This window comes from Esox lucius, chromosome 6, assembly GCF_011004845.1.
Source record: "Esox lucius isolate fEsoLuc1 chromosome 6, fEsoLuc1.pri, whole genome shotgun sequence".
NCBI lineage: Eukaryota > Metazoa > Chordata > Actinopteri > Esociformes > Esocidae > Esox > Esox lucius.
The window spans coordinates 23377235-23493847 of record NC_047574.1 but is presented as its reverse complement, the minus strand read 5'-3'; the positions used below and the strand labels follow the sequence as shown (position 1 = coordinate 23493847).

At 42.2% G+C, this 116613-nt stretch overlaps 3 protein-coding genes across 11 annotated transcripts; 2 read left to right on the top strand and 1 right to left on the bottom strand.

The window, feature by feature from the left end:
* Positions 1-8593: 8593 nt before the first annotated feature.
* Positions 8594-13666, top strand: LOC105010730 (core histone macro-H2A.2). Of its 3 annotated transcripts, none has more exons than XM_010870280.4 (9): positions 8594-8775; positions 10385-10576; positions 11000-11106; positions 11395-11589; positions 11698-11805; positions 11926-12025; positions 12119-12208; positions 12625-12799; positions 13076-13666. In XM_010870280.4, the coding sequence occupies exons 2-9, from the start codon at positions 10405-10407 to the stop codon at positions 13239-13241; spliced, it is 1113 nt and encodes a 370-aa protein (XP_010868582.1). In that variant the 5' UTR covers positions 8594-8775; positions 10385-10404; the 3' UTR covers positions 13242-13666. The 3 variants fall into 3 exon arrangements, with proteins under 3 accessions (XP_010868582.1, XP_010868580.1, XP_010868581.1); XM_010870278.4 differs by having other exon boundaries at positions 8595-8775; positions 11695-11805; XM_010870279.5 differs by lacking the exon at positions 8594-8775 and adding an exon at positions 8807-9040 and having other exon boundaries at positions 11695-11805.
* A 335-nt stretch (positions 13667-14001) lies between these two features.
* gbf1 (golgi brefeldin A resistant guanine nucleotide exchange factor 1) lies at positions 14002-94471 on the bottom strand. Of its 7 annotated transcripts, none has more exons than XM_034292936.1 (41): positions 94065-94471; positions 88931-89032; positions 87229-87295; positions 51128-51259; positions 45285-45403; positions 44748-44856; positions 44258-44318; positions 40790-40844; positions 38809-38844; positions 38066-38204; positions 37338-37546; positions 37059-37239; positions 36690-36901; positions 36512-36610; positions 36187-36381; positions 35778-35973; positions 35367-35459; positions 35056-35144; positions 34550-34752; positions 33905-34028; positions 33219-33344; positions 31420-31502; positions 30996-31232; positions 30799-30892; positions 30448-30624; positions 30161-30225; positions 29864-29987; positions 29678-29749; positions 29471-29565; positions 28739-28892; positions 26475-26700; positions 23263-23420; positions 22873-23113; positions 21754-21956; positions 20627-20777; positions 20130-20260; positions 17445-17546; positions 17213-17326; positions 16878-17061; positions 16111-16278; positions 14002-15989 (listed from the first exon to the last, which is right to left on the bottom strand). In XM_034292936.1, the coding sequence occupies exons 2-41, from the start codon at positions 89024-89026 to the stop codon at positions 15715-15717; spliced, it is 5595 nt and encodes a 1864-aa protein (XP_034148827.1). In that variant the 5' UTR covers positions 89027-89032; positions 94065-94471; the 3' UTR covers positions 14002-15714. The 7 variants fall into 7 exon arrangements, with proteins under 7 accessions (XP_034148827.1, XP_034148824.1, XP_034148826.1 ...); XM_034292933.1 differs by having other exon boundaries at positions 35367-35483; positions 94065-94470; XM_034292935.1 differs by having other exon boundaries at positions 21766-21956; positions 35367-35483; positions 94065-94470.
* A 4025-nt stretch (positions 94472-98496) lies between these two features.
* On the top strand, positions 98497-112109 carry pitx3 (paired-like homeodomain 3). Its single transcript, XM_010870270.4, has 4 exons — positions 98497-98721; positions 104876-105002; positions 107958-108163; positions 110657-112109. Exons 2-4 carry the CDS (start codon positions 104894-104896, stop codon positions 111221-111223), a joined length of 882 nt encoding a protein of 293 aa, XP_010868572.1. The 5' UTR covers positions 98497-98721; positions 104876-104893; the 3' UTR covers positions 111224-112109.
* The last annotated feature ends 4504 nt before the right edge of the window (positions 112110-116613 follow it).

Sequence of the window (116613 nt, the reverse complement as noted above, 5' to 3'; positions counted from 1 at the left end):
ACCTACAGTTGAATGTGAATTACATAACAAATAAAATAAATGTTTTGCCAGCTCACTCATTTCTTTACAAATGGTACATATATTACCAAAGGTATGCAAACTTTTGAGCACAACTGTATAATGCAGAAGAATATGCTTTGTGGTTAGAGGGAATTCTATCTAGCAGGTTGTGAAGATTGATTGTGTGTGTGTGAGTGAAAGAGGGATAGAACTTACAGTTGGTACTTTGTGTTGGGCTAATACAGCCAGGATGGACCGTTTTAACAGATTTAATACTTTTGTGACTATAAAATAACAAATAATTCAATTACAAAAATAAGTCTTCTGATGATTTTTTTTATTTCCAGACAGCTCAACGCTATATGGTAGGAAAGACTAGCATTTCTCCAGGTGGCACTACCACTGCTGGGAAAGTAGCTCCTGTACATCGAGAAACATCTGGATTCGTAAGAGGGCAATTCTATAGGTCGTTGAACAGTAAATTCTTTTTTTTTATTTTTTTTTTTATAAATGTTCTTTTTTTATATGGACACATTTATGGTAGAGAGTTCTTTGCCAACCCGTGGTGCTGGAGTTCTGTGATTTATGAGCTTGACTCCTTTTCCAGATGGATACACAACTACTACACCACCAGCCCAGCTCTTTGCCTTCACTTTAGGAGATGCTGAATACACACACTTTCACACACACTTAGTGAGTCACTCAGGTATCAAGTGTGTCTAGAGAGTGTTTTGTCCCACAGAGGGATATTGTCTGCAGGTTTACCTTCTTTTTAGAGCAGAGATTTTGGACAGTGGAAGGTGTTTGAGGTCATCTCTCATAAGAAGCAGATGTTTCAGTAAACATCCAGTAACACAGAGATGATTAGAAGATGACCATGTCACTCACCAGGTCCACAGTTGTAAATGTTCGCCACTAAATCAGACTGTGCTGCTAAAAAGAGCTCCATAGTAATGTTCCTTATGAGTTTAGTAGTTTCTTTGCCACACAAGAGAGTCAAAGTACACGTTAGCATTTCCACTTGCATTTTCAGGTATTAGGCAATGGAAAATCCACCTTCCCTTTCAACTCCAACCTTTATTTTATGGTGTGGCTTCGTAATTGGGTTTTAACTATGAAAACGGAAAGCTCTCTAGATTGAGCCAGGGTCCATAAAATGACATCTGCTTGAGGCAACCCGCTTTCATTTTGAATCAGTCGTTTTCATAGAAAACAACGTCTCCCTGAAATGCAGTGTCAACACTTCAGGGTCCTCTGCAGACAACGCATCAGGCATCTTTTTCAGGATCAGTGATATTTTACATACGGTCTTCATGAGATTTTCCCTTGTTAGTGGAAAAATTCTTAAACTTTTTTTTAAATATATTTCAAGCTATTCATTCAATCTGGCAGCACTGATCTTTCAGAGAGTCAAGAGTGTGCTTTGAATACAGCGCCACCAACATTAATGTGAGTGATAAGTGATTAACAACGAGATGGCGTAGACAGTTCATCCACTGCTCTGCTGTCTGGTGAATAGGCCTGGAATAGAAACAAGAAAACAGTGCAAATTAGCTTGTAAATCAACCATTGGCTACTGTCATCATTTAGTGCTAGGGTTAGCAATGCTATTCAAAAAGCATTAGACCAACTTCAACAAATAGGTTCTGTCCATCATAAGTGTGGAAGAAGTAAATGACTAATCATCTAACCATTTGCTAGCACATGATTGAACTAGTATGGTTATTTGTTGCTTACATTTCTTTGTCTTCATAGAAGTGATACCTCAAGCATCAGAATGACTCTATGGTACAGCAATTCTTCATAAGCCATTTTTCGGTCCTTTACAAATAAAGACGTTAGCAGCAGATGTACTGAGGACAAAACACTGATGACAGATGCAATCTTCTCATGCTTACATTCAGTAGCTCTACAGTTACTGAATGTTTGATTGATGAATTGCTTTAAGACAAAGCTGACTGGATTACATTCAGCCAGCTGTCTCTTCCTGTCCTCCCTCAACATCATCTTGTTTTGGACTACACAGGCAATGAAGAACCACACAAAACAAAAGTCTTGCAACATTGTCTGGGTATCAAATGGACGGAAATTCACCAGTTTTCCCACACGTTTGCCTCGACTATCCTTTTACCCTCCTAATGGGCGGGGCAGAGCCAGAGCTACGGGGCAGGGCACTATTTTGTCCACTCTTCGTTTTGAACGCCGCGTCAGATTACATTCATGAAATGGCTGACATATCGTGGCGTCTGTTCGTTTGAGTGTCCTAGCATTCCACGTATGTGCAGCGTGTAAATAACGGGCCTTGGCAAGTGCCAACAATCTGGTATTAAAGACAAAAGAATCGTCGAAAATCATTACAGAAGATAATTACAGAAAGGAGAAAATGTGGCTGGTGACGAGCTAATATTTTTAGATATTGTCTGTCTGATTGTTTTTTTGTGTCCTCAAACGTCCATCTTTCACAGGAACAGGAAATACTGCAGATTGCCTGGGAGATGACGCTCTGCCAAGTTTAAATACCACCGCTAAAAATACTTGTGTGGAATGCGGGGCTTGGCAGAGGGGTCAACTCGGTGGCCTGGGCCTTGTTGCCACTCTGAGGGCCTATTTTGACACGACAGCACCGTCTGAGTGAAACCCGACGCCGGCTCCTCTTCACCTCCTTTGCCTTAAAGCCTTATTTCGGTTCTGAGACTCTTTTTGGGATGACTCGCCGGGTTCCAAGGGTGGAAGAGGGGGATTTTGGGGGCTATTCTCGGGGCCCCAGGGAGGGTCTATTTGCCTGTTTTGAGGGCCCTGGATTTTGGGTGAGGCACCATAGCCCACTCGTCTGGGTCCTAAAAATACCTGCCAAAGGTGCCCATGCTTAGACAGCATGATAGGTCTATGTTGTTAGGGTGTTTTTATCATGGCACCGGCGAGACAGCCTGTACTAGGTTAGAACTTCCTCACCCCGCCCTGCACCCTCCAGCTCTGGTGACCCGTGTCATGAATGTGTGAGGGCATCTTGCATGATTTAATACCTTTTTAAAGCATTGTGGGAATGGTAGACTGGAGGCATTTCTTATGGTGTTAACCATTTTTATTCATAGTTTCATAGAGTGGACAATTGTAAAATGTGTTGTTGGCTTTGCACCTCCTTGTCATTCATAGGACTATATCAAAAGGCTTTTTCATCTGTCTGAGCTTGTCCCTTCAAGTCTTTCAGCAAATGCCATCTTGCCAAGGCCCCAGTGTGAATGCTGCTTGATGACATTTGGGACTTCAGAGGAAGTTCTATGAGTGGGAGGACATGATAAATGGTAAATAAAACGATTTGCTGTCAAATGACTCCAGGTGATATACAGTTTCACCCACTAACACTGGACATCACCAGTTAGGTTCTCTGCACACTTCTGGGATTCCCCCCATCGTCTCAGTCTTCATCCTATTCTCCACAAGGCATTTGGTCCTTAGGCCTTCACCCCTCAGGTACTATTTCAGCGTACAGCCTCATTTAGGATGTTGTCCATTATCCAACCACAGAAGAGCTACGCATGTACTTCTGGAGAAACAATCTTGTCTGCTCTGAACTAAGCTAAAGCTATTAAAGGAAGTCAGTTCTAATTACGAATGGAAGGGTTTAATAGGAACCATAACATGGCAGGGAAGGGATGTTGTATGTTTTTCCTGTAAGGATGGACTTCAATGAATGGGTGGAAGAGAACAGTCTCAGTTCAGGAAGTCACTCATAGGGCCACCTTCTCGTGAATGAGAATGGCATTAATAAAGGTGGGTTACATTTGTGGCATGTTACCTTTGACTGCAGGTAGGGTGAAAGTTATTGCATTTGGAATGCATGGAAGAGCTTCAGTCATCTTTTCACGTAGCCTAAAAAGACAAAGAAGCCTATTTATTTGAATAGGTAAGACATCTCAGACACAGTAAAGGCATTGGCCACACTCACTTCAGCATTGAAATAAGACATCACTGACATCTCTGTTTCAGAGATAACAGCCAATTTGATCACTCCCCACAGATGGTCGTGACCTAACAGGCAAACACGTACAAACTAAACATCCCCTCAAACAAATCCTAATTTATGAGTCATAATTACTTAGTCATAAACGCTTGAGTAAAGCAGCCAAGACAGCCGTAGAGTAGATACTTGTAGATGACTTTCGCAGCTTGCTCTTTACGGTGCCACCTGAGTGTGGTCGGAGGCTCTTTTAGGGGATTTACTGGGAAATAACTTGAACCTCGTCCACATGCAGCTGATTCCTTTGTCACAGGATCAGAATCACCAGATTATTAAAATACAATTCTCAGAAACAGAAATATTTCAAACCCCAGGATTTTAGAAAGATTAAACGAACCATTGTATTACCACATGCATCTGGCTGCTAAGAATCCGAGGGAGTAACAGAACCAGTCACGTCAACAACACAATATGAATGGTACTTTTCTCTGCTTTCACAAACGCCCTTGGTATCTGGCAGTCATTCAGGGTAGGAGTCTGTGATTTGGTCTGACTGCAGAGAGCCGACCCAAGCAGGGGCACAAAATGAAGTGTTTGTGCCTCTGGTGATTAGCCTCCTGTGATTTATGAGTCCGCTGTGGTCAGCATTTGCAATTAATAGTTTACAGGCCATACAGATTAGGAGGAACACTGAGTATCTGACCATATCGCTGTGAAACTCCATCACTCTCTTCCTGCACCTGACCACAAGTCATTAGAAAAGGACAACACAAGGTTGGCTAGATGGCTTTGTTCCTTTTCCACCTGTTGTAACCTCAAAGGGGACACAAGCCTGTGCAGGTGTGCTTATGTTCTGAGACAATGTGCTTTCCGACTTTGTGGTCTAACTTATGAAAAAAGTACCTTTTCAATAAGACATTAGATAAGAATCAACAGTTAGAAGACCACTAAAGCAACAATGTATTACTGTGCAAACAATGACTTCCTCAGGGTATAGGTTCTGTGCAATCGGAGGGAGACTGACTTAAACATCTGCTTAAAAAATCCTAGGGTGTCATCATGAAAAGATTTGTTCATTTACAGATTTACTCAGTTATACCGCAACAAAAAATACATTTTGAAGGAAAGTGCAACTTGTGTTTAATTACAATGCTGCATGTAAACAAGACATAGTACAGGTTTTTTCGAGTCATGATATGATTTGAATCTGATCTAGTCTAGCCCAATGGGAACAGGTCCAGTTGTCTCATCACCAGCAGTCATAGGGTCTGTTTGGACAGTTGCATCCAGGTGTTTTCCCGATTCCATAGGTTAATGCTGACAAAGACTGTGCATGCCCCTTACGTGGAGATACTCTAGGGCCGCTTCTTCCCTCCTGAAGCTTCCTCTAACAGAGCCCAGACAGACAGGTCTGGGGAAACAATCTCATCCACTCCTCCTGAGGATGAAGCAGGCATCTGGCATGGTATGGCTATTACAGACAGGGCCATCCTGTGAGCTGGCTACAGTATAAGTTAGGTCAATAAATGAGATCCTGCATCCTCTTCTGTGACTAAGGCCAACATTTATGCACAGAAGTGGCTGTTTCCTTTCTCTTCCTATCAATACACATGCCATCTGGTCTTGGTTTATTCCACAGCACCAGGGGAAAAGGATATTATCCATCAACTTCCTCAGCTCAGGTTGTCATTACTGACAGCAAATACAGAAATGATGTCCCATTCCTAAATTCTGATGTTTGATAATATTTCTCAGTTTGACGCGTCAATGTGTGTATTAGTTAACCGCAACCTTGACTGTATTGTCTAGGTTGTTTAAGAGTAACACACTCTTGTTAATACATGTTAATACATGTTGACACATGATTAAAAAAAAAATCACAAACCAGACAATTCCACTGAAATAAACAAACCACAATCATTTAAGTATTATATATTTTCATTTTGCAGATGTGTCAAAGTAACAAGACCAATGGGGTAAAACGCCTAAAAATGAACCCATTAATCACTGTCTTAAGCTCATGCTGAGGTTAAATTAAAAACAGGAAAGGCTGTATGATATGCATACTAGATTATGAATCTTATTGTTCACTCTTTGGGGTTTTAGGCTGGGTATCTGTGTAAGCGCTTTGGGACAGTTGCTCATGTGAAAGGGGCTCATAAAATACATTTGACTGATTAATACTTACATCACAACCGAAGGACCTTAACCAATTGATTAATTGAAGCATTTAACAATTCTGACTGTCAAAGACAATTAAACTGAAGGAATCACACAGTATACATGGAGGTGCTGACCTCTGCTGTAGCAAGCAGGGCATAGCAGCACAGGGCAAGATGACTGACAGAACCATTTTGACCGGCAGTATCTGATCTCTGCCAAGTTCTTATTCACTATATAACCATGAGAATTATGTTTTTTCATCTGTAATCCTAATGCCTTACCATCGCCCACTGTTTTATAGCACAGGTATGGGAATGATGGGCCAAATAATGGTCTGATACAGCAAACATTTACTTTTACTGCCCTCTGTTGAAGGATCATTTACCGTCTAATGGACACTACAAAAGTCATTTCACAAAAGTGAGCCATTATTAGCATCACTTTATGACCACTATCTTAGGATGTTTCAGATATTTTCATTAAAAAAAAAATATTGTTTAGTTATTATATTGCAATGTTTAGGCAGCTAGCACAAGCGGATTGTTGGATTTTGATTGCATCAACTGCCATAAGCCACAAATTAATTATTCGTCGAGGTGCATCAACCATAAGACTGAAGGTGAACATGTATAGGTTCAAAAATATCATATAAACTCCCTCAGAATGAGGAAGGTGTTCATTTAAAATGGGTAGGTCTAATTGTAATGCATGTATTTGCAACAGTATAAGTCTTATCAATATTGGAACAAAATGGCAAGACATTAAGAGTATAATTCAGAATGTTGCCAAAACTTTGCCAGTTATGATCCTCAATGCGCAGCTGTATAATGCGCTGGTCCGAAGTATTGATTAGTCATTACACTCCTGAATTTGAACCCAGGCAGTGCCTTGCTGGTTATAGTCGCAGTTCCGAGGATGGTGCGCTTTGGCACTGATATCGTCCACGATGGGGTAGAGGTAGCCGGCAGAAATGTTCTTGTCTTGTCGTTCTCTAACGACTCCTGGGGCGGGTTGGACAAGCTTGCTGAGGTAAATAGGCGAGCAAGCTTCTATGGAATGGATTCTGTGAAATCAGGGGAAACAATGACAAATCGGGTTGATTTTATGTGCTTCCAATTATCATACGAAAAATTATTTTAAAAAGTGAATTCAAAAGGTGGAAATATTTCTTGAAATCCTTAAAAAAAAGTCCACGACAATTCTATTGAAAAGAACCACTAAATGATCCTCGAATAACCTTTTTTTGGAGACGCTCTCACACTATAGCAGGTCTGACCGTGGGAGCAAGGGAAGACAACGTCCCATTAAGCGGCACTGTGCTGATTCAGAGACTAACAAAGTGCACGATGGAGACAATCATCATTAGTATATCCTTAATAAACATAACGTTAACGACTAAACTATAAAAGGCATTTTGTAAATGAGAAGCTCTATTTGGTGAACGTCGTGAACAAAGTCCCAACCGCGAAAGCCGTTGGATCCTCGATTTATATTAATTGCTCAAATCAACACGATTATCTGTATTCATGCTGCAAAAATACTAGGGAGAGCGCAATTCTGTTGCGCACACCATTGAAAACCCATCTGGCATAATATACTATATGTGCTTTACATTGTAGATGTGATTTTGTTCATAGTTCCTCGTCGATTTTTAAGCAATACGAGCCATTTGAGAGCAGAATGAGCCTCGGGAGCACGGACCCCTAGCTGGCGCTGGGAAAATACTCGAAATGCCCATCACTATTGACTTCTATTGACATCACTATTGAATTCAATACGTAATCTGAATGGTGTCATTGTGTGTGTGTGTGTGTGTGTGTGTGTGTGTGTGGGGGGGGGTTAAACCTAGGAGGGTTTTTTTGCATAAAAGAATAGGCTACAAGACATTTCTGGCCTCCATTGTGCCGCGCTTGCGCTTCTCTTTGACAGCTCCACGATTTAGTAAATTCTGATTGGGTCATCTGACATGCTAAATTCCATGCGACACCATGTAATGCCCAAAAGACCTAGCCAAAAGCTTGTATTAAATGGTGGACTGCCTTCATATCTTTATGAACTGAAACGTTCCCTAGACTAATTGTCTGGCTGTTGGCACATTTCCTACATAGCAATTTAACACGTCTTCTGTATCTAGCCGTTTTGGTTAATATTTTGGCTATATGAACATGAAACATCCTGGCAAAATTCTCTGGAATCATCGAATATTAAACCATTGGTTTATGTGCAAAATATACACAATGCATGTGGCCAAGATAAATCAAATATAGGTCGACACATAGCCTTTACATTAGTCTAGCATGCATATACTCATTCGTTTAATTGACACATTTCCCAAACTGATTTGGCATGAATAGGTAGAGCCAAATTGATATTCAAGCACATCGCGTTCCTTTCAACCAACATTCTTCTCCCCTTGAAGCCATGTTAAGGGGGCGTTTTTCCCTGGACTGAATTTTTCCCCTTTGCAGCATCAGTAGCATAGAGCCAGCCTCCTATGAATGTACGGTGGTTGTGGCTGTAGTTTTTTTTTTTTTTAGGAACAGGATACGCATAACGACAGCGAATAAGGGGAAAAAAACATACAGGCGTTCCTCGGGGGATTTGTGAAAGGGAAACTTGGGCTTGCATTGATTCGTGTAAAGGAGGAAAAACAGGTAAAAACTTGGGAAATTTCACGGTCGTGCATATCCGGCTTATTGCGTTTTGTGGCGAGCTGCGTATCCGAAAGAACGTTCTTTCCATGTCTGATGAGATTACACATCCAATGGATTGAAAACAAAATGGGGGTTGCGCTGTAGCATGGAAGGAAGAGAAATACAAGAAAGGTTACTTCATGACGTCCCCGACCTTTCTGTTTGAGAACAACAGCCGCGTATTTCTGATAGACGACCAACTGAAGCGAGGCCCTTCATTAGATAGGTGTGCATAATCCTGTTTCGATACACGATACGCGCAGCCGGCTGAGCCTATACGAAAAATGCACGTAGGCCTACAGCGATTTATTCTTTCTGTAGAATTATTTAAACTCATAGTTTCTATAAATACACATTTATGTAATGTGTCTTATGTCATATTTAGTATTGTCATTATTGAACGATCTGTAATTTTAAGTCATGTTTTTACTTAAATTACTTCGAGTCTTATACTGTACCGTAGGTTGCCGGATATTTGCACTGTTATTTTTTTGTAAGTGCATGGGAGCAATTGATGTTACAAAACACATTGAAGATGGACAATAAAATGCTGTATTTAATGCAAAAGCTTTCTGAAATAATGTCGGGTCTCAGATAAAATACAATAAAAAATGGAGTCTGCCACCGCAACCCAATTGTGTACTGTAGTAAGGAGTTTGTTTACATAGCAGCTTACCTCTGGGAAAACAATAAGTATAGATTTTCCTTCCCATAGATTTACCCTAAGAAAAACAAGCCTAAATAGTAAACAAATAGCTTGAATCAAATCATAAATCATAAATGACAATAATACGTTTTGCAATTCTTCTGAATAATGTAGTATTTGTGTAATGTAATTCTAGTTCTTGTAGGCCATTTAGTCATTTGTATTTTCTAATTTTTTGCTCATGATGGAGTGCTTTATTTGTATTTTCGGATCTTATCAGCTTTGCAAGCAGTCAAGGTTAGGTTAACTTTAGTATAATATGATTCAGACCTATTCTTTAAATCCCAATCTGGAATCTCAATCTTTAATTCTTAACATTGTCAGAGTCGCAAAAACAGGAATCAGCAGTTAAAACAGTGTGATCTCCCCACCACAGTTTCTGTAAAAAGCTGAGGGACTGAGATGGATAAATGTAGCCTTACCACTAAGTTGTGTAGACAGGACTATGAATGCTAGGACTGACCATCCATAACGTCAGAATTGTAGGATGAACCATGTTTTGTTAGGCTGTAATGTTTGCTTACATTTACTTTTATTTTTTACATGAAGATTGAAGGAAAACCGTGTGGTGCTTTGCCCAATAGTCTGCTGACATCTTTTACTTTTCCACACCCAGAATTCAATAGATTATGCTACATGTGCACCTGTCAAATATTCCTGCCTCTAGCCATTCTTCTCCCGGAACAATGCCAGTGCAAAAAAGACAAAAAATGGCCGCAATTACTCTTATCACAATGAAACAGGTGGTTGTTAGTGAAACAGTTCTACCATTTACTGTATTTCATTTGTTTTGTCATAGCACACAGTAAAAAAAACCTATTTCATGTTTTCATTCATTCTTAACACTTACCATGTCTTCCCTAGGCAGACATAGCGGAAGCAAGATGTCCGCCCGAGGAGGGAAGAAGAAGACCACCAAACTGTCCCGCTCTGCCAGAGCAGGGGTCATCTTTCCTGTTGGGAGGATGATGAGGTATCTACGCACAGGCACCCACAAATACCGCATCGGAATGGGCGCCCCCGTCTACATGGCAGCTGTCATAGAGTACCTGGCAGGTCGGTCTTCCACCAGTGTAAACACACACAAACAGAAACATCTTAAACTGTGTTGTGTGATGATGTTTTGAAACAGGTATCTTTTCTGATGCACCTTAAACTATACTACCGTAAAATTGAAATGCCGTCAGTGTATTTCGTTGGCTGTTGATTACACCATTCTTTTAACTTGGTGGGCTCATGAATGTCTTTTGATCAAAAGGGGTGCACGGGATAAACAGGAACACTTGAGCTGTACAGGTTACAATGCTTTTCAATTAAAACGTGATTGATGTCAACATAATTCTGTGAAATCTTATAGTTAAATATGTTTTGAGTTTGCTTTTAAAAAGCTCTTCTACCAGACAATATTCCTGTGAAAGAGGCTGCTAAGGAAACACTAATAATTTGTTTGAAGATTTCTAATGAATTTTATTTGTTTAGCTGAGATTTTAGAGTTGGCCGGGAATGCAGCGCGGGACAACAAAAAAGGCAGAATAACCCCCAGGCACATTAAACTGGCAGTAGCTAACGACGAGGAGCTCAACCAGGTACAGTATAATTCCATTTGAAACTGACAAACTTGAAAAGAAAACATGCCCTATGATGAACTTCGCAAAGTCAGGCGAGACTTACAACTGTAAATGGTTAGATGCCCTACGCACATATTCACATGTTTTATGAGGTGTCATTTAGCTTGTAAGTGTGGGCTGTGGAAGAAATGCTTTTACATAATGGCCTTTTCCATTTTAGCAGGATTTTTACCAAAATGCAATCAATGATGGACTGTATCCCCAAGCCGAAGCCAACTAATTCACCTGTTTTGTGGCCTCACTCAGCTTCTCAGAGGGGTGACCATATCAAACGGAGGGGTCCTGCCTCGTATCCATCCTGAGCTGCTGTCCAAGAAGAGGGGCAGCCGGGTCAAAGTGGATACTCAGGTGACCGTGCCAGAGAAGAGGGCGGAGCGCGTCAAGAGCATCAAGAAACCCGCCACCAAAAAAGGCAAAGGAAAACCAGGCCGCAAGCCAAGGGTCAGTGGACATGACCGGGTCTTGGCCAATAACGGCAAACGGCTCCATCTGTTAGTGTGGTTACAGCGCTGATATAAAAACATGTTTGTTTTCTTCTACTTAAAGAAGAGCACAGAAAATGACAAAGAAACTGCTGTAGCCAACTCAACGGTGGAAGATGGACCAGGCGATGGATTCACCATCCTCTCAGCAAAAAGCCTGTTCCTTGGACAAAAGGTATCACAAGCCTGTTTTAAAGTAATTGTAGTCTGTGATGCCTGTTGCAGAGAGACTCATGTCTTTGCCAGTTTTAGTAACTCTGTTATAACAACTATCCCTCTTCATCCCCGTAAACAGCTTTCACTAACAGAGAGTGAAATTAGCAAGATAGGAACCATCAAGGTAGAAGGAATTATCAACCCCACAAATGCAGAGATGGACCTGAAAGAAGGAGTGGGTGAGGATGCAAGACCGTCCCGTGTTTTCATTTTTGACTGATGCCCAGCTGTTTATTACAATGTCTCCTTACCTGTTGTGTGCTTGTCACCAGGTAATGCCCTGGAGAAGGCAGGGGGGCGGGACTTCTTGGAGGCGGTAAAAGAACTGAGGAAAGCACAGGGACCTCTGGAGGTAGCATCAGGTATGAAGACTGTCAAATCTGCTCAGGTTTAAAGGGGCCATGTGTGAGCTTTTTGCTGTACTACTATGATAATACAAGCAAAAATGACCAGTAGACATCGGCAGTTGAAGTTTCAAATATTCTTTCTCGGTGCCAAAGATATTCTGCATTTAAACCTCCTCGTACGTCCGTCAGTTTGCGTTACCTGTTAGTCTTGTCAATGTTAGACACAGGATCGTACGCAGCGCCCCTTTAAAACAATTGGCCTGAAATTTTGATGCAATGATGTCATTACTGAATGTGCTAATACAGAGAACCACGTTCGGTATAAAATACTTGAGTGTTTCTCACCTCACTCACCTACCTGGAACCAGTGCATACTGTCGGTAGTACCAGTGAGGTGTGACATTTCCATGCGTGTTGTCCCTCTGTGGTAGTTGCGGTGAGCCAGGCCAGCGGGATGCCTGCTCGTTTCGTCATCCACTGTAACATCCCGCAGTGGGGCTCAGAAAAATGCGAGGACCAGTTGGAGAAGACGGTCAAGGCCTGTCTCTCTGCGGCCGAGGAGAAGAAACTAAAGTCTGTGGCCTTCCCCTCACTTCCTGCTGGCCGGTGAGACTATCCAACTACATCTTTACAAATCAGTAACAAAAACATTGATAACTTAAACGATGGAGTTAATAAATATTCTTCCAAGTAGAAAAAGACAAAAAGCCTTATTCAGAAAGAGGGCATTTCAAGTAATACTTCCTTGATTCCTTCTTAAAATGTCTGGAGTTAGGGACCTTGAACACTCCAATGAAGTTAAAAAGGCAGCAAAGAGACAGGGCAAGGAACAGCCGAAAGAGGAATAGAGATTGAGTCAATGTGTATTTTGCCTGGTTGTAGGAATGGATTCCCAAAACAAACAGCTGCCCAGTTGATCCTCAAGGCCATCTCCAACCATTTTGTCTCTGCGACGACCTCCTCACTGAAAAACATTTACTTTGTACTGTTTGACAGCGAGAGCATCGGAATATACCTCCAGGAAATGGCTAAGCTGGATGCAAAGTGAAGATCTGAAGAGAGGTTCAATTTGGGGTGTTTTTTTTTAACGGTTGCAGTTGTATTTCAGATGGATCTTTGGTTTTTGCAGCTGGTAAAGTGTGATGGAAGGTGGTGTAAGTAAGTGTTTTTGATGACATTGGATTGCCCTCAGAAGGTGTAAAAAAATGTTTTGAGTGAAGTACTGTATGCATTTATGTTACACTGTCTTCCTTTTAGGGAAATGCATTCTTTTTAGACTAGATTCCATTATTAACCCCCATGGCTTGTCATTCTTATCCCTTAATGGTATTGTTTTTACATTCCATGTACAAATAAAATGTTGATGGTTTTTTCTGACAGAATCCCTCTGTAGTTTCGGATACAGTCAGTTTACAAAGAAAAGTGTTTCTCATTCTGCTTTGAAATAAAAATCGAGATGTTTTACATAACAGATCCAGCTCAAATTTGATTGATGCAAAACATTTTAAGAATAACACAGCAACCCTATTTCATTACATTATATTTATTACATTGTAAAAAGTACATTACCTTTTATTTATATATACATTATATTCATGTAATAATTAGCTCCTGGTATACCTAACAATGCAGTACAACAAATAAACATAACGGCTTACAAAAAGATTTGTTACCCCTTTCGACAGAGGGGCTTCACTTCATTGTATAGTGTTGGAGCGCAGATGAACTAGGCCTAATGTGGTTCCGATTTCAGACTTAAGGCCGTGGATTAGGAAAGTAATTGAACCTGACCTGGAAAACATTCTCACAAATATGCTTTAATGAGTATTCATTCCCCAACACACTACTTAATTCCAAGCAAAATAAATATGATTAAAATAGACAGATTGGGCAACGGCCAAGAAATAAATTGCAATTAAGGTTACTCAAACCACAAGGTTGGGATCTCGAAAAGGATACATAATGTGTTGGAGTTGGTAGCTTCTTAAAAAATATTCTTTCATCACCATATGCACTGAGATGTCTGGTATGGTTTTTGTTTGATAGGAAGATCGAGGCCCAAACTTGATCCAACCAATATCTGAAATGATCTACAATCAAGTACTGTACTGCTTACTGTACAGACAGTGACGTCAGAATACCTTGACAGTGTGTTTCACTAAGTGTGAAGGTAGTCACCTTTGAAACCTAGCTAAGATAATTTGGACACATCCTTAATCACTTGAGGGAAATAAAAGACCTGCTGGTCCCATATTTACCAACTGCACTCATCTGTCAAGTTAAGTCATATAATATAAGTCCTATCTGGCCATAATTACTAAGCATCATGTTACAAACATGACAAATCACATGACTCAAATAAATACTACTGTTAAATCATCTCATTAAGACGTTGCTCTAAACCTCCCGCAACGTGAACGATAACAACAGGCTTCAGGCGTTCCGCCGTCACAGAACACTGAAAACCAAGTAAACACCAAGCCCAGGCCGTCACACTTGGAATGTTCTAGATGTTGACCCTGTCAGCCATGGTAGCCTTTCACATACAGCTTTCTAAGCCAAACCATGCCCGCCTCTGTTCTTCTTCTAAGCCAAACCATGCCCGCCTCTGTTCTTCTTCTAAGCCAAACCATGCCCGCCTCTGTTCTTCTTCTAAGCCAAACCATGCCCGCCTCTGTTCTTCTTCTAAGCCAAACCATGCCCGCCTCTGTTCTTCTTCTAAGCCAAACCATGCCCGCCTCTGTTCTTCTTCTAAGCCAAACCATGCCCGCCTCGGTTCTTCTTCGGTATAACAGTATTTAGAGGAATTATGAGTAGGTACAACTTATTTTTTTTTACTTTATGGAATTAATGTTTTAGGGCAATTGTTGTAAACTTCAGTAAATAAGCTTGTGACAACGTTTAGGCTAACTTCTCCACCTTTGGACATTCCAGGATATAATATAAGTATTTTTCAAAACCTCTTAGATGCCAAATATGTTGCTGGAAATATATAAACTATTTATGCTTTATATTACTGTACAGTTACATTTCGACCCACATATGAGCTTTCACTCTTTGTTTTAAGACATGGCCCTGATACTTGAGTAAATTCATTTCTGTACATTCTACTCAGTAAACAACATGCAGTACCTAGAGCCAGATAAGTTATGTACTATGATATAGTTCCAGGCAGAACTCCTAGATTAATGTTACGCACAGGCATACTAACAATGTAATCAACTTTGTAGGTCGCAAATTGATACTGACTCTATAGGAAAAGTCGGAGAAGACCAAAGATGCGTAAAAAATGGGTGCTGTCCTTAATATCCACGTTCAAAATACAGTATATGGATCTCATGAATATGTATTTCCTGATGAACAGGTGAATATTGAAAGACAGGGCTCCTAGAGCCAGATGTGTCAATTGAGAGTTGTCTGAGGGGTGACCATGCCTTTCCAGGGCCAAGGCAGAACCTAAAGAGACAGTGATGTTGTTTATGGGACAGGGTCACCCTGTGAGATTCGCCACTGTGCTACGGTTATTTGACCTCTGGGGTGTCACTAGGGTCAGTGATCCGAGGAGCGGGGAGCAGGGGCACCGGGGAGCTGGCCTCGATCAGGGCAGGGTTGAGGATGATGGGGAGGGACATGGGAGGCACCCCCCCCACCTGCAGATGGGAGGCCAGGGGCTGCAGGATGAGGGGGGACTGATTCATGGGGGACTGATTCATGGGGGTGGAGATCTGGGGGGACATCTTCAAAGGGGTTGGCATGGCGGGAGTCGGTGCGGGCACTGGCGAGGATCTGTCGGTTCCTGGAAAAGAACAATAGAGCACATTGATTCATTCTCTGGCCGTGGCCTATCAAACTTACACCGGGTGGACTGGAGGATTAACGTGAGAGGCTCTTGTGACTGGTCACGTTAACATGGTTACCATTGGCATTAGGTGTGGGGGGGTCTTGGGGTGACGCTGGTCTGCTGGGGGTCTTTGGCTCTGTGGGGACAGCTGGCACGGGTGATGGCATCTGCGCTGGAGGTGGCGCGGCGAGGGGGGAGGGGGCAACGGGCGGGGCAAGCTCCACAGGGGGACTGGGAGCACGATCTAGAAACAAAGACCAAAGACAGCCATTACATTTTAGTCATCCAACTGGCTGCACAACTCATCTAACTACTGGAGCACAAACCATGAACAATGTAGTATTCCCAGGGCTAGAACACTGGTTACATTTTTGACATGAAATGAATTATTTCTCACTGAACAACAAAGTTCTAAATATCACAACTCCATCTACATTTGAAATAATCAAGAAGATCAACATGAAAGACGGCACCATTTATGTATTGGAAACCATTGTATACCGACAGTCAGCATGACATGATCAAATGTGTGCTCTGCTATTTGTTGAGTTCTCCCAGCAGGTTAACAGAAACATACATTCTGTCCCTCACAACAGTGATGTTAAGAGTATGATTCCTAAAACTAAGCTTCAACCTTACCACTGAAATCTGTCCCTCTGGTCCATGGGCATACCAATGTGTATTCTGAATAACCTACATTCTTAATACTCTGAAAGTGCAGCTCTTAGAGTAAAACACTTATTGTCCTTGAGCAAGAGACTTAACCCTGACCGTTCCGGTTGGTGGATCTGGGTTAGAGTTACTGCTAAATCACTGAGATGTTAATAGAAGCTGCTGTGAGACCTGGTTGTGGTATGACTGTCTGTTTGAAGAGCTCCTCCCGGAGGTTAGGCAGGAAGCAGTCGATGCGTTCCCAGGTGATCTCCCACAGGTCAGAGTATCCAGTCCGCGAGTCAGCGTTGTGGAAGATCCCTGCCGTGTCCATCACCAGAAGCATGTTCTTCAGAGACTCCGGAATGGCCTCCAGCTGGTAAGAATAACCAGGCCGTTAGTCCAACACGCACGTGCATGCGCACGCGCACGCGCACGCACACACACAAACACGGCCTTAAGGTTCTGAAGCACTCAATTTGCCAGACTAGACTGACGTGATGCTGGGCGACACTAATCATGCTTACGAGCAGGTCACTGGAACCGGCGTGCATGTACTTGTCCATGAAGTCCAGAATGGTGAGCCACAGGGCAGCGAAGGTTGGCAGGGACAACAGAGGAGAGAGGTGCTGCAGGAACACCTACGGGAGAGCAGAGCAACATGGGTAAACGGGCAACAGGCCGCTGAACAGTCTGACCTTACTTTTTTCAATCCGCCATCAGGTTTCACACTTGGCTGCCTGTTGACTGAACTCTGACCTTTGAGAGCAGAGTGCAGGCCCTCATCCTGGTCTCCTCCATGCCGCCAACGTCAGCAGGGCTAATATTGTCTAGCAGCTTGGTCAGGAGGGGGAACAGCACCTGGGAACACACAGGACATGGAGGTGGTTAAACAAAATTGAAATCCCGCCAGTATTTCTCTAAACTTTCGTGTCATAATATTTGTTATTATGCAGCAGGTGTACATCCGTTTACGGTCTCATTTATGAAATCTTTAAAATATATCACAAGAGTAATGTACATGAACAAAATGAATTCATCAAAAACATCCCCATCCGATCCACCCAAAAACACTGGATGTTCACACAGTCGTACAGCAGAGCATGACAATGAAATGAATAGCTAGTCTCTATACAATATGATATCAATGTAAAATCCTTTTTATTTTTTTATCAGCACATAAGGGAGTAAATGATCATGAAAGTACACCCCCTTGAATTACAGTATTATCAATGTAGAGCTAAATCTTTCACAATGATATGACCACTGTGGAACACAAAATGACAAAGGTGGCAACGCTGTTCCCTTGTTGAACGTAAGTCCCTCATTAACATGCTTCTTTTTACTGAAGTAGCTGTGGATCTGTATTTGCTCTGACCTTTAGAGAATAAGTATCTCATTCACTACAGATGCAGAAGCTCCTGAACATCTGCAGATTAGTTCTGTGCAAGTATTTATTCTCTATTCACTCTTTATAGGCTAATTGTAGATCATAGTCCTTAACTTTTTTAATCTGCTCTCTTCAGGTTTTTAATCCCTCATTTATGTCGCATAGGCTCTGCATCATATTTCCAAATATCTGAAATGAAATGGCAAAAATAAATTTACTAACTTGCAAAAATAAACATATGGCCTATAAGAGATACAGTTCAATTAGTGATCTTTAACTCAGGCCATGATGAGACAAATAGCAGTAGGCAATCTAGGATACTACAATAGCAGAAGGCTGGTGTTATTTCTAGCGTCATTCAGTGTACTAGCCCATGTCTAAACACACAAACACACTGCCAAACTCTGATAACTGGCTACACTCCAAGGTATCCAAACTAGCTTATTCTATAAAGTGTGTTTACAGAATGAATACATATGCCTGGAAGCTTCTGGGTCTTTAGGGCAAGTGATACTTTTTTTCCAAAGCTAAGAGTAAAGACAGAACAGCCACCCAAATAAAACTGCAATGAAAACATTGGTTTAAAACAGGCAACCTGGTTTCATTTGGTGATTGGTACTGTATATCATGATAACATGCTTCCTAAACTTGGCTTCCATTAGTTAATAGTAAGACATGCAGAATCTGTCTTCACGTAGCCATCATCATAGTCAGCTTCATCGACCAATCATTTCCCACAACACCTTGTTAGAATAGCCATCCCATCAAGGGCAGTATACATGTCCATTTTCAAAGCGATGTCGTTATTCTTCTAGGTTGTGTAATTAGCTAAGCTTTCCTTCATTGCGACACCTCACAGTCGTGTGATTCTCTAAAATTAAATGATGACAATTGCTCTAAGGTCACTCCCATATCATACCAGGGTCACTCACACTGATGACTAATTTGAAAGGATGCTATCCCAGGCATGTACAGTGGGGAGAACAAGTATTTGATACACTGCCAATTTTGCAGGTTTACCTACTTACAAAGCATGTAGAGGTCAAATTTCTTAGTAAAATCCAGAAAATCACATTGTATTTTAATAATTAATTAGCATTTTATTGCATGACACAAGTATTTGATCACCTACCAACCAGTAAGAATTCCATATTTTGGGAGAAGGTCATGTGGTCTGATGAGACAAAAAGAGCTTTTTGGTCTAAACTCCACTCGCTGTGTTTGGAGGAAGAAGGATGAGTACAACCCCAAGAACACCATCCCAACCGTGAAGCATGGAGGTGGAAACATCATTCTTTGGGGATGCTTTTCTGCAAAGGGGACAGGACGACCGCACCGTATTGAGGGGAGGATGGATGGGGCCAGGTATCGCGAGATCTTGGCCAACAACCTTCTTCCCTCAGTAAGAGCATTGAAGATGGGTCGTGGCTGGGTCTTCCAGCATGACAACGACCCGAAACACACAGCCAGGGTAACTAAGGAGTGGCTCCGTAAGAAGCATCTCAAGGTCCTGGAGTGGCCTAGCCAGTCTCCAGACCTGAACCCAATAGAAAATCTTTTGAGGGAGCTGAAAGTCCGTATTGCCCAGCGACAGCCCCGAAACCTGAAGGATCTGGAGAAGGTCTGTATGGAGGAGTGGGCCAAAATCCCTGCTGCAGTTGTTGTTCAAACCTGGTCAAGAACTACAGGAAACCTATGATCTCTGTAATTGGCAGTGTATCAAATACTTGCACTATATGTGCTATGTATACTATGAGCCCAATTGCCAGAGGAGGAAATTAGATCATTTATTGTCTATAAACAGACTAAACTTGTGTGTCATTCTATGAATCTGATATTCAGTGAGGTTACAATGAATAAGTGAGGGATACTTTCCAAACTCAACCTTTGCAAAAACAAAACAGATTTTCTTGAGATTTGGCCTCAAGTACCTACTCTTTAAATGAACATACATATTTCACCATCTTTTTCAGAGGAACTGTATATATGCGCCCCTTACAGACAGGGTTTTCCATAGGCCTGGTTTGTTGGAAACAATAGCCAACTCCTCTCACCTTGTTGAAACAGGACTCCCACTCTACAGCGTCTAGAGTCTGCAGGTCGTGAACCAGCAGCGCCCTCTGGAGGTAGGTCAGGGCCTGCATCCGCACCTGCCTCCGCGCGTCACAGCACAGCCAGGCTATCCCTGTGGGGTTCACACAATGTATGGACACTTATGGCCGATATGAAGAGCTGAGGCTGCCAAGACTGATAAGTGAAATGCTCGAACGAAGCGAGAACAAGAGCACTTAGTCCCCTAACCCCATTCTGTCATCTGGGTGAAGTGAGGGGGTTTTACCTTCAAACTTATATAACTGACATTTTAGCAGTTTCACTATTAGAAGAACAGAATGAACACATCAACCTCTATCTAAAACATGCGCTTTAGGCACCATGACATTGAACACACTCCTCCAGTGACGAGGATACAAGTAAATGCTATTAAATAAACAGAGTTTAGTTGCACTTAAGTGTACATAGTTATTTTTAATAACCGAGGGAAGTGTCTGACCTTGGAGCAGTGGGCACCAGCAGCTGGTCCAGAGCGTCTGGGAGTCTGCCTCAATCTTTTTCCCCGCATCCTCCAGATGGCGCTGTTCCTCTGCCCAGGAGCTGTAGATGCTTGCCGCCCTGGTGTGTAGCGTGTGCATCAGGTCTAACAGCTGAAGCAGAGGCACCATGGAACTCAGTGTCAATGAGAGCCGTCATATATGGTGGTCACGGCTATTCTAATCACAGTACAGCGTGATCCTCAACATGTGTAGGACTTCATTTCAGATCAAACAAGTCATTTTAAATTGAATCTACGCACTGGCATTTTCCTTCATATGACCTAACATTCAGACAATTTCCATTTTCACAACTGGCACCAATTCAGGAATACAACATTAACAACAATGTCTTGACATAGTATGAATGCATTTTATTTTAGTTCTAAATAGGATACCATGCTCATTAAACAGCAGTGGTATTCATTGAGTTGATGGGTTATATTTTACAGCCTTATTATTTTCATACTAAAACCATTAGCTGGTAATATTCCCTTTTTACATCCCTACACATACCTAAATCTATATAACAATACACCTTTTCAAGGTGTACATTAGTCAGTCAAGGTTTGTACATTTCAATTTAATCAGCAAGTGAATTGAGCACTGAGGATTCACATTTCAGCACTTTCAAGACAGAAATTTGGGTAAATAGGCAATGCAAGAGATGAATATCGCTATTCAACCAAGCATGAATACAAAGTCCCAAGTTAGTTCTGAAAAGAGATGGAAATAACAGCAGACCGATGAAGTCACTTTTAATGACCCTTAAGTCAATTTCAGGAAAAGAGACTGACAGTTCAGCAGAATAGGATTAAGCACCGCCATAAGAACCCTAAACTGTCATAACAACCATCGTGTCCCTCCACCTCCGTCTGAAGTTTCCCGGGAAACCCCAACTCCTCCCTCAAACACACCTGAGGCACAGCAAACCCAGGACGTATCCAGGAGGGTGCAACGTTACCGAACACTCTGATCAACATGCTGTGTGGAACAGAAACTTTTGTCATGTAGTTCAAAACGTTTCACCCGACTGAACCGAGGCGCCGACCGGCACAGACATAGAAGGAAGGAGGGCAGCGGTACTTACGTCCTGACTAACCTGTAAAGACACCGTGTGGTAGCTGGCCGGAACCCCCTCGTCCTCTTCGTCGTCACTGTGGGAACGGGAGGGCCTCTGGCTGGAGGTCTTTGAGCGGCGGGACGCCATCTCCTTGTCCCGGGGCTTCCTCCTCACTCTGGACTTCTGGGAGTCGTACTTGTGGTTCTTCTTCTTCTCATGGGTCCTGTAGCCTGGGGGTCAGAGGAGACGCAGGGCCAATTGAATGCCCATTGTTTGCCGTGCCCAAAGGTCATGCGAAGGTCAATCATCTTTAGGCCAAGGCCTGAGACCTGAAGGAGCTAGAGACTGGCCATTGTAGTGTAACACATGGTGCATTACAGCAATAATGGATATTTCAAATGACAACATATTTTGGTGGATCTTTCACTTGGTGCTTTGGAAACTCAAGGAAAAAATACATTCCTAGAGTGTTAAACCCTACCCGGTAACAAAAGGCAATAATCAACTCCAATTGAGTAATAGCTGGTTTCAGGGAGGTGCGGTTTCCATTAGCTTCCCATATAGATTATAGCAGTGCTCAGCCAAGGTCTTTGATCGGCCCAACTTTAGTGTCAAGTGCGTAAAGCCGTGTTGACAGCAGGTATCTGAAGGCCTGGAGCGCTGGGAGAACTGAACAGACTGTCACTGGTGCCGGGTCAGCGGAGTCCACAAGCACCACTTCCCCCTATAATCCCTGCATTACTCTTGAGTCTAGATGAGTAACAGACTGATGTCGCTGAATGAATGGGGGTGAATAGGGAGAAGGGCAGCAGTGACAGCCTTCAATTAGAGTTGGTCTGGCAGGGAGCCCCCAGTCAGGTCAGTCACTCAACAGGCATGCCTCAACATACCCTCCCAAAGGCTTTTATGCCCTACCAGAAAAAAAGGCCAAACTGTCAATGCTTTATTTAGGAAAAACTAAATGGATAGTTTGATGACTGGTGTTTGCTTGGAAATCAGATGTTCAACATTGAACTCATTGTTGGAAGATCTGCAGTTGTCATGGGAAAAACAAAAACAATTGTAAAAACAAAATAATTTTAAAAAGTATGAGTATTAACTAATTAAATTTTAGTCAAGAGGAAGTGATGAAGCAGCATGTCGTACCTCCATTAAGGCTGGCCTCGACAAACACTCGTATGGCCTTCACACAAAGCTCAAAGTTCTCGGGGGTGACATGGGCAGCGTCGCGTACAATGAACGAGAGAGACTCCACACACTTGATGAGTGACTTGGTGTCGTGGAAGCCCATGTCTTGGCCCAGTGTCAGGCTGTACTGGTTCACCAGCGGGTTCACCAGGGGCTTGGAGCCAGACAACTTGTTGATGTCCAGGTCATCTTTCCCAACCTGCCAAAACAAACACACTGCGTGAGACCAGCCATATGCGGAGGCCTTGAGTATATTGACTGAAAGTGATACCAACTAAAATACAAGCAACACTATGACACAGAAACAGTGTGAAGCAGTATCAGTTCTGTAAAGGTGTGGGTTCTCACCACCAGCCACCCGCTGTTGGCCACGTCTACATCCGTAACGGAGCGGGGCATCCTGGACTTCCCATGTTCCGTGTAGACCTCCGAGTCGGAGGTGTAGCCCCGGTCAAGACTCACCTCGCTGGGGTGGTGGGACGACAGCTCACTGTCTGACTGGGCACCTGGAACATGGAACGGTTAACCACACAGCCAAACCATGTGGCACAGTGATCTAACACTCCGCCTTCAACGCACATGTCCTGCTGTAGCATGGCTTTAAAAGTGGCCCACTGTCATCTACACACACTCGGTCCATTCCTTGGGATCCCGTCATCTACACACACTCGGTCCATTCCTTGGGATCCCCTGTCATGTACACACACTCGGTCCACTCCTTGGGATCCCCTGTCATCTACACACACTCGGTCCACTCCTTGGGATCCCCTGTCATCTACACACACTCGGTCCACTCCTTGGGATCCCCTGTCATCTAAACACACTCGGTCCACTCCTTGGGATCCCCTGTCATCTAAACACACTCGGTCCACTCCTTGGGATCCCCTGTCATCTACACACACTCGGTCCACTCCTTGGGATCCCCTGTCATCTACACACACTCGGTCCACTCCTTGGGATCCTGTCATCTACACACACTCGGTCCACTCCTTGGGATCCTGTCATCTACACACACTCGGTCCACTCCTTGGGATCCTGTCATCTACACACACTCGGTCCACTCCTTGGGATCCTGTCATCTACACACACTCGGTCCACTCCTTGGGATCCCCTGTCATCTACACACACTCGGTCCACTCCTTGGGATCCCCTGTCATCTACACACACTCGGTCCACTCCTTGGGATCCCCTGTCATCTACACACACTCGGTCCACTCCTTGGGATCCCCTGTCATCTAAACACACTCGGTCCACTCCTTGGGATCCCCTGTCATCTACACACACTCGGTCCACTCCTTGGGATCCCCTGTCATCTACACACACTCGGTCCACTCCTTGGGATCCCCTGTCATCTACACACACTCGGTCCACTCCTTGGGATCCCCTGTCATCTACACACACTCGGTCCACTCCTTGGGATCCCCTGTCATCTACACACACTCGGTCCACTCCTTGGGATCCCCTGTCATCTACACACACTCGGTCCACTCCTTGGGATCCCCTGTCATCTACACACACTCGGTCCACTCCTTGGGATCCCCTGTCATCTACACACACTCGGTCCACTCCTTGGGATCCCCTGTCATCTACACACACTCGGTCCACTCCTTGGGATCCCCTGTCATCTACACACACTCGGTCCACTCCTTGGGATCCCCTGTCATCTACACACACTCGGTCCACTCCTTGGGATCCCCTGTCATCTACACACACTCGGTCCACTCCTTGGGATCCCCTGTCATCTACACACACTCGGTCCACTCCTTGGGATCCCCTGTCATCTACACACACTCGGTCCACTCCTTGGGATCCCCTGTCATCTACACACACTCGGTCCACTCCTTGGGATCCCCTGTCATCTACACACACTCGGTCCACTCCTTGGGATCCCCTGTCATCTACACACACTCGGTCCACTCCTTGGGATCCCCTGTCATCTACACACACTCGGTCCACTCCTTGGGATCCCCTGTCATCTACACACACTCGGTCCACTCCTTGGGATCCCCTGTCATCTACACACACTCGGTCCACTCCTTGGGATCCCCTGTCATCTACACACACTCGGTCCACTCCTTGGGATCCCCTGTCATCTACACACACTCGGTCCACTCCTTGGGATCCCCTGTCATCTACACACACTCGGTCCACTCCTTGGGATCCCCTGTCATCTACACACACTCGGTCCACTCCTTGGGATCCCCTGTCATCTACACACACTCGGTCCACTCCTTGGGATCCCCTGTCATCTACACACACTCGGTCCACTCCTTGGGATCCCCTGTCATCTACACACACTCGGTCCACTCCTTGGGATCCCCTGTCATCTACACACACTCGGTCCACTCCTTGGGATCCCCTGTCATCTACACACACTCGGTCCACTCCTTGGGATCCCCTGTCATCTACACACACTCGGTCCACTCCTTGGGATCCCCTGTCATCTACACACACTCGGTCCACTCCTTGGGATCCCCTGTCATCTACACACACTCGGTCCACTCCTTGGGATCCCCTGTCATCTACACACACTCGGTCCACTCCTTGGGATCCCCTGTCATCTACACACACTCGTTCCACTCCTTGGGATCCCCTGTCATCTACACACACTCGGTCCACTCCTTGGGATCCCCTGTCATCTACACACACTCGGTCCACTCTTTGGGATCCCCGGACATCTCACAATCCTCTGATCTCACACTGATCTAACACTTTTGTTGTAGCCCTAAACTAGCTCACCTGAATCAAGAAGATAACAGCGTTATAATTTGTAAAGTTGGTTTAGAAAAGCTAGGCCAAACATTTATATTTCCAAACAGACAAACACCACTGAGTGTGCCTGTGTGCCCTGTAATAAAACAGGCAAACCGTGTGTTTGTTTAACACAGCTGTACCTACCACTAAAACCAGGTGATACCAACTACTCCCTTTTTGTCTGCCTCAAAGATATTAAAGTGCTGGATGGATTAAAGCTGTACCCAACTTAATGAGAGTAAGACAGAAGTTATACTATTTGGCACCCCCAAATCAATTGAGGAACCATCAAAAAGTTGGGGCCCTTGTCCACAAATGTGCACGCCCTTGCAAAAAATAAAGGTGTTCTCTTTGATTCAGCCTTAAAATTTGTCAAAGGTAGCTATTTTCATCTGAGGACTATTGCAAAATTCAAATCCTTCCTCTCCTTTAAGGACTGGTTATAAGGAGATATGTTGTTATACATGCCCTTATAGTCTCAAAATTATTATAGCAATTCTTTGCACACCACAGAGACATTTAAGTCTTGTCTTAAAACTTATTTTTATTCCTTGGCGTTTGAGTCAGTTTAGGGATGTTTGTGCTTTTGTCTTTTTTGTTTATTTCTTGCTTCTATTTATTAATTATTTTATGTTTTGATTACATAACTTTGTCCAGCATTTTGTTCAGCATTGGCTGATTTTAAATGTGCTTTATAAATAAGTTGACTTGACTAACACAACTTCACGTACACCAGGTAACTACGTATTTCCTCAGCCAACAAAGTAGGATTCAATTCCACGTGAGGGTTTGTGTAAGAGGCTGACCTGTGTCCATATCAGGGCTTGTGGACGTGACCTGGAAGGAGGCGGGGGGTTTCATCCCAGCCCCGATGCACTCGATCAGGGAGAAGAGGGTGAACCAGTCGTCGGCAGAGTGGATGTTGGCGGCGTTGGTCTTGAGCAGCTCGTGGAGTCCGTAGGCGACCTCCCGGCTGACACGGGCCAGGACGTGGGGTTTCATCATCAGCAGGAGGCGCAGGGACAGCAGCACCTGGAGGTGGGGTGGCCGAGGGATTAAGGGGACGGGCTCGTTGTGTAACAGCAACTACACAAAGGTCACTGTGGCATTGATCTCTTCCATTAGGGAACTGAAGTACATTCAACTCAAAGTTCCTAATACCAAATTCCATTTATACACTGTGCAATAGGACAATGGAAACTCCCTATTTGTATTAGATGGAGTTTATAACTCCCTCACAATCAGTCTATGAATATATGAGTGTTGACAGAGTTGTTCCCTGTGATATACCACAGATCAGTGCTGAAGCACATGGAGACACACTAATGACATAGGTTGGTGAAGTCCATACAACAGTCACATAATAAACACTATTTAGGTTACAGTCCAGGTCATCAAGGAACCAGGTCTTTCTTGGAAAACAGATTAGATCAGTAAAAACACGGCTAATTAAAATGTCCCAGTTATCAATGCAGACTGGAAGGATAATGCAAGACAGTTCATGAGGTGCCCTTAAGCCAGAACAAATGAAAACAGAGCAACATCGGACACCAGCTCAAACACACACGCACACACGTTTATACATCTACACACACACACACACACACACACACACACACACACACACACGTTTGTACAGCTACACACACACACACACGTTAGTACAGCTACACACACACACACGTCAGATCAGTGTCCTTAATCTATTGCAATCAGTCTTATCTGGCCCAGTCTTAACAGCAATTTTGTTTCATCAAACTCTGAATGATTGCATTACATAATGGACACTGACCTAACAAAACAGCGCGCACGTTGAGAGTGAGTGTGTGTGTGTGTGTGTTTACATACATAATCATCAGGTGTAAGACCTTTGGATCAACAGCCTAATCATCCAATCACTCAGTGCTGTCACAGAAATCACAGAAATCTTCTCTGCTACATCATTTTGACAGCCGCCCTCTGTGCATTAGACAGACATTAATGTGACCTCTCCTAGATAGGATGGGTTGGTTTTATCTCTGTGTGTGTGTATATACCTGGGAGCGGATGTCCTCTGTATTAGGGAATGACAGGGTGAATATACCTGGGAGCGGATGTCCTCTGTATTAGGGAATGACAGGGTGTATATACCTGGGAGCGGATGTCCTCTGTATTAGGGAATGACAGGGTGAATATACCTGGGAGCGGATGTCCTCTGTATTAGGGAATGACAGGGTGTATATACCTGGGAGCGGATGTCCTCTGTATTAGGGAATGACAGGGTGTATATACCTGGGAGCTGATGTCCTCTGTATTAGGGAATGACAGGGTGTATATACCTGGGAGCGGATGTCCTCTGTATTAGGGAATGACAGGGTGTATATACCTGGGAGCGGATGTCCTCTGTATTAGGGAATGACAGGGTGTATATACCTGGGAGCGGATGTCCTCTGTATTAGGGAATGACAGGGTGAATATACCTGGGAGCGGATGTCCTCTGTATTAGGGAATGACAGGGTGAATATACCTGGGAGCGGATGTCCTCTGTATTAGGGAATGACAGGGTGTATATACCTGGGAGCTGATGTCCTCTGTATTAGGGAATGACAGGGTGTATATACCTGGGAGCGGATGTCCTCTGTATTAGGGAATGACAGGGTGAATATACCTGGGAGCGGATGTCCTCTGTATTAGGGAATGACAGGGTGAATATACCTGGGAGCGGATGTCCTCTGTATTAGGGAATGACAGGGTGTATATACCTGGGAGCGGATGTCCTCTGTATTAGGGAATGACAGGGTGAATATACCTGGGAGCGGATGTCCTCTGTATTAGGGAATGACAGGGTGTATATACCTGGGAGCGGATGTCCTCTGTATTAGGGAATGACAGGGTGTATATACCTGGGAGCGGATGTCCTCTGTATTAGGGAATGACAGGGTGAATATACCTGGGAGCGGATGTCCTCTGTATTAGGGAACGACAGGGTGAATATACCTGGGAGCGGTTGTACTCTGTATTAGGGAACGACAGGGTGAATATACCTGGGAGCGGATGTCCTCTGTATTAGGGAACGACAGGGTGAATATACCTGGGAGCTGATGTCCTCTCTGCGTAGCAGGCGGATGGCCAGTCTGATTAGGCCCACCACGGCTCTCTCCACCAGGAAGCAGCTCTCTGTTGCCTGGACACACAGGTGGTAGAGGTGATCCCGGACCGTCTGCCACACACAGGACACGCGGTCCCTGAGCAGACAAACACAAATATACACACTGTTTTACGATCCGTATTCCCATTTAAAATCCTCTTCCCCAACCCCATCCCAAATAGGGGTGTGCATGGTTAATCCAATATTCAAAATTAAGTGAGAATGCAAGTACCTGTGTTAGTATTCATTTTTGCATTGATATTTTATTTCCAAATAAGAAATTTAATAATCTACAATTGTTACATATGGAAATCCCAAGACTGTTAAGCTTGTTTTATTTTTATTGAACAATATTTCCATGTCATTTTCATAAGCGCTCCTCCTCACGTGTTGGTTGTTCAGGGAAAGAGGTACTATATGTGTGGTGGTCCAGTCAGAAAGGCTCAATATGTAACATGAGCAAAAACATCACACTTCACTTATTTAAGGGAAGATGGAATACATTTGCGCAATAAGAAATGACACGCTAAAATCACATGGCTACGAAAAGCTACATAAAGTTAGGCTGTTGTTGAATCTGGGTGCCAATAGCATACAGCTTTTTTATGATACTCTGAGGGAGTACTAAGCCTGGTCAGTACGCCCCTAAGCCTGAGCGGTGAAATGTAGTTGTACCTGTTCTCCATGACGATGCGAAGTAACATCTCCAGACAGAAAGCAGCGTCTTCCTCATCGTATGTTTCCTCATCAGGAGTGACAGAGATCAGAGCCTGCCCGCAAATGAACATCTCTTGGTAAACACCGGGGACGTTTTACACTTCCTGCATTTTTAGATAATCCAATACTCCGTTTGATAATGTTTGCCTGTACGGTCATGATCACCTTCATTAGCTCCTGGAGAGATTCTAGCTGCAGGAATTTACTTTCTGTGATCAGCTTCTCCGGGTCACATTGCTGTAAGGGGGAGTGAAAGGTAACATCAGACTGTATTATTAAACAGGTCAATAGAGGCAATGGGGATGATTTTGATAGACAGCTGTGGGATGATGGGTGTTGTAGTTCTGGTACCTTAATACAGAGCACGGCTGCCTGCTTGGCCTCCTGGTTCTCAGTAGTTGGCCCACGTAGGCCGGACTGCTCTGCTCCACTCAGAGTCAACCAGTTCACAAAGCTCAGCACTGCCGACTCACCCCTGGGAGAGAGGGGGAGGCGTCAACCACGTTGAAAACCTTTATTCTTAAAGCCTCCCATTTCATAACTACTGAAACTGTAGTTAAACGTCAGGAAAGGGCCCCAGGGTACAAGTGGGAGGTCAGCCGGGAATTTGAACTTAACAGTCTGTGACATGATTGGAAGGCAATTTACCGGTTAGAAGGAGTCTCTTCTCTTTGAAGGGAAATCTTGCCATTTGGCTCCACAAAATCTTCCACCTGACACAGGCAAACAAACGCCACAAATAACCAAAATGGAACTCTGGGTTTATAACACTAGATGGCAGTCTAACACCCATCAATTCAAACAGACCCTTCAATCTCCCAAAGTCAAAAAGTAATTTCACCAGGCAAAATAAATAAAAGCCATTGGCTTTATAGCTTGACAAGAAAACACAAAACCAATGTGGCCATTATTATTAACAGTAGAGGAGGCCTGACCTCCACCATGGCCTTGGGCAACAGCTCGGCTCTGAACAGCTGCAGCATGGAGTCCATGATGTTCTTCCAGCCCTCCCTCAGAATGTCCCCGTGCCGGTGGGCCAGGTGGAACACGGTCTTTGCAGCTATCTGCGCTTTCATGTTACTGCCAAACACAGTGGGCAGGTTCTCCACCGACTGGAGTGGAACAAACGGAGAGGAATGCGTTAGAACTCCATATGGCACACTGAGTGAAATCCTAAGGTATCAATGGCTGTAGCGAAATCACTTGAAATTACATGAAGCAGTGCGAGGCATTGAAGCGCTCTAGCACACTAAATAAAGGTTCCCCACTCAATGAGGACGACTTACCTCACTGCTGAGCGTTGTGAACTTGCAGAGGGAGATGATCAAATTATCAAACACGTCACTGAATCCATAATGAGCCGATATCATGGCGCATTTCCTAAAAGACACAAGCAGATGGTCCTCAAAACTTGTTTTCATCCAATGACATCCCCAACACACCCAGTGCAGGTCCCAGAACCCCCTTGGAAGGCCTGGTGTACCTAAAGCCAGCAATAGCCTTCTGGATAATGTTGTCGTCCAGGCTCTTGTCGAAGACATAGGAAAGAGCGGCAATGGTGGGCCCCCAGGTCATGGTGAACAGGTCATGGTCGTAGACGCCGGCCGGGACGTGGAGGAAGATCCCCTCGGGGGTGGCCCCGCGGTGGAGCAACACGCTCCACACATAGTTCTCCTTCACAAGGCCCGACTGCTCGTCAGGCATCACAATCTCCTCATTCCTACAGGACACGAAACAGAGAGAGTGATGAAGGCTTTGTCAGCCTCGTCTAGCGTAGGTCGTTTGAAATGATACCGACAAGACTGTCAAAGTTCAAATGCTAACACAAACATGTATTTCCTCTATCGTGTGTGTGTGTTTGTGTGTAACACTTTTTTATAGAAGATCTACACAAGACTATGGCTTACTTGATTGCATTGTAGATATCCTCTAGCATGTCCTGATCGAAGTCAGTATTTCCATTGACACCCTTCAGATTCTTCTTGAATTGCTACATGAAGGGGAAAAAGAATGACCTTTCTCACTGATGACACAGGGATCAGACCTACATAGTGATGGGACACAAATAGATACCTACATAATACGCTATTATGTTTGACAACATGTGTTATTTTCTCATTTTGACAATATGGAAATACTATTTAGTGCCAGTTGCCTGTATTCGCAGCAAAACTCCAGAACAATTTCATCATAGCTTGTACATATTTTAAGAACATATTTATTTGACTTCAGCCCGATCAATACAAATACCAAAACCCCAGGCCATAAATCACAGTGGAACGAGAACAGTTAACCTGGCGTCCAGTCCTTCGGCACACAACGCTCTGGCTACTTAAGCATCCAACAATTAATGGGTCAGGGGCCAAAAGGAGCTTGACCAACACATGTGTCACTTAATACGGTGATGTTAGTCAAACAGGATCGAGAGCCAAGAGCCACAGCAAATAAACACATCCGCTCGGTGCTGACTGATCGAATCAGGGCTCCTGGTTGGCCCAGCCCTTTGGCTAATGGCAGGTAAACTGGAGGGGAAACCCGAGATGCTTTGCAGTGAGATGGACAGACAGAGAAATAAACACAGCCAGTGTCTCGGGGGCCACGGCTCAGGACTGTGTCAACCCCCCCACCCCCACCCCCCGGCCAACCATCCCGGAGCGGAGCAGACGGCGGCAACAATAGCTGCCGCAGACACAAAGCAGCTGGCCGTGCTGCCAGCCAAGTCATCATGGGACTGACAGCCCGAGTGGGCAGAGCCGTTCCACACTGACTGATCTGCTGGGGAGTCACAAAGCTGCGCTATGCTTTCGCTGATAGTTGAATTCAGAGCGGGTGCTTGTCAGACTAATGCCAGCGTGCCCTGGGTTCCATTTTAACACGGATGAACGGCGACCGAAACGGTTGGAATTTCACTGCCCTCCCAGCAATGTAAGGTCACTAAGAAATTAGCTCTCATTGGGAGATGGTAGTCCAAACGAGCTCTGGGATCGACTTGGAATACTATAAACACAGTTGTGTAGGTGTGTGTGTGTGTGTGTGTGTTGCCCACCCACACTCTCCTCAGAAGCCTGCCCCTGGGGCTTGTGTTTTGTCTTCAGGCGCTGTCACTCACACAGAGAGAAGGAGCCAGGACGCCCCCCACCCCCACTCTCACTCCCGTGTCCTCCCGCCCCAAAGCTCCCTCCCCCAACTGCCACCGCCTGTTCACATGACAAAGCACGGTGAGCTCATCCCACAGACCACCACTGGGCCCAGCTGTTGCAGGAGGTCAGCCTTTACCATCAGAGGCTCTGAAACAACCAGGGCAGCAGACTAATGCAGGGTGTCTAAAAGGGTCTTAACCAGGTCCCTGGGGGGATCCATCTCTACGTGCCATCAGAGCCATCAGCAGGGGTGATCGGTGTCAGAACCAGCACATGCGGGCAGGTCCATCTTCAGTAACGCCGCTATTCGGCCATGGCATGTTGGAAAATATTTGCTTCCCTTTCCTTGATGTTAATACATGTCGGCAAATCTTCCCATTCTAAATAAACTAATATAGTGGATGGCGTACAGGAACTAAACCAATCTATTGTTATTTTACTAAAGCAATATAATTCATCCTTTCGCTCACTAGAGTATTTGCCTTAAGTTCAACCTACCAACAACAAGTGACAAATGTAATCCTTTAGCCATAGCCATTTCTTAACCGGGAGAATTGTGTGTTCACCTCAACGGTCATGGGAATGTTCTGCTTGCGAACGTTGTGGTTGTGCTGGTCCGTGTTGAGCATGATGACCGCGTAGGCCAAGGCAAAGCCTGCATCGTTGGTCATGAAGGGAGAGCCGTTCACTTTCTACACACACACCCACACAAAGAGAGAGAGGAAGAAAACAACTTAAGCCTCCATCCATATATACATCAACAGCTGACATCCAAGTACTATTTCAGGTACAGTTCAGTACAATCATCAATAACTACCTATGACATAGCATCTAAACATCGATGTTTGTCCTACTGAATAGTGGAAAGAGACACGTGGGGTGTAAGAATAACTGAGTGAACTCATTGAAGGCGATTGTGTGTATGGAGAGAGACTATGTAAAGACAATACTAGGAATACCTTCCAGGTCACAAGGACGACCCCCTGTTATTTAAGGAGCCCCCCCCCCCTGATTCTGTCCCCCTGCCCTGGATAAACAGGAGGTTATGTCAGCCTGGCCACTGGGACCACGACATTTTCCTCTTCGCCTAATTACATGAGCAACAACGTCCCTGTCCTTGATTCAAATCTGGGTCGTCTTTCCACCGGACGTAATTACAACAGGGACAGTCGGCCATGGAAAAAGTGAGTGAAAGCAAGAGCGAGAGCGAGGGAGAGAGTGAGCCTTCCAGGCCGGTCTGGAGAGGACTTACATGCCAAGTGTCTGTGAAGGTTTCCAGAAGCCTGTGGATGACTGGAGCCTCTCCGGGCAGTCTGAAGGCCTCCAGGTACAGACGCAGAGCTTCATCGATACGTAACCCCTGGAAGGTGAATGTACTGCACATGGACATGTGACAATGAGAACAATGCACTAACTATACAATCATATAAATCATGTGTGTGTGTGTACTACCAGTGAAAAGTTTGGACACCTTCTTATTCAAGGGTATTTCTTCAGTTTAAATATTTCCCCCAATGTAAAATAATAGTGAAGACAACAAACCTATGAACTATATCCCTTTGCAATAACAATGTGTTATTTCATAGTTTGGATGTTGTCACTATTATTCTACAAAGTGGGAAATAGTAAAACTTAAGTAATTCCTTTGAATGAGTAGGTATGTCCAAACTGACTGGTCCTGGGTATATATGCGCTTACATTTCCTGTTAGGGCATTTTAACAATTAGAAACATTTGTGTACAGCATTTGTCTGTGCAATTTTGTAGGATTGATGACTAATCAACTATTAGTGTTCACTGTCTTTTTTCCCCCACTTCTAGTATAAACAATTTAGATCCAAAAAAAGCAAACTGTTTGTAATGTACGTTGAAAGACATCATGAAGGCGGGGCTCCTACTTGACAAAGCTGTCCAGAAGCTCCATGTGCCGGCGGTCACTGATGAACTCTCCGATCTGCTTCTTGTCGAGGCGGGGATTCTCACGGAGCCACTGGGCCACCTCATTGTTGTCCATGGGGCTGCTAAGAAGACCCTTTTCCTGCAGGAACTGGATGCCCTTCTTAGGCTTTTGGTTGAACTGCTCTGTGCCGCTGTTCAAAAGCTAGACAAAACAAAACAGAAATACATTGACTTGACCGGAGTGTCACTTGGGCTCATAGCCACGCCTGGAGATCAGGAATCAGGTGAACACAGCCACATGTCTTTGGAAGACACACTGCTTGCAATGCGGCTGCAAGTACAAAAAGTGGGCCATTTTGTGACGTGAAATGACGCTGCTACACTTTAAAAAGTCACTAGCTTCAATGCCTGATTTATGTAAAAGTCTGAGATACTGTACATGTGGCAGACAATTACCTACCATGTAGCATAAGGTTTTAAAAAACAACAAATTCATAAAACATACCTTCTTTCTATTTCTGATTTCCAACAGTTCTTGAGAATCGGGTAAACAACAGGAAAAGCGCTGTGGTATTTTAATTTCTTTCTTCTCAGCTGAAAAAAATGAAAACACACTTAACTTTCAATTCCATTTTTATCAACGAAATGCATTCAATAAATTCAGTTTTATAATCAACAGTTGTCACAAAGTGGCTTTACAGACACCCACCCTAAAACCTCAAAAAACAACCAATAAGACGTTGAAGCCCTTAAGGACCATAATTCTAACCCAGCGCTTGAGGAGACTGGACTACCGGTTATCTGAATGAAACCAACCTGGTTCTGTGTCGTCCTGGTCTTGCCTGCCCAGTGTCATCTTCTCCGCCATCAGGTGTCCGCTGGTGGGTGGCAGAGGCACGCTGTCAGCCTCTGCAACATTTGGACCGCTGGCTTCTACAGCCAGAACAATAGGAATGACTATCCAACTCTATGCATCTGATACAACCGTTGTAGGTCAAAGCTGTGTGCTGGAGAACCTTATTAGTCATAAATGTAATAACAAAAATGTAGCACATAGGTTTGGGCAAAAGGTTCTCTAACAATATGGTTTATGATGAGTATCAAAATGTGAGTACTGTAGCACCAGAAGTTAATTTACACATTTTTATCAACATAGGTGTCATAATGGCTGATCACAACCAACAATTATAATTAAAATATCTAACATTTGAGAGAAACATACTATACCTGTGGTTGTCTCCGTACTATCACTGGTTAAATCTACCCCTTCCGCCAACATGGTTTCTGTTGATTGGTCCTGTTGTGCGGTGTTGTTTAGCACCTTGGCCTGGCAGTGGGCCTCTGTGCTGTCAATCACAGTCAGAAGGGCCTCTAGTGAGAGGAGGTGGGTTGTGTAGAGTTGTCCAGACACAGGGAAGGCATTCTACAAGACCGTGACACAAACAAGACGTAGGTCAACAAGGAACAATGTTACCCCGACCGTTAACAGCATGGGACACGGTGAAATGCATCGGAAAAAAGTTAAGGCCTTGACTGAACTGGACACTAATGCAGACTACAAGTCGATAAAATCCAAAGATGTCAGAGTGATCATGTGGCCAAACGTGGCAAAAGCGTAGGCGCGCCCAGGACCCACCTTGGAAAGCAGCTTGGTGAGGTCCTCAAACAGGTTGGAACAGTAGAAATCACAGTCGTGGTTGATGTAGAGCTCTGTGACAAAGCTGGGGATCCTCAAGAGCTGCACCAGGGCCTCCAGCGCCATCTCCTTCATCTCATAAGGCATCTTCAAGTTCTCCGACGTGATGATGTCCATCAGCTTCTTCAGGTACATCTGTGCAGACGGAGAGAGGAAGGTCAGTGTTCATTTGGCTTATGTGGATGAGCACGCGGTCACGTTAAACTAGTCATTAGTAAGTGAACCAACGGGACAATGACCGAAGCAAAATAAACACTCCAAATACCTCAAGCTGAAACTTCAAATGTTCTCGCATGCTCTCGAAGAGTAAGAAGCACGCTCGCAGGGAGGCGGCGTAGAGGTTCAGACGGTCCACAGTTAGCAGCTGAGATGGGAAAAAACACCTTTAGTCACGTTGTACCAAGTAGACCTGAACCACTCCACAAGCCTGGGAAGCACGGTACCTGGAAGAGGTGTCTGCAGAGTTCGTCTTTGACCAGGCAGAGCAGCGACTGATAGGGGGCGATGTGGGCCGCCTCGAGGGCCACGGTCAGCAGCTGGAGGCCCATGTGCATCATGGCGTCCGTGTTGTGTCGGTCATGGGGGTTGGTCAACGAGATGAGGAAGCGGAAGAGCTCCCGCAGGCAGGGCAGGCCGTAGGGGACAAGAGCCGCGCCTGGGTGGGACAGCAAAGAACATGACAGGTGGGAACTGATTCAAGGTGGCCACCTAGGGAACGTAGGGTGGAACCAGATATAAAAAGGAGACAGTGGGAAGTAATGCGTGGGGAAACCCAAAAGTGAATACGGCTGCTGATTGTTCGGAGGGCTCACCATCCTCACCATCTCTCTGCGTTTGCTGCGGCGTGAAGCGGACGCCTCTGGGGTTGACGTAGTCCATGTCATGTACCGAGGCGGAGTCCGACTGCTCGGCCACAGAGTCCCGGTCCTCCAGGACCTCGGGGATGGACTCCACGGACGCTGACTGGGCACGTTCCACCGGTCTCCCCTCAGTCTGGGACGAGACACAGAAACATCAGCGGATGAACATCGGCGAGATTCAAAACCGCGAAAGAAACATAAGACGGACGATTTCTGTCACCCAGTGCCCACCTGAGAGTCCAGGTGTCCAGGTTCTGTTGAGGGCGAAGGGGCCATGCCGGGGGTGGTGGAAGCCGAGCTGCTCTGGTCCAGGTCAGTCAGGTCCTCTCTGGAGGTGGCCTTGGAGCAGGTCTCCAGGCCACTGTCTGTGGGGCTGGACATGGAGGAGGCCACACTGTCCGAGACAGACAAACTGCCCTGCTCGATGAACGGGACTCCGCCTGGCACAAACAGAGCCACGTAAAATTTCTGTTGTTAAAGATCGCCTCTCCAGACATTGCCACTCAATTCATCGTTCCAGCCTTTGGACCAAATCGGTTTCTCCAACCCAGTGGATCCCCCTCCAGAATCCCCAACAGATCACATTTTATTTCCAGCCCCAGACAAACAAACCTGAGTTCAACATGTCAACTCATTATCAGTCCCTCACTGTGTTGAATGGTATGTTTGTCAGGAGTTACAACAAAATTGGATACTGTTGGGGGTACTTAAGGACCAGAGTAGGAACAACTGCTCTAAGCTGGTATTTACCAAAGAAGCATTTGTTATAAATGTTATGGAGAGGCATTCATTGATATGTTTGGTCAATGATCTGCCTTGCATATATATTGCTACACGGTCGATTTGGTTCTTTACTTTATACCCTGTTATGTTTATCTGTTTAATCTTTAATATTTATTTTTTACAAATTAAACAATGATGATCTAATCACAAAACCTTGACAGAAGACGGGGTCTCACCCGAGAGGTTGTTGTTGCTAAGGGTGGGCTGGTCCAAGCCGCCGGTGGCGCTCCGAACCATGTGGCGGGGGGGGCGGGGTGAGCGCTTCTGCTTCTTCCACTTTGACGACTCACTCATCCCACCGGCACGCATCTTCAGCTGAAAACAGTAAAACACATTCAGTACACACACACACAATCTCTGGATGTATTTCTGGCTAGGGGTGTTAATATGATCAGACTGTACAGACGACAGTGGTGTATCAGGTTGGGCTTTTAAAGGCCATAGGATCCTTTCACATATTTGAACAGTGCCCATCTCTAAGTCTAAAAAGAGAAAGTGAAAGACAGGCATCTGAAAAACACGACAGTCACCCATAACAAATGTCTACACATGCTCCATCTTTCTCTACAAACGCCCAGACAGCACAAAACTCAACCAAACTACAAGTGACAATACATGTATGAGGGTGTAAAAAGAGAATACAACAAGGTCAAAAATTTGCTTCAACACAAAGAAATGTAATCAACCACGAAACAAATAATGGCAAGGGTATGTCTGTGTACTTCCCAATTCCACCTACTAAATAAATACATAAATGAATCTACATCTGTATGGTAGAGACCTCAAGGTATACAAAAATGACCCTGGCCCTTGGGCTTCATGTATGAATCTTGAGAAGTGGGCAGTTAGAGGGTTCAAAATGGGGGGTGGGGGGGGGGATGGTCATTCACCAACTGAGTCACTAGAGTCATCTCCTTACCTGCACACGTTTGTTTTTCCACAAGATATTGTAAGCCTCAGGAGAGAAGGGGGCAGGTGCCCATGATTAGTGATGGGCGACATGTCAGCAGCAGCAGGCAGACAACAGACTCAGTCAGTGATGCATGGGGAGGGGGGCATCCAAACACAGCAGCATGCAACCCCCCCACCCCGGGGCTTGTTTGGGACAGGGGGGTGGTTTAGGAGAGTGAAAGGCTCAATGCAGAGATATTTAAGACCTTGCAAACAGTAAACATGATCTCCCCCCGACTTGGCCAATCACTTTCATTTTAACACTGATGGATCTCTACGACAACTTCACCCAATTTTAGTCAAAATCATGCCAATAGAGTCCGATATTTGAATTGGGTTATCAAGACTGAAGACCTTAAGCGCTGGTACCACATGTCCTAACTGACTGAAACAGGTCAATGGATAAACGCTTCGTTCTAACACCAGCGTGTAGGTGATGCTTTTGCATATGTTGACTTTTGACAGTGTTTACCAAACGGAGTTAATATGTAAATATTCCTGACTGAATAATATACATTTATGCCAGTCCACACCCACTTTAATATTTATAGGTTTTATTTTTTTTTTAAATACTGCGTTGAGCAATCTGTCTACAGATGCAGGATGTCATGTTTTGTGCAGGTGGATCATTTTGTGCATTAAAAGGCATTTATGTATTTCAGAAAATAAAGAAATTGCGCGAAATCCATGAACTCGGAAAGCATCGTTTCTTAGAATTTTTTTTTGAAATGTTGTAACTGAAGGATAAACAAGAATAGGGTTGGGACCTTGGTAAATGTTGCGTTTTAAGTGCTGGTTGTCACCACACTTAAGGCAGTCAGCGTCATTTTGAAAATGCCAGATTTCGATGATATGACAAAGTCAGGCAATCAGACAAAAGGTCAGGCATTATTATGGAAATGCTCTAGGTTGACAATTCTGGTTGCCATCAATTATTTATGCTGGTGTTTGTGGCAGTTGAGGGGGTATGATTGAGAAACAAGTGTCAGACCTCATACCATTGTAAGCACTAAAAGTAAAACTGTCAGTTAAATGTTTAATCCAAGCCACAAACCCACCTGAATTTGCGATATACCAACATAAAATGGGTATGAAATTAAAAACGGAGGTAACTTATTTTGACGAAACACCTGAAACCATTAACATTTATTTTCCTTTGTAAAATCTAAGTTGAATTTAATGGTATAATAAATAACATTGAACCACAAAATAATGAAATGTCTTTATATGTTGTAATGTGTTTATAATTTTTTTAAATGTGTGCTGTGAATTCTTAAAACTAAAGGAAACCGATGAAAAAGCTGACAAATCCCTAAAATACATCCTCATGCATTCACTTCAGAAATACATTCCACCTCGGGCACACTGTAATGCATTAGCAAAGAGCCAAGAGCCAATAGAAGTGGTTCGTATGAAGTACCCTCTCTAAGCCTCTCTGATTGGTGTTTTTAGGCTGCTCAGGACAAATAAGATCCTGTGTGTCCAGGATACACAACGGGATCTGTGGGAAAGGAACACAGGCGAATGTGCATTCTGAAAAGAAGAAATTCAACCCAGACAATAAAATATAAGAGGCAGGATGTGATGAGACGGCGGTGATATTTGGAAAAGCACACGAAAACGATGGATTGACACAGTGGGAGGGAGTGAGGGCATATACTGGGAGTCCAGCTGTAATACTGCAAGGTATGGTATAATTCACATGTAAAAACACTTTTGGGGGCCAGTCAAAAAACAAACTGTTGATTACATCATGCACTTCGAAGTCAGACAAAAAGAGGTGCTGTTGCAATGGCCGTCCCTGCAGAGTAACATTATTATTCCAAGCGCTACGGGGATGACAGTAACAGAAGAACAGGGGAAGAGGAGAGGGAGCGACTGCAAGCATGTGAGCCAAAGCCAGACATACTGTAAAGAGCACATTCAACATCTAGACAGTCCCAGCTTACCTTCTTCATGTTGGCACCCACAAAACTTTTGGCCTCCTCTTTAAATTGGGGTAGTCTGGGGGAAAAAAGAAGGGACAAATGAATCATCTGGTAAACTGTGGCGCGCGTCCCCTCCGCTGCCTTAAGTTCCTGAGCCTTGTCAACCTTTGATGTCAATCCAAGGTAATTCATTAATGAGCCACCGTGAGGCGACAGGAAACCTGATATCCACGCCAACGAAGCCTTTCCGTCCGTTGGCAGAGGATATATAAGGATGAGTCACTTTCATGTCATCCGGGATGATGAATATGCAGGAGAACACCGATGGCTGTAAGCCCTAGGAACCTATATATCACCAAGGGCACTGCTTGAATACCACCATTTAGACTAACATGGAAACTGCTCTGAACGGCCAAACACTGAACACACCATGTCTAGAGTAACCTCATGTCAATCACAGCTTTTAAAGCCTTTTTTACATCAGCAGTTGTCAGAGTAGCAGTTGTTTAAAAAAAAATACGCAACCGAAAAGCCAAGCAACAAGAAATGTAAGCACAGTGGCTTGAAAAGAACTCCTAGTCAAGCTGAAATGTAGAAAAGCTTTGTGGGGTGTTGAGTCCTCTGCTGGCAGTGCCAGGTGAAGATTATAAGAGCACATGACCTTTTAAGGCCACATTGTTTATCAGTATCCAAGCAGGGACCTTTTTTGTTAATTGTTAAATCAAAGCATTAAATTAAATCCCAAATCCTTGCAGACAACAAAAGAGAAACATTGAGTTGACAGTTGACAATTTCTTAAAGGTAAACAAACCCCCACAGGACAATAGATCTCCAGTAACAGTGGTGATTAACCTTGCTATAGGGCTTTAGAACATGGTTACAATGATAATATCATGGACAGCCAGGACCTGCCATCATAGCCGTTTACTAGTTTAATAGTAGAGTCATTTTATATCCCTCAGCTTATTACCAAAACCAATGAGGGGTGAGTGCTTTGTCCTGTAAAAATTAGGATGCCAGCTTTACAAGGTTTTTGGTCGACTAACTAAAACTCCAGGTAAATAACCACCAACACAAAACAATGCATCGGAGCCACCTGGCTTAGAGAGGCAATCTGTCTCTTAGGGCCCCACGTCTTCATTCCCGAGCCAGGTGACGAGCGTCTCAGTGGCTGGATGAGACGAGCGGCGCAGCGTAATGCTCTGTACTCATCACACATTGTCTGAGAGCCCTCTGCTCTGTGGACTCTTGGGATTTGCGGCGAATGAGATGTCACAGGCTGACAGGAACGCGCGTGCGCACACAACCAGAGCAGGAGTGGGACGGGGCCTCCAACGTTAACTCGGCATTAATGGTGTTGTCTTGCAAGCTAGATTATTGGATGATCTGTGGGTCCAACAGATTAACATCCTTAATGCTTTCAGCAGGCGATCTAAGCCTCCTCCTGAACACTCGATGAGATCCGCTGTTCATTATGGCCTGCCTGGGAGGCAGCCCAAGGCTCTCATCTTTATTATGGAAGACGCTGTGGACAAGAGTGTGCAGGCCAGCCAATAAATGAAGAGCCTGCATGGGCGTGTGTGTACACACATATTACTATAGTTCAGGCATACACAAAAATAAAAAGCAAATGGAAATGTTTCAATATGAGGACATTTTGCTGGTCTCCACTTGTAGGAAGCCTATTTAAAAAAATGTAGAGATGTTTTAGAGATTTAGAGTAAATGTTAAATGTTTTATCTGATTCAATTACTAATGTAATACAAAAAATCTATTTTGTCATAAAATAACAATAAATAGACAGGATTATAATATTAATAAACACCATTTCTTTATTACATTTTAAACCAATTTCCTGTAACCATTTAAGCTGATTTTCAGACCAGCTTTCTGATAGTTGTAGCCATCAGTTGTCACAATAAATATAACCCATAACCGCAGGTTTAGTTTCCAAGGCTCTACCATTATAGTCTACACATGGCAATAAAAGAGGACAGAAAAAATGCCACAATAAGGGGTCAGCGTGGGCCATGGAAAACTGGTGCTTGCGATTGACATTCTTAATGTACTTCTACGTAGGAGTGACAGAAGGCAGTTCTTAGAATACGGCCGACGTCTTTCCACCACAGACACCTACTTCAACAGCAACTGCCGTCATTCTTTCCTATTTCAATATGCCACAAACTAATAAACAGTGCTGTAAAACATCTGATACGCTGCTACGGGGCACAGCGCTGAACTTCCAACGCCAACACTAATGGACAAAGACTGTCCTGCTGGCGACTTGCTGATATCAACGGCTTCATCGTGACGATGATACCACATTCCTTTAACAAATCCTGCATCAAATAGCCTTGTCTGAGGTTCACGCGCCTCCAAGACAGGGAATTACACCGTGACTTTGATTTGAGCTCTGTTTGCTCTTGCAATGGCGAGGCAGGGGGGGCCATAATACATTTAGGGAATGAGACGACTCTATTCCGTCTGAATTTCAGATCGTTTTTTTTTTTTTTTGCGGGATTACTGGCCATGCTAATTCTGTGTGTGTGTTTATAAGGGAGACGCATCTCTCCATCTATATGCAGATCATTCAGTCTGGCGCTCCGCAGGCTCATCCCCTCGTCTGTGAGACGATGTGACTGGAAGTCTAATGCACAGGCCTCTGGGAGAGGGGCCGAGGAGCGACGGGGCGTTCTGCCTCGCCACGATCAAGTCTGTAGAGAATCGTGTCAACGCATTAGTGAATCAGCACCCGGTTCACCTCTGAATGCTGAGGGAAATTAGGGGGCAATGACTTACAATAACTTGCCAGGAATTACTCCATCATCACTACTTATCAAACTGACTTAATATTGGTCAAATCTTCCATCAGGACCATTGGTGCTTTCGCAGGGTTTACAGAAGCAACGGCGCCCAGTTCGGATCACTAGGACAGGGATTTTCAGTTGGAGAAATGATATTCAGAGTACAAAGTCCCACACTAATTATGAAGCAACTTGTATGAATAACACATTTATCATTTACACAGAGCACAGCAGTAAACCCTAACCTCACACCTTTCCCTCCCAATGGTTTCTGGGTAGGCACTCTAATCCAATATCCAAATTGAAAAGGGTCTCTACAGAGAAACTGGAAGTTCATTTCCTGAAGGGTTTTGTGCCAAGTGTACAGTCGGGAAGAATGGGCTTGGAGTGCACACACATCGACCAGCACACACACACATACATCCACAGACCAACCGATCCACCAACCCACCCACTCACTCCAAAAATCCATTCATCCACCCACCCACCCACCCACAAATCCATTCATCCACCCACCTACACATCCACCCAAATCAATTTATCCACCCACCCACCCACACACACACACACAGACAGACCAACCCACCCACAAATCCATCCATCCACACACACACACACACACACACACACACACAAATGTATCCACCTACCCACCCACCCAACCAGCCACGCCACCACCCCTCACCTGGAGAACAGCAGCTGCACCATGTCCACCAGTGTGTGTTCGGCTGATTTCCTCAGGAGCTCTGTGGAGAAGGCAAAACAAACAGGACAGGTGCCATCAGAGCCTGGAGGGCCTGAGAAGAGAGGTCAGACTGGGACCTCCCGTCTGTCTATGTTTGGCCTGGATTACCAGTGCATTTTATTAAAGCAAATCTCAGGGACTAAGGGAGGGAGGCCAGGGGGGTTGGTGAAGGGCTGAATGTGTGGAATGACTGAGACTTGGAGTTGAGCGGTAGAGATCATCTAAACATTACGCTGGCGTGATGAACACCCTAAGGGCGTGAAAGCTAAACGTGGGAATCACTTCTGAGTCAATTTTTTTTCTCCCCCATCCTGGAAAAGCTTCATAAAATACAGCTTAGAGTGGCTTTCTAACAAAGTATGTGAACTAGGTGAATATTTTACTTTCAGGTACCCATCAGCGGAAAGAATTAAAAAGAGAGCAAACTCACCGCTGAGGCGCATCTCAAAGCAGATGCGAAAACACGACTGCATGATCTCACACACAGACTCGTTAGTAAGGTGAGCTCCGACCGGCGTGAGCAACAGCGTCCTCAGGACCTGTCACAGCAGACACACAGTTTACAGAAGGGTGTGTGTGTGTGTGTAACATTCCGTCACAGCAGACGCACAGTGTACAGAAGGGGAGTGTGTGCGCGCGCGCGCGCGTACACACATCTGTTTGTTCTGACACAGCGCCTGTACGTGTGTTTGTAACATTCAGCGTCGGCAGTTCCACATGGGCTTTATGACATTCATCCTCAAAGGGATTCCAGCCAAGGGGTTCATACATGTAACACAACTGTAGAGTTTCAACTGAATTCCCCATAGAGCCCTACAGAGTCTGCACCCATGTCTCACTGTGACACACTACCTTTAACAAGGAGGAGACATTTGAGAGGGCCCCCTCGGGTTGGTTGGAAATTAACATGTTTAAGAGAATGTTGTCTGGTATGTCTTTAGCAGGAATATTTCAGCGCTCAGAATACCTGGAGGATTTTCATGAGCACTACTTCATCGCTGGCGGGGTCCGTCCCCACAAACCTGGCATGCGTGACAGCGTCCGCCATGTTTTCGATGGCCTCCGCCGCCGCCTCGTGGTTAGCATCTGCAAAGGAAGGACAAAATGTAAACACTTCCGTGGTAAGCAGGTATTTTAAATATTATTTTTACCAGAATTACATTGAAAAGAAAATCACTGTTCAAATCTGGACAGTCCTTCAAAACAGCATTGAGGAAGAGAAGGATGTGTGAGCCGTATCCCTTGCATGGAGGCCAGATAAGAGCAGGCAGATCCAGGGGGGTATTATTCAGAAGAATGCACACTGATATTCCCTGTGTTTTACCACATGCCAGGCAACAAGCCAACAACCTGATAAACATTTGAAGTCAGTCTTCAGCTAGACTTCAACCTGGAAATGAACATACCTGTGGGAAACATTGCTTCCAGAACCAAAATATACATAACGTGCTCGTTTTCTTTACAAATGTATTTCACTAAATACAATACTGGTTACATATCTAAAATCTTGACCCATTTTGTCCTTCCTATGCACCCACAATAAATCACATCTTTCCATGAATATGCTGATAGCTTTTTTCCTTTGTACACCTGTTATAGTCAGGGTCTTACTACAGACGGGCTCAGAAGATGCATTTTGGAGGGGGTGGGGGGCCCTAACTTACAATGTACCTCGAGACTAAAAGGCTTGAGCCAATCCTGCCCAAACAGCATATGAACATGGCATCAGCAAGGGTAAAGAAAATCTGTCAAATCACAGGATTATTATTAGTGGCAACAGGCAGTTCTCAGTTAGAGGCTTGTACCAACATTAGAAAGGTTCAAGTACCTCTGAACTAACTTGCTATTTTGCCATTGCATGATCTTCCCAAAATATAATTTTGAGAACACCTAGACTATCATATTAAATGCATCATGCCTACATAATATGTGCAGTGAGACAGGAGATTACGCATTCCCATCATTACATTAATGTGTGTTAATGCACAAACAGATGATGCAGAAAAGATGGTGTGTTTGTCTCTGATAGACACACACACACACAATCAAGCGTGGACCATCCAGAAGGTCCTTCAAAGCCCGGAGATGTAATCACCATATCAGGCCTTTTGTGGATATTGCTAGCCAATTGGCTGTCAAGGCAACGGGAGCCTGTTGTTTTGAAACCCAACCGGGGCCAGATAGCAGCCTGGAGCCAGCATGTTGTTCTTTCCCATCGCTCTTAAAGCAGCATTTCATTAACCAGGCCTAATAAGCTCCTAGAGGGAGTGGCTCAGATAATAAGAGAAAGGTGGAGCTCACCCAGTACACCATCCATTGACAGATCAACAATAGAAGGGGTTCAGGCACCGTCATTGCCACTGACCATCTAGGATCACAGTCATTAGCGAAATGAGGCGGCGATACTTCCAGTGAGATGCTTAGTGAATGAGTGTTTATGTGAAGTCGGGCAAAGCCGCGTGTGCGAACAACAGAGAACGGTTCGCATCAAGAGTCGGGCGGATGCCGAGGAGCGGCGCAACACGATTAGCGTAGTGAAACCGAGTAATGCCAACGGCCCTCGAGAGGCCAAGGCCACAACAACAGTGCCCTGAAACGGTCCCCTCCTTCCCAAGAAACTGGAGCCATGGCCTATCCAGTCGAATGTCACAAGTGATGTATAGTGATCCCACTTGGCATAGGCTACAGTCACTGGTCTAAGGAGGGGAGGACCGCTGTTAAAATTACACCAAGCACTCAGACTCACCCACAATCAAAAGAGCTGCAGAGGGACAGAGAAGAGGGATATTCTGAATGACGCACGCACGCACGCTCCATAGAGACATTCCAGTCTGCTTACCTATTTCCATTCTGATTGTTCTAAATATATAGAAGATGAATTGACAGAGTATACATTCACAGCAATGACCTGGGAGTAATTAGTAGTAACTGTTGTGCCGATGGAAAGACCAACAAATGGTCACATGGCCTGATTCCTCTATCAGATGTAATGTTGCTATAAACCTTTTGCAGCATTAAAACTAGCAGCAGAGAAAAACAAAACTAAACTACTGTTGAAAAGTTGATCAAGCATGGTGGAGGTAATGTGATGGCCTGGGGGTGCTTTGGTGGTGAAGTTGGAGAAAGAAGGTTATCACTCCATTTTGCAACACCATGCCACACCCTGTAGACAGTGCTTTCCTCCTACAACAGGACAATGATCCAAAAGCACAGCTCCAAACTATGTAAGAACTATTTAGGGAAGAAGCAGTCAGCTGGTATTCTGTCTATAATGGAGAGGCCAGCACATTCACCGGATCTCAACCCTACTGAGCTGTTGTGGGTGCAGCTTGACTGTATGGTACATAAGTGCCCATCAAACCAATCTGTCAGAGGTGCTTCAGGAAGCATAGGGTGAAGTGCATGCCTCCCAACTGAATTCAGGCATTCCATAGGTATTCCATAGCAGTAGAGTCTGATTACTCTAAAGAAATGACGAGAGATAGGTGAGTCTATAGAGCTAAACAAAGTATAAGAGGTGTGTTTATAGTGCTAAAAGAATTACAAGAGGAATAGGTGTGTGTATAGCTGCAGATATGCACCCATACTTGGTGGTTGTATGAGCAAGCCAAAGCAAACAATAACAATGCATTGGTCAATAGGCTAACTAAAGCGCCACAAACTTTCTTAATGACTAATCACAATAACTCTTTTCATTTAGTGTTGGCGTTCTCTCATCAGACATTATAAGGCTCATTCTTCCTGGTTAGGTGTGGCATCTTTTGACCCCGGAATAATTCTCATCAGTAACTGTGGACAACACATTTTCCCGCTGTACAGAAACCGCACTGAACGGTGACCCCTCGAACCATAATACATAACATGGGTCAGGCGTACCGTTCTAGCCCTAACTTTTTACACATAAAAACAATTCCAATGTTGTCAAAATGAATTCAACCAGGGTGATTATTCTCCCCCTCAACTGGGTAACGATGTAAGACGATGAGCCTTCCTATGAGCACTATGTGGCTGGTGTGTCCAAGGCTGCCGTCAGCAAAGCTGTGGGAGGAGAGGAGCTGATCGTGATGTCTGTCAGTAGTGGGGCTTAGGCGAGCACTCCCTCGGTGCCAGCAGACCTCAGGCCACAGATTGAAGGGAATTAGCCCACACTAAATTAAATGAAATGTGCAAGGGAGAGTGTGTGTGTGTGTAGGATTTCCCTTTTCTTCTTCTCTGGACCCCCCGGGGCGACAGAGTGGGTCAGGAACAAAGGGAGGATGGGAGGGGGAACATGTTGGGGTGACACCCGGGGTAAGAGGAACATGGCTCCATGGTGCGCCGCTCCTGAGAGGAGCCTTGGAGGGGATATTAAGTCCTGGGTGGAAACCTGCCCTGAGCCCCCGGGCCACATCACAGGCACGGGAGACAACGGAGCTCAGGAGTCATGAAAAGACGGGAAAACCACCGGTGTCTCTACAACAAAGCACCCAGACAGACAGTAACAGAGCTGTAGTTAGCACGCCACCATGGACCGCTTCACCCCTGGGATTAACATGTTTTGGCAATTGGATTTTCAGCCATGATCCTTGAAAACAACTATTTTCTTTTGTTTCCAGAACAGAACAGTAGTCTGCATACAGTATATAGTGAGGAGAAACCGATCCCAAAGTGAAAAGAACCCAATTCAATGTAAGCTGACGTTCAGAAACTTAACAGATTCAATGTAGCATAAGGCTTACCACACATTTAACAGAAGATGTTATAAATTCTGTCAAATAAAAAAACTTAAACAAGTGACACAGTGGTAAATATGAAGATGTTTGGCACTGCAGTCAGCAGATGGCAGTGTTTGACAGCATCAGCCATCTACAAACTTCTCAGTACAAGTCATACACTACAAAGACAAGTCATTTTAAATCTTTTACTTAATCTACAACAGTGACAAATGGACAACTGATCACAAACATATTTGACACATTTTATTTGGACGGTGCTTTGGAAGAATTATGAGTCGTCCCAAAGTTGTGATGGTTGGAGAAGGCCTAAGTGTCTGTGGCACTGATTTGTCTATCTTTAGCTAATGTGCGTAGACAGGTAATTCTCATGAACATCTGAACTACAGAGGGATGCTGGGACACCTTTTCACTGGAGGGAACCTGCTGCTGGAGGAAGCTCATTAGTGTGAAAGCCCTTGGACTCAGAAAGGTCATTCACTCAATTTCACATGTCCCCATGAACACGAGACAGACCTTTTCATAAGGTAAAAGGATCCTTCCTGAATCTGCAGTCAATTGTAATTGAATTCATCTAAATGAATGCATTCCAAATAACAAAACTAACGCAGTACTAAATAAAAAAGGGACCTAAAAGGAAATGAATCATTAAGTGCTATTTACTGGCTAATTAATACGACCTCAGAACCAACAATGACCAGCCATAATTTTGATTCAGAAATTCAAGGCAGCCTATTTTTCTAGTGAATAACGAGAATTAAAATAGATGACATCTCAGAATGTAACAACACTGACCGGAAGGCTAAGAACGTTCTGTATTTAATGTGCATTTAATTGTGTTTTCAAATCATAATGCTTCGTAGATGACATTTCCAGATACGACGCCCAACAGCCATTCTGCGCTGTAGACAAACATCACCAAGCAGCGACGCTAAATATGCTGTGAAGTAATAAGAGGTTAAAAGACCAGTAGCATCAGACCATCATGAGTTCCTCAATGTGTAACGACTGTGTAATCCCACTAGCTGCTCCGGTGTGATCAGATGGAGACGGGAGCACAGGGGGAAATCACGTCGTTGACTTCAGTGTGTTAACAAGCTGGGAAAGACCTCAGCGCATTTCGGGAACACGGGCTGAATTCAAATGGAGGCTGATATCTGAGCGTGTCACATCGTCCCCCTCATCCTGCACTGGAGAGCCATTGTCTAGAGGGCCCACAGGTCACGTTGCCATGGCTACCCGTCCCGTTGAACCCCAGTGATGAGCTGTGGAGTGGGGTTGCCGGGGGGGTGGGTGGGGTTTATAGGATTAGGAAGCAGGCGTTGAGTTTGGAGTGACAGTCTGGGCAATGGGAGTCAGGGAGTGATTTGTGTTTGCCAGGTATTCTATCGGTCTTGGAAAAAGACAACATCGCTAGATCTTGTGACACATGTTATCAGCAAGGGTTTAAGCAGGTGAAATCAAATTACACATAGCCTTCCACATGTCTTTGATGGACTGAATAAGTGGACAATAACAGCTGAATGATAAAAAATACAGCCCGATAAAAACAACATTTTTTGCAAAGGATGAGATAAATGGCGTTATTCAATGTCACATTGGAGCTTATTTAGTTTAGCGAGGCGTTGCAGCTGTTTTGACAGTGGGAGATGTAACATTATTTATTCAATCCCCGCTATTTAGAATAACATCTGGTGATACATGCTTATTTCACACTTTTGACAACAACTGGCTGGACGCCATATACCATATTTCTATGATGACTCTAGCAAGGACAGGCTGTTCCACATGTGTGGTAAAACAGTTCCATTCAGGCATCCACAATGACAACAGGTCTTTGGGCCAATGCCTGCTGCCAGAACCAGTCCGAGTCCACTACTGCCTGGACCTTTGACTGGAGGACACTTAACGCTCGTTCCGATGGCAAACAAAACCCAACCAACCTCTTCAAGGGAAACTGTCTCAATGGAACAAAATCACAGCAGATACTTGACATCAAACCCCCCAGTGTTGTCTCTGCTTACATCCAGGGGTATAAATGAGTTCCGGCTGGACAGCAGTGTCTGCCTGTGTGAACGAGGGAAGCGGTGCGGCTCACCTATAAGGCCGTAGGACAGGAACTTGTTGACAGAGGTGAGGGCCAGGCCGGTGATGGGTCCCGTGGTGTCTTCGGACCGAACAACCTCCAGGAAGGGCCGCAGGAATATGTTGGGCTCGACATCGGACAGCTCTGTGGAGAATGGGAAAGGTCGGTGAAAACCTCCTCTACTCATGTGCCCAGAACAACAGGAGAAAACACTTCCGAAAACCAATTTCTTTAAATAAATCCCGATTGATATCCATATGTAACAAACTGATCTTTTGTTATATACACACCAATATTTGTTTTAAATCTGGAAACATAGTAATAGCGTTTCCCAACCATTGAAATGCTTGTAGATTTCCCCTTATCAAGGCAGTGGGATTTAAAATCCCAATCAAGTGGGTGAAGTGTGATTACAGCATGTTAACTGCTGTTGTCCACAAACATTCAGAACTGAGTGGTCAACAAGCAGTGTGAGGACTTGTCTCGGACTGTAATACGCTTCACTCTCTATAAAGGTCTGTGTAAACAGCTCCAGTGCCCTAGGGCAGATCAATGGGGAATTAGCTGCTCACAAGGTTGTAACCTTCTCACATGGCTACAGCACAGTAAGAGATGGGAATAACACAGAACCAAAATGTATGTGTCAGAGAGAGTGAGATAGAGATAAAGACAGACCGAAAGAGACATTCAAGAGCCGCCTCTTATTCGCCCTGGCAGCGCACAGTATCTTATTACAACTCAATTTCCAAAAGCTATTTTTTTAAGGCAGCAGTGTAGGATGTGGGATTTAGCATTAATGAAAATGACTGGAGAGTGACTGGGCTTGGGGTGGGGGTGGGGGTCACAGCCACAGGAAGAAATCCCACAATCACGTCAGGACTGCTTGTATGTTTACATATTCCAAGACAATCGCAAAACATGTGCACAACTGACAGGAAGTGAAATCTAATGGTCAAGCTTGTTCCAAAGGACTCCAAAGAGGCAGACTGTGCTGGCCAAATGAAAGAATCAAGCTGGGCTACACCACTGAGCCAACTAAACACAGCTGCCAAGGAAGATGGACCACATCTTCCTACTAATGAATTCGCAGAGAAAGGCAGTTTGCTTTGCATCTCTTGCATCAGGAACACACCTCGGGCCAATCCACAGAGGCTTCGTAACAGCTTCCTTTGAGCGAGAGTGAGGGGAGGGGGTGGTCGAGAAGGGCTGTAAAATACAAACCAGGTAAAACAACAACGGGCAAATTAGGCGAGTCACGAACACCATTTGTGTTGAAATACTTCTTGCCATTGGAATACCCCATGGATTCGTGGCTTCCTCTAGAGCAGCTACTCTAAACGTGAAAAAACAACTTGGGACTTCAAAGGCCGGGACAAGCCTCTACCAATTTTCAAGAGTGCACATGTGACTGCCGCGCATTAGCTTGTGATATCCAATACCCCTGCGGCTTGTTTGGAAATCAAATATGTAATCATTTGGAAATTTCCACACTCCACTGGATACCAGGTTGTTCTTACAGTTGCTTCAAAAAGCAAATATCCCAGCTTGCATTTTATTTTTCTTGACCTTATGTTTTCTTAGTTTTTTCCACAAAAACCCTCAACGCTCCTTTGATGGCTTGGTCCATTTGGTATAAATGTACCCACAATGCATTCGTCACTCACCCAACAATGTTGTCAAAGAAGCACGGGGTCACCTGAACGCCCCTTGAAAAGTAATTTCCCCCATCAGATGAAGACAGAAATAACATAAAAAAGCTAAGAAGGGGGTTACGTAAACTCCAAAAAAAGTAGTCGACCCCAGTTGTGTTCCTATCAATCACTCCATCAGCTCTTAGAAACTTTTAAAGGAGGGGGCTTAGTATTCATTACTTTACAGTTGGGAGGAAGGCAGGGGACGGGGAGGGAGGACGCTCAAATGAATCTGTCAATAGAGGCTCATAAAGACTATCAGAAGCCATCACCCCATAAGTGCCATGGCTGCTTCTCAAAGACCCTCAGATTGGAGAACTCAATTGTGTTGTATTGATCGGGCTGGCCGTCGGTGTGTAAGGGCTAGGCCATCAGACAGCTCTCCTCCGGGTGGCCCGCCCAATCTTCTTAAATAAAGGCTAAATATGGTGCTGTACTTCAGCTCAATCTCCAGGGCTTGTGGAGTGGAATAAATAAAGACAACCACGGCACCATATTGAAACGGTGAGACAATCAGACCATAACCAGGTTAACCTCTGGCTGACATTGGCCGGTAGAAAAAAGGATTAAAGTCACTCACCCATCCATGTTTATTGCTTCCCAAGTGTGCGCAAGCGTGCGATATCATCCTCATTAAAAAGGGTTAAAAAAAAGGTGTTAACATGTTTGGAATAATAGATTTGTACCATTGTTTAAGCACAATTTATCTCAACCCAAAATGTAGCCTACAGCTAGAAAAAGCAAATGATAGGCTGGCAGAGAGCATTTGGCCATGTTGGAACCATAGCCCTCGGCTCTGCCTGGTGTGAGCAGCCATGTGTGGCCTACCTCGGCAAACAACCACAGCAGAGAGAGGAGCAGGCTGAACCTTGGTCCCCAGGAGAGCACCTCAGCCCACACCGTCTAACGTATGCACATCCATTGGCAGTGGAGCAGAAACGGCTTCAAACACAAGGAATACTGGGGAGACCAGGAGCGCAACTCCAACTATAAAGAAGCACCGCGGAAGAGATTCACAAGATCCTCCGAGAATGTGTGGATGCCAACACCCGGATGAGTCTTCTCCCTTCGGTTTCTTCCTGAGTTCATATGGTGATAATAAAAGTTTTGAAGAAACACAGAAAAACGGCTGTGATTTCTCAGCGCAGTGTAACAATAAGGCCAAACTTTATATGACAGCTGCTTCAGAAGTGAAAAGAAAATATATACCATCCTTTCTGTTTTATCATTTTATCAAGGGATTATAAGATTTAAACTCATTTAAATTATACACAGGGATACTGACAGGATGTCCCTTTTCCATGACAACTGCCAGGACAACATGCCATTCTTTTGCAATCCCCTTTATACTGTCCACAGTAAATAAAGCACTGTCTCAGAGCTCCAATGGCCACCAGGCTTGATATTAACATTTTTGTCCACTTGTCCTTAGAGCAGTATCTCTCCCTCGGAATCAAATCCAACTCAGGTAAACTGTTTTCACCATTTTGGAATTGACCCACAATATTCTCATCCTTGCCAGCGAGGGGATAATCGGGACAAGGCCACTTGACCAAAGGTGGGTACTTATTTAGCATGGGTACCAAGGCCATTGGTATTTGGATGTGCATGAAATAACATTCATACAAGCACAATGGTCCATCAAACCTCTTCAAGAACAACGCAAGGTAAGTGTTATTTCACCTAAATATGAATCAAAGACAAAATATCCTGCTAAAAGCAAGAAGGTTGCCATGGTTACACTGTCACTTGCTTCTGTTGGAGAATGTATCGGTCACTCGCATGCCTGAATCCGACCAGTCTTTGCTAATTGCAGTTTAAATTCTAACATTGAAATGTAAGGAAGCTCGCAAACAAAATGTCAGAAAGGGAGAAACACAAAGTATAATTTAAGGAAATATTCTAGCACACAGGGCTCCAGTCTACATGTCACCTCCCCTCTTTCCAGCAGCTTGGCTACACGCGTCTGGCTGCCCTTTCATGCTGTTGACAAAAATAAATAGAAAACGACAGAGATACTTTGAAAACAGCTTTTGGTAGAGTGTGTGTGCTATCAATCGCAAACTACATACTTATATTTAAGACAAGCTTTTAATGAAGGAATGACGTTAGTAATCTCCAGCTCTCGGAATACGATGTTTTTGAATATGTATTGGTAAAATTACAGGCTGACACACTACACACAGAGACTATAAGATAAGAAAATAAGACTACGAATTACCAACATGTAGCTGAATATGTTTGGCCCGTGCAATCTCTAATTGGTGCTCAATAAGGATTTATTTAATCTGTCCATTCGGACAAGCGCAGTCTACATTGCCTTTGCCCAACTATTAAATTTTTTCACTTGTCCTGGACAAGTGTTAATGTCAAGCCCTAGGCCATCATATTCAGTTTGATTAATTATGACAGATTTCACCCTTGTTGTGCATGCAACTGAACCAACAGAAACATCTGAATTCCATGAGAACTTACGGTCTACAAACACAATGTAACTTGCCAAGCGTGTGCGTGTGTGTGTGTGCGAGCGCGCGTGCGCATGCGAGAGAGATAGAGAGCGAGAGATAGACAGACAAGAGATGGGGCGGGGGACTGCTTATTCAGAGCAGCACATGATTAAAACAGCAGAAATACAAACAGTGCTTGACTTTGGGCACTGGTGCTAGCACCCCCTTTGTATTTGACTAATTTAATCACAAAAGGGATGAATAACTTAATTTCAGACTGCGGTGTCACATATTTTACAGTCATACAGGCCTAGTGCCCTCTGCCAGTCTAAACCAGGCCCCTCTTAACCTTCTCCTTTAAGTCCTTCGGCATTGGGTACTGACATCGCCACCAATACAAACTATGCTTCTTATTATAAAACAATCCTAAAACGTTATCGCTTTAAATGCTTAACATTTTAATATGAATTAAGGCAGAATGGTGAAATTAAAAAATGAATGAATAGTATAGACAAAAATGCATACTACACAAAGGAAGATTTGGCATTGGGTCTTATTTATGAATGGGGGAGAGCCACACATGTGATGTGCTAGATTAATGGCATTCCACATTTTGGTCTTCTCCTCCACATTCTGACATTATAGGAGATCATTTCTCATTTCAGCCCTCTATGGACTACAAGGGGAACAGCAGAATGTTTTGTTCTCTAGATAGCCTTAGCAGTTTGCTAGAGTTTCACGAATCGGTCTTAATGATTGGTTAACTCAATGAAGAGGGCGGGACTGGAATTTGAAATGCTGAAAATAGACATCCCGCCTCAATTCGGTACGCCAGAGACTTCGGCAGTAAACACAGTTTGGTTTTGTGGAGCGGTACTTCAGTAAAACATTTATGATTTCTTCAAATGAGGGGGACGTTCAACTAACGGTGGGCATCCCCTTCATGATCAGCACCACATGCTGAAAACATCAAAACACTAACCTTAACCCTAACACGTACAGTGATTTCAAAGTCGGAATGTTCAGCCCTCTCCATTGAGTCAACCAATTAAATTAATTTCTGTTATCAGGGCTGATCTGCATCCAGGACATCTTAAAGTAAAACACCTACTAGCATGCTAGGCAACCTGGCTAAAATTATACAATGTGCATTATGGGCAAGTCAGGCTATGTAGATGCAAAATGCTCACATAAAATTTGAAAGAAATTACCTCACATAAATAACTTAAAGGATAATTGAACAAAATTGTATTTATTTATAGAACCCTACATAGCTGTAGACAAAATTCAGAAATGTATGTTAATGTAACAACAAAACATGCAACATGGATGTGATTGACAGGCATTTTTGGGAGAACAGAAAACTGACAAAAGAATATGAATTTTAAATTGTTAGGTAAAATCTTCATAGCCACTTTCAAAGGAAGCCTTGGCTGCATATATATTTTTTTTTTCATATTTACTTTAGAGTGGAAAATCAACCATTAATGACATTTTCCATTAGGGATGGAAAGTTGTGGATGTCTCATTTATGAAAAATCTATTTAGCAAATTTCCTTATAATACCTAAGTTGCCATCAGAAAATTCAGTTTACCTTTAAGACTCAAGAAACTGGCACAAATAAATGTTTTTCACGTTATTTACCGGAAATTGTTTTTATGCTCAGGTTGACCTTTCCACTGAACTGTCCAGCGGGATTTTCTTATTGTTATTGCCTACCCATCCTGTTACATAAAACTACATAACGTCGGATTTTCTTATTGTTATTGCCTACCCATCCCGTTACATAAAATGTTGGATTTTTTTTGGACAGAAAGAGAGATCGGTATATATTTAGCTTGCTCCTTCATCAAAGGATGTGTAGCTTACCGGTCAAGGAGAAATACGGCCAAATCAGCATTGCTTTAAAACAGACTGTATTCCACCATCGTTTAAAAGCTATGCCTATATTTATTTGAGGTGGGTTGGCCAGTGTCAACAATGCGTGACTGGGAATAAGGGGGTGCTACTCATCACCTAAACCAAAATATACAAGAGAAAAATCATCTGGGCACCACTGAACATGTGTACTACAACAATAACAAACTATTGGCAAATTACTCAAAACTTCAAATAATCTTTCACCAACACATGTCTTCTTTAACAGCTAGAGATCTGGATTTACAGATGCACCGTACAAGCGATGGTCATGAGCCAAAACGGGTCACCGTCAATCCTTTTATATGTTACGAATCCAGTCAATAACATATGATACAAGGTGGCTGCACTTAAGATACTGGACTGACTCTTTAATTACGATATCACTTTCATTGAATTGAACAGAACCATTGTGCTTCGGTGTATGAGCAAATTCATTCATTTTACATGCTCTGGACATACTGAAACACACCCTGATGCTAATGCCTGACAGTAACAGACAACACGACATATGCATGTGCCAGAGCAGACCTGTCAAATCCCTGTATTTCTGAAGCTTGACACAGACAAAATTACCTCAAAACACAACAACACCCAGGGTGCATGACGAGGGAGAGGGTCAGAAGGGTGAGCTGGGGGTCACCCCAGAGACCAGCGCAGCAGCCCAAAACCAACCACTGATGGTTATTGATCTGGAGCCCTGCTTCTGGACTTAGTCGGGGCCCATTCAGGGGCCGGTTCCTAACGCTGAGGGAGAGGGGACGTTTTAACAAGGCCAGCAAGGCTAAATGAAATCCAGGGAGAATTGATCTCAAGCTGGCAAGTCCTGGACAACGATGTTATCCATCTGTCGGGAGAAGTTTGATGCATGTCAACTCGGCGAGAGCTTCCCCCGACCCCCGCCTTCGCCATTAACCCCCCCACTCCCTCCTTCTCTTGAAGAAAACTGGCACTTGTCAAAGGGGGGCAATTAGGATGTAACAATGTTATGGAACTCCATATAGTCGTTTCTTCCAACCCGCAGTGGTATTTTATAGATGCTTTGAACAATGCTTTGCCACAACCTAAACAGGCAATTTAAAAGCCCCAGAGAAATTAAAACTTTTGAAACTGCATTGGAAGTAATTCACTGTAGCTTTTGAAAGGCTACTGCTGCAGTGTTTTCTGTTGGGGAATGGAATACAGCTTGCATTTGTATATCTACACCCACACCTTGTAATAGGTTGCTTAGGGTAAATCCACTATTGTTGGAGTAAGGATGGAAACAAACAGCCTTCCTAGAACTATGACTGACTCCTAATCAACTATTTCCACTGAAAATCTATTACTTCGGATTAGGCTAATCAACACTAGCAATTTCTTTAATATCTTATTTCTATTGCAACATAAACATTTGCCCAACAGATCGTTGTATTACATGAACTCAGCCCTGGACAATAAAGTATAAAAATACATGAAAAATCTTAAATAAATCATGGAAATACTCATTTACAATGATTGAAGCTTTAACAGTACATACATGCAGGTTTTCAAATACCTAACATACAATATTGTCGAAAAATTATTCTGGAATGTTCCAAGTAATTGTATCACTTCTAAATTTCCCCACATCACTGCTCACTGAGAACAGAGGTAGACACAGAGTGTTTTGGTGTCTGCGTGTTTATGTGCATGGTTTATACGCGCACACGCACGCACGCACACACACAGGCACGCACACACGTGCGCACGCGCGCATGCATGCATAAATGAGTTTGTTGGGGGCTGCCAAAGTGACAGCACAGCATAAACTTTACTTCACACAGATAAACAAGAGACCTGTTTGGTCTCCTAATCCTGGCAGTCTTTCATGCTCTCTCTTCTTCATAACCGCTCCATCTGTCTTTCAACAGGTCACTGAAATGGAGGCCCCTGGCCGCCAAGGCTTTGTTTGCCACACCTTGGACCAGATATTAAAAAGGGTACCGTTAAAGACCAAACAAACATACAGAGCCTGGCCAGCACCTCTGACCTACAGAGCTCTGTTCAAACTGCCCTCTGGACTTAGTGACCACTAACACTAACAGGACAGGACAGGACAGGACCTCTGTTTATCAGGGAGAAAGAGAGAGAAAGAAAGAAAGCAAGAGAAAGTGATTTAGACAGACAGATGGGGAAAGAGACAGAAAAAGAGACAGGCCGAGAGAAAATGGGAATGACTGAGTGGGGTACAGAGAAGAGGGAAGGATAGAGAAAGAGAGAAAGACTGAGTGGGGTACAGAGAGAGGGACAGATAGAGCAAGAGAGAAAGGGACAGACAGAAAAAGAGCCTGCTATTGGAAAGGCACACAGCCACAGTGATAGCCAGGCACTAGACAAAGGCTGGAGGAATGTGGGCAACAATTTAAACTACACTGTTCCATTGTCAATCATCCTCAAACCAATAAAATAGTAATCAAATTGTCTATGTCACTATAGCCGTAGTCCTATTGCCTATAGTCGCTGTAATAGCAGTCCTATAGCCTATAGTCACTGTAATAGCAGTCCTATAGCCTATAGTCGCTGTAATAGCAGTCCTATAGCCTATAGTCGCTGTATTAGCAGTCCTATTGCCTATAGTCGCTGTATTAGCAGTCCTATTGCCTATAGTCGCTGTATTAGCAGTCCTATAGCCTATAGTCGCTGTATTAGCAGTCCTATAGCCTATAGTCGCTGTATTAGCAGTCCTATAGCCTATAGTCGCTATAATAGCAGTCCTATAGCCTATAGTCGCTATAATAGCAGTCCTATAGCCTATAGTCGCTATAATAGCAGTCCTATTGGCTATAGTCGCTATAATAGCAGTCCTATTGGCTATAGTCGCTATAATAGCGGTCCTATTGGCTATAGTCGCTATAATAGCAGTCCTATTGGCTATAGTCGCTATAATAGCAGTCCTATTGGCTATAGTCGCTGTAATAGCAGTCCTATTGGCTATAGTCGCTGTAATAGCAGTCCTATTGGCTATAGTCGCTGTAATAGCAGTCCTATTGGCTATAGTCGCTGTAATAGCAGTCCTATTGCTTATAGTCGCTGTAATAGCAGTCCTATTGGCTATAGTCGCTATAATAGCAGTCCTATTGGCTATAGTCGCTATAATAGCAGTCCTATTGGCTATAGTCGCTATAATAGCAGTCCTATTGGCTATAGTCGCTGTAATAGCAGTCCTATTGGCTATAGTCGCTGTAATAGCAGTCCTATTGGCTATAGTCGCTGTAATAGCAGTCCTATTGCTTATAGTCGCTGTAATAGCAGTCCTATTGCTTATAGTCGCTGTAATAGCAGTCCTATTGGCTATAGTCGCTATAATAGCAGTCCTATTGGCTATAGTCGCTATAATAGCAGTCCTATTGGCTATAGTCGCTATAATAGCAGTCCTATTGGCTATAGTCGCTGTAATAGCAGTCCTATTGGCTATAGTCGCTGTAATAGCAGTCCTATTGGCTATAGTCGCTGTAATAGCAGTCCTATTGGCTATAGTCGCTGTAATTGCAGTCCTATTGCTTATAGTCGCTGTAATTGCAGTCCTATTGCTTATAGTCGCAGTAATAGCAGTCTTATTGTTTATAGTCACTGTAATACTCCTCTTGCGTATAGTTGTTATAATAGTAGTCCTATTGCCTATAGTCGCTGTATTAGCAGTCCTATTGCCTATAGTCGCTGTAATAGCAGTCCTATTGCTTATAGTCGCTGTAAAAGCAGTCCTATTGCGTATAGTCGCTGTAATAGCAGTCCTATTGCGTATAGTCGCTGTAATAGCAGTCCTATTGCGTATAGTCGCTGTAATAGCAGTCCTATTGCGTATAGTCGCTGTAATAGCAGTCCTATTGCGTATAGTCGCTGTAATAGCAGTCCTATTACGTATAGTCGCTGTAATAGCAGTCCTATTGCGTATAGTCGCTGTAATAGCAGTCCTATTGCGTATAGTCGCTGTAATAGCAGTCCTATTGCGTATAGTCGCTGTAATAGCAGTCTTATTGCGTATAGTCACTGTAATAGCAGTCTTATTGCGTATAGTCACTGTAATAGCAGTCTTATTGCGTATAGTCACTGTAATAGCAGTCTTATTGCGTAGTCACTGTAATAGTCCTATTGCCTACAGTTGCTATAATAGTAGTCCTATTGCCTATAGACTACGCTAAACAAACAAAAATGCCACTGTTTTCAGAGAACCTACAGTATAACAAACATACCCAATGGTCATTATACTAAATTTGAACACAGTGGCTGTATAGTAAATGCTAAACATAGACTTCAGTGCTCAGCCTCTGCACATTGCTCGATGGGATTTGACTGGCACCTGTTTCAGTAAGATGCCCCGATACTTCCAACTAAGTGAGAAGCTTTTGCAAGAACAAACATTCCAAATACATTGTGAAGCTTAAATTCAATGTGATTTATAAAAACCTTAATCAAGCAATGCTTATTCCACCCTTTATAAAACCCTAGTTTGTCATATTTGACATTGGTATTAGTCACATTTTTATAAAACCTGAAATGTGGTGATACATTCATTTTTGCACATGTTTGATAGTGCTTATGAAGGCCCTATTAAACATTTATAAGCTCAAGGTCATTTAAAGCGGGACCAAAAGCACTTATAGTAAAGATTCTTATTACATCACAGAAGTTACAGTTGAAATACTGTGTCCACCTTGGACGAGTGTGGCCACTTTGAGAAACCAGTTACCCTGTTAAACCATTGCAATGTCTCCCTCCCATGGTACCTAATCTATATTTTCCAGGAATACTCTTGTTACTAAATGTTTCCAGAGCATGATTTTGTTATGGCAAAAAGTACATTAAATGTAGAATGCACAAGAAAAAAAACTTGGGTAATGCTTGGATTTAGTGTCAAGGGAACTAATGTGTCCTCACTTTTAGCCTCATCATTTTACCAAACTCTCCAGTCTTTCTCCAAATAATTCCCTTTTCCTACTAACCCAGAGTTAGATAAACTGATGGATACCATTTTTATGTCTCTGCATGCAGTTAGAAGATTGAAGTGTAGCATGTCTTTAGATTGCTAGTGGTCAACGAGTAAGTCCTAGCCACTTTTGCGCTAATCTAATGATATGCTACACCTTAACTATCCTCAAACTGCACACAGACACATACAAATGGCATTCATCAGTTCACCTAACTTTGGGTAAGAAAAACCCACAAATGTCAAAATCCCAAACATCCCTTTAAAAAAAAAAAAAAACATTTCAAATTCAGCCATAACCATATAGGCAAATTCCCAAGACTGGGTTAAAAAGACAAACTCATCTCCGCTTATAACCACATACAAAAATGGAAACACCAAGTCAGGGGGAAAAAGACGCCCAGCCAGCGCATTCAAAAGGCATGACTTCATTAGTATCCTTCTCGGCCCAGGGAACCGGCGCTGCCCGGCACCTGTTACCCCGTACATAAAATGTATTTTCTATGCTGCATACTTTGCACAGAAGCTGCATTATTCCCGACGAGGGCTGGCCAGGCCCCGGCATCCAGTTAATGTGTTTCACAGCCTGCCATCGCCACGGTGATGGATGGACATCCTTTACGCTCAATCAACTGATAAATAGCGGATGTTTCATTGTGCCGAATTAAACCGTTTGAGAGACACGGGCTGAAGCACATCGGGTTCCCTTCTCTGGCGGTCTCTCCGCATGTGACTTCATTGTGCATCTTTCAGAAGGCATTAAAACCCCTCAAACATTTTCACACAAAAAGGCCATCTCTCCCGGTGGCACACCTCACAGTAAACACAGTTCACATTCTCCAATCAAGTAACTGCACTGTCACATACTGCCCTTCAGACCGGGAGGCCTCGTATTATCACCTCTATTTCCAGAAAAACAAACACGAAGATCAGGACACACAATTTCCATCTGATCCGTTACCCTTGCCGATCCTGGTGCACGTCTTAAGAAAGATGGGGGGATGGGGGGGGGGAGTTGAGGAAGAGATGGGGGTTCTCGGTTCGGTACAGTGAGGGGTTAAGCCGCAGATGGTCAGCTCAGCGGGATAAATCGACACACATGCTCCGGCTCGGACTAGATTTCACAGCCATTCTGATGAGTACTACCATCCACAACTGCATGGAAAGAATGGGGGGGGGGACTGAACAGCCAAGAGACATGGGTGGTGGGGTGGAGGTGGGGGGCGTCCTCTATTTGTTTCACCTGCTGCATTCCTTCAAGGCCAACTAATAGCATTCCCCAGGGTCTGAAGGAGTCCTGCAACCACGCACAGTAGATTTAGGCAACAGGGCCCCTGCTTCTGTGTTAGAGAGACACAATACCCACCGCCACACAGGCATATACCAGATCAGGCCTGGACTCACTCGGAGGTCTGAGGTGAGAAGTGCCGTTGCGTAGGAGCTTTTCAAAGGCTCTGTTCCACACACACCTGTGTTCTCAAACCAGCCCTGTACTTTCCCATTCCCAATTAGTAGAAAAGAGAGTTTGCTCATCTTCATGTTATCTATAGAGTCTAAAACAACTATTAAAAACGGCTTAGGTATTAAAACTGACAAAGACAGAAATACACAGGGTCATTATTTTCCTTGTCCTTGAAAAGTTTGTTGTTTAGTAAAATCACTGTTAGGACATGACAAAAACCTGTGATAACTGGTTAGCTCTACAGGAGGAATTTAGAGCAAATAAGAACATTACCCAAATTAGAGGAATTGGGATGATGAGTCGTACTAACTGAAGCACGGCAGCAAACTCTTCCTCACTTTCACTCACCCTTCCTCTTTCTCGGAGTGAAGGAAGCAGTGGACCAGTGGGTCTGTCAGACAGAATTCCCTGTAGTTGAGTCACAACAACAATAAAACCTACTGTTCGCCAGCATGAGCCGGTCAAGGTGCATTAGAGCTCTGGCTGCTCTCCGGATTGAATTCCCTCTGGACCACGTCTGAATCTCCAGAGCATGGACGCTTACTCAGCCACCTTGACATGACTAAGAAACAGCTGTGCTGCAGGGTAATGTGAGCTTTGATTAATAAATAGCAAAAGCATTAGATTTAAAATATGCTTTATTGAGAAGCAATAAATCAAATATTAAATGCTGAGGTCTTCTTGTCTTAAATTGTTTTACACAAGTGGAAAAGCAAAATAACACACTGATTCAACCAAAGATCGTTTCCTCTCTATAAAAAAACAGAATATTTGGAGCTACAGAAGAGACAGTGTGTGTTGGAGTCATTCCTGCTTCCTACTCAGCACGAGCCCCTCATTTGAATGTATCAATGAGCCGGAGCTTCATCAGTATTAATAGTATGATACCGGTGTATTTAGACGTGTTGCTCCCTTTATACCCGCCCAGCATTGACAGAAAACCCTTGGTGTGTGTTTAATAAATCGCAGCGGTTAGGTGGTACGGATTAGTTTCAAGTCACCTAATGACTATATTATGAGCCGTAGCATTAGGAGGGATTAATGCTAATCTTGGCTGTTTCAATTTACCCGGAGCTGGACGGTGGGTGGGTCAAGAGGACAACAGCCCGCCGCGCCCCAGCCAGTCAGCTCCTAAACACAGCAAACGCACATTAATGAGAGCTTCCGTACGCCGCCCTCCCTCTCTCTCCCTGCAGGGAGCAGCCCAGCCAATAGGCTGCCGCTCAGCCAGTCAGCGGAGCACACGGGTAAGTAGCGCTGACATGTCTCCACTCGGCTCGCAGTAAACACGGTACAGCTGGAATAAACTCCCAAACACACAGTGAGACTGTGTACACAGAGCTAAAAGCCTTAGCCCTCATCCCAGCCAGTCGTCAGATCTATCTGCGGCCCACTGACAGGACAGAGGCCGATCTGAGGGAGCCCTCTACACAGGGTCAGCGCTCTGCTAACAGTACTATATAAACATGTCTGGATGGGAATCCAGATAAGGGATGGGCTGGGTCACATACACAACTACAGAAATGAAAGGGATACTGTCAGACTGAGGTGTGGCTATTCTAGTAACCCAGAGTCTGGGTAGTTTGTCTGCGTAACTGGTGTTAGTCTCTCCAGTCAATATTTTACGCATTCAATAAGAATCAGTAAATCATATTATTTCTATCAACTTCCTGATGACAACAGTCCTGATGTTGCATAGAGAAAACAACTTCATACATTTTTCAATGATGTTGGCATAATGAGACATCTAACACGGCCTCTCAGAGGAACAACTAGAGCAAAAACGTTTTCTTCAAATTATTTGTCAATACACCACTATCAAGAAAAGCTTCATAAGAACATTATTAACCAACCAACAATTTTTCTCTACAAGTAGTTGCCTGGAGACTTTCAGGAATCACGTGAAACTTTCCAAACTTCATGCAGACACAAGAAGGGACTCCATAAATATAAGTAGAACAAACACCTAAATCTGGAAATAATAAACAAACACACATTAAACAATACAAACTGTTAAAATGTCAAAACAAACTCCACAGACCATCCTGTCTACAGTGTCATGCAGCCTCCATGTGCGGCAGCTCTCCATGGCAACACATGGCGACTTTAGACAACAGAGGCTTGTGGGGGGGGGGGGGGGGGGGGGGCAATGCCACACGGGCTCCATTGCGGGGAAACATTAAAGCCTATCGGGTTCATCTCCTCTGGGGCTCTGAAATGTCCCGCTTGGAGAGGCTGGAGATGCCCTAGCTGGCTTAGCAGACCAAGGCGACAACTGTCATAAATTACTCCTAAGGGTCCGCATGTCTGCCATACTGTAACCAGCTTCGGGTAAATGCAGTGGCCGGGGGCTTGGCCAAGGGCCAGGGGGGGCACACTATATGGCCCTCCTTGCTGCAGCCATCTTTGCATGCTCTAGGCCCCTCCCCCTTTCCTCTGAAGGTGGGGGGGGGGGGACAGGAAGAGAAACCAACCCTAAGGCCCCCTTCTCCGTCTACCAGGAGATGCAATCCTTCAAGTTTCTCTGAGCTTTTATGCAGTGGGGCTGAGAGGTTGAGGAACAAAAAAAAAAACGGCCACTCGACAGCAGTTCAAATGGCAGCTCTTCTAGTGATGTATGAAGTGCACTTCCCTGGCGCTTGCTGTTTGTCATAAAACATCTCTCAGCACATAATTTAACTAAACCGGAGAGGCAAAGGAAAAAAAGGGAATACAAATACAATTTACAAAAGTGGTGTTTGAGTTTAATACTGGGGCCGTTTGCCAGGAGTGCAGTAATGTTAAACCACGCCGCGTTAAGTGGCTCCTCCAAGATACTGTGGGGGTAACGCTGGACAGCTGAGCAAATGGGATTGGATCCAGCGAGTGCATTATCTGTATGAATTCATGACAAAATGTTGCTCTGATTGCAGCGGTCAGATACGTGTTTGTAAACACTTGGGTCCGCTCTCACATGAGAACGTCGAGTAGCAAAAATTCAGATTTAGAAGGAGCGCTACTTCCAGGCGTGTGATTTGTGGCCTCTCTCGACTCGCTTACCTTCCGCCTTGTCAGCCTCAGTGCTGCTTGAGCGGATGATTCAACGCTATCTAGCCTGAGTTCATGACAAGGCCCTTGCATGCGTCCACAGAGCACTGGGGCACCAACTTGATCAGTATTTAGGGTATCAAAACATTCAGTGTTCAAACGGAATCTAACAAGCTCTCAAGTTTAGTTTAGCGCACCCCCCCCCCCCATATCTGCATTTTTTATAGCCCAAAATGCCATGATTGGGGAAACACTTTTGTTCCTTACATTGGAAGGGAAAAATCACGCCAACGGGTCTATTTTCATCAACTTCAAAATAGCGTGACATAAATGTTTTTTTTTTAAAGTAGTAGAGTTAGGAAGAGTATTTTGTTGCCAGTTCAGTTGGTAACTTAGTACGTTGAAAATCACTGGGACCACTGAATCGAATGCTGAGACAATGTTGCTTACATTACAGGCTTTACAGGGATTATCCCCAAACCACTAAATGCAGCTCACCACACTTACTGTTCCACTTGTCCAACTGTAGAAGCAAAGGGAGGAAGTGGCAGCACTTTTAGACCAACAATTTCCAAACTATGCCAGACCTATATCAAGTTAAAAGGGCTCAAACCCTAACCTGCGCTTGGCGACAAAGCAGTCGCGTTCAAAATATTTTTATTGTTTTAAAGACATATTACACAATAGAATCTTAACTTCCCCAAATGTTGTCGTCTGCTCTTTGAAACCCCACATAACACTTTCCCATAAAATGTGTTAATGCAGAGCAATGAGTCTCCATCCAGCCCTGCGCGTTCTGCACACGCAAGGCTGCGCCCATCCCATCCCACTGGCATCACTGCCATGGAATGCTGAAGTCCACATTTTTCCCATTCAGCAAGGAAAAACGGCCTTTCAAAACCAATCAGCTAGAAATGTTGCTTTGTTTTTATTTTCGACTGAACTTCCTGGAACCTATTATGGAGCTGTCAGGGATGTATATTTAGCAATGGCAACACAGGGCCTCCTAGCTCCCTTGCGCCACTGGTCATGTCACCTCTGATAAACAGAAAAACAATTGGCAATCCCTTTTGTCACCTTTAAAGAAAATGTGTGTGCGTGCGTGCGTGCATGCTCGCGCATGTGCATGCGTGTGTGTGTGCGCCAGGTTGTCCATCTCTGTCCACAAACCACTCAATGTGCCCTACATCCACACCACCTCTCTTGCTCTGAAAGACTCCAATGCTCTTTACAGAGGATGGTCCAGAGTTGGAGCACGGTCTTACCTGTAACTATGAGTACCTGTCACATCTCAAGAGAGGAGCCCTTCCAACATGTGCAGGGAGACAACCGAATCACCTGGATTGTCTAATATCCAGCTGTACATAACTATAGAAGTTTGATAAACATTGCAGATGGTTATGCAGGCAAAACGCATCGCTTAACACCCAAGCACCGCACCGCATTATGGACTAACTGAATGATGAATTAGACCACATGACAATTTCACAAACTAATGTACAGATCAAAGTCAGTATAAGCACCATGATGGCCCGAGGCAGTTCACTACATTCCATAGGGTAATTTTAACAACACTTAAAACAATCCAATGAGAAATTGTGAAATGGTTGATTACAAAACATGTTTTGATTCCCCCGATTTGCCTCATCATCCGCACCAGGTCTGTTAAACCCCCTACCTTGTCCTTACCACCATGAGACCTGCCCATCAGTCCCTGTCTGCATCCCTTTATTCGGGCCATGTTCCTCCTTTGAAAGAGTGGAGGTAACATCAGCGTGTGGCGGTCTAAATAAAGAGCAGACCTATACATCTGTGCTGTTGAGTTGACAGGAATCTGTGAATTGAGCCTTGGATTAGTTTGACCTATACTTGACTCAACAGTTACAGTGCGAGCCCACTGGTTCACAAGTTCAGCGCCCCCCTGACCTCGGTGTCTGAGACACAGAACACCCCCTCCACACCCCAACCCCCTCTCTTCTCAACCCCCCCCACAACCCCAAAAACAAAAACCAATACTACTTGGCAAATGTACCCAGGTCGTAAATTCATGGAAGGCATTTCACCACTCATAACCTGCCACTGCCACTGCCAGTTTAGCAGAAATGTATACAATTTAAAACCAACATGGGCTTATATGCATAGCTGGGATGGCTGAAGGCTGAACCGTGAATACGGGCCCTACTCTGAGGGAAGAGGGGAGGGGGTACAGGGAGTTGGAGACACCCACCCCACTCACACAGGGATTACACCACAGATCAACAGGAAGATTTACCTCATGTTGCTTTTCACTACATCATGAAGTCTTTGACTAAGTGTTTATGAGGTAACACATGGAACACATTGACAAAAACATAAGCAAAAAGGATATCAGAAGATATTTTACACCAATGGGGGGTACAGATTCAAGCCTCACCAGATTTCAACCTCATCTGCAACTTAGTACGGCTTGGAAGTATTACAGTTCATTATCAGCACAAGATTAGGACTGTTACAACAGTAAACTAACATTAAATATTGGGATCATCTTTATACACCAATATACTCTGCCTTCTGTTTATGGATAGACAACCCAACAAAATGATGGAATGCTGTTTGGGTCTTTCAATGGTAAAAGATAAGCTTACAGACCTCAGCCTTTTTATGACTTGATGTCACTTAATTATTTAACATGTACACACCTAGCGGAGGGATTGCAAACAATGCTGAAATCCCTGACAATTTCGGCAGCCACGCCGCTGACCATTCCTCCTCCCGATTCTCCTTGTCCATCTGGTCATGCTGCTGACTTAGATAGGGTTATACAAACTCTGGAAACCCATTCATTATTACAATTTGTACTCAACATTTTCACCTGGCAGGAGAGGACTGGCCACCCCTCAGAGCCTGGTTCTTCTCCGGGATTATTCCCAAGTTACGACCGTTTTAGGGAGTATTTCCTAGCCACTGTCCATCAACTCAGCTGTTGCTTCCTCATTGGATTTCAGGTTGTGTGTTTTGTAAAAGCCCTTTGTGACAACTGCTGATGTTAAAAGGGGATTTATAAAATACATGTGATTGATTGAACAGTTATCCCACCAAAACAAAGCAAACCAACCTCATTTGTTTCCGTTAGATAACTAGCAAGGGGTCAACAATCCTACTGTTCATATGGCGTCTTCGTTGATGATGGTTGCGTTCGGATGAGTTCTGTTTAAAATGAACTGGTACGTTAGGTTTGCGTTACATAGATCACATAGATCACAAAATCATTACTAAGAAAACTGACAATTATTTCCAGCCTGTTTGCACTGGTTCCTGCATCCTTTGGCCTCCGAGATGCGCTCGTATCCCAGCCGGACTTCAGTCTGACGTCGACTGGAAAAGCATGTATACTGACTAAAGAACAACACGAAGAGAAAGAAGGAAAAAGCTTTCAAAAGCCATTTATTTTACAAGGGGAGATTAGGGGAAAGGCATAGAGGGGCTCCTGTGTGGCTTTGTTCAAGACATAAAATACCCAGGCCTGCCTCATCCCTTGATGCCATGTCACTGTCACCTCCGCCAGCCAGAGGAGCGCCATGGCCATTAAAAAGGGAGGCAGATAAAGGAGGGGTGACTGGCAATATATCGGCAGGTCTATTTTGCCTGCAGGCCAATCAACACCTCGTTGTTGTCCCAGGTTGTTAACATGTCTCCTCATCAGCTGTGAGGGCCGCCTGGACGGCTCCCTCCCCTGTCAGCGCGGCGGCGTTTGTCCAAATTTGTAATCGGCGGCGCTGATCCCATTCTATTTAGGAAAGGCGCGTCAACAGGTTTAAAACATTCGCCGCATATGTCACCTCTTTTCGGTTCAATATTTATGAAGCCTGAAACGCTGGCAGTTGTTTAATCGTCCCTCCCAACGCCTGTTCCAGCCCTCCCCGCCGCCTTTCAGAGAACACCCCCCCCATGCCCCCAACCGCCCCTGCACACCAGTCATCCCGCAACAACAAAGTTTTGACCCATGTCACCTTTAAAGTGCACACTCTTTTCAAAACCCAGCTGCGGCCCAGAAATAGGCTTTTTTTTTTATTCCGGGCATCCACTTGAAAGCTATTGGGTTTTTCTAGTGCCTCTGTTCCATGCCGAAACAGGAGACGCGGTTGACAACCCTATGGATCTACTCAAGCGTTTTGTCAGGTGATTTTATAGGAGTGTAATCAAATATCAGCTTGGAATGCTCGATCGCCAAGGATCTTAACCTCCCCCCTCACACACAAGTCGCCGTAATGTTAAACACTTAACAGGAACACACAGACCAACGCAGCATGTCTGCTGGGAACTATATTAAGTGCATCAAGAGGAAGTTTCCCAGTGTTCCTAGAATACAATTAATACAATAGATAGATTCTGGGTCTGGGAACAGTCCCCTTACAAATTGTTTCACAGAGCAACAAAAACATTTGAATTTAATTTAATAACACACCTGAATGTCAGCTTAAACACCCAGCATTGTTTATCTGATTGGATATGTGTATTAGAATGTTTGTAGTCACAGAGCCCTTATAGGGCATGAAATAACAAGCAGCTGGTTGTGGAGAGACAGCATGTGAGTGTGTGTTTGTGTAAGTGTGTGGAGAGACAGCATGTGAGTGAGTGTTTGTGTAAGTGTGTGTGAGCCTGCAGGGAGGTTTATTAACCCAGTCCATCAAGGCAGTCTGGGTCTCACAGGGACACCCAAGGCTTAAGATGTGAGCACCACACAAGCAAGACAATGCCTCCTCGCAATACTAATATCAGCCCTTATTTTCTACAACAACAAAAGATCCCATCCCGCCAAACCCTTAACAGCAGGGCCGCTTCCACTGCTGGTCGAGTGGGAGCTCTTTGATTTCTCCACCTTTGCTGCCCTGCTGAGGAGATTATCCTGGCCACTGCAGACAGTGACTCAGTGAACCAATTCTTTATTTCTGACTTCCAAAAACCTCATCCTTCCTGTAAACAGCATCGGTGTCCACCGATGATCAATTTATCGCAATCCTTTTTTATCCAAGAGAACTTCAAACATGATATGATGCTCAGTGTGTTAAGGGTATTTGGCAATCAGGCAGCCTCCATAAAATTCCATCAGAGTGAAACACTTAGAATTATATATTGTCCACATCTGGCAGACAAACAACAGAGCGAGAAGCTAAGCCCTTAATGTTAGGTGCTTTTCTCACTTAACATGACTTCATAATATAAAGTAACAACTGCTTTAAGCACTCAGAATGCTAACAACGTACACAACTTAGAGACAAGTGTCACGTATTAGGTTGAGCTGGGACACAGGCGCAGAGTCGTAATGATAGGAATAATCCATGTTTTAATCAAAAAGGAAACTAAACAAAACAAAAGCAGCAAACCAGTGACATGGGCATCCAGTGAAAACACAAAACTAAAATGAACCACACCGGGTTTGGCTACACAGGGAACATAAAAAGGGTCCCCAATTGGAGGCAACGATCTACACCTGCCTCCAATTGGGGAGACCAAAAGGACCAGATGTGGCTAGAGGTGCCACCTTCCATCCTGTCCAGACTATGGCCCTACCCCAAATAGCTGTCCAAGGATGTCAGGGACAAGATCGTAGACCTACACAAGGCTGGAATGGGCTACAAGACCATCGCAAAGCAGCTTGGTGAGAAGGTGACAACAGTTGGGGCGATTATTTGCAAATGGAAGAAACACAAAAGAACTGTCAATCTCCCTCTGTCTGAGGCTCCATGCAAGATTTCACCTTGTGGAGTTGCAATCATCATGAGAACGGTGAGGAATCAGCCCAGAACTACACGAGAGGCTCTTGTCAATGATCAAGGCAGCTGGGACCATTGTCACCAAGAAAACAATTGGTAACACTACGCCGTGAAGGACTGAGATCCTGCAGCGCCTGCAAGGTCCCCCTGCTCAAGAAAGCACATGTACAGGCCCATCTGAAGTTTGCCAATGAACATCTGAATGATTCAGAGGAGAACTGGGTGAAAGTGTTGTGGTCAGATGAGAACGAAATTGAGCTCTTTGGCATCAACTCAACTCGCCAAACATGGAGGTGGAAACATTATGCTTTGGGGGTGTTTTTCTGCATAGAGGACAGGACAACATCACCGCATCAAACGGACGATGGACGAGGCCATATACCATCAAATCTTGGGTGAGAACCTCCTCCCCTCAGCCAGGGCATTGAAAACAGTTCGTGGATGTGTATTCCAGCATGACAATGACCCAAAACACATGGCCAAGACAACAAAGGCCAATCTCAGACCTTAATCCCATAGAAAATCTATGGAGGGAATTGAAGGTTCGAGTTGCCAAACGTCAGCCTCGAAACCTCAGTGATTTACAGAAGATCTGCAAAGACAAGTGGGACAAAATCCCTCCTGAGATGTGTGCAAATCTGGTGGCAAACTACAAGAAATGTCTGACCTCTGATTGCCAAACTAGGGTTTTGCCACAAAGTACTAAATAATGTTTTGCAGAGGGGTCAAATACTTTTTTCACTCATTAAAATGCAAACCAATTTGTAACATTTATGACATGCGTTTTTCTGGATTTCTTTGTTGTTATTCTGTCTCTCACTGTTCAAATAAACCTACCACTGAAATTATAGACTGATAATTTCTTTGTCAGTGGGCAAACGCACACAATCAAATACTTTTTCCCCCCTCACTGTATATAGACCTGTAACATACAGTAATGTAGTGACGTATACAGCAGAAACAATCACCAGTTGAAGATGAACTAGACCTGAGCGCTAGTTCTGCTTTACCAGGCACTTCTGAGAACCACTGGGATTGAGTGGAGACTCCGGACGTTCTAGCCACCCAACAGAAATGCAAATCACGCTGAAAAAGTGACCGGCTGCAGTCACACGGACCTGTTAAAGATGACAGACGGTAGTATGTGAGGCACCAACAGTACACGGATCATAAAGCAGGGGTGTCTGGTTTAAAATGGTTTCGGCCTTGTGCCGGGCTATATACGGCCAAGCGCTCATTTACACAGGGAAAGAGAATGCATGGCAAGTCCAAAAACTGTAAACGCCGGGTCTTATTGTCATTCTGCTAATGCTGCCCACCCCATCAGTGTCAGCACATGCAGGTTGTTTTTAGAGCAGACCTCCACTGGTGTCGGGCTGACGTGTTGAAATGTCCCAAAACACACCTTAACACCCCCTACTTTATTAAGGTCCTCAGCGCCCATGTGGATTCACGAAAACAACAGTAAAACTGAAAGCCAGGATGAACCAAGGCAAGGGTATGGCCAGCTGGAGATCTGCCCCACACCAAGCCAATTACCACCTCATAAGAATACGCTTACCAGGACATTAAAACCCAATCCAGGTAGAAGACTGGGGAACACTAAATCCTCACAGTTCACGGCTGACAACACACGCTGGATGGACCTAGACCTCCACTGATCCACCATGGACTCCACTGATAAACCTGAAGGAATGAGGAGTACCCAGCAGGTCTGATTAGAGATTATCAATTTACTGTACCAGATACATCTGAATATCACCTACTGTCAGGGTGTCATTAGATTTCCCCCTGCTGAAGTATACAGCTGTTGTTGCTAAAGTCCTCTTGTTATGAATACATATAAAGCGGAGCAATGCATATCAGGCCATCATTAATGCAGCTGCCAAAAGTAATTAGCCATCAAAGTGCTTACCTTGTCCACCAATTGGGGAGGGGTTACAAAGCTCTTCAAAACAAAACAGGGTTTGGCTACATTTCTTGCTTTTGGATATTAATCGGAGCAGCAAGCAGGTTCAGGATTCTACAGTTAGATGTTGGTTGAGGATATCAGCCATTTGGTGACATTCAGTGACCCCCTTTGTAGGTGGGCCCTCTGAGACAAGTCGACAAGTGTTCTGTAGCCAACTTTCAGGAAGCAACACCCTACACCTCTCCTCCACTTTTGATTAACCTTGCTGGCTGAAGGCCAAACAGTGTGCCACCACCCTCTCCTCCACCTCCTTTGGGGCAAGTTTTGTTTTGCTCACATCTTGCCCTCTGTTCCTGTCAGCACATCCGGATCTGCCACGCCCCCCTCCCCCACTCCCAGGCCCATATGATTAATAGCCCTCTGCTGGGACTCTCCATCCACTCGGCACATTGTTGAGGGGCTCTGAAACAGGACAACAGTTGCATCCCCTCTTCACACCGGGCCTAAGCCCTGCCTGTCAGTCCCCGGTTAAAGCACTGTTAACTGGACAGATTTACAGCTACTAACCAGCACTAGGTGGCAGCCTGTCCGGGGGAAGTGACCCCAGTGATTACACCCATTTGATGAAGACTTTTACGTTACCTGGCGCTCTTCATCACCGGCCACTAACATGTATAGTGTAAACAATTATTTTTATTCAATTCATTAAATTGAATGGGACTGAAGTTTCCGGTTCCAACTTCCTATGGCATACTTGTTCAACATTTACGCCAGAGGAATGGCAAACAGTGAACTGATAAACTTCCTGAGCAGCTAATGATGAAACCTTCAGTACTGTTCCTAGAAGAGTTGAATCCTCTCACCATACCATGTGGACTGGGGCATTAACCCATAAAAGGGCGCGAAGCGTCCCACCTTTCCCACGGACAGTGACATATGAAAGGTTGGGAGAAGTACCGGAAAGGACAGCATCTCTAAGTAATGGAAACGCAGGTCTCAAGTTTTTGGCGCAATGGAAAGGAAGCTTGGCACCTCAGGGGACAGCAGTTGTAAATACCTCACAGGGTCAAACACATGTTGTGCTTGCCGGCCCACACAACATTTGTGTGACATTCACAATCAAGGAGTAAATGGGTCCGCCTACCTTTAAGTCTCTGGTGTAGCACATGGATTAATGAGAGTTCAACTGCTGTAAAGGGACAACCTGTAGGCAACTATCAAATTGCAAAGTGGTTTAAAGTAGCAATACTCAAGAACAGCACTGGATTAAGTGTTATAAATAGCAATAAAATAAAAATAACTTCAAAAGCTTGGACTTCGAATATAACCTTACTTTATCTCAATCTCATCTCATCTCATCTCATGGCGTACTGCAGAAACACCAGAGACATTTAATGAAGTTCACTCAGGGGCAATTCCACAGGGCAAAATGCCTTCATGAGTAAACATATTTGCATAAGTGACTGAGCGATATGAGTTATGGCTCTTCTACTTACTTGGCATTTGCCAACTGCATTCTGGCAGTTCAATTGGGTATGATATGTGTGCTGATATCGGGTGGCAGAGGAGTGCAGGGGGCCTAAAGGGCACAGACGGTTCCCACATGGACAGGCTAGGGCCCTCAGAGACCCAGCCGCGGCAGCCTGAGAACAGCTGTAGGGCCAAGACAGTGTACACACGTACACACACACACACACGACCTTGAAATACAAGTATGTGTTCCTACTTATTGATGGATGAGACCGTACAATAAGTACATGTGTGGGGTCATAGGCATTTCATGAATTAAACTAAGTAACACATACAAGACTGTTAATCCTTTAATAATAAATCAGGAATTCAATCTAGCCTCACAAGGAAAAATTACTGGAAACTGACTAGCTTGTTCAAGATGTATTCTGGGAGATTTGAAAACAGATTTGCTTACTGTTTTCAAACCTGAACAACTCAAATTGACTTCAGTTTCATTTGTAATCCTTACCAAATGTGACTGCGAACAAGATCCCTGCACTTCAGATAAGGTGATGTGATTCTCTTGTTTGTGATCCATTTGTGGGAAGGGTTTGTACAATTGGCGAAAACAGCACGGAGCTAGTCACTAGGACTGGGAATTGAGAGGGATCTAGCTGGAAGATATAATCTTGATACTCAATTTCGATACGGTATTCATCGCGATTCTCACAATTCTTGCATGTATGTATTGCAATTTACTGCTTTTTTTAATTAGACCATGCTTAACAGTCCAAATACAACACTATGCCAAAACCACTGAATACTATAATGAAACCATGTCACTCTTTTGCCGAAGACTTTTCAAGTTTCATTACAGGAATTTAAATGAAAATATTCACGCAACCCCAAACAACACAATCCTCTGGTGTACATAGTTAAATCATGCACCCGACATGCTATGGATATTTTTTGCATTTCATAGTTCAACGTTAGCAACCCTCTCTAGACAGACTGACTGGTTAAGTGTGTTTCTATTGTGAATTCATGCATTGTGAAAACATTTCTTAACAGGCCGTATATCTTAATTTGCCCATGTTAATGCATGATGCATGCACAATGTAATGTTATGATGAAAACATTTTTTAGTAACTTAAAAGTAACCATAAAATAGCACCATTGCAGGAGCTACAAGGCAGATTTATACAGACAGAGATGAGTGCACCCAGAGAGAGAACATGCCTGGTATGCTTGTTATTTACCGTCTTTTTCTGGTGAAGTAGTGGTTGTCATCACTAGTGTTAGCTAATTGAGAATACAAAACCTTTAGCTATACATGCATTTTCTATGTGCTTTAGCCTGGCCTCATTTTAACATAAAAAAACCAATCTTAATTCTTAGGAGCACCGTTTTTTTTTTTTCAGGCCAAACAAGCCACAACTGAGGAAGCCAAATGTATCTCTCTTATTATAGCACCTATATTTTTATCAAAGAAAAAAATAAATAAATATTATATTATATATTATATATATATCTCGGTTCTGCCATTGTATTTCATTATACAGTATTGTACATTCTCCACTCAATTCAAAAGGGACCATCTTGAGCATAACTGGTTGTTTAGCAGCATTTGAAAAGCTAATGGCTTTGAGGCTAACAACAATTGGTATTTATCAATGGTGATCTCCAACCCTGTGTCTCTATAATGCTTGAATGATCAATCACACTTTCTCTATGCATACAAAAATTCTAAATTCTGTTTAAGTAGAAGTTTAGAATAGATTCAACAGAACATTAATAAATGAGGCCCCAGGAGTCCTCCCCTGAGACCAGAGATCTTAGAAAATAGTTCTTTTTTAATACGATATGACTGGATTATAACAAATCTGGTCCCAGCTGAGCTCCCAGTTAACTGCCTACAATGGATTCCTTACCATGCCATATCCTACAATTAGAGTCTGGAATTGTAACTGGCAAGGTAAGTCTGTCAGAAGATGGGAAAAAGGGCCCTTAGAAAACAATTCCTGAGGTACCACCAGACTTCCTTAATTAACCCTTCACATTAAGAAAAACCTTGTGATGGTATCAGCATAGGTCTTTTGATCGGTGGAGGGAAGGGGTTTCCATCCACTGTGCGTGCTGTATACACATTACCGGCCATTATTATTAGGTCAGGGGCACCTGCGCTCTCAATAGAGGATTTCTAAAAAGCAAACAGCTGTGGGTATGCTGGTAGTGTTGGGTGGGATTTTAAATTAATCCAAAGCAAGGCTTGAACATATGTACACCCCAAAATCTCAATGAGATTTAATATGACTAATTTGGGAAGGTTAAAAGATGCTTTAATGTTGCACTGCCTTCAAAATTGTGTGACAAATTTTAACATTGAGGAATTCAATTCTATAACTTGAGAGTAGGAAAAGTAAACCCAGTTGTTGCTTGCAAGGTTTGAAATATTCAGGGGCAAAACATTAAAAAACCACTGCCAATTCACAAAATAACTTTTTTACTGAAAAGTCCTTTTAGTATCTGCTTCCCAGTGACCACTAATAGGGATCATCATGAGCATGTTTTAGAATAACATGATTAAAATGTTCTCTCATGCCCAATTTTGTTACTCCTAGCTAAATTGTCCCTGCATTGTCCTTTGCTCAGGGGAAAGTGAGGTAATTATCAAAAAGGTCAGTCTGCAAGTGATCAAATCATCGCAACGACATTCACTCTTCTGCTGCCATATCCCCAAATATCAACCACTGGGGCCTTTCTAGTGATTCCAGTCAATTAGAGGTGTGCTTGTGAATTTCGTTAGTGTTTGGAAAAAAGGGAAAGAACTGTCAGTCAAAGGCCGCTCTGGCTTTGGATCTTGCGGGTGTGGGAATCTCTAAACCTGTATTTGTATGAATAAAAATGAGGGGATTTAGACCTACTGCTTTCTCTGCAGACTTGTCAAAAATCTGACCTTCAATGTAAAGGAGAGGGGGAAGGAAGAAAGATTTAAAGATTTAAAAAGCTGAGGCTGGGAATGACTTGTGCATAACAAAAAGGTGCAAAAAAAAGAAAGCTAGACGAAAATAAAGTCTGAATGAATCTGTGTTCACCCGGCTCTCTTCTCTCCTACCTCAGAGGACTAGCCAACGACTGTACAACCAATAATATAAACCCATAGAATTATTCAACAGAGGATCGAGGCAGATTTGGCTGTTTGATGTTTAACATAGAGCCTATATAAAATACTTCACTGCCATGTTAGAGAAGAGCTCTGATTCAATTAACACATGAAAACAGTGCTTTTGTATGTTGCCAAACATCCACTGCCTATGGTTTCAATGATCAGATATGAAGAGCTCACCATAACAGGCATTTCCAAGTATGTCAGAGTGACAGTTTGTCACTATTAGTTGCTTGTTTGTAATTCAAGTGTTGTGCAGGATTATCTGACACATGACCTCATGGTTATCCATGTCAACACTTGTCTACTGGTCCCCAGAGATATTCAATCACTAGTGGGCAGCACTGAGAAACCATAGCCACAAAATTCCATAGTAAGGAAACGCATTTCCTGAGCTATTATTTGGATGAAATATGAATATATCAGTACATTAGCAAAATATGAAGATTCTAGAATGCACTCAGAGGACTTTTAAATACCAAACAAATCTATCCTGTTTTGTAAGGGTTAGTCTGAAAGAGCTGGATTTATATTCTTAATGAATTATAATTAATACAATTTTCAATACTAGGCAGGGGATATTTAGAAAGACATAAACTGACTACTGAATGTTTGTTTAATAGCAACACAACCCAGTTCACAAAAATGGATCTCAAGTACAGAACATAAGTTCCGTGGTCCTATATAAAGCAGGCAGACAAGGAATTAAGACCATTTGATTCAACTTTAGAATAGGAAAAACAAATGACCAAAACAACTAACTATGGTATGATCATCAGTGGGAGAAGTATATCACAAATAGACACATTTCTGGGCTTTTCTTAGGTTAACAGAGAATGGTGAACCCAAAAGACAATGCTGTCAGCAGCAGTCCAATGGGTGAAAACATCGCAATAACAGACTGAAGGACAACAGCCAAAAGGCTGAAAGTTAACAGACAAGCTAACAAAAGCACTGTACAATGGTGGTCATCAGAAGAGCATTTCTTAACGCATAACCTGTTGGTCCTAAATACATGTCACTGTACAATTCTAAATACAAAGTGACATGGGGCACTCAATCACCAACAATGGAAAATCAATACCTGATCAGACAAATTTGCATCATGAAGATGGTAGTCAGGATTTGGCGTTAGCAGCATGGGTTTAAGGACACTTCCTGTCAGTTCAACAGTACCGACTTGTAGTATGAGCATTGCTGGCAACCGATGTATCCTTTCATAGGTAGTTTTACCATTCATCACATGGACACTTCCAGAAGTAAAAGGTGCTACGCCACCAAGCACATATTAGCGCAGAATAGTTTCAGGAAAACTATGGCAAGTTCAGTTCAATGGAACCGGTTGTTTGCAGCATGCACACAGATCTATGTACAATCAGCAGCAAATACATGTCGTCATTGGGTTCAGATGGACCAACATTCCCATGGAACTTTTTTTGACATCTTGTATAATTCAAGACAAAGATTTCAGGTTGTTTTGAAGACAAAGGGGTCCGACCAGGTAATATATGAGTCTATCTAATGAACAGGCCACTGAACTTAGACCCTAAAGAGATCCTCAAGATTAAAATGACCCTTACAGGAATCTATTGATTCAACAATTCACGCAGGTTTTATTTGTTAGGTAAGACATTGCCGATGAGACAGAGTAAACTATACCATTTCACTGTTTGCAAACAAGCAGTTCAAATCTAAAGATGCAGATGAAGATCACAAATCTGTAGAAAGCACTCAATTACATGAGTCTAATTTGCTTAGTAATGGAAGATTAAGCATGCAGAGCAGATACGAGGCCTACTTCCTCTGCTGATGGGAGGGTTTGTAATAAGGTGGGTTGGCAGGATGATGTGGATGGAGGGGGTGGGGGTCCCATGGCAAACACTAACTACTCGCCAAGACCATATAACTGTGTCCTCTTTGTTTGAAATAAAACGTTGTAGGAAACATTTTTTTTTCCAGAGAGACAAACGCTTCCTTTCCCAGAACAATTTATCTCTCTGCTTGACAAGACTCCCTGCTATATTTACCCAACTAAAATTGCAGATGATATATGTCCAGCTGCACTGTGGCACGGCACCTGGTCCTGCCAATCATCCGTGGAAGGAGAACAGAACCTTTAACAACGGGGAGAAAGTGGCTGAGAAACCTTTCGGGACTAATCCACATTTCCTTCGCTGGTTGCTGGTGTTGTTAGAAGAGCTGAGATACACAGTGTGAATGGAATTACTGGGCTTTCATTATGAAGGCAGCTGGGCCACTACAGACTCAGAGCACCACTACACAGGCCACCCGGAAGAATTCACACAGAAATATTGGCTGGGTGGCGGCGGTGGTCAGGGGGACTTAGCCTGTGCCTGTGATGCCGCAAAAAACAAAAACACATTGATCAGTCTATCAAACACAGAATCGAGCTTCGGCCTGGATTCTTCATCTGTGTTTTTTAGGCTTTCATCTCTCATCAGGACATGGACATACCGTGTAAGCTCCAAATATGCACAAGATTGGGGGTCAAGCAGACAATAATAGGTGACAATGTTTGCTAATTGAAAATGTAATATCAAAACTTCATGAATACAACAGAACAATATAGAAAAAAGAATATGGTATAATTAAGTCAGTTTGTTCAATCAAACACAGATTAAAGTCACAAAATAGGAGAACAACCAATATTTGGTCCAGTACAACAACATTTCTGCCTAAACCTATCCTGCAAACAGAAATATCCAAATGGCAGCCAAGAGTTTATAGCAGTTACCTCTGCAGAATCAAAGAAGGTGAAGATAACATTACACTTGCGCTCCAATGCTAGCCGTGGAGCACTAACAAGGTCTATAGTTTTCCAGGGGCTTGAAAAAGCATGGCGGATTCCTCCCAGGCCCCTGGTGCAGCCGTGCCTGTCCATCTCGGAGCAGTGGCATTCCCTGGAGGAAGCACAGTGCCTGGAGGGGGCTGAGACCGTGGCCTCAGGCTCCATGTGTTCTGTCTATCCTCTAGCAGCTACTGCGCCTGCTGGGCCAGGGATGGGGCTGCCAGGAGTCCCATTGCAAAGGCATGACGACACAAAGGCTTGACCGCAGAGTTGGCTCGACCCAGGCACCATCAGCCAGCACCACTCCATTAATACACCCAGCACAGCCACTCGGAATGATCAATCAAAACAGATGGTGATACAGAGACGGGGGACAGAGGATGGGGGTCAGGGGTTCTGGTGGGGCTGCTGTATGTGAACCCTACATGGAACTAGAGATACCACAGACTACAGTTACGCAAACCATTGAATGGCTTGGCATCCACACTTGCCATTCCATTCCAACAAAAGGTACACTGATTGATGAAAATTCAGCAAGGAAAACAATCACACGTGAGTGAACTCGGAACAAAAATGAATAAAGAGACTTTGTGTTTTGTCTTGTAATTTCTTTTTAACAAGAAATTAATGAAGAGGGTCAAGTAAAAACATCTATACATAAATAAAACCAAAAGAAAAGTATATGAGGAACAAAAGTACATCCAAGTCCGGTACTTCCACACAGGTGTGGAATTAGCACAATCATTCATAAAAGACATGAGCAAATGCTAGGCAGGCCCAGAAGAAGATCTGTGACTATGAAAGAGCAGTGGTTTTTAAACACATCTAGAATGAAGTGGACGAAGGCTGCTTAGCTTGCTGATTGTTTTAAGATATGCCATGGTTGTCTCATTGACCAACTTCAACCTAACTGACACTGAACAAATGTGAAGTCGTACATTTTAATGCATGAATGGTTTCACACCTCCAATCAAGTTCCACCCACTTGCAGAATTGCATAGTGCATTGAAGCAGTTTTGACGGTTTATGGTGGCAGAACTGTCCTAAAACACAGGCCCCTCTCTGAGCTGAATGCATGGAGATAGACTCACATGGCTGCCACCTGCTGACCTTAGCCATGACCATCCATGAGAATGTCAATACTGTGAAAACATATATTGCAGGACCTCTAGAAAGACAGTTTGAAGTAATAAAGTGCAAAGTGATATGGTATATGACCAATATACGGTGACTAGGAGCTGTCTGTAGGCACGATGCATCACAGATTACCTAGAGACAGCACTTAGCTTTGGTGTATTGGCCATAAACAGATTGTTGAACATGACAGGGCTCTTAGCTACATTGCTAAATGTTGTTAATTGCATAACCAGTACATCACTGCTAGAAATCTTAGATGTACTGGTTTCATACAGATGTATCATTTAAAGAGGAAAACATAAGGGTGGCAGAGTGTGCAAAACCATACATCCAGCAAACTAATTCAAAACATTATGCCCAAAATAACCAAGACATTGGATGTTTTCAGCTGAAGTTTTTGGGAGCATTTTGGTCGAAGTTTAAATTAACCATGTTATCAAGTACTTGCACACCACAATTTCTTCTAGCGAACTAGATAGCGGATACCTTTTATGTTTTATCCATACATTTGGAAAGGACAAGAAAAAATGCAATGAGATAAGCTACTCAAATAGCAGTCCTTCCAAGATAGGCTGCATGTGGGTGGGTGGATTGGTTGGTCGGTGTGTACTTGCGAAAACGGATGGATTGAATATGAAAGAAAAAAAAGCATGTAGGCCTGAGTGAGTAAATTTACTTCATCAGTAAAGATGTTTTGCGTAAAATGTGTTTATAATTTTATTGTTCTTGAATCCAAAGACACTGGATTTATTTTTCCTCCTGATTAGTAAGAAAAGGAAATCCCAGGCCATAGGCCTACTTTAATAACATTGGAAGCATTATTAGCTGTATGTTAGTGACATTTTCTTTAAGGTAAAAATGCAATAAAAACATTTCAGATCCCTTAGCATCAAAGCTAAATAAAAAACCTCTTTATGAAACTAACAGGTTCTCATTATACCTGGCTTTGCACCTTAAATATCTATTTTGATCCTGATAAATCCATAGACCCAGCTGGGTTGTAAAAAAGAAATCTAATGTCATGTGGGGTGAATAAAATTCTTAATGTGATTGGTATTAGAGGTTGACCGATAGTGGATTTTTAAAAGCTGATGTAATAATGATCGTTCGGGGCAGGAAAAACCCGATAGCCAATTAATCAGCCAATATCACCCTGGTGTAGCCTACATGAAACAGAATATATCATGAATATTACAATTGTTTTGCAATGCATAATTTTGTCACGCATTAACACCACACCATGTTTGAACAAATCGCTAGATACCATTAAGCATTGTGTTAAACTGACTAATATTTCTTAGTAAGTTTACCTCCACCACAAATAGCATCTATGAACTGTATGGCTTTTGCCAACTGGCCGTTTTTAACAGATTATTAGCCATTCGTTAATGACACTGATACAATAGCTATCAATATAGCTGACGATTACTGACTTTTGGATTAAGTGAACAGACGAAAGAATCATTTAGCCAGTGAGGTTTTTGTTTATCCTGAACAAATCCTAATACATAATTCGAAAACCCACCAAAAATAGTCACAATATAACAGTAAACTGTTTTATTTTAGGAATATTAATATATGCTGCCCCATTGCATATTATTAAACATGTAGCGTGCAGCTTTTGAATCTCATGCCAAGCTTAGTCACATGACCAAACACTCTGTAATGTCTTGCTGTTTTCTTGGCAACAGATCATATAGGTCACACAATATTAGGCTATTTAAAATGCAATCAATCTATTTATTTGGCATATTTTCCCACCGAAATATACCAGCATTTGCCGGCTACCATTAACTCTGATGCATATATTTTTAGCTAGTTTTCCCCCATAAAGTCAGTTATTCCAGTTGAGAAGCCTGATACAATAATGGAGGAAACAGCATGACTGCATTCTCTCCAGAAAGGCGGCTCCTCTTGTGGGCCTATACGTTGGTAACAGAACAACCTGAAGTGTGATTCGGTAGATTACATAGTTGGAAAGAATTGTGTTCTACAATGGGTGATGTTGTTCTGTGATTTATCAGTGGCCAGCAAGGATTACTTCTGTTGCACGTACCCTTACATTGTAATGCCATTCTTACAGACCATTAATGTTTGTGCATATATGGTTGGAGTATTCGGAAGCAAGAATGCCACAATGGTAATTAAAAAGTTGAATGGTATCTTTTCCTCCCTGTCTTGTATCGTGAACAAGGAGCTGATAGTGTTGCGTTATATTGTTCTCCTTCCCCACTAAGTTCTCATTCTCCACTATAAATCGTTGATATGAGGAATGCATTTTCTGAATATTCCCAGTCTCCTCCCGTTTTGAACTTTAGGAGGACATGAGGTCCTGATCCACACCTGCGGAGTACCTGGTTTGGGAGGTCCGTTGCTGTCCCTGTCCATCTGGTCATACTTCTGACCTAGTCGAAATTTAAATAGACTCTGGATTTAGCCCACATGCATTTATTAATTATTCCAATTGGATTCTTAATATCTCACTCGGCACAGCCAGAAGAGGACTGGTCACCCCTCTGAGTCTGGGTCCTCTCTAGGTTTCTTCCTAAAATTCGGCCTTCTTAGGGAGTCTTTCCTAGCCACTATAATTCAACACTACTGTTGTTTGCTCTTTGGGGTTTAAGGCTGGGTGTTTCCGTAAAAGCACTTTATGACATCTGCTGTTGTAAAAAGGGCTTTATAAATAAATGTGATTGATTGATATTGTCAAAAGATAACTTTCATGGGGAGAAATACACTGAAAACCGATACTACTTGAATGCCACTTGTCAGCCTTGCTGTACAATCAGCTGTTCCAATGTTTACCCCAGGACCACAAGGTTCAGCCCATAATAATGTGTTTAAGGTTTTTTCATTGGAGAAAAATCTGATTTAGTCTACATTGAAAAAAGTAATTTAAAGTATGTCGCGCATTTATGGCAGCCCTGCTCCAACACACATAGTGCCAGCGCTGGTGTCTCATAAAATCAAGGAAGAGTGACATTCTATGGGGTCTTTAACAGTTGTTTAGATTACTATCAGGAGTTAATCACACGCACACATTTTCAGTATAAGTGGCCCCCAAATGATCAGATACGGCCATTGGCCCATAGTTGCGCTAGGCAGCAACTTACAGCTATCCAGATTCTAACAACCCTGCTTACTAGCAAAACAGAGAGTGCATGCTTTCAGCAGAGCAGCAGTCATTCTCAGCCTAATGCATGAATAATGTCAGTTTATGACCTACACCCTTACCATGCTCAAAAACTAATAACACCGTCTTAAAGTTAACTTTCATTTAAATGTAAATGATCTTAGGTGCCATACGCAGAGGCACTACTTTGCCTTCATGTAGGCTCAGGAAAAATAGGAACCTACCCTCCTCTAGATGTTTAATCAAATACCAGGTGTACACTAACTGACTGGATTCAGCTTATCAACTAGCTAATTAGAAGAATCAGATGTGTTAGACTAGGGTTGGATTTAAAACAAACAGAAGGTAGCTTTCTAGAAACAGGGTTGGAGAGCCATAGTAAGAAACATTCTTATTTCAGAATTTTTCTTTAGAATTGCCCTGCAGAGGAACTATAGTTGACAGGATTTGTAAGTATTATGAACAAAATATGGTCACAACCGAAACCCATTAGAGAAACAGGAATATATACAGGAGAGGTCTGAGGTGTCTTGAAGCATGGTGTATCACCTCATTGTTGTACAAATCTTCCCCTCCTTGTGCCGAGAAGAACACTTGCACAACTCAGCGTAACATTTACCTTTGCTGTCTTGTTCATAATGAGGCATTTGGATAAAAGATGAACAAACAGTGATATCGTTTCAATGGGACCTCTTAAAATTATTAAGCCGAGTAGTCCCCAACAGTAAGACATTGGAGAAAGATAATATTGACAAATGTGAAAGGCCAGCCTATTTCTCTGTGGAAATCTGCTGCACACCTGATTAAATATGCTCTTAGTCTTCAGACAGAACAAGGTACTCTGTGATAACAATCGGAATGTGTTTAGCCTCAAAGTCCCGACTGACTCACAGCTTTATCCATATAATGTATTGGCGGATGAAAAATGTTGGCTTTCGTTTTAAGATTGAATCCTTTTCATTGTCCATGGCAGAGGACATTTTAGTACACTGAATTGTTATAAACATAAAATATATCTATTTGTTACACACTCAATCTGCCAAATAATCTGTGTATAAAATGCAGTGAAAATGATGACCTCATACACAGTCTATACTGAGAAGAGCATAAGAGGGCTAGTCTTGCATTAAACAGAGACACTGCTGCAGGTATCCGTCGGTGGGAAGACGGTTAAGAGAAAGGGACTGATCTTATTTCCTCAAATTCTCAGTAGTTCTATACAAAAACTATGCATATACTGTACTGTGCTTGTCATTATTACCTTTTATATTGTTGAGAATTTCCTTCAGGTGGCTGAAGCTGTTGAGCAATGGATCTTGTTCTTCATCCTGGTCAAAAAGATAAAACAAACAATACCAGCATCAAGATGAAAAATAATAATGAGGACACTGATGCTTGTCCTTAAAAGGATAGTTTGTCCAAAATTTATATTTTTTTCAAAGTTCACTTACCAAAAGATATTCCAGAAGTCATTTCAAACAATCTATTATTCAGCTCTGTCCTAGTCTGTAATTAGCGTTACTAGCATCATCCAAATTCATGAATGGAATAGATGGGAAATAATGAATTTGCACTGCTATCGCAAAGCTGCATTGCAAGGAGAAATCTATCCCATAACACTTCAAACTACATTCACTAATATGTTGTAGTAGCAACTGAACATTGAAAAACAGCCAGCGGGATTGGCTGAATTCAAATTGGCATTAGTGAACTATTTCCTCTAGCCACCACACACAGCTCCTGTTCTTTGGCAGTGATGTAATTGAGGTGAGTTGTGAACATAAACCTCAACAAGCTATGTGAAGCTAGCTTTTTAAAATTGCTGCTAGTTTACACTATACCATATATTATTTACTATATTTTTGCTTTATATTTTTCTTAATTCTTACTATGTAATGTCGCCATGTCACAAGAATTTCATTGTGCAGGATGACGCTGTGTTATTCAGTGCATTTGATAGAAAAACTGAACTTTTGGATTTCCTTTGTTTGTAAGTACCGATGTGGACTTCTGCCTGCTCGTGGATCTTGAGTTAATTAAATTCTACCCGCTCTGCAATTGGGACGATACCTCTGCCTCTCCCAAGTTGTATTGTGGGAGAATCAATGGAGCAACTTCACCAATGAGACATACAATTTTTGCGAGAAACATTTTAATACAGATGATCATGCCCCATGTGCACTTAGAAGAGGACTAAAGGCGAATGCAATTCCATAAAGATACCCAGTTCAACCCGTGGCGGCAAGACCAATTGTAAGTAATACTTGCTAAGTTATAATACACAAAGTACACATTGCCTGCAGATATTCTGGGCAAGAGTTGGGGATTAACATGTTCACCATCACCCCCCTTTAGCTGCTCTCCAAGCTTCTATTCAGTCAATGCATCTGTGTATTATGGTTGAACAAGTAAGGCTATATCCCCCCCAAAAAAATCTTCCTGCTCATATTCAGAGTCAGACATAATATATACATATTTTCCCTTTCTTTCTCAAGCAAATAAAGTTTGACTGTCCGAGATGAATATCAAAGACGAAATAGGTAACTTGCTTCTTGCTAGCGAATACTAACTTTCGTTTACTGTGTATTCTAGGGTGACCACATTTTCAAACCCCAAAACTGGGAACCTTGTGCAACCGCATGTTAATGCACATGCACATATATGCGCTTATGCAGAGCTGAATAATGGATTGTTTTAAAAACATGACTATATGCCTGAAGGAACTTCTCAGGGTAAGGGGACTGTCACCAAAATATGACTTTTAGAAAAACTATCCCTTTAACACTACAATGACACATCAACGGCAGCATCATTTGACCAAGTTTTTTTTGTTTTTTTTAAGTCTTTCTTTCTCTTGCAGGCTACCAAGTCTGAAAGATGCAGCCTGAGCAGGTAGTTCTATACTTTTCTAAGAAAAACTAAACTGTCAAACTATGACTTTAATGAGAAACAATTTAACTTACCAAAGGAGTGTGGGTATTCCATCGTGAATTCCTCTTGATGGCACTTACAACAGTACAGATCTCTCCTTGGACAATGTATATATTCTTGTCCACCATCCTGATCTGACAAGACAAACATAGAAACAGAAACATTTTCAGTATGCCTACTTTTTACTTAAATTGAAAGTAAGTGAATTATTGTCAAATAGTTGTGTAATCAAAGACCAGCCGGTCAATGCATCTGACTTCTAATTTATCTTACAATTAAATCATCATGAAGCAAAGGTTCTCTGGACAACGCCTGAGACAATCAGCGAAGCCAAACATTATCAGATTGACATATTGTTAATATTTGAGAAGCCGAATCTCAATGTACCACAAAATGGTTGGATTAACCGTTAAGCAGGCCAGAGGAAGGTAGTTCTGGCACAAAAATAATAATGTGTCTTTGCACTGAAATGTTATTTGACTATTGAAACTGAGGGGAATAGGTCATACTATAGCAGAATTCGGTCCAAATCCATGATAAGCAGATGCAAAATAATAAGAGTGGGATCGCCCAGGGGGTGGGAGTCCTGAAACGCAAGCTTGGAATAATAGCCTCAGACTAAGCTGACTTAAAAGGGACTTTCTATAACTTCCATAGCATGCTAGCAGTTCTAAAAGCAGCACATCAGAGCCAAAGATTGTGATAAAGTTGTGGACTTTTTCGTACTTGCTTGAGCCCTTGCACAAAAACATGCGCTTAAATTCATCCCAGAACTTCCCTGGAAACTTCTGTTCTGATCTTTCAAAAATCCTGCTAGAGACAATTGTTATCATTACCAAAGTATTATGTCACATAAGACATGTTCTTTCCTACAAGAGCATTAACAGAAATAGCACAGGCAATAATCAAAGAGTTTAAGAAGTCTAGAACAGTTGCAAATTTCTCAAGAAAGGACTATGCATGTATTGCCCCAAAACATGGTGAGGAAGATAAAGACGAATCCAAGGAACACAGTATCAAAACTGAACAGTCTAGACTAATGGAATCTTGGAGTTATCAAGGAATCAATTGCTGCCACCTCCATGTCAACAAACTCTTTGGAAGGGTTGCACAACAGAAGCCCCACTGTTCTGTGCCCAACCCACAACTTTGCCCAGCATTATTGGAACTATCAATTAAGAACTTTATTTTGAAAATCGTCAGTGTATTCTTGTTCTGAGAAATTAAGGCTATTCCATGCGAGAAATTGCAGAGAAACTGAAGATCTTGTACAACAATGTGTACTACTCCCTTCACAGAACAGTACAAACTGGCTCTAACCAGAATAAAAGGAGGAGTGGGTGGCCCTGGTGCACAAGTTAGCAAGAGGACAAAGACATTAGTGTCTAGTTTGAGAAACAGAACCCTCATAGGTCCTCAACTGGCAGCTTCATTAAATAGTACCCGCAAAACAAAAATCTCAACGACAAATGTGTAGAGGTGATTCCAGGATGCTGGCCTTCTAGGCAGAGCAATACCTCAGACTCACAAATAAATAGAAAAGATTAAGATTGGCAAAAGAACACAAAGGAAGATTGGATTTTTGTTTTTTATGAACAGACAAATCTAAGTATGAGGTGTTGGGGGTCACAAAGAACATTCGTCAGATGCAGACCAAATAAAAAGATGCTAGAGGAGTGCTTGAATCCATCTGTCAAGTATGGTGGAGGCTATGTGATGGTATGGGTGTGCTTCAGTGGTGGTAAAGTTGGAGGTTTGTACAGGGTAAGAGTGATTTTGAAGAAGGAAGGCTATCACTCCATTTTGCAACGACATGCCATGCCTTGGATTGCACTTGATTTAAACATACTGAAATTAAGAAGAAAAAGAGTTTCAGTAAATAATCTGCGCCTATAACTTTACGCAGAGCTGTCAAAGGCTCTTCAGCTCCCATGTGTTAGACATCCTAACTGATGGAAACTGACATTTTTATATATTTCAAATTCATATCATGAATATTATCATGGAAAACAAGGCCACTTCTAAGTGACCCCAAACTTTTGAACAGTTGTATATTAGCCTTTTTTTGTTGTTCTATTATTTCCAGTAATTGACTAATGTTATCTCCCATGTATAGTCCATGGATAAGACCTGGTACACTGTTATACATTTTTAAAAGCTAAGTGCATTTTGCTAGAATTTCAGCATCACAGCACTGACTTGTAAGAGGTCAGAAGTCTTGTGAAATAATTGGATCTTTATAGTTCCCATTTTGGTCCTGTTGTGGTAATAGGGAGAGTAAACGTTCTGGCTGTGTTTCTGATAATCTACCTTTTTAATAAGAGCAATTTAAACTAGCTAATAAACAGTCCTCAGTACATCAAAAAACTGAGATATACCTCTGTTAGTGTGGGTGACATTCCAATGCTAAGATTGTACACACTGTCAAGAGATTTGTATTTTGTGCCATGAAATTAAATAGCGCAAAACAAATAATGCATTAGGATTTGTTCAAGATAGCCAAAACTTTGCTGGATACAACGTTCAGTAGCTATGTTATATTAAGCCTAAAATAAAACTGTTTACGGTTATATTGCGACTATTTCTGGTAGATTTTCTAAGTACACAACCATGCATGCTTTTTGGGGTAATATAGGCTATATCACAACTCCTTTGGGAGTAAAACAGTAGGGGTCTTCACAATCTTTTCACTTGATGGTTATCGTCACAAAGTCATTTCTCGTCACATATATTGATAGTTATTGTATCAATGTCATTCACAAATGAAAGAAATTTGCGTTTGCTGTGCCACGAAATTAAACAGCTTTGGCAAGGCCAAGTAAACCTTCAGTCTAGCTAGAAATTGCTCAATTCTTATGACTATTACAAGTAGTAAGTTAGTAGATACTAGCAAGCCTATTACTGGCTAATAAGCTGTTAAAACGGCCAGTGGCAAAAGCCATCCAGTTCATAGATGCTATTTGTGGTGGAAGTAAACTTTACAAGAAATAGTCAGTTTAACATAATGCTTAATGGTGGATAGCAAAATATTCAAACTTGGCGTGATGTTAATGCGCGACAAAATGATCTAATGTCGAGACACTATCACTTGGCTTACGTCTAGCTTTGTGGCATAGAGGTGAATGACCCAGCCTCTCACATGGGAGACCCAGGTTCGAATCCTGTGAGGGCAACAACATTCAACCATTCTAATCGCAGGACGGCCAAACTAGGATTGCCTGGTTCCTTTTCTTGTTTTGCCAGGGGCGTATCTATATTTTACCATACGAAGTACAGAGCCTGCAGGTTTTCAGTTATACTTCAATATTAATTGCACCCACCTGGTGCCAATGGTCTAAATCATTTCAAGATTTCGACGGTTGCAATGAAAAAACCGAGTGGAACTGGCTTTGAGGTCCAGAGTTGTGTTTGAGGGTTATAGCCTTGGCATCATGTGTGTGAATCAACAACCTTTCATCTTATTTAATTTGTTTTCTGGCCTTCATTTAATTTTGGGCCATTTACACAGTGCACTGCGTACTTCCTCATGCTGATAGATAAAGGGAGATTGGCATGTTTGTCACCTCATATTTATACCCCAAACTGAAAGCCCAGATGATTTCTGCCCTTGTTTTGCCCTTGATTAAATTCCTTCATCACAATGTGCTACAATGCAGAACTGAATTTATTAGCAAAATACTATAGTATAACAAATTACATCACCCAATCAGATTGTTTCATTCTCCATAGCAGCCTAGTAATAGTTTAATCTCAATTAGATTCATAGAGAAAATGCCATTCTCCCTTTCATAGGGAAAGTTATACAGTTCTATTCTGAATGAACTTTGATAAAGACACAAAGCATACCCTCGACTGGCCGAAAACTCACAACCTTTGGATGCAGAGACAGCCGTCCTGACCACTGAGCGGAGATTGGAGTGGCCTGCAAATGCTCTATATACACAACTATGCAAGCACACTTGTTATTTGACTTAAGTCTGCATGTGCCACTCAACATAATTTAGAAAATGTGAGTTCTCAACAGAAAGATACATCAGTCACCCAAATTCTATAATATTAGGTTGTTGTTTTTTGCTGAAAGAGCTGTGGGTTGGATTCAAACCCAAGCCTCAGCAGTACAAGTACAGAACGCTGGGCCCTGCAGTGACAAATGCAGGAATCGCACGCACGCGCACACTACCATTTGAAAGAGCTGGCACAAAGCACTTAACCATTAGGTTACACTGCCACATTCGGTCTTATTAGCATTTGGTTCGATTTCAAAAGTTTAAAATTGTTTACCAAACAATTAATTGTGGCAAATACTGGAATTAGTCCAACTGAAACTGCTCCACTAAACATTTATAACTACATTTTTTTATTTCACTATATGAAGCTATGAATGAAGTTTTTCCCTTGCATTAAAACCAGTGCTTTGGTCAAAGAACGTAGTCTTAGTGTAAGAGTTATATGCTAGCCTACTCAGCTAGCCTACTCAGCTAGCCTACTCAGCTAGCCTACTCAGCTAGCCTACTCAGCTAGCCTACTCAGCTAGCCTACTCAGCTAGCCTACTCAGCTAGCCTACTCAGCTAGCCTACTCAGCTAGCCTACTCAGCTAGCCTACTCAGCTAGCCTACTCAGCTAGCCTACTCAGCTAGCCTACTCAGCTAGCCTACTCAGCTAGCCTACTCTACTTTACGTGATTTGGCTAGCCCAGCTAACCAACTAATACACTGTAACGAATGTTGAAATAACTATCTTATCAGTCAATTCGCTAGCTAAAAGGTCACGTTAATTGCATTGACACACTAGCTACATTTGCTAGTTAACGTTGGCCAGCTACATAACGAATAAGCTTGGTGTATACTAATGAAGCACGCAGCTATTGAGATGATTATAAGTTGGTATTGCAAAATACAAAGATTAATGTTAGCAGGTTAAAACTCATGTCTTTCTTGGTGAGACATAATTAGCTACTAACTAGCTAGCTAGACTCAGTCATACAAGACAGGTCATCTACTGTACTGTAGTTATAACGTTATAGATATTAACAAGATTACAAAGTTGACAACACAGAGAGTCGATGTGAAATTAGCCGTTAGTGTATTTTAGAAATTTCAGATAGGCTAGCAAACCAGCATTGCACAAAACTTTGTAGATGATTCAAAACTGCGAAAAAAACCTACCTGTTTGGAGTTTCCAAGATGGAGTCCGGTGCAATTTCAACTGATACAGCTAGCTAGCTAACTGACGTAGCTAGCAAGCTAGCTACCTAGCCAACAGTGAGGACCAAAAATCTATTACAACATATAAAAAAACTAGAATATTTTGGCATGCCAGAATGTGAAACACATACAAAGCAAAAACGAGTAATTCAAAAGCAATATTGTTCGTAATATAGAGAAATGAAACACATAAACCGGCTGTCAATCTATACTTGGTAAACACACTGACGTGGAAAAGCTTGTTCTTCACAACCAAACTTCTGCACTGAAACGGTTTGACAGCTCTCTAAGCCAATCACCTATTTGGATCTGACAGTTCTCGAATTCAATCAACCCCGATTAGATATAATTTATTGGATATATGTTAGTTATTTTACTTTGTCATTATTAGCTTTACCCTCACTCTTGATTTGTCATACAGCAAATGTTTTCCAGGGACTCAAATCACAAATGTGAATATAAATAGGCGGGACTAAAAGTAAGCACGTTTGAGTGAGCGTTCATGATGACGAAAGCACAATGATCAACGTCATCCGTTGAAAAAGACTGCAGCACTTGGCTGTATCTCTGCGAGTTATATTATTGGAGTGCCGAAGGTAGTGAGCAGGATTTTGAACCAACTAGGCATCAAACTGAGATACTCGATAGGTTCAGTGATTACCTAAATTCAACACACATTTGTCTTTCCAGGTTGTTTAACCACAAACAAGGTCTACGCGACACCAGGAACCGGTCGCCTACCCCTGGAGGGTATTCATTCAGTTAACAACACAAAACGTTTTGTGAAACAGAGTTGCTATTGGACAAATGTAGACGGGCAGCTCCATGTTTTGTTTTGTTTGAAACATTGACATCTACCTACCTTAATAATTTGACGAAACGTTTCCCAGGTAAAACCTTTATATCGTGGAATGAATACTGTTGATACACGTGTGAGTTTAGATTGATTGATTTGATTCGGTATGGTTAATCATAAAAAAATATTTCTGGAGCCTAGTGTCTTATGTATTTATGGCACTTATTTTACTTGCAGAACCAGTCGAACATTTTGACCCATACCCATTCAAGTGAAATTATATATAGTATTTTGACTATATATCATTTAATTTTGACTTTGTACAATATATTTTCTATATTGTACAGTATTTTGACTTTGTACAATATAGAAATATATGTTGTATTATAGCAATTTAAGCACCATTGTTGGAATAGCTAATTTCCATTAAAGAAAACTACTCAATACATATACCTACTGAATGTGTAGGAAAGGGACAACTTAATGTGAAATATGTAAAACAATGTATCCAGCATTGTATAAAGATATTTTTAGGTTCTCTGTAATTAATCAAGGATGTACAGTATGCCAAAACCCATATCTGATATCATTGGCCTATTCATTAAACATCTTTCCTGAAAGTATTGCTTTCTTTTTAAAACATGCAGCAGCAACTCCTTACAATCAAAGCCATATTTGCTCTTTTGCAAAGTGTTTGTTCACCTGTGGGGTTTGTAATTGCAACATTTCATCTTCAAATAAAGGCACTTCAATCCAACACGCCAAACCTACTTAAGCAATAACAAGACAGATTTCTTTATAGATGACGTCAGTCACACATCTGTACATAGATGAGGTGGTGTGCTCAACCAACAGGTTATATTTCATCCAAGTTTCTTGAGAACATCTGTCAAAACACTGCAAATAAACATCTAAAATCTAACAATCTACAAAATTAATTAATTGTTCAAAGGTTTGGCCATAAAAATTGCCTTGTCATTAAATTATCATACAACAGAAACATTAATCCAGGAGGCTAATAAAGTAATTCAGAGACCTGCTTATCAACTGCCACTTACAGAAGTAAGTGTATATGTTTTTCATCCAGACTCCCTGTGGGATTAAAACCCACAACCCTGGAGTGGCTATTGCCATGCTCTACCAACTGAGCTAAGGATACACGGTCTGTTGAATGATTTATGACGGTATACAGTAGCCTATCATTTAATGTAATGACTATATAAGCTTGGAACTATACAAAGTTGTAGCTTTTTAAATTTTGATTGTTTTTCAAGTGATTTTGTGCCCAATAGAAATTATTGGCAAATAATATTTTATTGTATTGTTTAATGATGACTACATTGGCTGCTGAAAAAAACTGAACACTGTTTGGCTGAAAGCTCTGGTATATGGGGGTATATACCACAGGTATGACAAAACATTTAGTTTTACTATTCAAATTATGTTGGTAAGTGGCTTAGTAGGAATAAAGTACCTTTGTCGTAAATTGCCAATATACCAAAGTCTGTGTCCAGATACTTTGCGTAGTGTTTTAGGTCAAACAGAATTTAGCCCTGGTATAGTGGCCATATGCTATACTCATGCCTTGTTGCTGAATTACAATTATGTTTAATGATGAGTTGTAAAGTCACAGAAGAAGGAATGTCCCCGCAACATGTCAACCTCCTCGGTAATGGTTTATGGTGAGAGTTTAGCGTGTCCTCTTTGACATTCTCAATCATCCTAAATCACAATTAATTAATGATAATCCAGAACCATGAACCATCCACATTGATTTAGAAATTTTCAGAAACATGGTCTACTCTTATTTAAAATAAAATGTAGATTATTGCCATTAAAGGGTATATTCCTGATTTGCTCCCTCCTTGTGGAAGTCAGCTGAATTACAGTAACAGAGCATTCAAACCAACTTCTCAATTTGGCAAGTTTTCCTTTCGCTTTTGGTTGACCAGCTTACAAAAGCTGTAAAAACAAAATGTGGAGATATTTTACCACATATAAAAGTTATTCAGATTGCATTATGATTCCCAACAATATCTAACAGTTTTTTCTAACTTTCTACATTTTTTCTAACAGAAATTGAATGAACTGTGTAGAATTGTATGTACTTTTTTATCAGCCTAATCTAGAAAAAGTCATATTAATATTAAAAGGGTTCATGAATTATGGTATAAATATCATGACATTAAAGCTTAACCTAAAAATGATTGTGTATGATAGTCATTTCAAATCCTAAGTGCTGGAGTACAGAACCAAAACAAATATGTCAGTGTCCAAATACTTTTTAACCTTACTGCATATTTTGAGTGAATGTCCCTGTCACTCTGTTTCCACACTTCTTCACTTTGTGAAACATCTGGATTTCTTTTGATTACATTTACTTAATCCAAAATGAAAATATTTATTCAAGATATTTAGGAGGTAACTCTAAGCATCTGTATTACAGATTGATATGATAGAGACAATTGGAATCAGCAGGCAATAAAACCTTTAGGATATTTTTCATTTCAAAGTTGGTTATATACATTTCTTTGATATCATATTTCTCAGACAATTTATCAGATTTATGGATTTGTATAAAAATCTTCATTTTTAGGGCAATGTTATGATGGTGGCCATATTTGATAGAGTTTTTCAAACATGAATTGCCTGGTGGATGTAAACAATTTGATAAAATAAAGTTTATGATACAGTTAAGACTAAGGATGTAGTTATAGATTGCTTGTTGATTTTTGAAGTCTTGAACACAATACCATTTGAAAGTTTACAGTAAAAACCAACAAATTAATAGCATTTGCCAGTCTGTAAATACTATGGCGACAAACATTGATTTATGAATGTAATATTGACCTAGAATTGTCAATAGGTCGATGTTCAAGGCAGGTACGTAGGCCTTCCACATAGAAAACCATTGAGCAAATGGCAAATAAAACTAAAAAGTAAAATGTCCACGTGTCATCTAGACTAGATGATATTTACTGCAACATTAAGTTCGCTTTTTCCAGTCCCCATCTTATAGGCACATGCACTTTTATTTTTCACTGTTCAGCAACAGTAATTACGTGGCTAAACATCTTATTCCTACTCGTTATCAGTGTTCTCCACGCACCTCCATGTGAGACCGAGCATTCTTACATCGGTCAGGCAAAGGTTGACAGCCCTCAATACCTGTTTAGCCCAACCTACTGCAAGTATAGCTGTCATGTTAGCGGCTACTCAAATCAATAATTACTACACATCGCAGTAGACGTCAATGTTCTGTAAGTATTGCCAAGCGTTTGTTGTAATCATAAAATAATGATAAATAAAAATGTAAAAAAATTGACCAGTTTGACTTTCGACATCAGAAGATAAGCCGAAACGCAACCGAAGCTGACGGAAGAAATGGCTGGGTGAGGGCGCATGTGAGCGCAGGCATGACTGCAAGATATGTAAACCGATGCGAGAGATAGAGAGAGCAAGTGAAATATGAGGTATTTGTGTGTGTATGTGTGCGTGCCTATGTGTGTGCGGGTCGCTTGCGCACGAGCGCGCACTATAAGGCTGGTGGGGGCAGTAAAAGCTGGGAAGTGGGCAGTCCTTCTGTAGTAGACCTGTCGCACAAGATATTTAGCATAAATTCAGTCCCCCCGCTGTATGGGGATCAAGCTTTCACTCTTCGACTGCCTTCATGTCTGACAGCATTGAAAGAAGGGAACTGACGGTTTTTCACTTTGCAACCGGAGGAACTTTCTTCATGCCAGCAACATCTCATTCGGACAACCATTAATCTACATCAAGCTTGCCTTTTCGGGGATTAATTTAACCTGACCAGGATTTAATGTAAGTGCGAGTAGGCTACTGTACTCTGTCTCCCTACAACTTCAGAAGTCGTGGTTCTTTTGTGGCAACATGTGCGTTAGACAAGTAAACAGCCTATTACGGTTGTTTGATCATGTCAATCCATAACGTAGCGTTGTTTGAATAGCTAGACTAGGCCAACCTCACAAACTCAAACTGTACTCGCGAATTACTTTTGATGTAATGGAGAAAAAGTTTAGACCATACTTAATTATTTTAAGTTCGACTTATTGAGCAGAGCCGTGTATCCCTTTTTAAAATAAAGTCATTTTAAAAGCTTATTTTTGTTCATTGTTCACAATAATGATGCTGGTGAAGATGATCTGTCATATCACATCTGCCCAGCCCTACTGTGAGTGCTTTTAACAATAATGCATGCCCTGAAAAAGTAGTCTCGACTGTTTGACGTTAACACTGGAAGTGTAGACTTAAATGTATTCCAAGTAATGTAGCTATATACAATTTTGTCTTTGATTCGTGTCTTCAGTAGATTTTAGGCGGCAAAACATTTTAAATATTGTGTCTGCTCTTGTAAGATTAACATTGTCAACTGAGCTGTAAGTCTCCTTCCTTCGAAATCTAAATAAGTACATTTTGCAAGCAATTTACATTAATGTTCGTACTAGTAAGCTATTGTATTAGAACTGATATACATCTGACTGTATAGGTGACACATTATGTTAATGTTGTCCAACTTATAAGAACTTTCTTATTGCAAGGCATTGATACTTAAAGGAAGAGCTAACGCTGCCTGTGAGAATATTTCATAGGTCAAAAATATTTGGGGATCTACCAGAAATTGATAGGTGGCAGGTGCTCCCGAGCCACAAGAGACCTCAGAAAGAAAAACAGAGCTGTGCTGCCTCTGCCCCTCCCGCCTCTGAACTCTTTAAACGTGTGTGCTCATTGAATATGCAACTTATTCACTCCGTTGCGTTCGTGGTGACGAACTTATACCATAAATATTATATTAAAGTAATAAAACAGACCTACAAATCACAGCTATTGTTTGATATAGATAATAATTGGTTTTGTCGGAAAATAGGCCTACACACATCTTAATTGACTAATTTACCCAAAAACCTGAATTTATTTTTGATTTCATGGAAATGTGTCGATCTTGGCCTAGATGTTTTTTTTAAAGGGGTGTATACTGCTGTCTAGATATTTAGTGGGATTGGGAGTACATTTAAAAAAATAATAATATGTTATTAGTAGCCACACTAACATTTTATTTATGAATGTATGATAAGTTATTTAACAATAAAATGTCAGCAACATGTTATTACTTAGGCTATGCATTTTATATTGTTGTTTTGTTGGGGTTTTGAGTCTTTCATGTATTCCACATTACATGTGAAGTTGAAGATCAAAAGCAGATCTGATCTTTTTTTTATTATATAAAATCTGCCCTGTTTGTAAGATTTTTCTGAATCATTTTGTTTTTAAATTAAAACCATTGCGCAGATTTATAGAACAGGATTGGCGTAGCCCATTCAGCGGTAAAGAATGGAATAATGTTGTTTAAACTGCTACAGGGGATTTATAGGCATATAAGTTAGGGTGCAACGATAGCTTTCCAATAACCATTTTCATTATCATTTAATTTGCCTATTTATTGTTTTTATATTAATTGGCATATACTATGTAAAGTAAAGCTAGGCCTAGGCCTACTTTTAGGTTTAATATAACTTTTTGTAATTTCAGTCAAAATATATATATCCATATCATTCGATTTTAGATAATAAATAGTAATTTATAGATAGTTCCACTTCAAGCTCCTCTTCAAGTATTGTTTTTGTAAGTTAATCAAAAAACCCGTTATTGTGAATGTTAAAGCCTGTTTGCAAATGTATATTGTTCTTCACATAGGCTAATCAGTTTAATCGGCTCAGTTACTATATTATTAAAAATATGTAATGATTAAATAAAGTATATAAATACCCCATTGTTCTTTAATATCGTCATTAAATATATGATTGTATTTTCACAATATTACATAGTTCACTAAGATGACAAAATAATAGCTATGTAGAGCAAGCAACATTGCAAAAATAGGTCTTTGATACCCAAATTCAGAAACTACTCACTAGTTATTAATACAGTGTTGTAAGTTTTATTTAAATACAATTTGAATGGAGGTTTGATTAAATGTAAGTTCCTCTGGATAAGAGCGCCTGCTAAATTGTTAAAATGTAAAAGGTAGGCCTATATGTAAAATATCAACAACCCACCATTGTGCGATTAGCACCAAGATCAGTTGTGTTTGCACACTGTTTTCATTGTAAATTATATATTGTTCTCACACGTAAAGCATCGTACACTTAAAAGTGACTATGTGAATAAATCAAAATGTCAGTTAAAACCATCCAGCCCAAAGCCTATTATTTGGAAATATTCTGTATATGTATATATATATATATATATATATATATATATATATATATATATATATATATATATATATATATATATATATATATATATATAATAGGCCAATAATTAGTACGTATATATAACCCTATTATTCTTGTGCTATGTGGACTATGTCATCGAATAAATGTGTTTTATTGTGACAGTTTGGTCAGTAACTTGGAGATTGAGAAATCCAAGTTTTGGGTGCTTGTGTAGAGAAACCTGGTTTTGACAGTCCTAGTCATTATGCAAATAAATGTTAGGAGGGGAGAAATTAACATCTACAAACATTGGGCCAAAATTCCATCTGCTGCCTTCTCGAGGAGGCCCTTAATAAGTTCTCAGACAGCAAAGTGACACACATCTTAATCAAGTCTTAATCCAAGGAATTAATTCTCAACGCGTTTATGAATAATTTCAAGGCTAATACACAAGTCCGTAGAAATGTAAGCAGTCTGCCACTGCCGTACCAACAGATGGACCTACCAGTCTCCTGAAAAATGAGAGGATTTCTGCTTCCATTCTTTTTTATTATATATATTTTAATGAGACCGATGTCGTATGGGCTTCTGCTTATCTGAAGCACTCTGCTTATGCAAACTAGAGACCCCATCTTGCATCGACTCCTACTTAACTTGATTTGCGCAGAGTTGAACACGGGTTATACTTAATTCAGATCATAAGCCTATGAATAAACATACACTTTCATCTATGGTTACAGTAAGGTTTTACTGTGCGACGTTGAGACGGAAAACAGTGGAACACGAAAGTAGTATTTGGATCAAAGAGTGTTTGTGCTCCCATAATTATTGCGTACGAACGTGAGAGTAACTCCTAGAAAACCTCACCATAATTCTAATAAAGTTGTAGAACTACCAAGGTTAATTCAGAGAATTGCTATGGTTTATTTTTGTCAGGCAAACAATTTGGCTTTAGCATTTCACTATGTCTAATCAGGAATCTTGTACAGATCTATCAATGTAGGCTTACAAATATATTGTCAAATGTCAAGACAGGTATAGGCCTACTTGATTTATGGGCTATTGAACAAGGAAGGAGAATGATATAACCTGGTTGTGATTGAATCACCATTTGTTTTAATTGTTTCTATAACATACACTATTACTTTGTCATTACCATTGTTGTATTTAGTCACTGGACTGACTTTACTTTGAGTTCATTTTTATAATTAACTAAGGCATCATTATAATATACCCACAGGTTAAAAGTAGGGATACATAAATAAATACAAAGTATGCATTTGCAACTTCATAACTTGCCATGAATTAACTATGTTGTTAAAGAACTTGTGACATTTAGTGTCTCCTGAAAATCATGAAAGCTTCTTGGAAGTTGTGTCCACCTGACTTCATTAGAACCATCACTATATGGGTTGCTGGCTTTATTTAATTCTGAGGTAGCGACTTTATTTGGAATATGAAATATATAATGTTGTCCCTCTGAAGGGAGCTCTGACACCCTGTTCTATACTAAACGATGGACTTGGTTCCCCCTGCTCCATGCCAAGCGGCCCAGCCTCTCTCAGCACTGCCCTGACACATCCCATACATCACTGTCACACTGTCTCACTGTGTCATATTCATATTTCTGATATCTCTGGTGGCATAGCCTACACACAAAGGACAGCAGCTGTTACACTCTTTCAGGCAAGTATCTTCTGAGTTTTGCTGTGGGTTACATAGCAGACCAAACCATTATGCGTTTCAGCCTATATGGAGCTATGTGATGTTTGAATTAAACAACCTTACTGTTGATTGAAACAATCTTATACAATGAGAAGCACAAGTAATATGTGACTTCAGTGTAGTGAAAGTCAATGTTACTAATGTTTTAATATAGAATTAGACTGGTTGTAGGGTTGAAACATTAACCTGAAATACCATTTGACCTGCAAGTCAACTTAGACCAACACAAACATATCAGGACTTTATTAGTATAGCCTCAACAAAAAAAAGAGTATATTTTGTAAAGCAATCTCCCTGTGAGATTTGACCTTATCCTCAATCTCACTTGTCTCCACCAGAGCGAAGCCTCTGGGAAAGAAACTAACACCTTAGAATAATATATTCCAAAATGTTTCCTATTTTGTAAAGGATACATAGTAAGCATCAACTGATTAGGTCCATCTCTTTAAACCTGTCATATTCTAATATGTTAGTGCAATATGTTGCACATGATCACAAGTACCGCACTGATATTAACTTAGACATTTCACTTCAAAAGCTATGACTGAGTGTTACATGTTACTGTTCTTTGTCAGGTTCCTATTTGATTTTTAACAGTTGCTTTTCAAAAACGAATTTAAACTCCAGGCAACTGTAAATTGCTTTAAGATAAGGATTTTGACATTTTTTATTGTGTTTTCCTTCTTTAGAACGCAATAGCTATTTTTGTTATGGTGACTACAAATATTAAAATGGCGACCAACATGACATACCATAAACACTTCATGCATTTCATTTGTGGAAAACAAATGTTTTGATTGCCTTGTATGTATGGACATATTAGAACACGTCACGAGGCTTCATCATACAGGACTTCTTCTGTGATGAATTAAGCAAATTAAGCATAGATGAGCAATGGTTGCAAGTTGGTTGATCACTTGAATGAGAAATTACTGGGAAATGTTTGTTACATTTATTAGCACGCCTCCCTAGTGAGTATCCAATTCGTGAGTGAGATTTGATGTCATGTCGCTATGGGCCACCATGAGTTCACATCATAGTTCACAGCGACACACCACAGAGGAGTTAAAGAGTGCACAGCCAAAGGGGCATATAGAGTGACGGAGATTTGTGCACGCACGCACACACACATACACACACATACACACATACATACACACATACATACACGTGAGCATCCCCTTATAAAACGTGATTGAAGTAGTTTCACTACATACATTTCGGTACAAGGCAAAGACCAATTACGCCTGTAATGGACCACGTTCTGTGCAGCTCACATTGTGAGAGCGCCTGTAAAGGGGTTGAGAGGCAGCTAAGTGGATTGGTACCTACCCCTAGCACAGCCACGACATCATAAATCTCAAGAAGCTTTGAGGCTGTGATTGTGTCCCCATATCTTCAAGGTGTTAACAGCGCTTGTATAAATAAACGACCTGTTATTTTAGGCTCCATTGCTTATGAGCCTCTCTCACGAGGTTGCTATTAAGGTCTGAAAGTCACCATATTTTACCATTATATCACAAAAGGAACACAAATAGAACAGAACATCTTTGCACTCTTTATCCAACGTTATATCGAGGGGTCTCCAATTAGTAGGCATTTCAGAAGGAAGTTTTTTGCTGTAGTCAATCTGCAATCTGAAGAATATCATAATCTGACAATTTGACATAAATATTCTAAAACCCACTGTAGGTTATATCCTATGATTAGCACTACTTTGTCAATATTTTATGCATGAAGTGTGATATTCGCTGACAGTTTCCCTCTTTAATCCTGTTTAAATAAATAATTGCTTAATACAGTTGATCATATTGCAATTATCGGCTTATTATTTAAGCCAACGTTATAATCAAAATATTTTTGATGTAAATAGTTGTTCATTGCCATAGTTTTTTATTTTTTATTGTAAATTATTTTATAATGTCTATTCGATTGAAAACCTTATATGATATTTGTGCGTATATTATTTTTTGCCATAATTACTCACTCTGTAATGTATTGCCTTGCTGTTGCAGAGCCTGGCGGCCGGGGTTATGGATTTTAACCTTCTCACGGACAGTGAAGCCCGTAGCCCGGCGCTATCGCTCTCGGACTCCGGGACACCTCAACATGACCAGGGATGCAAAGGCCAAGACAACAGCGGTCAGTTTCCACCTTTACTATGTTTTTAAGCTAAGCGTTACAGGAATTTTAGAACACGCAAAGGTGATCAGATTGATTTGTATATTAATGCAAAGGGTTATGCTACCAATTTAATAATTTGATAGCATACAAATAATAAAAACAACTTAATAATAATAATAATAAACATAATAAGCAGGATGCATTTATGTTTATATTTATTTGCCTAGCTATTGATAATTATATGTAATTATTGGCTATATGGTTGTCAATTAAACCCTAATAATAATTGGATTGCGCCTTATATTGCCAAGTTTCTTGTTTGTCTACGAGAAAGTTAATGAAATCCAAAGGTGGGCTACTATTTGGCATTTGTAGGCAGCCACGATTCAAACGACATTTTCCTTCACAAACTCAAGATTCAAGTTTTTCCCTGACTTTTGGTTTTTAAAAACCTATTGGGTTATAAACTGCAAGACTTCAGCAGAATTTAATGGAAGCTAAACGGGGATTGACCCCTTACGCGTTTGCCGGGACGCATTATTTGGCATTTCATCTTTTGCTTGACGTGACTAAAAAATATAGACCTATGCGTAAGTAACCTGAAAATAATCTAAAGACATAGACATACAAAAATATCCGGAGCAACTACTATTACTCTTGTAAATCTTTGAGTTTTTTCCACCGTATTCAATATTATGTTGTGTTATAAAAAGTGAAAAAACGAACAACTGTATTACGGGTGCAGTATAATATATTGCCCTTCTTCGAATCTAGTATTCAACATAAGCTATTACATGAGGGTGAGTTGTGTGAACTTTCTCTGAAATGGACAGTCTTAGTGAGAAGGCTACAGGGATTTCTCAGAAAGCATTAATTAATATGAACCAAGCACGGATAGCGAACTTAAATTGTAGGCTATCAATATAACGAGGTTTAGGCCTAAAGGTCGAATATCAAGAGGTAATATATCACATTTAGGCCTACTTCTACGTGTAGCCTATTGTTCACAGGCTATGCAATATTCATCAAATTAAAGCTTTACTTAAAATTAGATGTAGATAATCAAGTAGTCAATTCATTTTCCTTTCTTGTGGTAGGCCTATTGGATATTTTCAGTCCATCAATTAGCTCGTTTCCAGGACAAAATCAAGCCGACTAAAATAGCTAGCGTTCTCATAATATGTATCTGGAAAGATGCCTACATTGTTCTGTGTTCAATGTTTCTGTTGTTTGATCATTTTGATCCCATGGCAGTGGCCACCTGGGCCTTGTTTTTTGAAATACGTTATTCACTAAATGCAAAAACCTAAGGCATAGTGAAACTTCTAAAAATAACAACGACATAGGACAATAGATCCAGAGGTTTGGTTACAACAGACTTATTGTAGTCAGGGCATGTTTAATTATTTACAACCTGTGAATTAATCATTTTTTTCACAAATGTGTAGTTAGTCCAAACAAAGCTTCATATAATTCTTGATGACACCCCTGCCTCAGGCTGCAGGGACCTGAATACATGATCAGACAGCATAGCCTATTATTACACATCATACATTTATAGGCATGCATGAATGTATCAAGCATATACATTCTGACAAAAAACGACATCCGCCACAGGAATTTAGACATTCTGGAGCTGGGAACGTCACAGCCTGTCAGTCTGAAATGAATTTCAAACAAAGGTCATTAGTGGAAAGAGTGATTGTATATTTTCTCTTCAATAATGCTAACCTAATGTAAATGCCTCAAACCATTTATTTTTTACTCTAAAATGCTCTATTAGTTTCATCTTGTTTCCTATTGGTTAAAATGTAGTCAGTGCTAGATTTACTTTGTTCTTGTGTTTAGTGAAAACAGGGCACCGCTTCTCCAATTGACAAAAAAAAAGTATAGTGGTGAAAGTGGTGGTGCGTATTAGGAATGACTGACCAGTTGGTTGGTTTACTGGTTGATTGATTGATTTAATGGCTGATTGGTTTACTGGCTGATTAACTGGAAGTTCTGCCAAATTAGGTGATATTCCAAAAACTACAGAGGAATATTTGCCATACATATGCTTTCTATATATTTGGCCCATGCTGTGTGTGCAGTGTAACTACTCAATGGTAATATTATAGGTGTATTTTCTGCGGTATGGTGACTTGGGAGTGAAAAGGTTTTTAGGCCACCCTAAGTGATAGCTAAATCAGTGTCAGTTTTCTGGTAGATAACAGCAAAAGGCCTGGCCCTATTGGTTTTGCCAGTGGCTCTGTAGTCTTTTAAACCCTGCTGATTATTTCTAACTGCTCCCAGAGAGCTAAGCCCTTGCCAAACAGTCCCAAACCTGCCCGTCACAAAAGCCTGATCCCTGGGATTAGGTATCCAACTAATTTCACTCTTTCTGTGGGGTCCTCAAATTGCGGAACTCAGATGAAGAGAGAAAGGATCTTGGGCAGACATAATATGTCTGTTTGGTTCTGTTGTTAGGGCCAGCTGGGTTTCAGGGCCAATTTAAATGATTGATTAGATTCTGACTACTCTGAGAAGACCATACATTAATGCAGTTCGTGAATTCTGCAGTAGTGCAAAAATAAATATGAATGTCTCAAACAGAAATCCTATAATGTAAAAACACATCTAAATACATACATTTTCAAATAGCATGTACAAGTAATGTATGTCCATGATCATTTATGTACATTATTTATTTCAAATAAAACAGCATGCATGGAGTTCTAATCAGTAACATTATTATTATTATATCAGAGAAAAATATGAAAAGTGAGACACTTCATTGTAGAAATGGTGACTCTTCATGTAAAACATACTTTAAAATTTTATCGGATTGCAAATATTAGATCAATGAACAGATTTGTAAGACAGTATTTTTCCAAAGCATGTTGAAGCAAGTCTTAAAGTATTGTAAAGCTATATACAAATGCTAATTACTATGGTAGACAAATGACTGAGTACCCCTCTGTTGTGATTTCCCAGACACAGAAAAGTCCCATCACAACCAGACAGATGAGTCAAATGCGGAAGATGGCTCTCTAAAAAAGAAACAGCGCAGGCAGAGGACCCACTTCACCAGCCAGCAACTACAGGAGCTGGAGGCCACCTTTCAAAGGAACCGCTACCCTGACATGAGCACACGGGAGGAGATCGCTGTCTGGACTAACCTCACGGAGGCACGGGTTAGGGTGAGTCCACACAGAATCAGATAGAGTTGTAAAATGCCATTAACGTTTGACTAAATCTAGCTTTACAGAAATTCCACTTAAAATGTTTTGCTGGAAAACGGGCAGATTTTGGAAAAGTTACAGTAAATTTACAACACTGCCACTATGCCCATGGTTTAGTTTTATTATCGGTACATTAAGACTCAAAAATAGTGGCTAAGTGTCTCACTTTTCGGACCCCTCTTTACTCAATAACCAAAGGACCGCGGATGCGCATGTGCAGGAAGTGCTTGTGCCCATTGAACAGCCGACTGTGGCGAATGGTGCTTGTTTACTAAGATTAGATGAAGCTAAATGAATGTCTGCAACATCTCCTCGGGATAGCAGGACCACTCTAGACATCTAACTGAAAATAATAGCATAGTATGCCATTATACTGTAATGCAAAAAAATACCATCTCATCTCTTTAATATTTTAGGATATGTGTGAATGGTCAACTGTTTCCAAAACTCATCAGCGTGCACCACAATTAAGCAACGGCACCTGAATACTTAACTTAAATACTAAACTGGAGAGGATTTAAAAGTGTGACCCCAAAAAACCTTGAGATTACAGTGAGAACAAGAAGTGTGAATAGTGTCAAGATATAGAAACACGTGCAGAATGTGATTGGGATCTCCAGCTCTGGGAAAAAGACGTTCAGGGTGTGGGAAGAGGGGCACACGATGGGGGCCTTTACCTCTGGACTTTCAGGCTCTGCTCTAAATGAAATATTTTGACACACCATTGTTTTGTATTCTAGCTGCGTGGGTCATTTCAAACATTTCTGTGAGTCAGATATACAATCTCAACATAATTGGAAAGTCAAATTAAGATACAAATCTAAAATAGGAAATATTTAAGTGAGCAGGGATTAAGAAAATTAACAACAACCTAAAACTAGGCTTCACATGTCACACAAAGGTCAGACTGGTTTGACTGCTGACCCGAAAATGTCCCCGCAAGCCCAGGATATTGGTCACCCCTAGTATGAAGCAGGTGGCCTTACATTCTGATGGATAACAATCCAATCACTGCCTGCCGGACAAGTAATGGATCAAATTCATGTTGGGTAGATTAAAGGTCACATAGCACACGGTCTTGGTTGTTATTTTAAAAGAACAAAAGACCACACACGGCCTGGTCCTTACATAAAGCAGTGGCCTTTAGATCCCCACTTGTTCCCTGTTAATTCCACGTGGACCCAGATTCCTCCTGTCCAGAATACTTCTCCTGTCATCTTGATTTGTCATATTAAACACAACATGCATTTTTAATGAATCTTTGAAAACAAACTTCTTCTCCCACTATTTCTACGCCGACAACATCCTTGCTTTCAAATGTGTATTTAGAGTACACAGCTACATACAATGTTGCTTATTCAACAATAAAAGTTTTATAATTACAGCAGGGTTATGGTTCAAATGAGACCTTATTCAACTGCAACAAACAATTTCAGCCTAAACAGATGGTGTTATCCAATTACAAGTCCAATAAGAAATATTACGGGTTTTATCTGAATTCAGTCACAACCAATGGACGCAGGTACTTGGGTCAAAGCAAGTGTCTGATTCTATCAGTCATTTGACAGTTTTAGGAAAGTGAGCTAAGGCTTGCTACATATACCCCATCCAACTACCATTTGACACTCAGATGTTTCCATGAATACCTAAACAACATTGCCCAAGAGTCGTGTTAATAGGCGAGAGAAGTCTTCCTGAATAGTAGGGTTTCCCCTACTGTCAATTGGTACTATGGAAAACTCATTGCTATGTACACAGTAACCACACGTTTAATGGTCCAGAACATTCTCTTACTATCACAACAGATGCCTGGATTGCTGGCTGGCACACACACAGACGGAGGGTTTGGATGAGATACAGTACTGTTTGCCTGGCGCAGCAGTTCTAGATGAGGGAGGGAGATGGGTCGTGGTCTTTTTTAATTTAAATTAAAATAACTTACGTGGGAATTATAACTGCTTTATTATTGTATTTTAACTCAGCATGACAGTACCTTGTTTGTATTGAATTTCCTATGAAAGACTCAATGGAGTTTTTGAGTCTGGTTTTTTGAGGATAAAGAGAAAGTTAAATCACAATATGAACGCTCAGGGAGAAATTAATATTTTCCCAATTGTGAACTGAATTAAGCACCTTCATTTTAGATTTGCCATTCAAACTTTAATCCATTTTATAACCTCCAAAAATAGGACCATCAAATGACAAAATGTGGAGACAGCTTGACATTTCTTTCAAAACTGAATAACTCGTTTTAATAAACCATGACTAATTTCACTGTTTGATGAAACACTTAAAGAGCCACAGTACTCTTAATCTTGCCCAAAGTACTTGAAAGGTTTCAGTCTCAGTCATTCAACATGGTATTGTGTATTTTTACCCACTCCCATTTAGTTAAAGAAAAACCCATATTTATATGTGTCTTTTTCCTGTCTTTCTGTTTTTGCCCCTCAGGTCTGGTTTAAGAACCGCCGTGCCAAGTGGAGGAAGAGGGAGAGGAACCAGCAGGCTGAGTTGTGTAAAAACGGCTTCGGTGCCCAGTTCAATGGACTCATGCAGCCCTACGACGACATGTACTCTGGGTATTCCTACAACAACTGGGCCACCAAAAGTCTGGCCAGCAGCCCGCTGTCTGCCAAGAGCTTCCCTTTCTTCAACTCCATGAATGTAAGCCCCCTGTCCTCCCAGCCCATGTTCTCCCCTGCCAGCTCCATCCCCTCCATGAACATGACCTCCTCCATGGTGCCAACGGCGGTGGCCGGGGTGCCCGGCTCGGGACTCAACAACCTGGGTAACCTCAACAACCTCAACAGCCCCGCGTTGAACTCGGTGGCGGTAACCACTGCCACGTGCCCGTACGCCACCACCGCCAGTCCTTACATGTACAGAGACACCTGCAACTCAAGCCTAGCCAGTCTCCGGCTCAAGGCCAAGCAACACGCCAACTTCGCCTACCCGGCCATGCAAAACACTGTGTCCAACTTAAGCCCTTGCCAGTATGCAGTAGACCGGCCGGTATGAAGACACCCACACAGCCACCCACTCAACCTTGCTCCCCCATCACCTGAGAGCCCTGCCCCCAGTCCCTGCCATGCTCCATCAGTGAATCAGAGTGAACTGCACCCATCACCAAGGACTGGTTAACAACATGTCATCTGTCTGACTGATGGTACCCAACAGGAATAAGCTTCAACATTCAAATAATAATTTGTGATCCCCTGATGCTGATGGACCACCACACTTCAAAGAACTCTTTCAAATTGGCAGAGACTTTGTCACCGAACCGACCAACTGTTAAAATAAGGATTTCTACATTTTATCCGATATAATTTTTTTGGGACTGCATGACTAGAGTGAATTTTAAATGAAGAAAAACCTGGATGCTCCAACTGCACTAGCGGTCAACACCATGGCCAAACACAAAATCATTGTGACGCTTGCCAACATCACGGGAAAGGGACCTGTGCTTGCAATATGGGACAGAGGATGTATATAATGGACTTTGTTTGTTTTGTATGTGACAAAACTATCTATGAAACGTAGTACTTTAAGATGAGAAAAAGCATGTTCTTCAAGAGCAGACCCTAGATTGATGTACTATGAGTACCTCCTTTAGGAATTTTAATCTTTGTTATGAATTCCACTCACCTCAGAAGGTCAGGTGCCAAAGGTCAGATCTGAAAGTTGAGAGGAGTTAGCAGAGCGTATTCTCAGATAGAAAAAAGATATGGGAGTGGAGACAAAATAATAATTTACACATCTGTCAGAGAACCAATATCCATTTTTTTTAAGAAAAGCCTAAAAAAGCCATTGAATATATAGATTTGTGTGGTGTTATAAAAAGGAGTCCATGACTGTAAAAATGTATGTAAGAGTGCAGTTGTTATAAAACAAGCTTTTTTCCTGGTGTAGCCTGCATTGTCTCATTAAAATAATAAAATTATTCTGTTTTTATGAACAACACATGGGCTTAAAGTGAGAACCGTTAAAACAAAGTTTCCCTTACAGCTACCGCACGTCTTCCTGTAACTTATATGAGACTGGACCGAGGGACACATAGGTCCTACACACAATGTTCCCCTTTAAGCAGCAGTGCCATGGAAACGCTGTCTCACACCCATGGCAACGTTATGCAACATCACTGGAGAGAGATAGTGAGATATACTAAATGTTCCTGCTGCCTGGCCACTGATACTTTTGACCTACACTCTTTTGAGTCGGTAGCCGCAGAGTGTTCTCCAGGCTATCCCGTAACAGGAGGAATTCTTGGGGCCATGCCTCATATCTCTTAGGACCGTGCCAACATTACGTAAGCCCCCGGGAGGTGTCTCTACGGACTAACAATCAAGGGTCTGATGAGTCTGGGCAGAGCAGCCTTTTAATACAATGACAGTTTACCCATGGATTTCTTTTTTGTGCTTTACTGCGTTCTACATCCTGGTTAATAGTGTTACACATCATTCTCTCGAAAGTGCAGTCAACTGAGCTATCGAAATCTGTGAACAACAAGGCAGACAAGAAAACTATTTCTTTAATACTGAAACTCAATGCGACGTGTAGTTCTTTATTAAAGGCTCTTTTTTGAACAACACAGGTCTGTGTGTATAAGTGTATTCTCCCAGCAGTCCAGAGAGCCTGTCCATGGGACTTAATAATCTGTGGAGTGAGGTGAAGCAGTCACACGTTTTGGTCTCCCCCTCTATCGAAGAAGACATGAAGACATATTCTACTGGAGGGGAAACATCTATTCCCTTTTTGTTCACACTGCCCGGCACAAGCAGAACACATTCACAACAGCACAAAGCCATTGTCTGGAAAAATCCATACAACTTGAAGAAGTGCTAATGATTACCTTGGAGAATTCACAGGGATACAACAGAATATCTAGTGTTGTTCTGAGACAGTATCCTACGGTTTAGTAAAACATTTTCACAGTCCCATATATCATGAACACATTTAGTTCAATCATGTATTTTCAAGGTCAGAGAAGTCATGCAACAAAAGTAGGTTATAATTTAGCCGCCACTTTAACATCCTTGGGGACAATATGAATTGAATTACAGTCAACAACAGCTTAGCATTAAGACAAGCATCCACACCTCTCTTTACCAACTCCACATTACCCTACAGCCAACTGCCTTTCAGAAGACTACTGGGACAATAATGAAGATTATGAAATAAGATTTAGATTTATTACTGATGAAGATTCAGTCATTCAATGTATGATGACAATAATCTCTAAATGGAGCTCTGGGTAGCCATTGTATGTTAGTGTGTAAATATCTAGTTTGAAATAAGTCCTCATGACTGCCTGTGAAGGTACTGTAACATTACCTTGACACAGTGTTATTGAACATCTCTCAAACCAAATCTCTAATTCGGGAACATGAATGCAGGAAAGAAATAGCTGTTAAAAATATGTGTAAAAGGAACCAGTCCGAGTGCTAACCAATTCCTTAACTGCATATTATTAGGATGTTTAAGATTTACCTATATATTTTTATTTTACCTCTGTGTATGATATGGAGAATTAACATAGCGCTGAATGAATACATTAAAAAGGAGAATATCATTGATGTAATCTGAACTTCAGCAGAAAGTGCCGTCATGGTAATTACCAGTAGTGGTAAAAATCCAAATAGGATAGAGGAATCTCTACATATTTTACAGTTTGTTCCCAAAGAGGATTAAAGAAATGAAAGTCTGCTGAGATGACTTTTCAAACGTATTAACAATACAAATTGATCAAAATGGGATGAAAGCTGCAGTGATGTTTTAATATGATACTCCTTTATGAGCTATTTGCTCTGTCTGTACAAAAGTCAATTCTCCCACTGACAAGTAAAACTTCAGCGTTGGCTAATTGTGTAGGTTAGTTTTGGGAATTCATTTGGAATTTTTATGTATGAAACAGGGCTTATTTTATCTTTAAAGATGTCTAGGGATGGTGTTCTTAGCAAAATCATGCCTTTAATTGTCTACAATTTAGTCCCAGAATCAGTCATCACAATACACTTTTTACCTTATACTAATGCAGGTACTGAAAACAATTATTTTCTGCTGCAGCTTCCAAAATCATGTATTTTATGTTTACATGGTTGTATAATTGAGAAAGCACGTATTTTTTATAAACCAAATTATTTTACATTGCCCTAAATAAGGAGTGGTTTTACACAAAGGGGTTATTCTAACCGAAAACCCAAAAGAGCAAGCAAAAATAAGTTGAAACACAGGGGCTAGGGAATATTCCCGAGAAAGGTCAGAACCTGGGAAGAAATTCTCTGTGGGTATAGTTAGATTAAATCCTGAAAATTGTTTTGAGAGGTACAGGAAAAAGTAGCAACCCCTCAAAGCCAGCACTAAACGAGTACATTTCAGGTTTCAAGTGGACCCTAAAGGAGTACAATATGTGGCTTTATGGCTTGCTCAGTTTTGAGAGTCTGTGTGGTCCATAGATTCCTTGCCCTCCCAACATGTCAGACACAACTTTTATTGTTCTCACTGTGTTACAGAGTCGGTAAGACCTGGGACAGCGAGGCTCTGTGAATGTCCTATTGTAAAAGAGGAGATTAATCACATTATTTTCCTCAGGTAATTAGAGACTTACTGATCTCTCCCCGCACCCCCTGCCTCTCTCCTCCTTCCTCCACCACTGATTCCTCCTTGTTATTCCCCCCTTCCTCCTCTTTCTGGTTGTGGGTGCTCCTGGCCTGCAGGCATGGTCCAGACTGTCCTCCTCTCCAACTGTAATACATTAGCCGGATTAACATTCCAGTGGTAAGCCACACAGACAAACCTGACGGCTTTTCTGTCCTCTTCCCCCGGCCTTTTAGCCTGCTCCGTCTTGCAGGTCATTTCCTTTCTGCCGCCTTGCTTTGCCCCCTCCCACGGATACGCCACAGAAATACTCCTGACGTCCTTTTCCCACCGCTACCCAGTTACCCATCAGTTAGTCACCCAAGTAAGTTGTGGGGACAGTTTTTACACTTTTGATATTATATTGGCTTATTGAAGATTAAGGAGGCATTTCATTTGCATTGATGAACTGCGTTCAGTTTTGCGGTCTTGCGGTGCTGTGGATGATGTGACGCCTCTGTTTTCTTAATAGTTTCTCTGGTCTGGGGTGATCCAGTGGTCTAAGACGCTGCATCCAGTGCTCGTGCATTGTAGAAGCATGGCTGTGCTGCTCTTTTAGCAATGACTCTCTAACCTCGATCTTTCCACATATCTCTGTGAAATAAAGCTTTAATATGCCGCATAAATATATTTAAATTAAAAATGTCAACGGCAATAGCATAGACAAGTTAAGGAACTAAACAAAGGCAACATGTAAATTAAGACTCAAAAGCAGCAAACACATTTTGGTCCCATATTGGTCCTGAAATAACCAAACGATTCACTAACACACACACACACACACACACACACACAGACTGACACACACGTTTGACCCACGGGATAAGCCAGGTGCTTCACTAAACCAATCCCAGACACCTCCTATTACGCATTATTTATCCAGGAGCCCCGGAGGATTATCCTGTTGGGTCGAAAAGCACCCAACTCCACAATGACCATCTCATCTAAATGCTCCGAAAGAATCATCTGGTAAAGATTACCCCTCCCTGCCTGCCTCACACCGACTGTTGTTGAGTTGTCCTCTCCAACCCAGTACACCGTCTGTCTACGGCATCCGATGTGGGAGCTGTCAGCGATGTCCTTACATTTTAATGGCAAGATATCAATGACATAAATAGGTACATTAATTGAATTGGCTGAAATAGTTTGATATAAGATTAGTCTTTATGTTTTATTTAAGGGTTTGGGTTAGATGCAGTTTGGATAGTAATTAATAAAGCTTGCTAATTGGTGCTGAGTTGTCACATATACTGTATAAATCTTTAAAAAGCACTAGGGACAATCAGTCAAAAAAGATGTACCATATCTACAACTAAAACTAATGAATACTTAGGCGATAGACATTGCTACTGCTTACTCTCTAGTGCCATCTATCTCTTGTAAATGTCGCTACTGCTGTGGATACAGAAACTTTGCAAACCATGCTATTGCTCTAACTAAATAAAGATGGAATTTTATGTTGTACAAAGTTGTAATGTACAACTGGGTAATGTACTTCTTGAACGTGGTGCAGTGGTTGGATAAAAAAATTGCTACTTAATTTACAAGCTTTCTTGGTCAGTGTCAGTATTATGGAGTGAACATTCAGCTGCCAGATCAGTCAGGAGGGATAGGTTTGCACACAGACCTACACAATGCTATCAAGTCTCCATGAACACGCCCCCATACATGTGATATCATTGAAGCCTACCAGAATGTCCTCTTTTCGGACAACACATTGCAACACAGTACAGAGCATGTATGACTTGGAGACACGGACCATAATCAAATGTCCA

Bases quoted from the DNA above. Each gene is read 5' to 3' on its own strand.
- gbf1 (XM_034292933.1), bottom strand. From the start codon at position 89,026: ATGGTGGACAAGAATATATACATTGTCCAAGGAGAGATCTGTACTGTT. The intron at 44,857-45,284 runs GTATTCTGAGCG...CTGCTGTGACAG, and splicing joins TGCTCATGAAAATCCTCCAG to GTCCTGAGGACGCTGTTGCT. The intron at 38,205-38,808 runs GTAAGGAGATGA...TACTGTTTTCAG, and splicing joins GGAAAAACAAACGTGTGCAG to CTGAAGATGCGTGCCGGTGG.
- LOC105010730 (XM_010870278.4), top strand. From the start codon at position 10,405: ATGTCCGCCCGAGGAGGGAAGAAGAAGACCACCAAACTGTCCCGCTCT. The intron at 10,577-10,999 runs GTCGGTCTTCCA...TTATTTGTTTAG, and splicing joins TGTCATAGAGTACCTGGCAG to CTGAGATTTTAGAGTTGGCC. The intron at 11,806-11,925 runs GTATCACAAGCC...CCCCGTAAACAG, and splicing joins GCCTGTTCCTTGGACAAAAG to CTTTCACTAACAGAGAGTGA.
- pitx3 (XM_010870270.4), top strand. From the start codon at position 104,894: ATGGATTTTAACCTTCTCACGGACAGTGAAGCCCGTAGCCCGGCGCTA. The intron at 105,003-107,957 runs GTCAGTTTCCAC...GTGATTTCCCAG, and splicing joins CAAAGGCCAAGACAACAGCG to ACACAGAAAAGTCCCATCAC. The intron at 108,164-110,656 runs GTGAGTCCACAC...TTTGCCCCTCAG, and splicing joins TCACGGAGGCACGGGTTAGG to GTCTGGTTTAAGAACCGCCG.